The sequence below is a fragment of the Epinephelus fuscoguttatus genome, linkage group LG11 (genome assembly GCF_011397635.1).
Source record: "Epinephelus fuscoguttatus linkage group LG11, E.fuscoguttatus.final_Chr_v1".
NCBI classification, from domain to species: domain Eukaryota; kingdom Metazoa; phylum Chordata; class Actinopteri; order Perciformes; family Serranidae; genus Epinephelus; species Epinephelus fuscoguttatus.
In genome coordinates this window covers 28,695,705-28,818,700 of record NC_064762.1, presented here as the reverse complement: position 1 = coordinate 28,818,700, position 122,996 = coordinate 28,695,705, and the positions used below count along the sequence as shown (strand labels likewise).

General features: G+C 40.7%; 2 protein-coding genes across 3 annotated transcripts; one reads left to right on the top strand and one right to left on the bottom strand.

The window, feature by feature from the left end:
• Positions 1 to 31,844: 31,844 nt before the first annotated feature.
• Positions 31,845 to 45,453, top strand: unc93a (unc-93 homolog A). Its single transcript, XM_049589674.1, has 8 exons — positions 31,845 to 32,081; positions 34,310 to 34,491; positions 37,096 to 37,325; positions 40,975 to 41,100; positions 42,943 to 43,154; positions 43,523 to 43,658; positions 44,549 to 44,680; positions 44,860 to 45,453. The coding sequence occupies exons 1-8, from the start codon at positions 31,992 to 31,994 to the stop codon at positions 45,147 to 45,149; spliced, it is 1,398 nt and encodes a 465-aa protein (XP_049445631.1). The 5' UTR covers positions 31,845 to 31,991; the 3' UTR covers positions 45,150 to 45,453.
• A 3,343-nt stretch (positions 45,454 to 48,796) lies between these two features.
• Positions 48,797 to 121,076, bottom strand: ncoa1 (nuclear receptor coactivator 1). Of its 2 annotated transcripts, none has more exons than XM_049589672.1 (22): positions 120,466 to 121,076; positions 100,105 to 100,343; positions 81,323 to 81,428; positions 77,392 to 77,558; positions 77,046 to 77,152; positions 76,770 to 76,947; positions 74,210 to 74,389; positions 72,000 to 72,092; positions 71,436 to 71,576; positions 69,633 to 69,780; positions 68,556 to 69,546; positions 67,501 to 67,728; positions 66,162 to 66,510; positions 65,440 to 65,622; positions 64,875 to 64,989; positions 64,569 to 64,737; positions 64,017 to 64,337; positions 63,336 to 63,437; positions 60,643 to 61,078; positions 60,324 to 60,492; positions 60,021 to 60,210; positions 48,797 to 58,394 (listed from the first exon to the last, which is right to left on the bottom strand). In XM_049589672.1, the coding sequence occupies exons 3-22, from the start codon at positions 81,409 to 81,411 to the stop codon at positions 58,215 to 58,217; spliced, it is 4,536 nt and encodes a 1,511-aa protein (XP_049445629.1). In that variant the 5' UTR covers positions 81,412 to 81,428; positions 100,105 to 100,343; positions 120,466 to 121,076; the 3' UTR covers positions 48,797 to 58,214. The 2 variants fall into 2 exon arrangements, with proteins under 2 accessions (XP_049445629.1, XP_049445630.1); XM_049589673.1 differs by having other exon boundaries at positions 60,643 to 61,075.
• Between the last annotated feature and the right edge of the window lie 1,920 nt (positions 121,077 to 122,996).

Below are 122,996 nucleotides of genomic sequence, written 5' to 3'. Positions count from 1 at the left end.
AGACACAGCAAAGGCATGACCACCCCTGAACTTAAGGACGCATTCACACTGGTGCTACTTGGTCCGCCTTAAACGAACCCTGGTCCGCTTCCACAGATAGTTTGGTTCGTTTGGAGTGGTGTGAATGCTCATTCGAACTCTGGTGCGGACCAAATGAGCAAACCCTAATCCGCTTGAAAACTGGGGGCCTCAGTTCACTTGCAAGTGAACCCTGGTGTGGTTCGCTTACAGCGGGAAATGCAAACGGACTGTCCGGCGAACCAAAGAGAGGAAGTGATGTAATGTGCAGTGCATTTTGGGTAGAAAAAAAAAACAGAGCCAACAGCGCGAACCGGGAGAAGCAGAGGTAAGAAAAGAAAAAGTTGGAAAATGTCTTGTGGGCAGTAGTGAGGAGGTACAGGTGCTTATTGATATATGGTCAGAGGACTATATATTGCAGTTGCTTGTGGCTACCCACAGGAACAATGAGGCTTTTAAAAGGGATGGATTTCTGTTTTCGGACCTGGCCAATCGATGAGCCGGATTTTCTTCTTCCTCATGCTTTTTTTACTTCCTGGTCAGTGGTCGTTTCGGGCAATACCGCCACCGAACGAGCAGCTGTTGTAACTGCGTGACGTTGTCCAGGTGGTTTGGTCCACTTTAAAAAGTGCAGCGTGAAAGTGAACCAAACCAAATTAAGGTGTGAAATTTTTTGGCATTCCCCGCCCAATTGAACCCAGGTCAGCTGACCTGAGGGACCTGAACCTAAAACACTGACAATACAAGTTATATGTGATGCTAAAACACATTTCAATGTGCCATCTGATGCCCCCCCCCAGTTTTAAAGCTACAGTGAGGACATGGACATCCACTGGTACCAACCATGTTATGCTATCTTGTTGGAAAGGGGGCCACATGATGTTTTAAAGTTCATTCATTCATTCATCTTCTAACCGCTTCATCCTCTTGAGGGTCGCGAGGGGGGGGCTGGAGCCTATCCCAGCTGACATCGGGCGAGAGGCAGGGTACACCCTGGACAGGTCGCCAGACTATCGCAGGGCTGACACATAGAGACAAACAACCTGTTTTAAAGTTACGCTAAATTTTGTTGAGGGAAAAGGGAACATTGCCATTTTAAATAATTTTTTGGTTTATGACTATCATTACTATTATTGTAATACTTTTATTATTACAATATTATTACTAAACTTGATGTTATTGTAGCTATTGTCAGAACTGTTTGCCCTGCATCAGCCCCATATCATTTTGTCATATGGATCACTGAACATTTATTATGTTGGATGGTGGTTAGCATTGTCGCCTAACAGCTAAAGGCTTTCTAGTTTGCATCCAGGGTGGGGGCCCTCTGTGTGGAGTCTTCATGTTCTCTCCATGTCAGTGTGGGTTTTCTCTGGGTACTCCAGCTTCCTCCCACAGTCCAAAGACATGCAGGTTAACTGGTGACTCTAAATTGGCCGTAGGTGTGAATGTGAGTGTGAATGGCTGTCTGTCTCTATGTGTCAACCCTGTGATAGTCTGGCGACCTGTCCAGGGTGTACCCTGCCTCTCGCCCGATGTAGCTGGGATAAGTGTCCTTCTGTCCTGGAAGAGGGATCCCTCCTCAGTTCCTCTTCCTGAGGTTTTTTGGGGAGTTTTTCCTTATCCGCTGTGAGGGTCCAAGGACAGAGGGATGTCGTGTGCTGTAAAGTCCTCTGAGGCAAACTGAGATTTGTGATATTAGGCTTTATAAATAAAATGAAAACTGAAATGACTAAGTCCTAATTACCATCAGCCTCAGTCGTACTTCATACTTGGTGCTAATTAGCAAATGTTGGTGGATTCACTGCCATGTTGGCAGAGTATTCAGGATGAACTTGGAGAAATCAGAGTCTAAAATTAGAATTTGTGAAAAGGAGAGTGATGTCTGCAGTTAATCTGGTGATGAGAATGTGGAATAGTCCATATATGCACAAAAAATAACTTAAGTATAATATTTCTGACAACACTATTTTTGTGCATAGATAATTAATACACCCACGAATGCCATTATAACCAAAGTGTCTGTGTACGCATCATTTACTGGTCTTCTAATCTTATAACTCCTTTTAACTTCTGTTAACTTTTTAGGTGTTGAAATTCTGTGCAACTACTCTTAAACTTTTATTTGGCTGTAAGCTGCATCAACTTAATCTTTTCTAAGAACCCTTTCATAAGCCAAAAAGCAAGATAGCAGATGTGACACAATGAAGCTTTTATAATTCATGCACATTTCTTGTCTCATTTCCCACATATGGCTTTTAAATGACCCTGAAAGCAGCATTCAGAGCACAGGAAAACAAGCTGCTTTTATCAAATCACATCAGATTTTAAATATAGCTTACTTATGCCTGAAAGTATTTATATAAAAGTAGTTTTTCATGCTTCTTGCCGTGGCCGAAGAGAATGATTTCCTTTACTGTAAAAACTTCTGAACCCTTGTCCTCTCATTCCTCCTGAGATGCCAACACACACACATTTCTCTCTCTCTTTCTGTTTCTGTCCGCTGTGTGTGTGTGTGTGTGTGTGTGTGTGTGCGCGCGCGCATGTGTGTGTGTGTCATTCAGCTAAATAAAGCCGTGGAGTGTCGGGCTCAGCATCTCTGCATTGCCTGTTCATTGTGCTGCTGGGAAAGCAACAGTAGCAACCCCGCGGATGATGCACCATGTCAGCAAACACATAACAATGGATTGTCTGGTGTCTCACACACACAAATACACACACACCCACACAGACGCACACAGTCACAATGGATGTTTTGGGAGTGACTCCCGGCTGTCACTAGTGTAAAACACTAAGCCTGTTTGCAACATGTAGCCTGGTACAAACAAGAAGAGCACACAAATAAATCCTGCAGGGGATAAAAAACAAATATCAAAACATCCTCCTGATTCAGAAGTAGGCTTGGTTAAAAATACTTTTTCTGGAGTGCAACTATATCACAAAGCAAAAGTCTGGTTATGTAGAACACATGCTGGATTCAGACTAGAAATATTTATGTCCCTATCCTGCATGAGGTTGATCAGTTGAGAGCAATAATGTACAGCTATGACATCGCAGGTTCTTCCTCGTCCACTATAACGTACTGATGTCTACAGCTTCATTTTTTAACACCTGATGTGTATTGAATAGGTATCATTATTGACCTGATATCATAAAGTAACATGTGGTTACAATGTCTGTCTCTATTACTTAAAACTGCACTTGTGATGTTTTTATGATAACAAAAGAACTAATGAATAATGTAACAAGAGTTGCTCAAACATTAGCCCTTTTTCAAATAGGAAAGCCCAATCAGTCTTTTTTCAGCATAGGCAGTGTAAAAACAAAATCAGGGAGTGCGGCAAAATGCCGCCTGCCTACTTTTGTTTATACAGAATGCGCCTTTTTCGGGGCAATGGGGGGCGTGAGCAAGTAACAAAACGTGTAGCTCAGCGTGTGACGTAAACAGTGACATGGCAGGGAAGCCGCGACTAGTCAGTCCTTCGGTGATTCTCTCGTAAGTCGGCCCGTCCTTCACTGTTCCCATCATCTGACGGTTAATGGCCTCTTCGTTTGCGAGGACAAGGAGGGGGCGCAATTCCTTGTCTCCCCACTTGCTCATCTTTACAGTGTCTGTCAGGTTTGTGTTTCCCTCTTGCTACTAGCTGCTCGCTAACTCCTGTTATCAGCTGTTTCCTGTTTATCCACCGCCAGTGGGTCACACGTGCGGCGTCATCAACAGCTCCTCCCACAAGTCTTCAACAACCCCTCCCATTGCGGAAGGCTGCCTCGGTCTGTTTAAACTAAAAGGGTCCTGCCAATATGACTACCCTACGAGGCGGAAAATTGGGCACCTCGGATCAACTCGACAATCCGGCTCTGTGTGTCTTAACACTCACAGCTTGCTGGCAAAACGGCCCAACATTCGCGGAAAATCTGGCAGTGTAAAAGGGGCTATTGACTCATCCCTACCCATCAAATATGGCCACTTTGTGGACTTTCACGTCTACATATGCAATCCAGTCTCTCTCTGAAGTTGTCGCAAACTGCCGCTTGGGCAGTGACTTCTGGCGCTGTTATTGTTTATCGGTACCTGGCGGCATCAGGAGGAAATGCAGTGGGACAACAACGGAGGTTCAAGTATGGTGTGCAGGAGGGGTGGTGGATAGAGCCAACAACCATCGACTTTTACCCGGGAGGCTGGTGTTTGCTGCTCGTAAGATTGTAAAGCTATACCCTGTTCTTTTTTCCTAAACTCAACCATGTGCGTTTGTTGTTGTAATAAAAAAATGTCAATTCGTGTTGTCGACATTTATTTTGAAAGAGACATTTCCTGTGAAAATGGAAGTGTATTTTGAAAACGTACCCAAGGTACCTTGCATATTGTATCTGGATGTGGAAAATCCATGTTCAAACTAGACGCTGCGCTAGACTTTTTCGTCGCCGGTCATTTTGACCGACAGGGTCATAAAAATCCGGTCTTAATCTATTTTTACCAGTCATTTTAATTTTCGTTTTTAAATGATAATAAAGATATTCAAAGACATTTAGTTTTCATTCGTTCGTTTTTAATAAATCCAACAAGCAAGTTATAAAGTGTGCATTAATAAGGACATGAACGAAAAGGTGAACAGACATCCATACACTGCAGCGCTTCAGTTCGGCGTCTGGTCTATTTTTCACACGAGCCGCGAGCGCTTCTGTCAAGCTGGATAGAGCGGATCGTACCAAACAGGAAGTCGGACACAGAAAAGACAAGAGAATCTGGCCAATTTTCAAAATAAAATAACAAGAGCACGCACTGAGGAATGTGAGGAGAGTTTATAATTTAAAATAACACAACAGTGCATAACCGAACACACTTTTCAATACCCTAATCACTTCATTACAATTTTAATTTTGTGTCACCGAGCCTACAGACATAACTACATAAATAAAATGGTCAGAACAATATGCCCTATTCATTCAGTGTTTATCCAACACGCTCAATACAACATGCAATGACAAATTGTCATTAACTTATTACATTAGAAAAAAACCGATTAAAATATGTCCTTACCCATGTTTAAAATGACCTGTTGATGTGAAAAAAACGAGTACTGACGGGAACAGACGAGTGGAGTCGATGTTTAACCGGCGCGGAGAGCGCAGAAGAAATGCGCTGCCTGTGTGGACAGTCAAGCGCCTGCGAATATACTCGCAGGACTTCTGCGGCACTAACGCATCTGGTGTGTCCAGGCCGTTATGTCAACAATGCTACATGAAGCAGATGAATGACTTTTTTTCTGCAGTGTGAAAACGGCTGCCACTTAAACCACTGACTGTACTCCGCCGCCAAGTGGGCAGGGGTGGTAACTGCAACCGGTCAAAATGACCGACGGCCTTCAGATTTTCCGGTCATTGTTGTACAAATCCGGTCAATGACTGAGAATATCCAGTTAACGCGACCCCTGGTCCAAACGTTAATATGTGACGTGGTCCGAGTGGCGTATGAAATGCTAGATATCCTTCTGTGTCTGTTGTTGATGTTCCTGGAAGGCGTGTCCATTTATGTTTGTTGTGTGCATTGTGTCTTTTCAAAATACATTTCAGTTTCCAATAGGATATACTCTGATATCCATTGATTCACAAAACTTCTAGACAGCAGCAGCACCAGACCATTTTACTATATGCCTTTCTGACAGAGCAGAGGTAAGGTTTTATTTTGAGTTTCTGAGAGAGTTTGAGTTCCCTCTGGTAAACAGTTGTGCAGTGTATTTGTGTAGGGATTTTATTGTGAAAGGTAAGAGTGGAAGGAGTGGATCTGGTACTCGCTGCCTTCGTCAAGGTTGAAAGAAGCAATAAAGTTTGTTGTCTTGGTTTGTACTACAAAGCCTCTGTCATTAGAGGCAGGTAAAGGCACAACACAATTGGTTGATGTTTTTCTTCGCAGTACGGAATCTCAAAAAATTGACCTCATTCCAGAAAGTTCTTTGAAAAAGAATTCAAAACAGAAACAACACTTTGACAAAATATATTAACATGTGTATTAATCACACAAAATAATGCTCCCAGTGTATGCAGGCCCTCAGTGGTGTTGATTGGTGGTGATTTTTTTCTGTATGTTAAACTAATCGCTTCCAGCTTCACACTAACTCACAGAAAACTCTTGTTTCTAGAGAACAGTGTGTTATTGTTGAATGAGAGGGTTGCCTGTTATGTGAGTGTCATTGCTCTGACTGTAGTTTGTGCCCATGTGCTGAACAGGAAGTATGGATTTACTCCTGCTGAGCAGATGTTTCAGTTTGATTAATTAAGTACTCACTCAGTGAGATCAATAACACACTGGATGTCTGTGTTGAGGTCTACATAAAAGTTTTAACATTATTAATTACAGTAGTAAGCAGATGGCCTGTTAGCAGTGGTGAGATATTATGGGATTGAAAGCCTAATAATAGTTACAATAATGTGCAATATAAAAACAGACTTATTTAAGGAAAGTGAATGTTACTCTGGGTTGCAAAGGACATATTAGTGTGAATCAGATCTGTGCTCACCACACAGCAGCTGCCTCAGGCTTAATAACCACAGCAGGCTGTTACTGCAGCCTTTTGCTTTTAGCAGCTGGTATCTGTGGCGAGCTTCACTTTTAGCTTGCAGCCTCTCACACTGTATTTAGGTGTCAGCCTCTGCCAGCCGCGGTGACACGTGTGGGGTATTTCAGCAGCTAGCCGTCATTAGCGGTTTCAGTATTTTCTACAGCTTTGTCAGAGATGAGCTCATCTTCTGTTGCTGTTCCCAGCACACGGAAATGCCTCAGTATGTGGAAGTAACATCTTATCCTGTTGCTGATCATGTTTTACTTTTATGTCGTTGAGTGTCCCACATGAAATTATACAGCGTACAACTCCATGTAAATGTGATCCCATCAGCTTCTTTAACTTAAACACTACAGTCATTTTTTGTGCCCTCTGACACGGTTGGCTGCTGCTTCATAACTGTCGGTGTCTCTGTATGGTTCTGGTAAATCATGGTTTCTGGTTGTGGAACGATTTACTGTCCTCACATCCCGACCATAACGGGACAGCCGCAAGGTTGCCCCTTCCCCAACACAGGCAGCGACTCCACTCTGCAGCTGCTTCTGTGCAACATAACATTATAGCAGTGATCCACAGCAGGAACACGACAGCACCCCAACGACTGTTGCATTGCCTCATGTTGCCTGTGTCTTGGCTAAAAAGTTGCACCTGAACACACGACAAAGACTACAGCCAATGGCCAAACAACATGTACGAATTAACTCTCCATACCAGCAGGTGGCAGTAGTCTGTATTCATCATTCAAAAAGGGAAACCGGAAGACCGACAGGACAAATCTGAGACGCTAGTTAGCCAGTTAGCACATTAACAATGCAACCAGATGTTGATAGAACAAAAGATATTTACCGTGTGCTAGTGAACGATAACACAATGCTGCTTAAGAGCTCAGTAGCTAAAACATAATCTTACCTAATAACAAGTTTGTTTTGCTCGCACATCCTCTTGACTTTAGCTATTCATTTGCTTCCTCACTTCAGTTTCTCTTCTCGTGCACTGAGCTCAACTGCCAATCAGTGGGATTTCTCTTATCGACCGGCTCCACCCTCTCCCTGACACCGATTCAATATGCTAAATTAGCAGAAAAATTGGCCAACGTGTGCCAACGGTGTGGAACATCCTGCAAAAACTAGCCTCTTTAGCTTCTCTACACTGGCTCCCAGTGTGTTTTAGAATAGATTTTAAGATTTTACTGATTACTTCAAAGGCTCTTCATGGTCTCTCTCCCAGCTATATCTCCGACCTCTTAGTGCCGTGCATGCCAGGACATACTTTGAGGTCCTATGGCAGAGGTCTTTTGTCTGTTCCAGAGACCTGGCTGAAAACTAAAGGGGACAGAGCATCTGATTTATTGAACGGCTAAACATGTTGTCAGATGCAGGGAACACTGGAGGGAACTAATTATGTGGTTGGTGTAATCCAGTCGTTGGCTACCCTTTTGGCTTGTCCATTTTGAACTTCCATTTGAAGGATGTTTAAAGGCTTGAACAGGTGAAAGTATCCTATTTTACATCATTTACATTATTTTGTGCAACACAACTATGAGGTTATTCCATGAAGCTTGATTTGGGGTCTTTGAGGAGTCCCAGTCTCCACTGGTTTCATCTGTACACAATCAGTATTTACTACTTGGTGTAACTTTTTCTTGGCAAACAACAGCCAGGCACAGAGTCACAGTCACAGATCGGTTGCCAGGTAACCAACAGAGATGCCACATGAAATAAACTTTCACAGCAGGAAAACCGGAGCTACAGGGCCGTCCCATTTTCAGATAAGCCAATATTACTGTGAGATAAAGTCTGAACAAATCACATTATGTCTTACTTAAACTGCTGTATCTATTTCTATAGAGACTTAAATAATTATATTGTTTCTGTGATTATAGTCTCTGCTTACTTCTTATTTCTTTTCCATTGTTGTAGCCGGAAGGAAGTGAGTGACATCTGAACTGTCTGTTCCTCTGCTGGTTTCCTTTCATTATCTCCTCTCTGACCTACAACCTTTCACCTTTGCCTTCACCTCAGCTCTGACTTTATTCTTCCCTTTTGCAAAGAATGCACTTTGTAACATGATAAGCTAATATAGACTGTAAACCAGCTTGTTCATGCTGGCAGCATTAGTCAGACACACTCAGTCATATATTTATCTCTTTGAGAGAACTCATAAGGCAGAAAAACTACATTCCGTCTGACCTAGAGATGCACCGATCCAGCTTTTTCAGTTTTGATACCGATCCCAATGCTGTGGCTTTGAGTATCAGCCGATATCCGATACCGATCCGATACCGATCTGATACCATGGTTGACCTAAAAAGCTATATACCTTTACATGTAGAACAGACACAGTTCTTTCCTAAGATAAAATGAAACAAGATGAAACAGATTAATGCAATGATGAACTATTTAAACAACTGTGCAACAGCAGTTGAAATAGTGTGAAATACCTCCACACAGCAGATTCTTTCCTTCGCTCCATGACGTATGACATAGGTCACGTCACAATAGATTTAAAGGGAAAGGATCGCCTCAGGTATAGGTTGCATTTTCCAATACCCGATCCATTTATTTTGATGATATCAGGGCCGATATTTGATCCAGATATCAGATCAGTGCATCCCTCTTCTGACCAAAATGTATGTTTTGTGTTTTTTGCCATTTCTATTCACAGTTAAACCTAAATGCACTAAAATGTTCAGGTTCTGCATCACAACAAGTCAGGAAACTTCAGGTTATTAAGTTTTCTGTTTTTAAAGATAGACTGTAATATTTAACTGAGTCGATGTTCAGAAATAATCATTTAAAGGATGCTTGATGTTTCGATCAGTGTCAGTCACTTTTCTGTCAGCTTGGTGGCTGCTGGGACTTTCTTTTAGTTTTTATAAACAGGCAGCTCCAGCTTTTTGAATGTGGTGGCAATTTCAATTGGCAGCCAAACTTCACCCCTGCTATTTGGTCCAGTATGTCCAAATCCAGAGTGAACATCACTGCAGTATTTTATATTTGGACGAAACTGGATCAAAGACAAGAAAACTACTGACACAGAGCTGGAATAAAATGTGTTGGACAGGTAAGTTTTACATGGCTAATAGCCATATGAGCTAGTTAGATAATGTTTTTTGCTGGAGGCCGTATGGTACAATAGGGTTTTTTTTGCATTGGTTAGCAAACACATAGAAAGCTTGTTACATTCTAGCACTAGAATTTAAAGAAAAGAAATCTTGTAGCTCCTACAACTACCCCCAAATGTTACTGAGACACCACTGACACCATGGCAAAAAAAGAAAATCTGCCCAGTTTGTTGTTACAATGTGAAAATTTTCTCATGATCCTCTAGTACAGAAGCCCTAAGATGTAAGGTGAATATTTCTATCGGCAAAAACTGAACTTTATAAACCCAGCCAACAGGCCAGGCCTAAAAAACAGTAACAGCACTGAGGTTTAAATTCCTTCCTGAAGTTTTGGGGTATGCCTCATTCTTATTTTTCTCTCTGCCATTTTTCTGCCAACTGTGTTCTTGGTACGAAGGGTACATTTATACTTTGCCACATGGATTACTGAAAATTATGTATCCATAGAAAAATAGCAAGGGAATGTTGGAGATAATGTAAGAGATAAACCACAAATTGAGCACAGCTTTAATTCAGGCAGGACACAATGTCAAGCTCAGCTCACATCCCAGCTACATCAGCTGATCTCAAACAGCCCAATCAACTGATGGAGCAGCTGATTGATGGAAGGGAGTCAGCTGATGGATCACATGATTCATTTCTATGCAACCAATTGGTAAATCTCATTCAGGGCACCCTATTTAAATTGCTCTGGCCTGCCTACTGTTGATGCTTCCTCTGCAAGCTGCTCTGCAACCCATCTCCACCCCAGCTCCTCCTTTTCATGCTGTGTCTAACTTATCAATGTCATTTCTGTTTGTCATTGATGCTGCTCTGTTCTGTTCCCGAGGGGTCTTTGCTGCTGCTCTCTCTGCCTCAGGCTTTTCATGTAAGCGCATGGAAGAGCAGGGAGGTTTGCTCTCCCTGCCTTAGGGCTTTCCATGTAAGCGCATGGAAGGGCAGAGAGGTCTGCCGTCTCTGCCTTAGGGCTTTGCATGTAAGTGCATGGAAGGGCAGCGAGGTTTGCCGTCTCTGCCTTAAGGCCTTGGAAGGCCTGTAAAAAGCTCAACCAGATATGATAAAAAAAGAGTTCAAATGTAAGATCAGTATGGTGTGTTTAAATTAGACAGTATATGGAATATGTAGAAGAAATGATTAATTTTACCACTGAGATGAAGTATATTCAGTACAGATGGACTCAATCTTGTTGCTGCATCTTGTAGTTAACCTCACTTATTTGGCACGTAAGTTTAAAATCATACAAATATTTGACCATGTTATTCTCCACCCAGTGACTCCACCCACTGTCTGATAATCAAATAAACAAACATTTCTGTTTGTCTGGTCGGCTGGTCTCTTTATTATTTATGTCTTAGGAGACTTTATGCGATTAATATTATGTTTATTAAAAATCAGATGTGGTTTTGTGTGTGTGCTCCACCCTGATATGATTCACACGATGGAAACTTATAACATCAGCTGCTTTTAATAAGAAACTTTCATTAGATTGCAATTACAAGTATAAATATATTGTGATTAGGTTAAATAATGGTCGTCTTATCTGATATTTGTGGAGGTTTATTGTCCATGGTTTTTGTTCCAGAGGAGTTTTATGCTGTGATGAGAAGTTAATTCAGAGAGGAACTTTGGATACTTTAACTTATTTGTCATAAAAGTAGTCAGATTTAAAGATATGGAGGCCTATCAGCATCGTCAATCCAGAGGGATCAGTATCGGTCTCAGTCTTTAACAACTCATATCAGTCAGACCGCAGTCTGGTTCACACACAGGTCTGAGATTCCTGGAGGGATTTGGGGCGAAAGAGCCGGAGGATTGAGTGAGAAAAGAGTGTTTGGAGGAGGAAGAAAGTCAGTGCGTGTGAGAGAGTTTTTCCCATGACTCTGTAGGAGTCAGACAGGTAGGGGTCTGGGATTAGAGAGTGTGACCCAGCTCAATCTGGAGTAATGAATTCTTCCTTCACAGCTCTCACCGGCCTGTACGCAGGCACTTTACCACAGACCATCAAAAGGAAGAGGAAAACCTCACAATCTTCTCCTTATTCTGCAGCTTTCACGCAAGGTTTGAAGTAATAATCTGCCACATTATTACAAATAGACATATGTTATGATAATCTTTATCTGCGGGCTGTAACACAATTGGTGTTTAACATACATCTGGTTTATTTGCCACGTTTAATGCTCTGTATCAAGATCACATCATGAGCAGTGAGAGCCACCTCAGCAGACTGAGAGAAGAGCTCCACCTGCAGAAAGACTCTTCAACAGAGAAATTCCTAGAAAAAAATACTCCACAGTAAACACTGAGGCTGACTGACAGGTGATTTCTTTGAAGTGCAGAAACTCCACAGCTCGATAGAGAAAGGAAAAGTTATTTGTAACCACAGACATATACATAAAAAATGTTTACTCTCAAAGCTATTGTATTGATGCTCATCACCCAAATCCGTTCTTTTCTTTACTATTATTTTGACTTAATTATCTATTCAAAAGCCTTTTAACTTTTCTGTTTGTTTTAAAAAGTGCTGTATAAATCAAGTTGTCCTTATTTGACTTTTCCCACATTCTCCACACTAAGTACGAGGTTTACCAGAAGATACAGGATGCCAAAATTGAAACTGTATGGTTTTATAAATTAATTTGTGCCAAGCTCAAATAATACTTTGGATAATGTCTCTTGATGCTTAAGGTGCTGTGTTGTGTTTTGCTGATGGTGCTCTGTTGTATCCTGGTGTTATGTAAAATATATTAATGGCTGATGTGCAATACTGTTACGTGTAGTATGTGTTTTTTTGTTGTATGCTTTTCATTTCTTCTGGGCTAGTATTGTAAGGCAGCAATGCTTGTGCAGCTCCCGAATCCCTACAGGGACAATAAAGTATATCGTATCGTATCGTATCGTATCGTATTGTCTCACATGGCACTGCATCGTATTTACATACTATCTTGAAGGAAACTTGGTATTCCTAACAAAACGAAGAGTCTCCAGCCATGCCAGCAGCACTGTGAGGTCTTACTAAAGCCCCTTTTACACTGCCAGATTTTCCATGAATGTTGGGCCGTTTTGCCAGCAAGCTGCGAGCGTTTAGACACACAGAGCCGGACTGGCGAGTTGATCCGAGGTGCCCAATTTTCCGCCTCGTAGGGTAGACATATTGGCGGAACCCTTTTAGTTTAAACAAACCGAGGCGGCCTCCCACAACGGGAGGGGCTGTTGAAGACTTGTGGGAGGAGCTGTTGATGACGCCGCACGTGTGACCCACTGGCGGTGGATAAACAGGAAACAGCTGATAGCAGGAATTAGTGAGCAGCTAGTATCAAGAAGGAAACGCAAACCTGACAGACACTGTAAAGATGAGCAACTTGGGAGACAAGATATTGCGCGCCCTCCTTGTCCTCGCAAACAAAGAGGCCATTAACCGTGAAATGACGGGGACGATGAAGAACGGGCTGACTTACGAGAGAATTGCTGAAGGACTGCCCAGCCGCAGCTTCATTCAGCTTCAGTTTACATCATCACTGAGCTACACATTTTGTTACTTATTCACGCCCCCCATTGCCCTGAAAAAGGCGCATTCTGTATAAACAAAAGTAGGTAGGCGGCATTTTGCCACACTCCCTGATTTTGTTTTTATACTGCCAGTGCTAAAGAAAGACTGATTGGGCTTTCCTGCAAATGTGCACAACTCCTATCTAAAAAGGACTTAAGAAACAGACGTGCTTTAAGCTACATGCTATCGTTAGCGTGTTAACATGCTCACAATGACAAAGTTATTACTTGGTAATTTATCCTGAGGGGAACATGAAGGTCTATACGAAATTTCATAACAATCAGTCCAATAGTGGTCAATATAAATTACTCAAAACTACAAATATTAGCCTCATGGTGGCGCTGGAGGAAAAGTCAGAGGATCACTAAAGTCGTTGATTCAACCTCTGGGGAAAATGAATGTCTGTCACTCTGTTTTGAGAATTGGGACAAAATCTTATTTTGGGCTTTTTTAATTTTGTTCTTGAATTAGGCTGGGAAAAATATATTATACAAGACCAAATTCCCGACTATTACACCTTGTAATGGACCAACGTCCCAGTGATTTAATTTTTTGAGGAATATCATACAGGATGTCAGAGGTAAGAGTTGATGGAGTTGATGTCTTACGGAATTGACAAAAGTTATATATTTATCAGTTTCATTGCAGTGGTTTTGAGTGGTCATTTTTGGAGTTGCTAAAACTTTTCTTAATGTTAATTTAAAATACTAATTTTTAAATCACAATTCTTATATAATTTTGATTCAGGAGGGCTACAGATTTGACCTGTTATGGTTGAGACACACCTGAAGCTGTATTAATTAGAGAATTCATCAAAAATGAGAAAGCTTACCAGTACTTGAGCAGCATCTCCATCTTTCTGGAAACCAGGAAGTGAGACAGAAGTCCTTAGGATGTAGATCACTCCTTTTCTGCCTCAGTAAGTAGTGTTTAGACGGAGTTGACAAAAATGTGGGTCACATCTGTAAAGGGCCAACATTTTCACAAAAATATATTTCAGTATAAAGCTGATTAAAGCATTTTGATGTCATCAGTACATATTGTTAGTTTTAGATTTTGTAAGCTTTTAACACATTTAATTGTTTGAAGCTGTGAGTTCTTGTCTGGGACAAGGCTATTTTCTGGCAGAAGGCAAGTTAAGAGGATAAAAAAAAAATTATAGCTGTTGCGCAGCAATGGGTCGGGTCCGGGCATTTTTAGGCAATTCTGAGCAACCTCTGGAACCTAAGATGGTCATCTACCGCTCTGAGCTAATTGGCAAGTAGCAACTCAACAGTGGCTTCACAAATTGAGTAAGCCATTCACTGTTGTGTAGGAAAGCAGCCATCCGTGCATGGAAAGGCAGATTTGAAACCACTGTAAAAAATTCAGTTATTAAGACAAAAATCTGAAAATACACATATTGCATCTAGACAGCATGGAGATGTTGGTAATTTGTTTGTAACAATGGTTGATTTGCTCCATAAGTGAAAAGCTGATGTTTAAAATTGCCATTTTTACATTGACTCCAATTGTTCACATTAGAGCAAAATTCAAAATGCTGTCAAAAATTCAGTTTTTGAGATAAAATTCTGAAATTTGCCACACATCATCTGCCATGACTCTAGAATTTTGTCATTTTTTTCATGAACATTGAAGATTTATTTAGCAAGAATTTACATGTGTATGTTCACAGTACCATTTACAGTCAAACATTTTGATGCACTGTAGGCTCAATTTTTGATAAATCAAAAATCTGAGAAACATAGTTTGTGTAGGACAGTCTGAGGATGCTCTGGAGCAAGTTTGGTGTCAATTGAGCAAAAATTGTGGGAGGACATAGGTTCAAGAAGTTTTACAGTTTTTGAAAAAAACAGAGTGATGAATTTCATAATTTTAATAGATTTAAATGTACAGAAGTTTCTTCAGTATTGGGGCTACAGTTTGATGAAAGTTGTGAAGTTGTAGCACCTATGGTTGATTTGTTATGAATTTTCAATTTTTTTTTTAACTTTAGACGCTTGCTGTCGCGCCACCATCAGGACTATTGGCTTGAGTTTACAGCTGAGGATAGCTGGCATGAGACTGGACCTTTGTGCAAAGTTTGGTGAGTTTTCACCCATGGGAAGTATGATTTCCTCGAAAGAAGAAAGAAGAAGAAGAAGAAAGAAAGAAAGAAGAAAGAAGAACAATATCTAGGATTACAACAGTGTTCTGGCAGCTTAGCTGCCCGGACCCTAATGAAATCATATTAAAATATTTCATAAATAATATGTATTCTAAAAAAATTAAATCCATTAAAATAATGTTTTACTCCATAAACAGAGTTAGTGTGCTAATAAGTTATTAATCTTAAGGGGTTTCTTTTTGATAGGACATGATTTGTCTCTGTTCTCAAGGCTGGGTGCTGTAAGAGATTCTTGGCAATCCATCCAACGGCTGAGATATGTAAGAGTGAACCCAAGTGATGAGCTGACCAACATCTCTATCCATACAGATGCCAGTGTGGCTAAAAAACTGTTTCCTGCTTGAGGTGTTAGTCAGAGATGAATGAAGTATTCAGGTCCTTTACCAAAGAAGCTCTACAACAAAAGCTGACACATTACAAACTGCGTCAGTGGTATGAAATGGACACTTCCTGTCTGTTGTGTTTGTGCTAAAACAGCCCTGACGTATTCAGCTGGTCTGTGTCACGTGAGTGTGAACACCTGCGTGACATCAGAACCTAGTGCACAGGCAGGCACAGTTGCACACTTCTGCATCAGGAGACAGGCAGAAAGGAAACTTAGAGTGGTGTGTAATGTGATTTTCCTCTCAGTGTAATGATCTTTGATTTGATATGATCAGTATCTGTAATGTCAGAATTGTAAGAAAAAGCACTGGCACTGTAATCTAAAAAGCTTGGTGTTGCCCATCCCTGTTCATCACGACCTCAGTAAATCAGGGTCAGGGCCACATTTGCGGCAGCCTTGCCAAAAATATACTTAAAAACATTTATCAAAAGAACAGAAAACAAAGGTAGCAGGCAGTTTAAATCACTGTTAAGCTGCGGAAATCCTGCTCACGCCCATTTTATTGTGTTTCAGAGGTGAATATATTCTGTTGCCACACTACCACAAAAAGACTACCCAAGATTTTAACTTGAACATCACGTGTAACTTCCCAAAGATTTACCAAAAAGCTTATTTTATCTAACGCTTTTCTACTCCGTGTATTTAAGCCAAATCAAACCCACCCACAATAACGCTGCCTCTCAGCCCCATATGGTCAAAATATGACTGTGATTAACTCCACCTTTGGATGGCAGTGAGCTTTACACGGTCAATTAGGGCGGAGTTTTTGAATTTGATCAAAGTCACAGTTTAATTCACATCTGATGTTCTGTGTACAAAATAATGAAGCACATTCACTTCTTGAACACTAACAGCTGAAACATTACAACAACATGTTGTACACTGACACACCTTCCTTTGGTTTGTGTGGAAGAGAGTCCTCTAGTGGCTGACTCTGACTCTCTCTCACTCACACACACACGAACACACACGCTTGCATAGAGGTGTATTATTAAAGTGCCCTAAGCCTGTCGGCTCACAGAGCTTTCAGCTCATATCTGAAGCAGAGCAGACATACCTGTCTGTCTGCCACTCTAATACCTGTAATTCTCTACCTCAGGGTCTGGTAGTGTGTGTGTGTGTGTGTGTGTGTGTGTGTGTGTGTCTGTGCGTGTGTGTGTAGAGGGAGGGAGAGAGGTTAGCTCTTACTCCCCATAGGTCCATGTATTTATCCAATAAACCAGAGACTGTGGTTAAATTCTAACCAACCAATCAGACGTCTGCTTCGCTGTATGACGGCGTTCACCTGCAGTCAGCTGTCTGCTGTTGTGTCACTATGACTTTGATGGAAAGGAATGTTATATACTCACACAGAACATCATGTGTTGGAACTGTGCTCTCTGTGTACACTGTGTCAATGTATAAATGTTTTTAAAGGGACGGCTGTATCAGTGCAGAGCTGGATGTGTAAGAGTTGATACATTGACAGTATATCAGTATATTTATTAAATCTGGGTTTAATTACCTTGAATGACAGACTTTGGCTGACGTGAGACAGCCATGTTTGTTTACTGTTCCCAGCACAAAGTCAGATATGCTGGAAAATCTGCATCTTATTGTTGTAATTATTACAGCTAGAGCTGATGTAAACACTGTTTACAAGCTGGAAAGCTGTAATCATGTTAACTGCTGTATGACATAAATGCAGCATAACAGAGTTATTTTGGACCGCCAGTTAGCTTAGCTTAGCACAAAGACTGGACCCAGGAGGGAAAAATGAGTCTGGCTTTGTCTAAAGCAGTGTCTAAAGTTGCACCTGAACACACCGCAAAGACTACGACCAACGGCCAATTCGCATGTGTACTCTGCGCCTGCTAAGAGGAAATGACTCTCCATACCAGCATTAAAAAAGGGAAACCAGAAGACAGACAGGATGGATTTTCAGAGGCTAAAAATATTAATCTTGCCTAATATAACACGTTTGTTGTAATCTCACACCCTCTAACTTTAGTTGACTGTTTCCTTCCTCACTTCTGTTTCTTCTTCTTTTTTTGTCATTTAATTTTTTTATTCATTTTTTTTTTTTAACAGATGACTTATAAAATAACAGTCAAAACAACAGAAAGACAGTCTATTATAGCAACAAATTTACAGATACACCCATATGCACTTTAATGTCACGTACCCATTATAAATAGAAAGACTTTGAGTTAGTAAATATTCAAAGGAGGCAGTTTCTGTCATCAGTCATGCAGTAAATTCTTAAGTTTTTGCATTTTTCCAGTACCTTATAACAACTCTTGCTGCAGTAATTAAACCATTTACTAATAAACCAAACTGAGCCCTAGTGACACCTGGTGGCAAAAAAGTTCTGTCGCCGAGAAGACATAACTGAGGGGAATGTGGCAATGGCTGCTCTACCCACTCACCAAGTTCCATCAGGGCATTCCCACATAGCGTGCAAGAATGTGCCGATTGCATCCTTACACTTCGAACAATTTCTAACAGTAGCAGTAACAGTATCTATGTATAATTTCCTAATGACTAAATGTACTTCTAATATCTCCTGTGGCCCAGCCAGTACTGGATATTATATCCTCCCATGTCCCCTCTCCAGTATTGAGTCCTGAGTTCCGTTCATACACTGGTGGCCGAGGCTACCATACAAGGTGTCACCTGCTACTCAGTTTTTAACACACTCACACACCGATGGAACAGCCATCAGGGGCAATTTGGGGTTCATTATCTTGCCCAAGGATACGTCGACATGCAGACTGGAGGAGCCGCGGATCAAAGTGTTGATCTTCCGAATAGACCTGCTCTACCACTGAGCCACAGCCACCTGACTTGCCAATTTCACGTGGAATAGGAAGATACCCAAACTGGATGTTCTTTGCTGGTTTCATTGAGATGTTCGTGTTCTTCTGGCAGACCTTCAGTTCTCCTGGTGTCTGGCACCCTCCGCTTTGGCCTGATTGATGTAACAGAGGTGCAGATCTCCATCATAACCATGTATCTGATGGCCAAAGAGCTTCTGTATCATATTGGGTTCCTCTAAACCCCTATTACATTTGAGCAGGCTCCCTATACGGCTCCTCAGCTGCAGATATTTCCAGAATTCTCCCTTCCAAGTCAAATAGGTCGTGAAGAGGTAAAAATCGATGTCTGAAGCTGGGCCAGAAGACTCCGGACCTCGCCTGTAACACCTTTGTTTGAACTCGTCTTTTCCCAAAAATGGATCTTGGAATAAAAAACAGTACTCAGAAAGTCACTAAGACACTTAAAATGAGGTGCAACCAAGTTTAATGCGTTCACAAGCAACAACACATTCAACTCATGAGTCAGGCTCCGGAGCCACACTGAAGACTCACTCTCTGCGCTCTGCCTTTTATGCTGGTGGGGATTCCAGTGAGCCTCCACCTCTTTTTTCTTTGTCCTTCCCTCTTTGACCAGAACCTAATGGTGTATTACCCAGGCACATTCCAACATCATTTCTTATCCCTCTGTACATACTGGTGTCCAGGTTGGCCCGGATATGACCCCTTACATAATGGTGTATTGCATAACAGTGAAACAGGTGCATCTAACTTCTCCTTCCAATATGTTGGGGCTTAATCCTACTCTATCTTTTAAAAACATTTAATCACACTGATCTACATTCAATATAATATATATGACTAGATGTGTGAATGAGTACATTAATTCAAGCTTATGTTCCATACCTACGTAAAATATGTGGATGAGTACCTGATGATTAATACTTAATCATATTTTGTAGTTCAGGCTCATTTTATACAACAGTCGACTAGCTCCTGATACGTCATAAATGTGTAATAAATTTCTGTACGAATCATTAATCACACATATACCTCTCCCTGGCCAACTGTTCCAACTAACTGAATGTTTCCTTATCCGTACTTAAGGGTTATTCCATGTAGGAGTTTAAACTTGTCAATATTGAGATTTTCCCATGCTTTCATGCACCTTGGACCATACCCCTCACTTCCATTTCTTCACTTCCGAGTGAGTTTTCTCATTGACGGGCTCCGCTGTTTCTGACGCCAATTCAACATGCTGAACTGTCTGAAAAACAGCCAACATGGGCCAACAATGGCTGACAAGGGCCAACTAGTGCCAACAGTAGGGGACACGCTGCTAAAAACTAGGGCGACAATCACTCACTAATGGCCAGACACTGACCAATGGCCGACCTTCGTCTTAGTGCCTTAGGGCCTTTATTTTACAGATACATAAAAGTGGCATCAAACTTCTCATTGACAAGAAAGTGAATAAGTTTATTCCCCAAAATGTCACCTACAGTACAGGCCAAAAGTTTGGACACACCTTCTCATTCAATGCGTTTTCTTTATTTTCATGACTATTTACATTGTAGATTCTCACTGAAGGCATCAAAACTATGAATGAACACATGTGGAGTTATGTACTTAACCAAAAAATTTGAAATAACTGAAAACATGTTTTATATTCTAGTTTCTTCAAAATAGCCACCCTTTGCTCTGATTACTGCTTTGCACACTCTTGGCATTCTCTCCATGAGCTTCAAGAGGTAGTCACCTGAAATGGTTTTCCAACAGTCTTGAAGGAGTTCCCAGAGGTGTTTAGCACTTGTTGGCCCCTTTGCCTTCACTCTGCGGTCCAGCTCACCCCAAACCATCTCGATTGGGTTCAGGTCCGGTGACTGTGGAGGCCAGGTCATCTGCCGCAGCACTCCATCACTCTCCTTCTTGGTCAAATAGCCCTTACGCAGCCTGGAGGTGTGTTTGGGGTCATTGTCCTGTTGAAAAATAAATGATCGTCCAACTAAACGCAAACCGGATGGGATGGCATGTCGCTGCAGGATGCTGTGATAGCCATGCTGGTTCAGTGTGCCTTCAATTTTGAATAAATCCCCAACAGTGTCACCAGCAAAACACCCCCACACCATCACACCTCCTCCTCCATGCTTCACAGTGGGAACCAGGCATGTGGAATCCATCCGTTCACCTTTTCTGCGTCTCACAAAGACACAGCGGTTGGAACCAAAGATTTCAAATTTGGACTCATCAGACCAAAGCACAGATTTCCACTGGTCTAATGTCCATTCCTTGTGTTTCTTGGCCCAAACAAATCTCTTCTGCTTGTTGCCTCTCCTTAGCAGTGGTTTCCGAGCAGCTATTTGACCATGAAGGCCTGATTGGCGCAGTCTCCTCTTAACAGTTGTTCTAGAGATGGGTCTGCTGCTAGAACTCTGTGTGGCATTCATCTGGTCTCTGATCTGAGCTGCTGTTAACTTGCCATTTCTGAGGCTGGTGACTCGGATGAACTTATCCTCAGAAGCAGAGGTGACTCTTGGTCTTCCTTTCCTGGGTCGGTCCTCATGTGTGCCAGTTTCGTTGTAGCGCTTGATGGTCTTTTGCGACTCCACTTGGGGACACATTTAAAGTTTTTGCAATTTTCCGGACTGACTGACCTTCATTTCTTAAAGTAATGATGGCCACTCGTTTTTCTTTAGTTAGCTGATTGGTTCTTGCCATAATATGAATTTTAACAGTTGTCCAATAGGGCTGTCGGCTGTGTATTAACCTGACTTCTGCACAACACAACTGATGGTCCCAACCCCATTGATAAAGCAAGAAATTCCACTAATTAACCCTGATAAGGCACACCTGTGAAGTGGAAACCATTTCAGGTGACTACCTCTTGAAGCTCATGGAGAGAATGCCAAGAGTGTGCAAAGCAGTAATCAGAGCAAAGGGTGGCTATTTTGAAGAAACTAGAATATAAAACATGTTTTCAGTTATTTCATCTTTTTTTGTTAAGTACATAACTCCACATGTGTTCATTCATAGTTTTGATGCCTTCAGTGAGAATCTACAATGTAAATAGTCATGAAAATAAAGAAAACGCATTGAATGAGAAGGTGTGTCCAAACTTTTGGCCTGTACTGTATATCAACAATTTACTTAACTTTATACATGAGTGATGGTTCAAGCTACTTTAAGGAGCATTTTAACCCTTTGAAACCTGATTCCCAAATATGGGAAGAAGACAATGAGCAGCGAAAGAAGAAATTACCCCAAAAATTCGCAAGAAATAAATAGTTATAAAAAATAATTTTTTAAACTGTAAATTTTTTGGAATTTGTGGAACATTTCTTACCAAGTTGCTAACTGTCCTTTTCCCCCATGTTTTTGAAAGAAATTGCACCAATTAGCTCAACGTTCAAAGGTTTGAATACTTGTGAAAAGCGCCTGAAAGCAGCACAAGAAAAGTGATGTCGCTCCAGGTTTCAAAGGGTCAAGGAGAAAATATATAAATAAGAGTTTAGGGAGTTACAAAACCCCCTCCGTCAGATCAGCTCAGTGTGATTTGTGTCGACAGAGAACATGTTGTGTTTTCTGAGGCTGTCTCTCAGTCCAGACACTTACACCTGAGATGTATCTGTGTCGCCTTTGACAAACACTGTCCACCAGCCTCTGTTTGTTTTTTACTCTTGTCAGGTGGGCTTGTTTATTTGGACAGTGACAAAGTGGAAGGACTTGATGTGTGTCCGGTTAAATAATGAGGGAGAGTTTCACCTGCACGGTCACACAATGTGTAAAATACAGAGTGAAAAGACAGAACACCGTGGGAGATGGAGTAAGACATGAGGGAGTGAGCAGCCGGGAGCTGCAGAGCGTTGTGACGGAAGGCAGATGGTAAGAAACAGAAAGAACAGGAATCTTTCTTCAGCAAATTTATAAAGGGAAGTGGGAAAAGACAGGTTAGGGGTGTGTGTGTGTGTGTGTGTGTGTGTGTGTGTGTGTGTGTGTGTGTGTACAGTAGATTTTACTCTTTATATAAGCCCTGGAAAATACTCTTCACCTTATGGCAGAATATCTCTTATCAAAGAATATTAATGGGGATTCCTGCAGGATGAGGTTGGGAGAGCTGCAGAGTTTCAACACTTGATATGTTCTTTAACTGAGAGTTACATCAACTGCTCCATTATCGGAAATTTCTGGCTTCGTGTGCTTTAAGTCGTCATCTCACTCCTGCTACTCGCATTATTTTAAACCTGGCAGTGGCAGCAGAACTCTTCACATCCTTTTTTTTTGAGTAGAAGAAGCAATAAAACAATGTAAAAATACTGCATTACAAGGAAAAGTTCTGCAAAGTTTTCCATTAAAATTTAAGTAAATGTATAGAAGTATAGAAAAATATACAGTATTTTACAGTAAATTATCAAAAGTATAAGTACTTCCAAAGTATTATTGGGTTATTGTTACTCATCCGTAAATGTGAGAGCAGAAATGATGTGTTGTATGTCATGGCAGGTCGAGGTGGAGCTAATCTGATCTACTTAATATACTCTACAGTAGTTTAATCTTTAACAGTGCAACATATTTTATAAACTCATGGTGTATATTTGTTGTAAAATATTAATCTGCCAACAAGCTACTTGTGAAATAAATATGATGCAGTAAAAGTACAATATGTCCCTCTGAAAAGAAGTGGAGGAGAAGCTTCAAGTTTCAAGTACAAGCACCTCAAAACATACAGTATTGTCATACTACTGCACAGCATTTTTGAAATTACATGACATCACTGATGTTTTTGTTATCATGAGACTTGTGGGACATGCCTCAGAACATTTGCCCCTCACTGCCCTAACAACCTCTTCAAACAGGACTCAGATACATAAGGTAACTATATTTTGCATTAACTTTATTTTTGGTCACAAATGTACTGACAGACGATCCTGTAAGTCAATAAAATGAAAAAAATGTTTAAATAATAGTGACTTAGTATCTAAAAAAATAAAGAGTAGGTGTCTTAAAATAATGAGAAGCTTTCAAAAACAATGACTTAGTATTGTTCTTCATTAGTTTGAGATGCTAAATCATTATTTGAGATAAGTAAGATGATATTTGGAGATACTATCATTATTTTGAGATAAGTGAGTCATTATTTTGACATACTAAGTCATTTTCTTAAATAATTAAGGTCAATACTTTTGAGAAAAGTAAGATAATACTTTGAGAAAACAAGGTATTATTTTGAGATAATTAAAATATTATTGTGAGATAATTTATTATTTTGAGAGACTAGGTCATTATTTTGAAATAAGTAAGTTATTGTTTTGAAAAAAAAAATGATATAAGTAAGTTATTATAAGTAAGTAAGTTATTATTATGAGATATAGTATTTTTTGAGATAAGGAAGTTATTATATTGAAATAATTCATCATTTTGATACAAACAAGTTAATATTTTGGGATACTAACTCAGTATTTTGAGACATTAAGTAATTATTTTGAGATTAATAACTTGATATTTTGAGACACTATGTCATTATTTTGAAATAATTAATTTGTTTGAAATGATTCATTATTTTGAGATACAAAGTGATTATGAGATAAGGGCGTTATTATTTTTGAAACAAGTCATTATTTTAAGATATAAGGCCATTATTTTAACATAAGTAAGTTAATTTTTTGAGCTCAATATTTTGAGATAGATAAGTTATTATTTTGGGATGAGTAAGTTATTTTTCTGAGATACTTATTCAGTATTTTGAGACACTAAGTTATTATTTTTGAAATAATGTGTTATTTTGAGTCATTATTTTGAGATAAGGAAGTTATTATTTTGAGTTTTAGTCATTACCATGACTTACAGGTTCTTGTTTTTAATCACAGTGGCAGAAACAGGCTTCCATATGAATTAAACGAGGAAGGTGCACAGTGACTGTTACATAGTCAGCTAAGCTTTGTATAAATATTTGAGTTCTGGAAGATCATGATGGTGGACATGTGTTTCAGATGTAGCGTTCCACTGAAAAAACTTTACTTTATTGTTAAAACGTGTTGTAGGGCATCTTCAGTATGTCTACAGCTGTTTTAAGGAGGTGTTATTTATGGACTCTTACTCCCTCTGTTGGCCAGATAAATACTGCAATAAAAAGTAGGCTGAGCAAAAGACTGTACATTTGAAGTAGGACCCTCCAGATCATTTATAATCAGGAGACAGATTCAACATGTCCAGATATGCAATAATCTTTATTAACTCTGTGAATAGACTCAACCAAGGACAAAGTCATTATAATGTCCTGTATTTACTGTATGTACTGCACAGCTTTCCCACAGCAGAGAAGTTTGCAAACACTAATCTGATCAGAAATGCTCAGTTATACTAATTATCTAATTAAGATTGTGAGACAGTCTTGTTAAACTCCTCAGATCCAGGTTATGGGTGGGTAAAGCAACACTCCCTCCTTTGTTGGATGCAAACTGATAAACTTAAAGCAGCACAGACTTTTTTTTTTTTTTTTTTTAGATATTTTTTGGGGCATTTTTAGCCTTTAATGGATAGGATAGACAAGTGTGAAAGGGGGAAAGAGAGAGGGAGTGACATGCAGCAGGGGGCCACAGGCTGGAGTAGAACCCGGGCTGCTGCAGCAACAGCCTTGTACATGGGGCGCCTGCTCTAGCGCAGACTTTTTGCTTATTTTATATAACGTATTTCTCCTTAGAGGTAACTTATTGCTTATTTTATGAAACTTATTTTTCATTATAGGTAGTTATTGTTAATTGTAGGTAACATATTGCTCATTTAAGGTAACTTCATGTTTATTGGCTCAGAACTTCATATGACTTGACTTGTGACTTACTCGATAGCGGGGACTCAATTTAACTTGCTTGATTCTCACCACAGTAACTTGGGATTTGCCTGAGATGTGCACTTGTGTCCTCCTCACACCTCTGATTTTTTAAGAGTTTGTTAAGCTTAAGAAGTAGCAGAATTTTCTAAACACATGAAGGAACACTTCATCCTTCAGTTTATCACAAATATTTTTTAAAAAAATCAACACATCTGGAGATACATGGTTTTCACTGGACAGGAGGGGGATGAAAAAGTGGAATCTGAAAGGTAACTAAAGCTGTTAGATGAATGTAGTAATGTAATGATGAGTAAAGAGTACAATAATTGCCTCAGAGATGTGAAGTAGAATATAAAGCTGCATAACATGGAAATACTACCTCAAACTTGTATCAAAGTGCAGTACTTGAGTAAATGTACTCACATTTCACCATTATCAATCCGACTGCATCATGTCGCTCTTATCAGAGGATGAGCAGCTAACAGCTGGTAAATCTTAAAGAAAGGGATGACATCAGCTGCATATATCAGAAAATTGATAAACAAATGGACTGGCCACACTAAACTGTCCAAACAACAGGGTGGAGAAGTCCATAAGAAGCTTAAAAAAATAAACATCTGATAAAACCACGGGCCAACACCTGTATCACACTGACCATCCCTTTCTAAAGGGCAGGTTACATTATATTCACAGTCCTAACTATTCAGAGAGATTACTTTACCTAACCTATATAAACTGTCATCATCATTACCAATGTAAACAGCTCCAAAGTCGAGATGTTGTCACAGTGAAATACCTCATTGTCATGGCTACTATCATTTTATGATAATTGCGGATTATGACTCTCAATGATAGCCAAGCACTCAGGGTTTCTTCATAAATTATTGAGCTGCTATCTTGGATTACTCAGAGTGTGACACAACGTAACTGCCAATGTAGTAGTTCACTGGTATCTAAAAGTTCAAAGTGCTTGATTATTTTTTTTAACTCTCACATCATTTGACAAACTTAAAGGTCCAGTGTGTGGGATTTAGGGGAATATATTGGCAGAAATGGAATATAATACAATATGTGTTCTTCAGTGTGTAATCACTTAAAGATAAGAATCCTTGGGCCAGTTGCACAAAGCACCTCAAGTTTGCTCCTTAAGTATAACACTTACATGAAATACCTCACTAGTAACTGACTGGAAAAATCCCGTTTCATAAAACCGCAGAGCACTCATTTATTGTAGAGGGACTGGAAGAGTGCAGCTTTGGAAAGTTAAGTGATCCAACCACAGACGGTCACAATCATAAATTGACTTCTGGTAAAATTTTAAGTGCAAAATCAGTTGCTTTTCATTAAGTGTGTCTATCGGGTTCTCCCAGTTGTGAAACGCTCTTCTTGGGATAAAACTCTCCACAGTATGAACAGAGGTTACATGAGCCTCAAAACCAGCCACAGCTCAGCCCTGAGCAGAGTGACCATCCTCTATTGACCAGTCAACGGACTGCAGTGTTCACAGCTCCACCTTTTAGTACCAGATCTGTGTGCTAGGTACCCCAACAGAGGGGGGGACCAAAATGGGGACAGTACAGAACGGTTCTACTGGTACCATCCCCAACTTTTCACAGTGGAAACTGAAAAATATCAAACATGTAGAAAAAAAAAAAAAAAGACGTCCAGAAAACCTTGTGACCGTTAAGTCCAAGATTGCCCTGATTGGTCATTATCAAATGTAAGATTTTCCCGTACTAAATGACCTGCCATATAACTGACATTCAGCACAGTCATACAGAGTCCTTGGCTGTAGAGAACAGCAGGAGGTACAAGGAGCATCGTGTGCACAGTCCAACTTCCACTTCAAACTGGTCTGACCTGAAGCCAAATGTGTCAGCTCAATATCAGGAGACTGAGTTGAGTTGACTAATCTGCATGAAACTCTGTGAACATAATCTAGGGACCAATGTCTAAAGTTCCCTCTTGGCAAAAGTTGGGAAACTTACTAAAACTGAGCTTCTATAAGGCAATGAATATTGCGGAGGGCGTGGCTCATCACATAAAGGTGTATAACATCTCAAGGGTTTCACCGATCGCCACGCAACTTTGTAGGCATATGACCACACATAATCTGAGGGGACCCCTCCATTATTGACCCCATCAAACAAAATGGGGGCGCTAGAGAGCTAATTTCTTATCTCGGCCTAACTGCCATATTGATTTTTACTAAACTTGGTAGATATGTAGAACAGGACGCCTCAAGGTGACTGGAGAAATTTAACTCTGATTGGCAACTGGGTGGCGCTATAACAACAGAGAAATGCTTAAAAATGCTAAAATGCAACCCATCACTGTGGCTCTCCCTGTGGCCCAATGTTGGGTTTTTTTTCTAATTTTTGGTATGACTAAGTCATGGTATGGTATGCTGTACATAATCATGCAAACTGTCAGTGTGTCATTCTGTCTGTCTCACGTGTTTCTGCTCACTGACGTGGTCAATCTATGTGAAACTGCACATAGGCATTGAGGATTGGCATAGGCAGAAGGTGACAAAGCTACCAATGGGTATGGACTAGTATAATGTATTCTCTCTATGTATTAAATTTAAACTGGGTGTATTTAACTACATACCACAAAATAATGTATAAATAATTGGCTTTTTTTTCTTTTTAAAATGTCTTAATTCATTATCATTATATTATTGTCGCATATTTCCTGATATTGTGAATGCTTTTGTTTGCTTTGTTTTTTTCCCCTTTGCCTTATCTTTTTCGGTCTCTTTTATGTATATTAAAAAAAGTTACTTAAATGGAATGCACGGACCACACAACAAATTTAGTTTAGCATGCGGTCGTATAAGTTCAATGCCAAAAGCAATGCAAACCATTTGAGTCTAAAAGTCCAATGACCTGTTAAAAATACAAAACTAAGACTGCAGTGTTTATAATAACCTAGTTACTAATATACTAATAACATACTACGTGGCTGCTCTGTGCTGACATGGACAGTTTCACATAATTGGGTAACCTAATTTCATAATCAGTGATAACCTATTTCCTAATCTGTGACAGAAGGCGATCTATTCAACCCAGTCACGTTTTATTCACTTTATAAACAGACTTATTCGGTACAGAAACACCTCTAAAGCAGCATTTATTGAAAACTGTCTGATAGAAACATGATAATAATAATAAAAAAGAATAATTATATTTGCCTTGAATGTTAGAATTAGACCAGATCTGGGTTTTAATCGTATTTAACACAGGCCTGACACATCAGTCTGCTTGTTTCCCTTCGAGAGCAGCTGAGATAACAAACAGCGGACTGCAGTGTTTTTGACATATTTTTCAAACAACAACAAGCTATCATGTTGTAAAAACGACGACATGGTGCCCTCGTAAAAAGAAGAGGATCAGAAATAACATACAATAAACCTTTGCTCTGTGAGCCACTGCTCCCGTATGTATGGATGATAACTGTGATGTAAATATGATGACTCTAAAATGAGTACACATACTGAAGTACTGTAAAGTATGTTAAAGGTACTTGTGCTTTACTTGAATATTTCCATCTTATGTCACTTTATACTTCCACTACATCACAATTCAGAGAAAAATATTTCACTTTTCACTCCACTTACTTTAACAAGATTTGTCCTACAGAACATATGAAGATAAATTAATGCAGTGTTATAGATTAAAGAAACCAATTAGGAGGACATTTCTTGGGGAGGGTTTTACTTTAGTAAAAATTAAAGAGAAAGTATGGGCAAATGTCTGAGACATTTATTTCTGTTCAATTGGTTGTGCTGGGTTTAAAAAGTCTTTGATTTGCAGAGAATTACATTTAAGATGACTAAAATCTTAAAGGAGCTGTACGCGTCATTCAGAGCATTATCATAGCAGCAAAACACTATTTGAAGATGTAGTGGAGTAATGGTGCCCTGAACAGAGAATTATTAAGTCATGCTACCTCTGTGTGTGTGTTGTAATCTTCTCTGTTTTTTGTTGTGGAAAACGGTCATGTTGTCCCTGTGTGTGTGTGTGTCCCACAGGCTAGCTAATCACCCACCGCCACTCTGCAGTGAGCTCATACAGAGGTTACAGCTGATATCAGGACGGCGGTGTCTTAAAAGCGCCCACGTTAACAGTGTCAGCTCTGTCGGCACTGTTGCTGTTGTTAGCGCCATTTGTGGAGTTAAGATAAGAAAGGATAAAATAACCTCTCTAATAACCCAACGGTAGGGAAACTGCAGTTAGCACTATTAGCTGCTAGCAGCTAGCTCTGCAATGTATCGTCATATAATGTATGATAGCCTATGAAAATGCACATACAACACTGCATATCCTCCAGAGACCCCGTGTCCTCATATGAGGACATCAGATTTCAGGTTTACTTGACCTTATACTTCATTCTGATTAACTTAGACCTGTTGTCCTCATTTGTGGACACTTTTTGTGCCATCTAGTGGTAGAAAGACCACAATACACTAATCCATATAAAAACAAGATGGCAGCCACCTCTGCCAAGTCAGTCTGCAGCCAATCCCAACACAAAAGTATTGTTGTCTCATTCAGGGATATCGGGTCTATATTGTTGTCTTGTTTGAGGACAATAGGCCTGTTTCCACTGTAGGAACTTTGGGGTAATTTTACAGGGCCGGGGCTGTTGGTGCGTGTCTCCACCACAGGAACCACCCCCGAAGGACAGAGTTCCAGAACTTTTACAGGGGCTAAACAAGTCCCTGCCTCGGAGTAGGTACTCAGAACGGCCCCGAAAAACTCCTGGCTAGGGCTTGGGGGTTACTTGGTGCTAACTGGATATACTCAAGGCGGGATGTGACGTCGTCAGAAAGCGACAAAATAGCCGGCATTTTTAAAATTCAGCAGACGAGGAGTCTCATTTTTAAAAGGAGTCGTAAGAAGAAAAGCAAGAAATGGAAGACAAATCGTACGAGTGAAGATTCTTTGCCGCGTCGCCCCAGTCAAAATGGTCGCACAATGATTACGTCACATCCAGAGCCCGGTAACTTTACAGGAACCTTCCTCCTACTCTGCTCTCTCAGTGGAGACACAGCGGTTGAGAGGGCCGAGTAAGAGGACGTTCCTGTAGTAGTTCCTGCTCCCCAGATAGTACCAGGAACTTCTTCAGTGGAAATGGGCCTACTGGGACTTAATTATCATTGACAATGTTTATACTTTTATACTTATCAGGTCCTACTGACCCAAATATCAAACAAAAGTTTGGGTCTCAGGAGGTTAAGATATCCTATGAGTGAACACCCAATGAATGACGTTACACACTTTACATTAAGTTACTTAGTTTACATAAAGTTACTTGCTTTACGTAAAATTAAATACTTTACATCAAGGTATGTAGGTCAGCTTTAGGAAAAGAAACACAATGAGGACATACCCTAAAAAGAGTTAAAGGTCACAAGGTTCCAAACAGCGGTCTCCTAAGGAAAGTCCTGTGTTTTGTGACTCGTAGACCACTCCAATCTTTGACCTTACAGGATCACTTCTTTCTTTATTCTTTACTACCACCAGCGCATCGGTCATGTGATCGCAACCTTCCCAATTAAGTGGATTATACACAAATTACTGGCTCATGATTATGAATTTTGGTGCATTACATTTCGTAGGAAAATGTACACAAGTACATGAGAACAGCCTGGGCAGAGCCAGCACCATGTTAAGAACTACGTGCAGACAATCCCACCCCAGACTGAATCATAGGTCATAGGATCATAGGACCAAAATGAATCATAGGTATGCTCTGAATATCACGTACAGCTCCTTCAATGACTCACTGTAAGACTATCCAAGTAACTGCAGCAATTCACTGGAATCAAATGATTAAAAATGGGCTGATAGGTGTGTCTATTTTCCTTAGAATTAGCCTAATATTACACTGTTCTCTCAGATTAATTTACAATTAAATATTAGTTAATTTCTAGGATATTACAGGAAGTTATGGGACTTATGCATCAGCACTAACAATCTAATGGTATATTTAGTTTCAATTTTTTTCTGTATTGGTATTTTTAATTTTGATACTTAGATACTTCCTTTACCACTTCTCTTTGCTACCACTAAATACAGCTAGAAAGAAACACAAGACTCTGTATCTGAACCAGAAAGAAGAAGAGTGAAAATATATACAGGAAGAAGGAAACAGACTGAAGAAGAAATGTGTTTTTATGATCAAAACATCTTTATGATTCTAAGAAGGGAGGTGTTGCCTTATATATATGAGCAAGTTACGTCAAAAAGTTTGACATGTGGGAAGCAATTCAGAGTCCCAATGATAAGGGATCCTCTGCAAAAAACGTGTGTGTGTGTGTGTGTGTGTGTGTGTGTGTGAGGGTTGGACTTTGTTCTCAGCTACTTCCAGTACATGAGTTTATCTCAGTCACAATCATTTTCAGCAGAGAGCTGCCTCTGACTTCACTCCGACGTTACTCTGTGCAGCAGCTGTGTGACACCATTACTCCTGTAATAAACTCCACTTAGGTTAAAACTTTTTTTCTTATTTCTTTTAAAATTATAGAAAATCTGGGGGTTTTGGTTCGTTTTTGAGTGGCAGCCATGATCAGCCGCAACTTCAAGAATGTGTTGGTGGTCTCTGTTGGGTTTCTGTCTCTGTTCACGGCTTACGGAGGCCTGCAGAGTTTACAGGTAGGTCAATTTCAATCAATCAGTTTTATTTATAAAGCCCAATATCACAAATCACAATTTGCCTCACAGGGCTTTACAGCATAAGACATCCCTCTGTCCTTAGGACCCTCACAGAGAACAAGAGTTTATTATTGTATTGATTTATTGTTCATTAAAAACACTGACTTATTCATGGGATCAGTCATGAAGGTACAGCTAATTAAGGGATTTTTAAAATGTCTTTTGTGCATCATGTTTAGCATCATTTATGTTAATAGGTTTGTTTGGGTTGAGGATCTTTCTTTCTTTAAAGACTAAGTTGCTTTAAATGTACACTGAAAATAGAAATAATATTTTTTTATAAGTTTGCATCTTCCTTTAATTTCATTATATTAGAACATTTATTAGTTTTATACCTTAAAATTAAATTTGACTCATTCATATATGATAATGAACTAACATAAATTCACTCACTCACAATGAACTCAGACAATGAATCAAATTCACTTAATAAATCCATTAAATTGTTATTACCTTAACATCAAATGTTGATAATAAAAAGTAAGTATTAGAGCCATTTACTGTTCCCTTAAAATAAAATATAATAGGTTTTATAATAGTTTTAATGCTAGTTTCCTGTCACCCTATAATCTTATTATATTAAAACATGAGTTTCATCCCTTAATTGTCCTTAACTTTTAAATTTTGTTAAGATTAATTGTTGATTAAAATGCCTTTAAAAAGTAGAATTAGTATCATGGTGGCTTAAAGGGATTGATTCATTAGTTGATTAATGGAGGGAGAACTAGGTAAGGGATTTTTAAAAATATCTTTTGTGCATCATTTATAGCATCATTTATGTTAATGAGTTTGTTTGGGTTGAGAATATTTCTTTCTTTAAAGACCAAGATGCTTTAAAAATAATGAGTTTGTTCAGTTCCCATCTCCCTTAAATTTCATTATATTATTACATTTGCCAGTTTTACGCCTTAAAATTAGATTAATTGTTCATTAAAATGCCAGGAAAAAGTAGACTTAGTATCATGGTGGCTTTAAGGGACTGATTCATTGGTTGATTCATGGAGGGAGAACTAGAGAAGGAATTTTTAAAAATGTCTTTTGTGCATCATTTACAGTGTTACTCACTGGCTATACAGACTTGTTCATTTAAAGACAATAAACTTTAAGTTCAAGACATTTGACTGATTACCTTAAAATCGTATGTAATTTATAATTATAGGTTAGCATGAGAGCCTTTTAATGTACCCTTAAATTTAAAAATAGTAGTAATAATAATACTAGTAGTTTTAATGTTAGTTTCAGTGTTTTTTTTTTGAACAATGTTTTTATTGATTTTCAATAGATACATACAGAACACATCAACACATACCACACTAATTGCACAGTGAGATGCAAACTGACCTCACTGCATACACACACACAAAAGCAAACAAACAAACAAACAAACAAAAAAACTGTCACACTCAACAGCTTTACAAATGAGTATTCACTGTTGCCTGAGAAAGTCCATTAAAGGTGCCCACACCTCTTCAAATTCTTGCGCTTTACCTCTAGTTACATAGGTTAGCTTTTCTAGTGTAACACACATTACCATCTCTCTGATCCAGGACTGTTTAGAAGATACTTCAGTCTCTCTCCATGATAAGGCAACCATCCTCCTGGCCTGCAGGAGGCCAAAGTTTATGAGAGTCTTACACTTGGAGTTAAAAGAAAAGTTATCTGGATATATCCCTAAAATACAAAGTTTTGCTAAGCAAGGTACCTGGATACCTATGAGTTTACTTAGAGTGCGGACAACCATTTTCCAAAAAGCTAGTTTCAGTGTTTGTTAATGTTATCTAGTTTAATATTAGTTTCCTGTTTCCCTACCATGTCATTACATTATAATTATTTTAACCCTTAAATGTCCTTTTTTTTTTTTTTTTTAAAGAAATTCAATTATGATTTAGTGTTCATTTTAAATGCCATACCTCATGAAAGTGTGGTAAGGCTTTAAGGGATTTACTGATGGGTTGACTGGGACGTAATAAAGTAAGTAATAAAAATAATAATGACAAAAATGCCTTCTGTGCATGTTCTGAAGGTTATTACTGAGCTGTTAGATTTACATGACTAAGTCCATCCCATGATCCTTTTACACTGAGCCCAAAGCAAGAACCAACTGTATAAATCTATCTTGCTCTTGGCTCGTTGTCCTCTAACGGAGAGTCCTGTCACTGTTTGTGCAGAGCAGTCTGAATGCAGAGCAGGGGATGGGCGTGGCGTCTCTGAGCGTCATCTACGCCTCCATCATTGTCTCCTCCATGTTCCTGCCTCCCATCATGATCAAGAACCTGGGCTGTAAATGGACCATCGTTGTGGGCATGGCCTGCTACGTCTCCTACTCCTTTGGAAACCTCTACCCTGGATGGTAATCAATCAGTCCAACAATAACATCCTCAGGCTCATGGTGGCCGTTAGATATCAGTTACTGTTCATTATATTTAGTATATTTCTGTTTTCTTCCTCAGTTTTCTTCCTTCTCGTGGGCAATAGATTGCTTCAAAGAATGTATTTAATAACAATAAAATAATAAAGTTTTTTTTAAAAGAGATATCAGTATTATAGATGTTAAAATACTGAATTACTACAAGTGAATACTTTATTACTGCAGTGTTAAAAAAAAATTAAGGAGAAAAAAATTGGCCGCACTAGAATTCTTGGAGCCCCCTTTCATTTAACACACATAGGGTGACTGGAGTGGCGAGTGGCAGCCATACTTTCAAATGTTTTGGTAGCATCTCGGCACACTGAACTGCCAACTCTGTCAATACACCATGACTTCGACTTCACCACGCCACAGACGGTAGGGGTTGTAGCTGCTGCTGATGAGTGTGAGCTCTGCCCATACACACACACACACACACACACACACAGACACATTCACAGTTCTGACTGTTAGCATCACGTGGCTAATGTTACCTGATGGTTGTTAATGGGTTTAACAACAGAGTCAAGCTACTCAGTGTTGGTGTGAGCTTGTGCTGTTGGATGTTAGCCGCTGCTGCTGTGTGAGCTCCTGCTAACTGGGCAGACAGTGGCTACGGTTACATGATGGCTTCTCATTCGGAATGAAATGAATCTGAATGAAATCATTCGGAATTAAAGTGTTTCCAGGTAGTTTACATGAGAAATATTCATTCCGAATGAGGGTTTACATGGGAGATCAGTTCAATCGCCTTTATTCAGGTCTGCGCAAGGTTTGGGGCAGGGAAGGTTTCTGATTGGATAGGGGGCGGGGCGGATGTTACGTGTTTATGTTTACCGGAAGAAAACACTGCAGTCTTCGCTCCGGATAACAAGATGCTTGACGACGCGATTCTTAGTGCCTTTTTCGGGCATGTTTTGCTTATATTCTTAAAGCAGCAGTACGACAACAACCTTGTTCTGCTAATGCTTCGTCTGTTGAGCAGGAGAAGGGAGGCAGAAGACTGTGCTGTGGCGAATGGAAACCGGTGAGTGCAACGAGTCCGACTGCTCTATCTCAGCCCGTTGCTATGCGCACTATGTACGTCATCGCGCCAGAAGGGCAAGGAAACGAGCATGTGCAGAAAGACCGGAATGAACTTAAAGAGGAATGAGTGTATACATGCACACAAAATTCTTTCATTCGGAATGACAAACGGAATAAACCACCCCCGTTAATCGGATTTAATTTTCAATCGGAATGACCATTTTTCAATCGGAATGACCGTTTACATGACCACTTTTAATCGGAATGGCCTTTCATTCCGATTAAAAGTGGAATTAAACTGTCCATATAAACGTACTGATTGAACTGACCATTTGCAGCAACCCGGTCTCACTCCAAATCCGGTGCTTGGCCTGTGACTTGTGGCATCAGACACTGACGAAAAAAGGCATCCTTTAAAGTCTGCATGATACACAGCCGGTCGCCATTATAATTTCATAGTTTAACTCGGCGGAATGAAGGGGAAATGTGGCGGGACAAGAACGAAATTTAAGAAGTGGTGGATGGATCCAACAAACACCGACATTCACCTGAAAGCGGTTTTCACGTCCCCTAAGATTCCAAAGCCAAACCCTGTTCTTTTATCCTACACGTAACCACATGCATTAGGTGTTCAAGGAAAAAAAAGGTCAATTTGTAGTGTTGTACTGATGTAGTGCGTTTATTTTGAAAGAGACCGTATATAAACGGTAAATATCCCATGAAAACAGATGTATATTTTGAAAGAAGGCAATGCATGTAACAGGCAGAACTTGACACGGTGTCCTAGAACGCCAAGAACCAACGCACCCAGGGTACCTTGCATGTTGTATGTGGACGTGGAAAGTCCATGACTGTCAATATGTGACGAGGTCGGAGTGAGAATGCGTTGATTGCAGAGGAGAGCAGCCCTCAAGACTGCAGCAACAAAAAGTTTATGGATTTGGCAATGATTCTGGACCATCAGGGCGCAACAAGGATCAAACGCAGGTTTCACTTGACTGGAGGTATTTCAATACACATTTGTACTGGGTTATTTCAGTCCATACCAAAAAGGTTTCAAGTAGCAATAACAAGCCCTACCAACAGAAGCCGCTGAGCTGCCATCTTCCCATGCTGTCTTATCTATCCCCTTCACACCATGACTGAGACATCGACCTGCTGAGGCCACTGCGTTAAGTTTATCTGTTCTAGGGAGTCTATATTTGATTATTCAACTTTTTACATAACAGTTGTGCTTTGACCTGGGCTAAACACGACATTGTATCAGCTGCAGTGGGGAAACAAAGTCACTTATGGAGACACCTCAAAAAAGACTGCAAAACCAAAAACTAGAATTCTTCTTTTCTTGGTGGCGCAGTGCCCCCTTCACACAGTGGCGCCCTGCAAAACTGCCTATACGGCCTATGTTAGGGGTGTTCCTGCCTCTACCTCGTGCAGGGTCAGGTTCAGGTGAAAACTGATCAATTTATTGTGTCTATCAATAACTGTAAAAGGCCAATCGCCTTTTGCTCCTTCACACAGGTACACCCTCATCCCCACCTCGGTGATCTTGGGTTTGGGTGGCTCTCCTCTGTGGTCGGCTAAATGCACCTACCTGACCATCTCCGGTAACATTCAGGCTGCCAAGGACGGCAACAAAGGATCTGACGTCATCAACCAATACTTTGGCATCTTCTTTTTCATCTTCCAGTCGTCGGCTGTGTGGGGAAACCTCATGTCGTCGCTCATCTTTGGACAGGACACCAACATAGGTAGGAAGAGAGCTAGGACTGAATCATGAAGGGGAGAATGAACACATATATTTAATACAAACAACTGTAGTTATGACTTAAAATTGTACCATAAAACTTCCATTAGTAGCCCAGGCTATTATTTGTTTAAATCACTGAAATAAACAGGCCTTATATGGGACAGCCTTTTAATTCCTGTCACACAAAACTTGCTCAGCAAAAACGGGAAATCTTCTACTATGACACATTTCAGATGGAAATACTGTAGGTTTTAAACCACTACATTTTTTCAATAACTCAAAGTTAGTAGTTACGTTTATATGGAGGAGTATTAGGGCCAGGCTGAAGTTGATGTGAGGAGAGGAAGTCAAAATTTCAGTCTTTGTGCCAGGCAGAAGAATAAAATCAATCCAGGGATAAAGATCTTTTTGTTGTTGCAAAGTCAAAATCCATCCATCCATACATTTTCATCCGCTTATCTGGGGCTGGGTCATGGGGGCAGCAGGCCAAGTAAAGCACCCCAGACGTCCCTCTACCCACCAACGCTTTCCAGCTCTTCATGGGGAACCCCAAAGCGTTCCCAGGACAGATGGGATATGTAATCCCTCCGGCGTGTTCTGGGTCTGCCCAGTGGAACGTGCCCAGAACACCTCTAACGGGAGGCACCCAGGAAGCATCCTGATCAGATGCTCGAACCACCTCAACTGACCCCTTTTGACGCAAAGGAGCAGCAGCTCTACTCCGAGCTCCTCACCCTGTCTCTAAGGCTGAGCCCAGCCACCCCACGGAGGAAACTCATTTTGGCCGCTTGTGTCCATGATCTCATTCTTTCGGTCACTACCCAGAGCTCATGACCATAGGTGAGGGTTGGGACGTAGATGGACCAGTAAATCGAAAGTTTTGCCTTCCGACTCAGCTCCCTCTTCACCACGATGGTACAACACAGCACCTGAATCAATGCAGACACTGCATCAAACCACTGATCTATCATTCTACCCTTGCTCATGAACAAGACCCCAAGATACTTGAACTCCCTCGCTTGAGGCAGTAATGACGGGCATAAAATCTGAAATGTCAAGATTAAAGTCAAACTGGGCACGTCACAGTTTAGAAGGAGAAACTACACAAACTGGATTTGTGCAAACTTAAGTAGCCGGTAGTGGAGAGTTACAAGAGTATCGATGGTTACACCTGCGTGCAATAGTCAGAGGATATGTTGTATAACAAGACACTTCGATGGACCAGAGGAGTGGACTTCATTCTGGACATTTGGACTTCATTCTCAAAATGCCACATAAATAAATAAATAAATAAAAATAAACTCTTCCTCTGCTGGTGTATTTTTTCTTATGCTTGGCACTAATGCAGAAGTTCCACTTTATTCTTGCCATTTAGACGTCATTCTCGTAACGCAATACATTAATAAATAAATAAAAATAAATCTTCCTCTGCCCTAATACTGGAAGTTCCACTTTATTCTTGACATTTCAACTTTATTCTTATGGTGCAAAATAATAATTGAAAAATACTTCCTCCTCCCATTTTTTCCCCTTATGTCTCAGCTGAATACTCTTCCTTACTTTTTACATAAAAAACGTGATAATCTTTTGTGATACGATGAAGAACCTGCCTAGTGGTACACAAAGAATTGGCTTAATTAATTACAACATTAAAATGCTCTAAGGTGTATGCAGTAGTGATAAAAACAGGATACTGTGATATTCTATAATAATACAACACTGCATTATGAGTACTTTTACTGTAAGTACTGTACATTTTGCTGATAATACTCCTGTACTTTTACTTAAGTAACATTTTGAATATCTCTTTATTTTTTGGCTCTACTTATATTTAAGTATCTAAGTACTTTACTGGAACAAATATTTAAGTTGAGCCAACCACTGATGAATTAAGAGTTATGTGATAGTCACAAACCAACATGAAATATTACCCGTGATGTTGTCCTGGAGTCTTGCGTCAGGATCATCTTTTGTGTTACTGCCTTCAGCCCAGGAGAAGTGTTTTGGTGTGGGTAATCAATACATATTGATCACAGACTGTAAACAGTGGCACATGCACATGGTCAGAGCAGAACAACGCTGAACTCTGACCTCTGAGTTCACTGGAGTTAGCAGGTATTTGCACCAACACAGGAAACTTGTAGGAAATGCTTGAGCTCATCTGCCATGCTGGTTTAAACTGAATATTCACAGGACAGAAGTGTAATGAGAGCAAACCTTTATGCCATGAAATGGACACTTGAACTTCCTGCAGATCTTCTACTTCCTGGTCCATCTTCACTGGTGACCTGCTGCAATGGTGGGTGTGACTATAAAAGCCCCGCCTTTCTACCACTCCTGTCAAATCAAACTGTCCTGTCCTCCATAACTGACAGCTCATTGGTTCAACTGGAAAAACCTCCAAAAGTCCAACATCCTGAACCCAAACAACAAGAAATGATGGAAGAAGCACTCAAATATTTTACCTAAGTAAAAGTAGCAATACCACAGAGTACAAGTACTCTGTTACTATGTGTTTTAAATTCTACTGGAGTATTATCATCACAATATACTTAAACTATCTAAAGTAAAAGTGCTCACGCAGATTGGACGATTTTATTTTTGGATTATATAATGATATGTTCATGTTTTCCTTACTTTTAAGTTGCAGCTGGTAAAGATGGAGCTCATTTTATTATTTTATAAACTGCTGGGCAGCTTGTGAATTCACCACCAGAGATCAATATAGTTTTATTTTAATCTATAATGATACATTTTAATTTGTTGCTTAGGTACATTTTTCTATTAATCTGAACCTACAAAGTTACTTAAGTTTTCAAATAAATGTAGTGGGAGTACTCAACTACCTTAGTGAAGTACTTGAGTAACTGTACTTACATCCCCTGTGTAGCTGACACTGTGGCACAAACCCCTCAGTGGCCAAGGTCTAACTGCTGACTCTTTTATGGGTTCACTTTAGGAGAGAATGAGAGAGGGTGTGTGCGAACAGTGGATGTTGTTGCAAGCTTAAGAATGTAGTTTATCATTTTATTGGTGTGAATGCTCTCCAGCTTATCAGCTCAGATGATGACAGGCACTTGTGGAGATGCATTTCTCGGAAGAATATGATGAAGCTATTTATTCCATTTTTATTTCCGGGGAAAACTGTTTAGACATAAAGTTGAATTGTGTTTTACTGTCTGTTTATATAGAGTTATTATGTAATAAAAGTATTCAAAAGAAGGAGAAGTTCAAAACAGGCTTTGACTCTCTACTGTTGAAGAGATGTCTTATTTATTATCAGTATTTTCTCTTTGATATTTGCATCTTATAACTAAGAGATACACCCACCAGCATGATTTACAAAAGTGTTCATTAAAATAGAAAATTGGTGGGAATATCTGAAGTATTTCTTATTATATTGATGCTCATCATTCTCATCAAAGACCTGCATATGTTTGAGTTTTGTCAATTTGGTGGAAAGTTTTTGTCTTTAAAGATCATTAAAAACATTTTTTCCCCCAGAAGCTCCATTTCTAGAAATTAAAAAACAAAAACATTTAAACCACTATTCAATTTTTTTTTTTTTAAAATTTGGTTACAGCTCCTTCCTGTCATGTTCTTGGTGAAGAATTTAAGTGTAATATTTTCTGTTTTGTTTACTCTGACAGCTTACATCCCAGATGAGCAGCTAGCGTCCTGTGGAGCGGCTGATTGCGGCCTCAATATCAGCGTCAACGGCACGACCACCAGACCTGCTCAGAAGCTGGTGTGGACACTCGTTGGATGTTACATTGGTAATGCCAGCGTTTACTTTGACGTCACAGTACAAGACGAAATGAGGGTATTCTTCTATAACAGAGTGGGGTTTTTGATGAAGTCCCCTAAACATACAGGTAGCAACAAAGAAGGTGTTTTCAGGCACACTGAGTTTCAAAGAGCCCCCAAAACAGCCCCATATCAGTCACCAGTAAACATGAATTTCAGGGTGTATAGAGCCAACATATTTCACATCTAGCTGGTGAATTAAGGGTTTATTGCAACCAGAGATAAAAAAAAAGATGAACCATGACAGTTTTTGTGAGTTTTATTTTATCTATATCGACTTAAATGAAGTGTGTTTTATAATAGAAAAAAATGACAGTAGATTTAAATGGAGTCTGGTGGATTTAGTGATAGTGATCTCAGGGTCAGACATGTGGAATAATAATCATCTCAGTGACAGAAACAAGCACTTTTTGTCGATGTAAATTGACTGTGTGAACATGCCCCAAATGATTATACTGCAGCCTGTTTCGCAATCTCGCTCAATACTGCACCAGTTTCAATAGCTGTTGGTCCCATTCATCTTTTAGGGTGCTTTCACACTGGCCCTGTTTGGTTCGGTTCAATTGAACTCAAGTTCGTTTGCCCCCTAAGTGCGTTTTGTTTGGGCAGGTGTGAACACAGCAATCACACTCTGGTGCGCACCAAAACAACTGGACTGAGATCTGAACCAACTGCAGTCAAATTACACATTGTTTGGGTTAAACACACAACAAGGATTATTATTATGAAAACTTAAAGGTTCTGTATGCAACATTAGAGCATTCATAGCAGCAAAGAGTCATGTAAAGATATTGTGGAGTAATGGAGTTCTGAGAGGAGAGTGAAGTCACGATCTGTCTGTGCGTTGTAATCTGAGCTTCTCTGGGGTTGTTGTGGTCAACGGTCCAGCCATGCATGCAGGTGTGTCCCCGTGAGTGTGTCCCATTGGCTAGCTAATCGCTGCCGCTCTACACTGCACTCATACAATGGTTGCCACTGATATCGGGATGGTGTCGTTACGGAAGTGTCATGTCTATCTTCTATTTCCCCTTATCTAACAATATTAGCTGTGTCAGCACTGTTGCCATTGTAAGCGCTGTTGATTGAGTTAGCACCATTAGCTGCTAGCTGATGGCACAGCCACCTCCATGTTGAGAGCCGTGTGCAGACAATCCCGCCCCAGACTCTGAATCATAGTCATGCTCCGAATGTTGCGTACAGCTTCGTTTAAAATGTAGTGAAAAACAAACATTAGAGACATATTTACAGAAATATTCGTAGTATTTGCTTTCTTTCTGAGTCAAGAAAAAATATAGATTAGATTTTTTTCCACACCCCACCACATGCTCCCTGACTTCACACCCTCCATTTACCAACTTACTGCCTCATGCTGTTTTGTGAAAATGGCGGAAAATTTCTGCACGAACACATCTTCTCAAGATTGTTTTTCTTTTTATTTTAGATGGTACTAATTTTTGGGGGGTGAATTCAAGCCTGTATTTGATTGTCTTACTATAGCAGAGATACCACCAGGAAACACAGGAAGAGGATTTTCACCTATTAAGCAAAAATAGTTAGACCTAAACACATTGTTTATACAATAGTTTTTACAGTGAAGCAAAGGTAAACTTCCTGATTATTAAAAAACCTTCTGCTATTCCTTAACAGACCTTCAGTCAGCAGGGTGGAAGTAATCAGAGAAACCAGTAGCACACTCTCAGACCATGATGGCACTGTATATTATATATATATTATACATATATATATATATATATTATATACCATTGCAGCTATCTAACAGTCAGTGTTGTCTACTGTTTGCCGTGTGGCAGGCGTGGGTGTGCTGGCCATGATCATTGTGGCAGTGTTTCTGGATAACATCGATCGGGACCAGTCCAGCCACTTTCGTGAGAACCGGGAGCCGTTCTGCCACACCTTCATGGCCACGTTTAGACTGCTGAAGGACTGGAGGCTGGTGACCCTCATCCCTCTCACCATGTACAGCGGCTTCGAGCAGAGCTTCCTCAGTGGGGAGTACACTAAGGTACGAACTCCACATGTGAATTCGTAACTCATGTTGTCGTCCTGATTTTAGAGAAAGTTTTATAGTGCTTGATCGGAAGTCAATTGCCCTTTCACCATAAAGAACTGCCAAAGCTGCTCTGAAAATGTCTCCATTATTCTTAGATTTTTAACCACTAGGGGGCTAAAGATTTTCTGAACAAGTGTTGTGTCTGATATCAACTGACTTTTAGCTCTGTTTTGGTCACCTCCCAACTAAAATATCTGGATTTTTACGTTAACCACTGTTTCTAAGATTTACTGACTGGATATCTGTGACATATGACGCACAAATTTATATGTGACATATTAAAAATCTACTTTGTAAATCCATGTTGTGTTTCTTTGCAGAACTACGTGACGTGTGCTTTGGGAATCCATTTCGTTGGATATGTGATGATGTGTTTTGGAGCCGCTAACTCTCTTTGCTCCTTTCTCTTTGGGAGACTCGCTCGTTACACCGGGAGAGCCGCACTATTCTTTTTTGGTAAAATCTCATTTATTTTTTATCTATGATCTTGTCCAATAAAGCATTCACTTTGTCAACAGCTGTTCAAAATAGGAGCTGCTTCTCTCTCTTGGCCATAAAAAGACTGCTCTCTGCTACATTCTTGACTGTCCTTGATTATGGGGATGTATCATATATGAATGCAACCTCCCAGTGTTTGCATGCTCATCACCGCATCCTGTATATTTGGGTTGGCTGGCTCTCTTTAAAATTTCATTGAACGTAAATGATAGGCATACATGTATAAATATTAGAACACCTATGCACAATAACAAGACTCAACTGATTAATTCATCCTTGTACTAAATAGTATGAGAGCTTTAAAATCAGGCAGAGAGACCAGTTCATGTAGTTTCAAATCTTTTTGAAGGTTATTCCAGGTGAGAGGAGCAGAGCACATTAAAGCTTTCTTTCCCAGTTCAGTCTCAGCACCAGGAACAGACAACAAAACTAAATTTTGAGATCTTAGACTATAGTTACAGTCAGATCTCTGACAGGTCAAAGAAGGCCAGCCAGCCCTGGAATAAAGCGTACAGTGATGAGTGAGAGCTTTACAATTTCTATCAAATCTCGTTGCACTATGATATGCAGTATAACGTGCAAACAATGTGCAGATGCATTCATGTGCAACAGATCACCATAATCCAAAACTGGTAAAAACGTAGCAGCAACTGGTTTGTTTCTGGCCTCAAAGGAGAAACAGGACTCGTTTCTAAAATAAAACCCAAACTTCAGCCTCAACTTTTTAAGATTATCAACCTGAGGTTTAAAAGACAGGGAGTCATCAAGCCAAATACAGAGATATTTGTAACTAGTAACAACCTCTAACTTCATTACATCGATTTGATTTATACATCTATTCTTTTCAGCTGCACTCACCAACTTAGCTTCTATCATCGCTCTCTTGTACTGGAGGCCTCATCCCGACCAGCTGCCTGTCTTCTTTGTGTTTCCTGCTCTGTGGGGTATGGCAGACGCTATCTGGCAAACTCAGACCAATGGTAAGAAATATACTGAGCACATTCATTCTCCCCGGAGGATGAATCCCTTTTTCACCTTGGTCCACACCATAAGCTTCCCTCTTCTAGTCGCGTCACTTGTAAAGCAAAGTCATCTGTAGTTTGTTCGTTCTATCGACACCACCTTCTTTTAATTTCTTGATTTGCTTTCTGTCCTGCAGCTCTTTACGGCGTCCTCTTCCCCCGGGACAAAGAGGCAGCGTTTGCCAACTACCGTATGTGGGAGTCACTGGGTTTCGTCATCGCCTTCGCCTACAGCACCTTCTTGTGCCTGGAGTATAAACTGTACATTCTGCTGGCTGTTCTGGTGCTGACTCTCATCACCTACCCCATAGTGGAGTACAATGAACACAAGAATCCCACACCGCCCATTGAGGACGGGACCTACGAAACTCCCAAGGAGACCACTGAAGCATATGAGCACAAGACCACTTGCCAGACAGCATTGTAGAGACTGGATTTCTTCTTGGTTTTACATTCTGCCTGGCCATTAGGCTGCAAATTAAGTGCCTGATACTGATGCCAGTGTGTTTAAAGTACTCTGAGTAAACTCAAAAATATGCCATGAGAATGATGAAACTTCAAGAACCAGTCCAAACTGCACACTGACAATGCTTGCACTGTAAAACTGGATATTTGACTAGACACGTTTTTACTTTTTTTTTTTGTTTGTTTGTTTGAGAATATTTTGTATTGTGTCATTTATTCACCTGAATCTGAAAATGCAGGTTATGTATATACAAGGCTAAATACAGGTTGTGCACTAAATAAATGTCAATCTATTTGTCTTAACAAATGATTTCATGAGTCCCAGTTTTATTGTCTCTTTCACAGTACGTTTATATCACTTTTAAAACACGTGTAAACATGTTAGTCCACATGAAATCATACTAAATTGAATTTCTCACACCCAGATAAGGTCATTGGAATCGACGGTGTACGTATGGCATAGTGGCCTACGCCATTGTGAGCATTTATACTTGTGCGCTGGTGTTTTTGGCGTCACGCCGCGATTACACCGCCACACCACTAGTTGGTAAGGGGGTTTATAAGCATTTCTGTTTCCTTTTCCAGACATCAACTTCATCAACAAACATGGTGACCACGATTCAGCGAGGTTTATGATACAAAAACATGACGGTACATGGTATATTTACCTTGCCCTCATCATAGTTTGACTCTGGATCCCAGCCAAGACAAAAAAATATAAAACTCGGGAAGGTTCTTTCCCTCTGGATCCATGCTCAGTGTGGTGAGTATCTTTCAGAGGTGAATGTACCACAAGTTTTTCCACTTCTTCGTACATTCCGCCACGCCCACACCGATGTTATTGGAAATTTCTCTCCAGGGGTTTGCAGCCATTTCAGATTCTTTGTAGTGGGGTGAGAGGGAGTCGTACAAATGTACATATTTGCGGACTTCTTTGATCAACCTCTCCTCCATTTGGTCCATGTTTACCTGATGAAAAAGAGCAGCCAAAAATGCGTAGGACGAAATGCACTGCTACCAAGCCAACCAAAGTTGTTGAGGTCTGCGTCACTGCAACTTGTCGTTACATTTCTGGGGAGGTGCACGTCAGGCTACAGTGTAGGGTACACCGTAGGCTCTAGTCAGTCAGTCGGACTCAAACTGGCCTAGGCGCTCTGTGCATGCTCCACAGTTATTGCACCGGGCTTTGACCCAGAAGGCCAATAGCATTAAATGCATAACAGAAGAAGAAGCCGGTGACAACATGGCAAAATCTACATCCAGAGCCGTGCATTTTTGGACAGATGAGGAGACACCATAACCACAAGGGATAAGGTGCATCTCTTCTGTACAAAATGTAAAGCATAGAGCACGTACAAAATGTATAGTGCTGTAAAGTTGTTCATCATGGTAACAGTTTTCTGCTAGCTAACCGTTACCTAATAGGTCAACTGGAAAAAGGTCCCATACTAACAAGCTGAAAAGGGCATATCGCCACCTATTGTAATGGAGTAGGACATCCTTCAGTCAATAAGCTGATTCCCCTCCTGTGCTTGTATACTGGGACAAGGACAAGTCCAGTTATGTGGGCAATTATATGATTGATGGATTTTCTATTGCTATGAAGAAATGTTTCCAGGACCCTAGCCATGGAGTCAACACTGGGAGCGGGGGCCCAAATCTGCTGGGGTGTCTGAAGACTTCAATTCAGTGGACCGACACGAAAAAGTATTGAACTCACTAACAAAAATGTAATTAATACTTGGAGAGGCCTTTGATTGCAATGCAAGCTTCAAGAGGCTTCCTCTATAAAGAAACTAATGTCTCTCAGTGTTCACTCAGATAGGATTTTGGTCCATTCTTCCACACAGATAGGCTTTATGTCTTGAAGATTCTGGGGGACGCCACTTGTGAATTTTATCAAATTGCACTTTCAAAACTTCAGCAGTTACTGTCTTGTGTTCCCAAACGCTTGGGGAAAAAAAGATTGATGTAACAAAGTGGCAAACATGCCTGTCCCAACTTTGTTTGAACCTGCTGCAGGCATCAAATCCAGAATGAGTTTATAGTTAGTTTATAGTTTATCAGTTGTAGTAGTAGTTCATCGGTTAGGCCATTAAATATCTCGTCCTTGTACTGTAATCAATTGAATGTATGCTGAAAAGGATTTGGAAAGCACTGCATTGTTTTTGTTCACATTTTACACAGCCTCCCAACTTTTTGGAATCCGTTTGTATACAAAAATGCAACAAAAAAAAAAAAAAACCCTACTACTGTCAACATCAATTACACATGCAGTGCAACATAAATGACACTTTGATACTGATATTACATTCTAGTTTTCCATTTTTTTAATACATTTTAAAGGAATAAAATAGAAACAGTACAGTGTTTGACATTGATTGTACCTACCCATCGCAGTCGAGCAACGGCTTTTGCTGGCACTCACACAGACCATGAGCAGAACTGCAGTACACCATAATGCTAGAATCAGTAATAATAATTATGATGGCAATTTGATAAGTTTATGATTATGGTTTCATAAAACGGCAGAGGGTGGTTGCCTGCTGTGGTGTGGAAATATTCTTTATGAATTTATATTTTTGTAATTGATGCGGTGGGGATGGGGGATTGAGCATATTTGAATATTGGTGGTATGGGGTTCCGCCTCAACATTTATAATAATTACTGTCTTTTACCGGCCACTTTATTAGGTACACCTGTTCAACTGCTTAACTTAATGCCAATGGCTAATCAGCCAATCACGTGGCAGCAACTCAATGCATTTAGGCATGTAGACATGGTCAAGACGACCTGCTGAAGTTCAAACCGAGCATCGGAATGGGGAAGAAAGGTGATTTAAGTGACTTTGAATGTGGCATGGTTGTTGGTGCCAGACGGGCTGGTCTGAGTGTTTCAGAAACTGCTGATGTACTGGGATTTTCAATCACAACCATCTCTAGGGTTTAAAGAGGATGGTCTGAAAAAGAGAAAATATCCAGTGGGCGGCAGAACGGGAGATTCACATCTAAGATGTGCAGCTGAATCTATCTGCAGCAATTGCGTAATGCTATGTCAGTATGGACCAAAATCTCTGAGGAATGTTTCCAGCACTTTGTTGAATCTATGCCACCAAGAATTAAGGCAGTTCTGACGGGTACTACTTCAAAGGTGTATCTAATAAAGTGGCTGGTGAGTATATATACAAACATACTAGTGTGCCTACATTAGATTCTGTCTGATGCTATCAGTGGTAGAAATGTAACTAAGTACATTTACTCAAGTACAACTCTGAAGCACTTTTACTTGAGCATTTTCATATCATGCTACTTTATACTACCACAGTACAACACAACATTCAGTTGACATTAGTAACTAGTTGCATTAAATGAGCGATTCAGTTACTCGCGTAGACTCCAAAATAAACAACACCATCATCTGCAAACTTGCTGACAGGAACAAAACCTTCTCCTTTAAATATATCTGTATAATTTCAGGGTAATAAAGAACATCCAGGGCAACATGCTGCATTTCAAATGGTGCTTTTATTGCAATGTGTTGCATTCCCACATTCATAGATGTTATAGATTTGTTAGTCAAAGCATCATTTCCTCAAGGTTGGCATCCTCACCTTGGAAAAAAAAAAAAAAAAGCAGAGGGATCAAATGCACGAGGTGTTTGTGTTTTGAGTGTAGTAGAGAAGTGTGTGTGTAAACTTGAGCAGCCACGAACATATGAATGAACAAACCTCCAAATTTAGACTTCCAGTAGATGCAAATAAAAGTTTTTTAATTGTCAAACAAAAATAGTTTTTTGTTTGTCTATCAGCCTACAGGGCTCTCACTCCCTGCAGGGACTGGACCCAGCCTGAGACTGATTGTCTACAACATTCCAAAGAAAAGGTAGATTTCTTTATATTCACGTTACACACCTGAACAGGGGGGTCGGGGGGTATTAAAAGAGACAGAGAGAGAGATAGAGAGAGAGAAAAAGAGAAAATATAACATGCATAAAATTCTCCCAGATGAACATATTCTCATATTGTCTTGTAATAGCTGCTCCGATGCCTCTTTTAAAAACAAACTTTACATGAGTGTAATATACAAAACTGGACAAAAATGAGTAAAATGTATAATATATATTTATATATATTTATTTATATTAATTTGTACAAGGGAGAAAGTGGAACCTTGGTCATTTTTTGTCAAATTTTCCAGAGAAAGCATTACCATCCCCCTAAAACCAACACAAAGTGGTGAGTTAATAACAAGCCTTCTTGTAAAGTCTCTGAACCATATCCAACCTCAGTCCCAATACGACAGCACTTTACAATACTTTACTGATGCTGTTCACACAGAGTAGAGATTAGTTTTGAACACCTGCATTAGGAATGAGTGGGAGTTTAAGGACTATGGAGAGTCTTAGCGGTGCACAAATATCAGTTTGGACCAATGAGAATGCTTCAGAAAAAAAAAACTGATCAAACTCTATCCTCCTTTCATGTATGGAATATATTTTATGCTTCAAATGTATTTTTGTCTTTTGTTTTTTTGCTATGAATTTCCATGACACCAAACATGATAACCTACATTGGACACTGGCCTGGGCTTAGCCCGGTCCAACACGAGGCTTTAGCCCGATCCTGCGCCAGACATTAGCCTGATTATGCACCAGACATTGGTCCAATACTGAAACCAGACACTGGTCCAATCCTGCACCAGGCATTGGCCCAATCCTGCACAAGGCTTTAGCCCAATCCTGCATGAGGCTTCAGCATGATCCTGCATCAGACAGTGGTCCAATCCTGCACCAGACATTGGCCCGATCCTGCATCAGACATTAGCCCGATCCTGCACTAGACATTGGCCCAATCGTGCACCAAACATTAAACCAATCCTGCACCACACATTGGCCCGATCCTGCACCAAGCCTCAGCCTGGTCTTGGTGTCATTGGCACACCACAACATATTCCACATTATGCAGCACGGAAGTGTGACAAGACAAGCGAACAGAGAAGACAAGCAACACAGTTAGTGTGTTGTCATTTATGTCAGTGCACAATTGTTGCTAGATAGCAGAGATTAAGTCTCACACAACCAGACTTGAACTAAGGAAAAGCGAGTGTCCACCTTGGTTTAAGGAAAAACACGTTCAAAGCTGCGGGAAAAGTGAATGCCAAGCTGTGGCAGCAGCTACAGAGCTAAGTGTTGACGGTTGCTGAAACTGTGCTGTGAGCAGGAATGTTCTGAGAGTTCGAGCTGGAGTTTTTTTTTTTTTTTTTTTAACAGTTCGCCAGATGTCAGCTGACAGCGCAGAGAGGAAGAGAAGGGGTGGAGGGGGGTCACCTGAAGAAGATTGGCATAGTATTAATACTGAGGATTGGTTGGTGTAGACAGAAAAAGAAAGGGACACGAGATACATTACAAAGAAGGTAAAGTGTGTACAATTTTTAGTCGTCATTTGGATAATGGGTATCCACTACAGTCAAGTTCTTCATAAAGAACCTGAGCTAGTCAATAATTTTCTTGGTACATTCAGGGGACTTATTCTATCTCCAAATACTGATCTGATTGAGACAGTTTCTGATGGCCTTGTCACTCCAAGTAAATCTGATATAAAGTGCAAAATTAGATTGTATTTGCAAATTCCTGGAATAATTTGATTAATCTTCTATTTGTGTAAAAAAGTTCATTTAAAATACAGTAAACTTTTTTTTTTATAAAGGTGAAAAAAGGTTTAAAAAAACCCTGGTTAACAAGGTTATTATTGTTAAACAGCAAAGGAGCAATCTTTACTGCAGAAAGTATATACACGAGGCACCTTAAGTTTGGTATAAAGTATTCAGTTAATGGAAAAAAAAAAAAAACTTTTCTTTTTCCAAGAATGCGATTAAAAGCTGAGAGAGGTCATCAGAGATCAACTAAATTCACTACGCTAACTGAAGGGGCTTTCATTGTTTTCGTAAAGTAACTACAAATACTTTGCCTATGAAATTAATGATTTAGTGTTGCTCCAGTGTTAATTCTACATACCTAAGTCAACATGAGGAAATGCTTGTTTCAGTAAGGTGCATAGCTATCGGTTGCAATGTTTTCTTTTCTTCCTGTAAACGAGTGATAGCACTTCAGGCACAAAAAAGACCTCATTGGCAAAGTGGAGACGTCTCTAAAGCGACCCGACGTCAGGCTGCTTTAAAGGACAGATTGTGTCTAAGAAAGTAACGAGCGAAGGAAAAGACGAACATGCAAAACAAACAGCAGCAGAATGTCGCTGTGTGAGAAATCCAAATTGACAAAAAATAAAAGGGCCGCTACATTATGTCTTGTCCAGTGATGATGAGGTTTTGCATATGATATCCATCAAACATCTTGAAGCTTTGGTCATTTTACTATTGACAAATGCAAAAAAAGGCTACATCAGTCAGACAGTTAGAAAATAAAAAAATAAAAGCCCACTCATTTACAACAACCAGGCAATGCTTCTCCATAAAACCAAGGCTCCACTCTCCCAGATCTGCTTAAACTTTTGACAACAGAGAAAATTAAATAATATGGCCTTTTTTTTTTTTTTTTTTAAATTAACCCGTACAAAAAGCCAGTCCACACTGCTTCTCTCTCAGTAAAATCACATTCAGCAGTCGCTAAACCATTCTCTGGCATAGTTATCTGAAACACCCACAGGTACTGTGCAGGGTCTAAAGAGTAAAAAGAAGAAAAGAATCAAACCAGGACATCTTCCACTTTTCCATCTTAGAGAACACCAGATATACAGTATTAATCACACACATACATACACACTCACTGATAGTCATATACATACATACATCATCAGAAAAATAAAAAAGTAGAAAACATAAAATAAAAACATGACTGAGGCGAGTAGTTTTTTTTTTGTTTAGATTTTTTTTTTTTTTTTTTTTTTTACCACAAACTCGGAGCACTACTTTTTTTTGTTGATTCTGAACAAATACATATTCACATTTCTCTGTTATATACATTATGTTAACATCTTGAAACCAATGTTATAAAAGAACCTTGTACCTGTTAATTGTAGTGAGGAAGGAGGGACTGTCGTTTTCCGTTGAATGGCTGTTTCATAACATTAAAAAAAAAAAAAAAAAAAAGATTACATTGGTTGTATTTGGCATGTTTTTGATAAGCTGACAGTTGCTGTTTCTGCAGTTGACAGGGTTTTGTAGAGGAAACTGTTTCCATAGGAATGCCTATTCCACGCAGAAAAGTGAAAGGGGGGGGGGGGGGTGTCAATACTGTATGTGTGAAAACATCAGAGCAGATAAACAAGAGGAGGCTGAGACTGGCATAATCCTTCCAGAAATAGAAACATTCTTCCACTTTGTGCTGAGCTTCTGTCTCTTTAGAGTATTTTACATCGAGCAAACAGCGGCACAGGAGCGTCTGACTGGTGAGTTCACACTGTGAGAAGCCTGATCTATAATAACAAGCAACATGACAAGGTTAGTTACTCAAGACGCTTGTCACCAATTGGAAATCAGATTTCTAATGGGCTTTCTTTTTCTGTATAACAGTGCTGCCTCGTACAGTGCTTCTCAACCAGGGGTCCTTGACGGAGTTCCAGGGGGAATAGCTTATTTTCACTATAAAGTAAGTCCAATGTGAGTAAGACTTTTCTGACCTAACAACCAAAATCCTTTCAGATGGAGGTGCCTGAAATAAAATCTTATCAAATGGGGGTCTGTGACCGACAGCGTATTAATTCAGGGGTCCTTGACATGAAACGATTGAGAACACTGCCCTAAGTGCTAAAATGGACATTAATCTAAGTGCAGGCAATCAAAAGCCTCAGACTCTATTGACTGTTGTTTTATGAAACTCTGTCCTTGCTTTGCTTTCTGAGTCCCTCTCCAACTCCTTAAAGGGAAGTACAACTGCTGATCATCAGAGACCAAAAGTGGAATCGAATCTTGTCTAAAAAGTGACAATATGGGTCCTTTAATGAAGTAAATTGCAGGTAGGATTCAGTTTACTACTGCATTGGTGTCCAAATTTTGATTGTTTAAGTTTAGTTAATAAGGAAGACGATCGGGATGCAGCCTTTGTCAATGACGGCCCAAAGCTATGAACACTACTTATTGATCAGGGGAGCTAGCTCGCTAAAATTTTTTAAAAGAAATCTATAAACACATTAGCCTTTAACTAGCTCTCATATTCCTAATACAGGTCTGAAACTCTTTCTTTTTACACTTTTACTTTCCATGTACGCGTCACCCTGCTGCAACCGTTTTAAAATCTTACTCGATTTTATCATTTATAGTTTTACAACTCCATGATGTTATGAATAGACTCTGTTTCATGTTCATTCTATTTTCATGGGGAAGCACTCAGTCCTTATAGTGGCTTTCTTTTAAAGCACATTGTGCTGCATTTCGTGATCAGTATTATTATTAGTCACCAAAAAGGACCAAGATTCATATTCTAGCTTCTCCTGTAAAAATTTCTCCGGTTGTTAATTTCTCTCATTCTCAATTTAAGAAGTGCTTGATAGCCAGCATCGTTGAATCAAAACCATGTTATACTGCCAAATGTTAAACAGATAAAGCAAAAACATTTGCAGGGTTTTTCTGATCAAAAAAGCTGCTCGCAGTGTGAAAACATGGTCAAAAGGAAAGAACATAACACAGAATTTCTGTCCGATAAAACAATGAGGTAATAAAGAGACGCTCTATGGATGGTTTGTAATAAATACATACACAGAAATGTAGAAGTAGAAAAAATAGAAACCCATTGGTAAATCAGTTTTGAAAATTCTGTTTTGAGTCCAGGAGGAAAACTTTCCTGCATTTAGGACTTAAAGTTATTAAGAAAGATTAACGACTGTTCCTGAGCCTCTGTTTGGATCTGTACATAAACACATACAAATACACACACAGAGCTTTTCAGCGGAGCACAAAGTGGTTCTCACATCATACAACATCGAAGAGTTGGTGGGTGGAATGTTGACCTTGCATACTATCCCTCTATATCTGTTGCATATGGTAAAAGTATCTCTGTAAAAATAAAAACAGTACACAGGAAAGCCCTATTCCACTGAAGTGGACTGTAATGTTGTTGACCTAATTTAAGTGATGAGTTAGGTAGTTGCATTTACAGAGAGGTGATGAAACAAATATCGGGATGTGAGGTCTATGCTGTGTGCAAACAAAAACAAAAACAAACCCTCTCCACAGATTCCACTACTGTCCCCAAGTTTCCACGACACAAGGAAGAGAGAAACAATGAACCAAGAACGAGGAATCACACAGTAGATCAGGGAACATGTGATGTTGTGCTGGAGTAGAGACGTGGCAGATTTGACAGAAGAGGACCTTTGTGGTTGGTACAGATCACTGGATGCTCCCTGATAAAATTACTCCTGTGTAGAAAGGCCTTAAAGTGATGGTTTAGATTTTTTGAAGTGGGGTTCTATGAGGTACTTAACCATAATCGGCATATTAAATAAAATAGATGTCAGTCGGCACGCTTAGTGCTTGGAGGAGCTTCAAGAGTACCGCCATGGAAGCTAAGCAAAGAACTGCTGTTGACTGGAGCAGCAACCAAACACATTTTAGTTATAGAAAGTTAAATAAAAAAGTCCTATTTTCACCACTTTACCGTGATGCAGACAGCCCTTTCAGACAGGGAACTGAAGCTGTTGTATTGCTGAGACTTGGGTGAATGACGCCCCAGGATCAGGCCAAAAACCTGTCACAAATTCAGCTGCTGACACTGCCATCACTGGGCCGTTATCAAAAATGAATTGGCCCAGCATCGGCCCAAACTCGGCACGCTGAAAGAAATACGTTGGGCCACACCCAGTTGCCCGACTTGGCTGAGACTCGGGATGAATGACATCCCCGATGTCCCAGAATGACAGCCAAATACCCTGGCCTGATCCCGGCTGCCAAAACTGCTGTCACTAGGCTGTCATCAAAAATAACTTGGCCCAGCATCGCCTCAAACTTGGCGCACCGACTTGCCTGAGATTTTGGATGAATGACGGATCAGAGTCGGGGCAAATAAACTGTCCTGATTCCGGCTGCCTACACTGCTGTGACCAGGCTGTTGTCAAAAATGATTCGGTCCAGCATGGATCCAAACTTGGCCAACTGAAAGAAATAAGTTGGGCCGCTTCCGGTGTCTATCCTAGGCTGAGACTCAGGATGAATCAAGCCCCAGAATCAAGCCAAATAACCTGGCCTGATTCCGGCTGCCAACATTGCTGTCACTGGAACCAAAAAATGACTTAGCCTAGCATCGGCCCAAACTTGGTATGCTGAAAAAAATAAGTTGGGCTGCACCTGGTTGCCTGACTTGGCTGAGACTCAGGATAAACGATGCCTCAGAATTGGGGCAAATAAACTGTCTTTATTCCGGCTGTTTACACTGCCATCACTGTGGCGGTACTCCTGCCTGCTTCTCCAAAGTGGGGGCGTGCTGGCTGACGTCTACCATAGGCAATACACTAACTAAGGATAGGTACCTCATACAGCCTCACTTCAAAAGATTCAAAACATCCCTTAGAGAGACTGATACAAAACATGTGTGACTTCAGTCCTTATAGCATCCTACACTTCAAACCTTTGGGTAGAGTGTGTCAGGTATTTCTTACACCCGACATCTTTACATTAATTGAGTCATGTAAAGAATATTTAGAGGCAATGTCTCGGCAGGGTTTTTCCTTTTTCTAACTTCCTGGTAGAGTGTGTACTATAAGTAGCACATTTTTTAGTTAACAGAGGTCTGTTATCGCTGAGAGAGACAGTGTCTGACTGAGCAACAGTAGTCGACAGAAAACTGCATGTGTGTTTAGCCAGTGGAGTGAAGTCTTCATCAGGGAACCAGAGGTGGACGGAGGAGAGGGTTGAATCCCCAAAAACAAAAGAACACTGATAAAACAGGTTTTGCAGAAGAAAATAATATCTCTTTTTTTGGTGACTCAACCCATCCTGTTTTGATTCAATTTCATAACAGCTTTAAATGAATTATCCATCACATCTGTGTTAGGAACTTCTATTACTAAAGCCTCTACTTAAATGTCATTATATAGGAACAATATCCAGAAAGAGCGCTGTTTTTGCTGTGACGACGGGCGCAACGTCAATGCAGCTCAGTACCGTTAGCATCACCAGAGGTCACGTAATCACAGCAAAGAACGCAGCTTAAGGTATCATTATGCTTTTTTTTATACAATGGTTGCAAACACATGTACTGTGTGAGAAGTTTTCTCCAAAGTATTGTACATACATAAGAATAAAAAAAGAGGAGAAAGCAAGAAAAGATGGCTAACTAGCTCCCTGGTTACCACAAGAGAAAGCAAAGTAATCCAACCCCGTTTTTTTTAATATTCTTCGGAAAGTTTCGTGGCTTCCTGTAGCACTGGATGAGATGTCGAAGGGAGCGTAGATTCTAGCTATGTTTCATAATCAATTGCTTTTAAAATTTTCTTTTCACATTTCAGAAGATGGAATAACTCCCTCCTCCACTGCAACATGTGGCGGTGTTACAATATCATGATGCCAAAAAATAATCTCAAAAACCATGAGCTGACATTATTAGAATTTAAAAAAATAGAAACCTGGATCGAATCACATTATACATAGTTTTGCTGTTCTGAGTAATCAATTAATTACACTTTTTTTCTTTTTTAGAGGAAAGCAGTTACAAGAGAAGAGTGAGCTCACCCCCAAGTCTTTGTCCTTCTGTACTGTACAATACTACCCGCCTGCATGGTGCACATGGCAAACAACACTGATAGGCCGAGAGATAGCATGAAAGATACACAGAGAGAGTGAGAGAAAGAGAGAAAGAAAGAACCCAACAGGGCTCTGTATTCACAGCTGCTGAGGTGAGGGGTAAAATGTGACGGACAGACAGTTAAATAATCATAACAGTCTCTTTTTTTATACTTTGAGAAAAATAAAAATAAAACCTCCTCCCGGGGGGTGGGGTGGGGGGGGTGGGGGGAGAAAGACACGTAAGTTCCAAACTGAGCAGCATCCCGTCTGTCTCCCATCCATCCATCCATCCATCCATCCGTCAATCCATTCTGGCTGTTGTCAAAGCTTGTTCTGATGATCGTGAAGATGATGATGACGATGACGACGGTGAGAGCAGAAGATTTTTTTTAAAACAAAACAATTCAACCCAAAAAATAAAAATAAAAATAAAAACAAGAAGACGTAATAGAATAATATGTAGAAGAAGAAGCAGAGCTTGGGAAAAACTCAAACTTCCACCAGGCACTGTAGCTGATAGAGAGAGACAGTCACAGAACCAGCTGATACTGAGCTTCTATCCCACAATGCCACAGAGGTCTGAAACCTTAACATTCCCACATCGCTGAGAGACAGGTAGAGGAAAAAACAAAACAAAACAAAATAAAACAAACAAAAATAAAAAGCCAGAGGTACTGCTGTGTGGGATACTCCCACACTTTAAATGATGAGCTCAGCTGTATGCTGCAACTCATGCTCCCAAGATGCACTGCTGCTGCGACGGCCTGACAGAAACCATCCCATCACAAAACAAAAAAACGAAAGGCAAAAAAAAAAAAAAGAAAAAAGAAAAAAAAAGGAGGCCGGCCCTGATTTGACAGTGACGACAACTTGGCAAATCTACAATGATGTCGCAGTTGTTTTCTTGGGTCAGGAAGCAGGAAGTAGGTCACCAAGGAATGAGCAGCAAGACAACACTGCCTTTAATAGGCTGAGGCAGACAGACAGGTTGTCAGACAGATTAGACAGGCAGGTTTAAATACACTGCTGCTCCTTCTGACTTGAGTCTTTTCTTAAAGTACTGGGCGGTAAGACAACCAGCCCTGAATCCCCTCCGCACAGACATGGGCAGGCTGCGTAACTCCACCAGCAGCCAAACCCCTCCGAGCCTACTTGTGTGGTCGTCCAAACATCCATCCATCCATCCAAAAGGTGAGACAGAGACAGCAATGGGTCTGGTGCACCGACCTCCAAGGAGGAGGCGTAGAAGTGAGAAGTAGAGGGAGTATAGGATAGCTGAACAGGGTTGTGGGTTGTCACTCGGTGAGCAGCTGCTGGAGGAGGCTCTTCTGCTGGGCCTGGTTGTTCTGGGAGCCCTGCGGTCCGGGGCCCTTCTGGGAGGCCGTGGCTCCGATGGAGCCCTGGTTCAGGTAGGAGTCACTGCCAACCAGGTTCACTGTGCACTGGACGTCTGCAAACACCTGAACCTGCTGCACCTACAGAAACATAATAACATGGTTAACAATGCTAAAGGGGTCTGCAGCTCAAAAATAAGCTGCTTACTCACCGAGAGGGAGAGGGAGAGGGAGACCAGAGGGTGGATGCAATATTTCCACAACAATGCTGTTGGGTAAGAACGGCGTTACTAGTTGTAAATGCCAAATCAGCGGCGCCACTAGGTAGCTTGCATCGGGCACGGTTGGTGCACAGTGCAATAAACTGATAAGTAGCTGACAAGCATAACTGTTGACATCCCTAACTTTAATATTTAGAACTATTTGATTGAATCACCTGGTAAGATGATCATTTAACATAATTTTCCTGTCATACCAAGCTGACGGTCAGCCGTTAGCCAAAGTTGGGCCATTGGTGAGCATCTGCCACTGTTTTCATTTAATGTGCCCCACATATGCTTTTGTCCCCATCAATTCAGCATGCTGAATCGGCATTGGCGACAGCAGAGCCCGCTGGTGAATGAAAACACTTTAATTGTCAACTCAGCTCAGTGCATAAGAAGAGAAATGGAAGTGAGGAAAGTAAACAAAGATTTAAAGCCAGGAGGGAGTGAGGTCGAAACAAACTTGTTAAGTGAGGTTATTTTTCTTTAGTCATTGTTGTTCACTGGTGCATGTTTGATATGCTCTGTTCTTCAGTGTTGAATTGTGTTGTTTGGGTGCTAACTAGCATCAAGAAGATCTTCCAGTTTCCCTTTGTGAATGACTTATAGATGACCATCATCTGCTGGTATAAAGGGGTATGTACTGAGCAGGACATTTTATGGCTTGTCAGTGGTGTCTGCTGAACATTGTTCTCATTCATGCTACTCTGAGAACCGGGGTTACGCAAGTAACCTAAGGTTTCCACTTAACCTCAGATGTGATGTTAAAACCAGAATGTCTGAACTGCAATTTACTCATCAGCCGATATAAACACAGATACTGATATATCTGTCATATGCCAATAACATAGGCCATGCCAGTGGATTAAGCTCTAGTCTTTATGCTGTTGTACATGTAACTGGGGTTTTACACATACCTTTGTTTAATTTGAGACTGGGTATCTTCAGATTTCCAAGATTCATATTTCTTTTTTCATTTTTCATGTGTAGATTACATATAATTAGTTGTAGGTGTAACAGCTATCCTTTTGCATAATAAAATCCTGTATTAAACACCCCACATTACGCATGATTTTCTTTCCATGGATTTAAAACAAACAAGCAACAGATGCCGCCATGGTGACGTCACTTCCAACATGCTGCTTACCAGGGTAGAGGGATATAATAAATGGTGAACTGTACTTACATTTTATAAACTTAAAACTGCCCCCACAAAGTCGGGTGGTAGGATGTGAGTGGATGAATAAATGGAGCAATTGAGACAGCAAATGCATCAGAACAGAGATCCTGAAGGTTATAAAGGTCATTAACCTGGGGCGCCCAGGAGCTCAGTGGGTAGAGCGGGCGTTCCATGTTCAAAAGAAAACACCTTGCTGCTGCAGCCACAGGTTTGACACCAGCCTATGACCCTTTGCTGCATGTCATCCCCCCTTTCTTACTTAATACTGTCCTGTTCAATAAAGGCAACAGCCATAGAAAATTATCTTTAAAAAATGCCACCAACCTGCTGGTCACTGCACACTGAACCGACGTTGCTGAGGTTACTGTTGCTCATGCCAACCGGCTGCCCCATGGGAGGTAATGAGCCGACACCACCTGAGCCCCCGGCCATGGAGACGGTGATGCTCATATTGTTGTAAACCCCCTGCTGGCCAAAAGCCTGCCCTGCACTCTGTCCTGACTGACTAAACAGGCTGTGGTGCACAGAGACAATCAGAGAAGACAGCACATTAATAACCATCAAATGTATGAAGCTATTTTTCCAGATGTAAAGTCTGAATACAACTAACTGTGAGCACTTCCTAACCTGTTGCTGCCCATGCCTGTCTGTTGCCAGCTCTTCATTTCTGGTGATTGGTAGCCAGGGGGTGGGGCTTGCTGAAGCAGAGGACTCTGGGAGGTGGAGTTCTGAGGTGACAACAATGGGCTGGTCGGGCTCATCTCAGCAGGGAAAGATGGGTCTGGCTGGGTGATGGCTTTGAAAGAGGAAAAGAGCAAAAGTTGGGTCAGTTAATACAAATAACTTTAGAGAATTTCTCTCTATCTTCGGTAAAGAGGAGCAAAACAAACATTTGCTTGATATGAAAATGTCGCGGATTACGACTGCAGTGTTTCCTTGAACTCACCAGACCCTCCAAACTGCTGAAACAGGCCCTGCTGCAATGAGGAGTTCACGGTGCTGCTGAACTGGCCCTGCACGCCGCCCAACAGCGTCTGGTTATTCAGGGGAACTCTGCCGGGCAGCTTGTTGTCCAGGGGGCCCCCGGTCATGGGGCTGAAGTGACTTGGTGAGGTAGGGGATTTTCCCGTCAACGGGTTGTACCCTGGTGGGAAGTTGAACTGCTGCTGCTGTTGCTGCTGCTGCTGCTGCTGTTGAGGCGTTGTTGGGGGACCTTTCGGGACCCTGGCAGTTCCGATGGGCCCCACGGCTCCAGTCGGAGCGCCCGCCATGTTCTGTCTCATCAGCATGACCTTCTGCTGGAAAAGCTGGCGCTGGCGGTGCTGGATGCTGTAGAGTTCCCTCTGACGCTGGGCCAGCATCTGGGCATTCAGCGGAGGCTGCTGAGAGATGTGACGTAAGAGACAATGTTACAGAGAACTTATGAAAGTAACTAGACTATTGTAGGGATGTAACGATTACCGATATTACAGTAAATCTCGGTTAATTTTTACACTGTAAGAATTACTGTTTATGTTTAAATTAATAGCATTATCGTGGTGGATTAGCAGGATATGTAATAACAGCCTCATTCAAGTCTCGCGATGCAGGCGCTGCGTGAATGCGTAGCATGTGTAAATACCAAGAATGAAAACATGGCGGAAGCGGCACCCAGGACATTTTCCTCCCCAACTAAACGCACAGAGTCTGAGGTCTGGGCATACTTTGGGTTTCTAAAGAATGCCGAGGGACAGCTGGTGGAGGACAACTATCCTGTGTGCAGAACATGCAGAAAGAAAGATGCTGCAAAAGGTAGCAACACTACAAATCTGCTGGCTCATCTCTGTGACCGTCATCCACAGCTTTACAGCCAATGCAAGATATTGCATGCAAATGTCAGTTATTGTGTGAGGGACTTCGGTTTTACTGAGATTGTCATAATGTGTAACTCTCGACGTATACAGGACATTTGAGCTCTATCTGTCCTCCTAAACGGCGCCTAGGTTTTCCGTTTTCATTTAAGACACTTAGGAGCTAATACTAGCTGAGTAGCTAATAGCCGTATTAGCAGCTATGTTGCTAAGTGTTTCAAAATGAAACAGAGCTGAAAACACTGAGCGGAGCCGACAGAATATAAACCGACGTAACGTAACGCTAATTGAGATCAACTATGATTGAATCACTATGATTATGGTTATTGTATGGCGAGCTAGAATCGATACAGACAGCCAGTTATGCTTTCTCAACATAAGCTCAAGGAAACAACATAAAACGCTGCCGTGTTAACCTTTAACTGAGAGCCTTAATGGGGGCTCTCAGTTTTATAAGGTTAATTAAATTCACTTGACCTAACACACACACACGAGAACATGCGCTCCTTTTCTCATACAGGCACTCCTCTCACATGCACACTTCTTTTTTTTGGTTTCTCCTGCGCATTTGTGATATCTATTCTATATATTGTATGATTTTTGTTCTACTCTTGCATTGTTTTGTTTTATATATATTTTTCCTCTCGTGCTAATAAATAAATAATATATAAATCGTTTACATATTTTGCTGACTGTTAAAATGCACCAGACAAATAAGCTTTGTTCCTGTAATTTGTTTACATATTTTGTTCATTTAAAATAAAACTTTCTGTTGCTGTGCCAATCCTTTGCCCCTTTAATGTTAAAGTTTCATTTTAGTATGATAAGGGAGTTACAAGATTTAGTGAAGTTATTTCAATATATCTATTTTTTGGACATTTTACAGCGCTTAAAAAAATATCGCGATATTATCGTTTAACGTGATAATTTGGTCACTATAATCAAGATATCAAATTTTCCATATTGTTATGTCCCTAGACTATTGAGCTCGTTATTCAAAGAGGTCGCTCATACAGAGTATCTGCAGGCTTCAGAAAGCCTGATTTTGACTTCAGTTCAATGTAAGACCAATTAGGAAATCACAGTAAAAAGGATAATATGATATGTGCCAACCCACCCACCTGCTACCACAGTTCCTTACATGATACCTTTGCGTCAAGCTTAACATGAGTTCCAAATGATTTATGTTGCCATGCCATGTTTTCAAAGTGTGTCCTCTCCTATTTCTTCTGCCTTCTCTAGTACTTTAGTACTCTAGTACTCTAGAATTCTGTGCAAAGGAAGAATACATGTGTATTTATTTGAAGGACTAGATCAGATTTTTGGGGGGTATTCTCACCACCTGATATCCAGCATTCACTGTCTTAGCTCAGGTTCAGTCTCATTCAACTCCTGAAGAAAATATCTGTCTCTTTAGCTGCTTAATGCTCCACTCTGTTCAGCAGCTATTCGCTAACCTAAAGCTTTCGTTGCTGAAAAACAGCTGCTGCTGGAAATGACGCACATGACAGTGGTGAACCATAACAACAGAATTGCAGGCTGTGGAACCAAAACAAGCTACGAGATAATGAAATGCTTTGTGGAGCTGCAAGGAGAGAGCTGATAATTATCTATGAGCAACCCTGCACATAGTTATTTGATCCATTGTAAATATAAAAGTATTGATTACAGCAGCTTGGCGTGGTTGAACTGATGTAAACTAATTATTTTGAATGTTTCCACCTCCGTAGCAAAACAGCAATGGGTGGTCGGGGTGAGCCAAGCTTCACTCGCTGCTACTGTGACTCACCTGAGAGGGCATCTGAGGTTGTTGGACCCCCTGACGAATCCCCATGTTCACATGCTGGGCTCCTCCAGGAAACGGATTCATGCCTGCCATCCTGTTCTGGAGCTGAGACGCAGAAGGAGAGAGAAAAATAAGAAGAGGTCAGTGAGGTGTTGAAGGATGAGAAGGGAGATAAGAGAGAAAAGGGAGGGCAGGATCAAACATGATAGAAACAATAAATCACATCATTAACGGAAGCAGAAAAAATATAATGAGAGGGAAGAAGAATGGAGATGAGTAGTATATTGGTGATGAGGGAGGAGAGGGAAGTGGAGAGCTCTTACTCAAAGCATTTCAATCAATATTCGGAAATGAATCAAAAAACTCGTTATGATATGGATTCAGACGAACACAGAAAGCTTCATTACACCTCTCTGCATTTGTCTTCCACATTCAGCAGCAATGAGTAAAGTGTGTGAGCACAGCAAGTGTGAAAATAACTCAAAGGTGTTTCTTCCTTTCACTTTCAGCTTATTGCTGTTGTGTTAGCAGCCCTTGCATGGTGTGAATAAATTACATACAGGACATATGTCTCACCCAACACTTGTGACTGTACACATTAAACACAATGGGTAGAAATAACTCACCCTGAACATAATCCTGATGATACAAAACAAAGATAAACCTCCACCTCTGCGTCCTCACCTGCTGTGGGCCCTGCAGCCTCTGCTGCAGCTGCAGGCGCAGCTGATTGGGTGGCAGCCTGAGCTGAGTGCCGATCCCCTGCGGTCGCGTCATGCCCGGCCTCAGCCCGACGCCCGCCGTGCTGCCGGGAAAAGCTGCTCGGGGGGCTCCGAACCCCAGGCCCTGTGGCCCCACCACTGTGGCCAGCTCTGGAGGAAACTGAGCTTGTGGAGCTGGTGTGAATTGGGAAGGGTAGGTAGGGAGTTTAGGGTCCATGGAACCTGGGGTGGCAGTGGGTTGCTGGGTCGGGAAGTTTTGAGGCAAGGGGTCAAAACAGCCACCCTGGAAGAGATGGGCAAAAATAGAGACATTAATCATGAGGTTTTTTTTTTTTGTTTGTTTGTTTTTTTTTTTTTAAATACATGGATGTTTAACATGTTCAAACCTTGACTGGAAAAAAGAATTGAGAACCTCCGATGTAGAGCCTTTCCTAACTGCACATATGCCCACTACACTCTGTATACCTCTGCACATCCGCTGCCAAGCTCTCACAGTCTTTAATCACACACATACCTGCACCAGTTTGTCGATACCCAGGGCCTTATCCAGCTCAGCCAGTTCACTCTCATCAGTCCCACTCAGGAAGGAGACGAGCTGCTCTAACAGAGCTTTCTCATCGTTGCGGCCCTCGGGGGTTGTCGGAGGGCCCAGCACTTCATCCAGCGTACAGGGCACACACTGCCTGCTCACACAGAGAAACACTGCACATCATCATCTGCACTACATGGGAGTGTTAGTGGGTTACATCAGCTTTTTATTTTGCCATTCCTCCCCCACAACTTCACAATAGAAAATGATTGTGAGTACAGCGATACTTACTCTTGTGGTGATGCCAAGGGAGCTTGTAAAGGGGTTCCAAGACCATCGAAGGACAAGGTGTCAGACAGAGCCAGAGGCTGGAACTGGGATTCTCCCACATCCATCTTGGACAGGCCTGAAACAGATTTTAACACAGTTTTATTGTAATTAAATATTATATATATTAATACTAAACTTGGACTCACAATAATTGGATTCAACAACTTGATTAAATGAATAGATAGTATACAGCACTTATGAAGCACACACAAAATCCTGCTCTTGCTGCCAAAGTTTCACCTTGTTTTAGTGATGTAGCATCGAGCTGCTCTCTTCTACAGTAAAGTGCAAAGCTATATCACCTGTGCGGTCAAATATGTAACAGAATCCAGTCTGACCACACCCCATGACAGTGAGTGCGGTCATTTCTGTAGGAGCACCGAAATTCTCAACCTTTAGAGGTCAGCTCAACAATGCTTTACCACTACAGAAGACTTAGTGTCGAGTTACTACAGACAGGGTTCCCACAGTGGTCATTTTCCAAATGCGACCTTTAAAAGCGTGTGTATTACTTTTTCTTGCATACCAGTGCTTGAACTGAATGGGTTGATAATTTCTGCCTCTGGAAAGGGGCTGCTGTCTTTCGGGGTCTGGAAGGGGTCTCCTTGGCCCTGGGTCTGTGTCTGGCTTGGAGTCGGGGGGCTGCAGAAGTCAAAGGATGACTGACTCTGGAGGTTGCAGCCGGAGGGCGGGCCGCCATCACTGAGTCCTGGGGGAAAAAGACAAGAAGACATAGAAAATAAGAAGAAACAAATAAAAAAAACAACTGCACAAACCTTTGTTGTATAGTATTGATACTCAACATTTTATAGACATAAGACATTCTGCACTGCTGTGGATGTATGCATGATTTGTCTGTTGATGCTGCAATGCCTTCTTATAGCCAGCAGGGGGCGCACGGACTAACTAATGTGTGGGTAAATGAATGAATGAATAAATAGAGAGCTCAGGATCATAGTACTACACCGGAAACTACTACTACTGATGTAATAATAATAATAATAATAATAATAATAGAAGAAGAATAATAATATAGAATGCAATAAAATTATTATAAAAAATTCAAAGAAGAACACTATTTTGTAATTTTTCGATTTTTTTGAAAAACAAAAACATATATTTCTCTTTCAACAAACAGCCATTTGAATTAAATATTGATACAGTACTCAAAAACAACAGTGTCTACAGGTTGTATGTAGGTAGCACATGTCTACACGACCCGCCCCTCCTGCTAAGCTGTAACTCTACCTCTGTTAGGAGTGCCTGGAGGCTCTCTCTTCACATTTACATTGCGGGGAGTGCTGGCCTCACCGGGCTGGAGCTGAGTGGGTGACTGCAGTTTGAGCTGGGGGGAAGGGGAGTGGAGCTGGGGCGACGGAGACTGCAACTGGGGAAGCGACTGGGGCTGGGACAGAGGGGACTGGAGCTGAGGCAAGGGGGACTGGAGTTGAGCTGGGGGCTGAGGGGCTGGAGAGTGGAGCTGGGGGCCTCCTCCAGGGGTGGATGAATCCTCGCTGCCCTGCTTGGCCCCACTCGGGCCTCTCAGGCCAGGCAGCAGCTGGGTGAGAGGGTCCATGTCAACAGGGCCACCAGACATCTGAGGGCAGGAAATGGAGAGCGGAGGAGAAACAAATGAAAAGGGTGGAAAAAAGGCAGGGTGGAAGAATGAATGGATGGTGCAGTGGCATGAAAGAGTGAAAAATTAAAGAATAATGGGTGGCAGAAAAAGAGGGTGACAGACAATCAGTGACGGAGAGATGGGGAGAGACAAAAGGTCAAAGGCCAGTGAGCTTCAAAGGCTGCAGCTGGTAGCTGAGCCTACAGTGGAGACAAAGTCCAAGAAAATAAACATTCAACATGATTTACAATGGCTGTCAGGCAACTGCCAATGCAGGAGCAAAGCTCAAGAGAGGAAAATTCCAGCACTTAATTGTGAGGTGTCCTTACTAACAAGGAGGACGTACATTTAAATCATTAGCTCAGTAGAGTTATGATTTGGGTGTCATGACAGTCGGATCGGGTAGCTGGATTGAGTCCAGTGTAGCCTGCGCCAGTTGCTGGTATTTAAAAGTCAGGTTTACCACAAATACCACTGCTGAATGCATGTTCAAACTGGTTTGTTAAAAAAAAATCTGAGGGTTTGTAAAGATCCCATAAAGATCCTGCACATCCTAACTGGTGTTTTCTGCTATTTTTGGTTGATCAGCCCTCTGCTAATCACACAGTCCGTACTCACTGAGATGAGGACTAATGTGAGGGTTTACCAGGGGTGAGCAAGGCCTTTAACTGTCTTTTAAATAATTATGACCAGGATATGTACTGAGCGAAACATTTTACAGTTGAAAAATAAACTTGACAAAGGTGAAACTGCTTCTAAATGACCTCAAAGATAGTCTTCTGTACAACAATATCGTGACTTATCTGCAGACAAAACAAACAGATGCATATCTGATGAGTCAATGCATTTTCTGTTCTCTAAACTTCCTCAATGCCAACACAAAAACACTCTACCAGGAAAATTCTTTGGAGGTCAAACCTCTGAGCTAGCTGACGTTAATACATATCTCAACATCATTAACAACTGTACCGTGGAGTCTCGGCTGTCTCTGCGGCTGTCTCGACGGTTCTCTCCGATGGGGCTCGATTTTGGGCTGATGCACGCCGAACTGCTGCAAACTCCTGCAGGTTTGGATGCACCTCCTGCTGCAGCGGCAGACCCCGAACACGGCACTCCATCCACGCTGGCTCTCTTCTCCACTTTTACTCTAACCGTCTGCAGGCTGAGAGCAGATGGAGGTGGCAGGTCCCCCAGGTCCTTCAGAGACAAAGTGTGTTTCCGTTAGTGTTTTTTCCAGGCGTCACGACTCAAGAGGACAAATAATGTGGAGTTCACAGGGCAGACTAAAATGCCGATGTGTAATTTATTAGGGATCTACATATTTGCATTCACATTGATCAAGGCTAACAAAATTTATACATGTATTTACTTCATAGCTCTGTAATTTTAGGGTGAATGGCAATACACAATATATGTATATCTGGGCATAAGCGGGAAAAATGTTCAGTAGAAAGTCAGAGCCATATGTTAGAGGTAACAAGCACTTTCATTACAACAGACTGATCTTAAATTAATTGCAAAAGCCGGGGTTTTCTTTCCTGTTCAAAAATATACAGCTGAAAAACATGTAAATGAAAAATGATACAGCTAAAATAAATAGCAGGGCTGTGTGTTAACTTCTTTTGCACATTGCACTGGTGCTGAAGAACTTAAAAGTTTTGTAGCAAAGGACACAAAATGGTAGTATAAAAGTATCACGCATGTCCATTTTAGTTTGAGAGTATTTTAACTTTGAGTTGAGGGAGTTTAAAGCGTAATTTTCTATGATATATAGGCCAACGTCGCACCGTACAGCAGGAAAACAAGTGTGTAGGGGCGGGGTTGTGCTGAGAGTGCAAGAGAGGAGAGATGCAAACCGGCTAGGCTTTATTGACGAGACTAGTTATGTCACGTAACATCAAACTACATCGAAACAAACGGTATTTTCTCGTCCAATATCTCATTTCAGATCATTTAGAAAATAAGCACACACAAATGGAATGCAAAGAAAATAATAAAATGTAAGGGGCACATTGAATCGTCACCTTTTCGTCTGTGTCCAGGAGAAATCGGAGGAGTTGGTGGTCCTGTGGCTCTCTGGAGCTGGAGCCTGAGCCGGAGCCGGACTTTGGAGGTGCTGCGGTCAGAGCCGGACTGGCAGGCGGCTCTTTCTTGATCTCAATGTCATTTTTGTTTAGTCCTTCCTCACTGGTGGTGGAGGTGTCATTGGGACTGGTGTCCTGCAGCAGCCGGTGCAGAATCTTGTGTCGTTCCGTTAGAGTACTGTGTGAGGCAGGGCACTGAGGGGCGGGAGGAGGGTTCGGAGGATGAGGTGATGAGGTGCAGTGGATTCTGTTGTTGTTGGATTCAGCTCCCGTCCCATTGCTATCCAGGAGCTGACTGAGTCTGGGGTTACCCAGCTGGGAGGCAGAAGGAAGGGGGGCTTTACCAGAGTCCTCTCCCCCCCCTTCTCCTTCTTTTGCAGATGGAGGCCGAGTAGAGGAGCCGGTGGGTGTACTGGCTTGTCTCTGAAGGACAGGAGAGGACAGGGAGAAGGACCCCGTCGACCCACCGCTGGCGCCACTACTACCATCGCCGCCGGACTGCTGCCTGTTGAGGCTGCCTCCACTACTTAGCTCCCCGGCTGGGGAGTGGAGGCCTGGTGTGGAAGGAGAGAAGGGGTTCCCCGGTACCCGAGGACTTCCCCCTAACCCAGGACTGGCCCGTGGCATCCTGGGCGACATAAAAGAGGTAGGGGTGGCTGTGAGTGGGCTGCTCAAAGGAGAGGGGCTGTTGACCTGCTGGGGACAGGTCCGATTGGGCGTCAGGTAGCCTGTGGGTGTGGCTGGATTATGTCCGTGGGGGGAGGTGTTGGTGTTGTTGGGGTGAAGGCCCGAGGAGGCGAGGCCTGAGCCTTGGGTCCAGTTGCTGCCGGGAGGAAGGGAAGGGGAGCGGGAGGGAGTTTGGGCAAGGCTGCCGAGGGTCGGTGGAAGGCTGGGGTTAGTGTTTTCCTGAGAGCTAGCAGTGTTGTGTTCCCTGGAGAGACGGAGGAACACACAAGGTGTTAACTCAAGAAAACAAGAGGCTGAACAAAAAGTCCTGGGAAAAAAAGAGGATCATACCTGTCAATAGTGTGAATGCCCATAATGAAGGGCTGTACGTCAGGGTTGGGGGGGCAGCAGAACTTGCAGCGGGTCTGAGCGCTGAGCGGGGTGCCATCACTTAACGTGAAATGGTACAACGGGCTGATGGCGGTGCCGTGGGTCATCACTAATGGAGATATCAACACACACAGGGCAAGAGAAAGAGGCAAACATAGGGTTTAGACTTTGGTCTCATGTCTTGTTTGTTTTCTGATGTATCCAGGCTTTAAGAGCTCTGACCCCCTGAAGGCCTAAATCATACTGCTGCATCAAGGAGTTGCAGCAGCTGCGAGTGATTTAAATGTTGGGATAATACAACACTGATCTGTCCCTTTATCCTTTTAACTGCATGTGCTTATTTTATACATGTTAAACATGTTGTTATTGGCTCACAATCTTGTAACGTGGAGTAATAAAAAGAAGATTAGCACTTGAAACTGCTCATCATGACCTACTGTAGATGAGGGAAAGCTAATTCTTCCAGCAACAGACAGAGACAAGAAATGTGTTGGAAAAGAAGGTCATCAATGCTCTACCACTTTGCTGAACTTTGGTTTAGATTTGCTGGATCCATAATCTCGCACAGCCAGACCTTTGTGCTAGAGAAAGCTGTGTTAATTCCATTTTGCAGAGGGCTCGTTGCATGAGTAAAGTATACGCTCAATCGAAAAATACAAAATGCAAATCTCCTTCAAAACTATCAAAGGCACACTGTAGGGTATGTGCAAAAATTAAAAAGCTTTTACTGTACAAGGTAATATGAATTAAAAAGACACACAGATCAATACCAGGGTCACTGTCTGCTGTAGCTTGTGTATGCTTCTTGTTGTTTGTATTTCTTTAAACCAATCACAATCTTCTTGGGCGGTGCTAATCTCAGGATGCACTAACTACTCTCTTGCAAAATCGCAACGGGAGGGAACTAGTTTTGTTGGAATATTTGCACATTAGGAGGTATTAAAATGGCTAAAGCCCCGCAAAAGAAAACACTACATAAATCATTAAAAAACCTTTTTAGAGTGTGGGTTGCTAGCTCGCAGGTTGTTGTTGTTTCGCAGTGCTTAAACTAAGTGTGGACATTAGGAGGAGAATTACATCAAAAATAGGCAGCAAATGGCGGGTGTATACCAGCAGTCTATATCCTGTGAGTCAGACTACATGTGACATGATGTACAACATGTAAAAACAGCAGGTTTAGAACACAGGATTTTGATATCAGCTGGAGTTCAGCTGCTGGGTTTTAGACTTCAAGGAAGACAAAGATCAATCTTAAGGTGTAGTGAACAGTGTCTTGATATGGTCCTGGTTTTAGCAGAAGGAATTTGTCTGCTTCTAAGTAAAACTCAAACAACAGTCAATTAAACTATGAGTCAATCGACCATCAGCAACTATTTTGATATTTCTTTTTTCACTAAAGTAATTAATTTGATGGTTACAGCGTCTGAAGTGTGAGTGGACACTGGGAAACTGTGTTGAGCATTTTTACTCTCTCTTTCCTAACGTTTCATAGGACAAATCAATCCATCAATCGATTCATTGATAGTGGCAGCCCTTGACTAAAGCTCTGTCTATTCCACTTACCGCTACATAAATCTGCATACACAACAGAACGACATGCTTCCACGACACATCTCCTGTATGTATAAACAGTGATTAAAATGTAGTATTCAGTCTGATTGATCATAATGGTACGGGAGTAGTGCAGGAACGTTGACAAAGCTTACAGAGAGCGTATCAATGATTTCTGGGAGTGAAGCTGAAAAATCAATCGTGGCTACTCACCCTCATGCAGCAGCTTCTTGGCGTGGGAGGGCTCTTTGCCCTGCGGCTGAAAGAAAGCGTAGATGCACTTCCTGACCAGGTCCTCCCAGCCAGGCCGGCCTGTTGCTCGCAAAGCACTAGTTTCTATGGAGATGATCTTCCCTGAAGGAGAGCAGCACATACACACACACAAGATCAGTCTACACAGAACTCAACATTTGCAGTAGCCTCCACACCTTCAGGGTTCACACTGTGACCCCCATGAAAATTTGTTTTCCATTTGGAACATTTCCTAAAACGCTCTTAAATCCTTTTTCTTTTTCCCAAGCCCACCTGAACATTCATGCATCAGTTTAATATGAATTAATAAAATACACAGTGTTTTAAATATGATAAAAGTATCCATGTGGATACTTTCTGATACTTTCCTGTAATATATGATCAATTTCTCTGGCTGTACCAATGTGGAGTACAGCTGTCAGAATGCCATAAATTTTGTGACTTTTAGAAATTTTATATTGCACCTGTGTGTGTGTGTGTGTGTGTGTGTGTGTGTGTGTGTGTGTTTGTGTGTGTTTGTTTTACCAGTGGGGTCCTGCTTGGTGATGAAAGACTCAGTGCTGAAAGGCTGGGCGCGAGGTATCCGACAGGCAATACAGATCAGGCAGCTCTGCAGGTCTGAGGAAAGACAGGCCACAAGTGGTGAGGTTTGTGTGTGTGTGTGTGTGTGTGGTACTGTATGCCAAAGAGTAAAAAAGGTAAGAATAAGATAGATGTGGATGTTGTGTTCAACAAGTGTCGAAACTGCCACAGAAAGATTTTTCTAAAATCGCCCTCATATAGGATGCATTCACACTGGTGCTATTTGGTCCGCTTTAAACGAACTCTGGACCGCTTCCACGGATAGTTCGGTTTGTTTGGAGTGGTGTGAAGGCTCTGTTGCAGAACAATGGAGCGAATCCTGGGCGGCTTGAAAACTGGGGGTCTCGGTTCACTTGCAAGTGAACCCTGGTGCAGTTCGCTTGCAAACGGACCATTCAGTGAACCAAAGAAAGGACTTGACGTAGAGCGTGCCAGTGCATTTTGGGTAGAAAAAAACAAAACAAACAAAGCTAACAACGCGAACCGGGAGAAGCAGTTTTTGGTCCTGGCCAATCGATGAGCCAGGTTTTCTTCTTCCTCATGCTTTTTTCTTCCTGGTCAATAGTCGTTTCAGGCAATACTGCCCCCAAACTGCAGCTGCTGTAACTGCGTGACGTTGTCCAGCAATTTAGTCCGCTTTAAAAAGTGCAGTGTGAAAGTGAACAGAACCACATGAAGGTGGAAAATTTTTCGGCAATCCCCGCCCAATTGAATCGAGTCATCCAGACTATCCTGGTAAATGCGCCCATACATGCCGGGGTTAAAAAACACTTGACGACCTGTCAAAACTCAGAAATCAGATCATTAATTTGGTTTGATGTTGGGATGCCATGATGAGGAAATTTTCCACTGCTTGATGAACTTGTGATTACACTGATTACACCACACAAGAAAAAACGTTGATGACGCTCAGTATCTGTCAAGCAGTATAATAAGCTACTGCTAATGCAGACAGAACACTTCATTCTGCTACACCTTCACATTGAAAACATTTAAATGGGAAATCACAGGTTGACTTTCATATGAAGTAGTCACAGGAAATGCAAAAATGCCTCTACAAAACCAGACAACGGGCATTTTGGCATTTGCTGACAGCGGATCAGTCTGAAATACTGCAGGTAAGCTATGGAACAAAAAGGAGGAGCAGATAAAGTGAACTGTTGGATGAAAACCTGCAGGCGACAGGCTGCACACCTACGACTTTTTGGTGACGTAAACAACTCCTTTTCCCTCAACAGGTTTTCCATTAGCACTGGATTTATATTTGGAATATTGCCAAGGAGGCGCATTTGCTTTCGCTTTGACAGCAAATCCTTCTTCATTGCTTTGTCGGTCAACTCGACAAGTGATAAGTGAGATCTGACTCCTGTTACCCTCTGCTGCTGTACGTAGCAGTTTATGAATATTGTAGAATCCGCTGAACGATTAAGAACTGATAAAAACAAAACAAACCAATACAAAAAAAAGCAGTGTAAATGTGAAGATGTAACAGCCAATCAAAGCCTGGAAATGCCAAGTCAGCTGCCAGTCATTCTGATGCAAACAACAGATATCTGGACTTCAGACTGACAAAAAAAGAAAGACGTAGGATAGTGTGAGCAAAATTCTACTATCCACCGGGGCCAGTTCTTATGAAAATGAGTAAAGGCAGGCAGAGCTCAACAGCAAACTAAATCATACAGTTTTATCAAGGCCACTGCACCAACAACCCTGAAAATCATGAAAATCTCCTGCAAGAATCTGGTCACTGTCCAGCTGGTCAGATAGTGGACACTGTTGATAGTAGAGCACTGGAACCTTATTAAAATCAGTGTGTCCTAACATGTAGTTTATCATGTCAAGAAAAAAATTAGATTAGAAAAACTCCGCAGGAGGAATATATATCAACTATTTCTTAAACTGGATGAACTCCTGGCACAAGAATATCTATCTTTTGTGGTTTAAGTACACTCTATTTACTCTAGATTTTTTTTTAAATAATAGTAAGAAAAGCCTTTACAGACATAAAGATAAAATAAAGATGAAAAAAGATGTTATATAATAATAAGTTGTCCTTGCTTAAATCCTCAGTATTAATTGGCTTTATCATCAGTACAATCTATTGACTGTGCACTCGTGTGTGTGTGTGTGTGTGTGTGTTTGCTTGCACGTACCCTCTCCCTCCTCCTGCATGGTCCGTGGTTGGGACACAGTGAAACACTGCATGATCTCATATTGCTGCCGAGCCTCCGGATTTTCTGAATCCAGCTCATCCGGTGGCCTCTTCAGCATGCGACAGTTAAAGGTGTGGCTGTTCCTTCGGCCAGGTTCCTGTGGCCACGGCACACCGTTCACTGAACAAAGAGGAAAACAAACACACAGTTCAGTATTGATGAGGACAATTAACTCTTGTTGTTGTTAAGAGGACAAAATAAATACAGTACATCCCTTGGGAAAATGTTAAAGGTACCCTGTGGAGTTTTTCAAGACTAGTAAAGCTATATGTTGTGTTTTTATTAGTAAGTGTGTACAAAAGCATGTGGGTGATGCAATACACATTCCTGTCAATGTGCCAACAAAAGCAGCAGTGTGCCAGTAAAGGAGGGGAAGAAGACTACTAGCAAGAAAACATAAATACAGGTATCAAAATTAAAAAATAAATAAATAAATTGAATATATAATTGAGTCTTTATTCATTCATTTATTGAGATACCTCGATACTAATCAAGTAGACAAAACCACAGTCAACAAAAATTTTAGTTCTGTTATACAACTTATTTTAGTGCTGGACACATTTGTAATTTAAATCATATTCCCACAGACATTGTTACTTCTTTGACACTTCTTGTTCTTTTCTTTGATTTGACAGAATAAATCTGTTGGAAATTCACTTTTCACCTCAATTATCTGTTTGCACTAGAATCTTTAACCCTGTCTACATCTGGTATGAACACGCGTCTTGTCTGATCCAATCCAATGGATCTGATCCGATGGACATTGCTAAATAAAACTGTGAACGACCACCAAGACGCATTGTAATCCAATTGCTAAAGCCACCTATTGAGGTGGTCCAGGATGCCTTCGACCACACATCTTTCGTAGTTTAAAAGATCATGCGTCCTGATGTATCCCCGACAAGGACTATGTCATCAATACAGGATGTGGTGGTTGTTTTGATGACAACCCGCCAACGCTCTATGACTTGCCAATTTTACGATTAGTTGGATGAAATGTTACGTGACCATCCATCCTTTTGCTCTTTGAAAGGACGCATTTTGAATTCTGCTTACAGCCGAATCGCCAGCTCTACCTACACAACTGCACAACAGCACGCTAACAAGCAGCTAGCGAGAGAGTTGATGTTGTAACTTTGCACAGGGCCCTTTGACCTCAGGCGTAAGTGACACAGGTTCACAGCTCCAGCTTTTAGTACCAGATCTGTGTGCTAGGTACCCCAATAGAAGGGGGACCAAAAATGGGGACATTACGGAACGGTTCTACTGGTACCATCCACAACTTTTCACAGTGGAAATGGAAAAAAGCGTACAGAACTGAATTGTACCGTACTGCTCGGAGGAAACAGGGATTTAGTTACCTGTATTCAGTTACTCCCCAACCCTTCTCACAAACATATCTGCAATTTATAAGAGGCAATAAGCTATGAAATATAACGCTGTGTCTAAATAATGTTCCCAATGGCTTTTGTTACACGGGTACCTGATTCCCAGTATGACTCTTTGAAACTATCTTTTTGTGCCACAGAGCACAGCCCAACGGAGGTCCTGCCAAATCTCCTCTTGTCTCATTTAATGTTTTTTTTTCCCCAAGGCTGCTGGAAGATGCCAATCTTGTTGGGTGAGTAATCACTCCTGGCTCCAAATGAATGCAGCAGAGATGTGCAGATGCTACACACCATATAATGAATATATATTTCCTCAGTTTGTCCAATTGTCACATTAAATTTCTTTCCTTTCGGGGTTGTTATAGCACCCTAAAATCACACCCACGTGTACTGTTAGTAGGAATATTAAGTGTGGCTAAAATGTAATTTGTATTTAGTTTCTCTGTGAGAGTGGGTTTTAAAGATCTCCGTTTCCAAGGAGAAAAGAGAGCTGTTGTGGCTGGCACAAAAATGAAAAGCGATGACAGGATCAGAACAGAAAATACGACAGTTCAACCTTGTTGCCTTCTGGACTCTGTTATCTTTTGTCCTGAAACAACCCGCTTCAGGCCCCCTGCATTTTCATTATGCTCTCTTCTCAAGGTTGTAGCTAAAAATTTAAATAACATCATCACACAGGAGAAAGACGCTGTTTCACTCTTCCATCGCTTGTCAAACTCACCCACACACACTCTCTACTCTGACTTTACTGCTTCCTCGTTCTCCTAGCACATTCTGAAGCTTTGTGAAGAACACTTAAAAGTGTGTTAATTCAAAATTTCCATAGTTTGTCATCCTGCCTTTCTTTGTGCCTCTTTAAATGTGCTTCAGCCACAGTATTTTCCATCAATAAACCAAGTTAATTATCTGTATTAAGCACTGTATTCTGATTCTGCTGCCAAAACCCATCCCCTTAATGGGTTTCATTGGCATGGAAACTGTCAAATTTGAGGATACTGAAAAGGCAATTACCAAATATCTTTCAAAAAATACAAACTACTGGCATCCTAAACCCAGGATATAAATCGTAAGACAGCAGATGCATGCACACTCAAGAGTCCAGGCTCACTCACCGAGGCTTTTGGGCAGCAGATTGCGAACAAATTCATTGTGGTCTCCCACATGGAGGATGCTGTAGACGCTTGAGGTCATCAGCTCGCCCTGGGTGTACCCAAGGTAACTCGTCACGTTCTCAGAAACAAAGACGATGCGGCCCTCCCGGTTGACGACGAAGAAAAACCCATCGAGGGCCTGAAGGAGGAGGAGAGGAAAGTCAGATTGTGTGTACTGAGCTGGAGTAAAAATCCCAAAGTGGTGGTGGGAAAGAAATAAGTGATTGAGTTGTTTACCTCTAGCAGCATGGGCCCCAGTGCCTCTTTCTCCACCAGCCCCTGGCTACTGGAGGAGATGTCGCTCTTCTGCACCTCATCATCGGGAGACAGAAGAGCCGCTTTCTCTGTTGGGAGGAAACAAACACCACAAATCTGAATACACAGACGTAGAAACTTCCTGTAGAACTTAAATTTTTTTGAGATTGCAGACAAATAATATATTTGTGAAAAATGTCACACAAAAGATCTAATGCGTGCAAACTTCTTCATAGCAGAGAATTTGGTTAAGCCTCTCACAGATCAATCCAGTGTGTGTGTGTGTGTGTGTGTGTGTGTGTGTGTGTGTGTGTGTGTGTTCTCTCACCCTGCTCACGCCGTTTCATCTGCTGGATTTGGTCCACGGTGCTCTTGAGGATGTGGCACTTGTCAGGCTTGACACTGAGACTGGCAATGTCGCCCATGTTGGATGACAGCAGCTCAGCCAGCTCCTCGATGTAGCGGCACTCCAGCTCCCGTCTCCGCTTCTCCACACTGCGGAGGAACACACTTTAAGGTTTCAGATATGTAATCACTCACATGTGGTCCTTTAAAAAAAAAAGTTACACAAAGGAAGTAAGTTGTGATTCAACCTTTTAGGGCTGCAACTGATTTCCCTCCCCCAGCACTGATAATTTTGCTGTTATTTTCTCAATGAATCCTTTGGGCTTGATTAAAGAATTGTGACCAACATACTGTATGTTCTCAGTGAACAATTTATCAGCTAAAAAAAAACTGAGTGTTTCTGCCAACAGTCTATAACAATGTAATGGCGACAGTGTTCTTGAATTGACATTTTTTCTTACTTATCAGCCGACCTAAACACTTACATACCTGCAATAGGCTAAAAACAGCTGATGCATCAGCCCAGCAGATGTGTTTGTCAAGCTCTAGTTGGATGGATAAAACAACAGGTTTGAGGACGTTAAGTTGAGCTCTGAGGACTTGTGATTATGGCTTGGGCAATTTTTGTTCATAGCTAACATTCTATAGCAGAGATGGACCAATCAACTTTTCTTCCAATCCAATTGAGATACCCAAATCTGAATACCTGCCAATACCTGTACTAAGAGCACTGTGAGTGACTCTCACTGTTTGCTTAAAGAGGCCTGGAGGCCATCACTGTGATAGCATCAACGCCAGGCCATAAGGTGGTTAAATGTTGTTCATAAGCCCTACAGTTGGACTCTCCTCAATCTGTGAACTCATATGATGACGATACACCTCACAAGGCAACTGACAGTATTTCGGGAGATCTGGTGTAGCCAGTGGATATCCGGGCCGAGACTTCCTCTTGCAACGGGCATTTTCGGCTAATCTCTGTTAAGAGATATCTGCACATGACTTCAGATACTTAAAAAAAAAAAAAAAGAAAGATATTTTTTGGGCGTTTTAGCCTTTAATTGATAGGACAGCTTCAGCATGGGGGGGGGAGAGAGAGAGGGAAGGACATGCACCAAAGGGCCACAGGCTGGAGTCGAACCCGGGCTACTGCGGCAACAGCCTTGTACATGGGGCGTCTGCTCTACCACTAAGCCACCGACGCCCCACTTCAGATACATTTTTAAAGAAGCTGATGTAAAGATGCCAATGTAGTTAATTAGTTTCTTTTCAGTTGTCCCAACACATCTGAGGGACATTCTACATACACATTTAAACTGTGAATGGGCAGGAATAGACAAGCTATTGTTCATTTGATTTGGGTGTGATAGCACAATGGTCTTGTCAGGTGGTAAACAACACCTTGCCTGCATGCCCGCTTGGATTCACAGGGACTCAATAGATAGGCGGACAAGTTTAGCAGTGACTCATGTAGATGAAGATTTCACTTGTTTGCATCTATGTGTTGTGTCTCGTGCCCAGGGGACTGGGTTTTTGGGTGATGTTCTAATTTGGGATATCTCTTAAAGTATTGTCTTTTTGTTTGGTTAATGTTTGTGTTCATATTTGGTTGATATTTATTCATTAAGCTGTTAGATGATGGTTGGGTAACGAAAATAAAATAACTGATTAAATCAATTATTCATCCTTCAAGCACTCCAGGAGTAAATGGCAGGTACTCCATCATGTATACCCAAAATCAGTTTATGGAATCTGAAGTGGTTCGTGGATCAGTAAAGTCAGTCCGATATCTGATGAGTAAATTACGTCAGTATCAGAACCCAATACAAATATTGGATCAAATTGGTCAGACTATTTTCTTGATAAAATTAATGATAAATTAATTGAGAAAATATGTAATTGCAACCTTGATCTTTACTTGACTACATGATGCTCCTCTTTCAGTCTTAATATGATGCTGTTTACTTTAAACTAAAATTAATTAAAAGGTTAAACATTTAAACTTCTGATCACAAGACACAGCTTCATAAAAGTGAACAACTGGAACTTGTTTTTTTCCCCAAACAACAGGTGGTTTAAATTATCAGTGTCAGAGCCGGGAAATGTGTAAGTAACATCACAATGTGCTGTATAAGTGCAGTGGTTTTTCACCCAGCTGCCTGTAATTTGTTCCCGTAATATGTAAACAAGAAAGTTGCCAGTCATTGACACAAACATTGAAAAGCAACTTAAATTGGCCTTTACCTTGAGCCTCTTCAGACTCTCCGCTTAGCCTTGTGCTTAACCTTATTCTCCAGTTTCAATAATATACTTTCAAACCGACGAGTTACAGTAAGGTATGTGGTAAACATGAAAAAAGGAATGTGTGTATATGCGAGTAACTGTGTGTGTGTGTGTGTGTGTGTGTGTGTGTGAGACGACAACAGCAAAAGTAGGTCAGTGCATTGGCCAGCCAGAACACACAGGCGTGGTGACCGAGGGAGGGAGGGGTGAGGAGGGGGAGGACGCTGCTGTGTGAATGCGCAGGTCAGTGGCTGCGTGTAGTTGCTGTAGAAATGCTAGTTGGGCTGTTACATCAGCTTACATCAGCTATCTGGCCTTATAGACGCACGCACAGTACACAGAGTACATTCATGCCTTCACCACTGCATGACCTACCTTAAACCTGACCCCAACCTAAGCCGCATCTAACTTTAACTCTGAATCATGGTCTTAATAGAATTTTATAGATCAGAGGATTTTATTTAAGTCAGATCCTTGACTTTAGTAATGTTACTAATACCACACTGTACAGAGTAAGAGTCCTGGACTGCACAAGTAAAAGTATGCCAGTATAATCTGATTTCAAAATTCAGAAGAGTGAGAAATGCCGTCACAATTTACCCAGAGCCCAAACTGACAGCTTCATATTGTTTGTTTTGTCCAACCAACAGATGAAACCTCAAAATTACTAACAATAAATTGATAATTTTAATTAATACAATCATTTAAAAAGGTGAAATAAGGGAAAATTTGGCATTTTTGCTGAGAAATTACTTTGATTATTATTCTGTTATCAAAACAGCAGGACAATTAATTTTCTGCTTATCAATCCAACTCTTAAAAGAAAATAACAGCTGAGCGGTACCTCAGATAAATAGATGTGTTTACATGACAATTTCAATAACGTGACGATTGCCTCATTTGGGCTAAGCTCGACTTTGCAAAGAATATAAATTATCTTATTGTTAATACACTTAAACAATTACTTAAGTATGTTCTGTTTCCTTTTTGTCAGAAGTGAGAACATCACATGATTGTTGAGCCCTGGTACACAAAATTGACCATATTACAATAAAGTGAGGGAGTGTTCTTCGTGAACTGTAGTAAACAGAGCTGCATTTAACATCGGCAAAACTACAACAAAACATCTGCTTACAAACTCTCACACAACTCGTGCAGTATATCCAAAGTCTCATTTATCCAGTCTCATGCTCAGTACTTCCCCTTCTCACTAAAATTTTACGATTTAAAACTCCTCAGTACAAACAGTCTTATACATGGCTGTGTACCATGCCTGGGCACGTGTGTGTGTGTGTGTGTGTGTTTGAACTCTGATCAAGCAGAGGTCATATGAACTCATGTGCTCAGGCACGCTCAGGGGCACACTATTTGTCATACTGAGTACACGACTAGATAAATGAGACTTGGATTATACTCCATGAGTTGCATGAAAGTTTGTAGATAGATGTTTTGATATAATTTTGCTGTTGCTATACACGGCCCCCATTTACTTGAAAAATGACCACCTTTTTTGGATTCTTCGTTCACCATGGAGAAATACGAAAAAAACATTTAAGAGTTTTAATTTATGCACAAACTTTTTGATTGTATTATAATGTCACTTACAGAACAACAACACATGTTTAGGAATATACCTTTGCCCTGATGTGTCGCATGGTGAGCCCTTCCTCTTGCGTGACTCTGGCGTGGCAGGGTCCAGGGGATTTTCCCCTACTGCACTCATTTTCAGCTTTAACTGACCTGTAGAGGAGGAGCACATGGAAAAACAAGGAAAGGTTATTAACAGATTTCTTGCAGCTCTGTTGTTCTTTTCACAAGAACAAGTAATAATGCAGTGTTCCTAAAAACCTGAAAACACACACCATCCTATCTCATCTGGAAAATAAAGGGAGCTATGTGAGGCTGCTGTTCATTGATGGCAGTTCAATGTTACTGTAACACCACAGTTCTCTCCAGGCTGGTCACAACGCTTAAGGAGCTGGGATTAACACCTCAATGTGCATAATGGATCCTCGACTTCCTGACAAGCAGACCCCAGGTGGTAAGAGAGTGTGGACACACCTCTTCTACCCTCATCCTTAACACAGGAGCACCCCAGGGCTGCGTTTTGAGTCCTCTGCTGTACTCCATATACATACAACGATGTAGCCACTTCAGACTCCAACACCATCATTAAATTTGTGACAGGCCCGATCACAGATAATGATGAAAGGGCCTACCTGGGAGAGGAAGAAGACCTGACCTGCTAGTGTCAGGATAACAACCTACTCTTGAACGTCAGCCACACTGAGGAGATAATAGTGGACTTTAGAAAATGAAGAATAAGGAGAAGCAGCCAAAGAGCTACGGCCCCCTTATATCAACAGGCCCTTGGTGGAGAGGGCAGATAGCTTCAAATACCTTGGTGTCCACATCAATGAGGGCCTGACCTGAGCACTGCATACTGACTCAGTGGTGACAAAAGCAAGGCAGAGACTGTTTTACCTGAGGAAATTCCCCTCAAATACTGAGGAATTTGCAGCCTGATGAGGAACATCACTGCCTGGTACAGACACAGCACAGTGCAGGACAGCAAGGCCCTGTAGAGAGTGGCTTGTATATCTGAACACACTATAGGTGCTGCTTTACCCCACACAAAGGACGCTTATACCAGATGCTATGTTGTCTGTTGGTGCCAACCAAGAAGTACAACAAATCTTTTTCATCACCTTAGTAAGTACCATCACAGTGACCACACCGAGAGTATGAAAATACGAGCCCATGTTAGTCTGTCCACATGTTTTAGCAGGGCTAGCAAGGCTGTACTAAAACAAAAGTCAATTGTGTTGTCTTTTAAGGCCACTGCCCATAATGTATAGCATAATGACTGCTCAACTATGTTTGCACTTTGTACTTTTTACTCAGATTTCTACCTCTAAGACATGTGCAAGCATTGTTTTATCTTACAGTTGTACTTGTGCCAGTTTTGGTTGTACATAGAAGTGATAGTAGTTACAACATATAGTTTTATATACATTTTTAATAAGTTTAAATACAAGCTATCTGTATTGCTTTTAACTGTACTTCCGAGCATGTTTGCACATTAAATATTTCCATTATATTATTGTACTTTTTTTGTTAATGAACTGTATTCTTAGGTTTTACTAAAAACCCTCTGGTTTCTTCAGACTTCAGACATTATCAGGATGCTCATCACACTGGCATCATTTTAAACTATATAACGTGATAAATATTCATATTGATTAATATGGAAAAAATGATAATGATATTAGTTTTTGCCATGTCACCCAGCCCTATAGTAAATCTCAGTACAGCTGAGCAACAAACCTTACTGCTGGTTCTGACTTGACTCTATAGCCATTTTTCAGTGCTGTAGTTTTTTGTAATACAGTTGTTGAATTGCATTATACTGAAGAATATTTTGTTTTTTATGTTTTTGACATTCCTCTTCAGTCGCCCTTAATGGACTCGTGCCTGTTCTTTATCTGCAAAGTCTACAGGCTGCACCTCCCTGGCTGCATCAGGAGGGGTAACCATAGCAACAGGAAACGCTGCAACATTTGATGAAGCACTCAGTGAATAGAGGGACAGTTAACAGGGTTCCTGCATGATCCATTAGACCAAATATTAAAGTTAAAACCCTTTAAATGGTATCACAAATTGAATTTAAGACCATCTTATTACAGCAGATGCACAAACACAGCAGCAGAAGGCATCGAAGGACATGAAATTCTGTCATGTTTAGCAAACTGTAGGGACAGACAGGGTTTGTTATTTTACTACTAACATGTTGTTGACAAAAATTAGGTTTCTGAAAGATTTGGAGGGATGTTAATGAGCCTGAAAGCCTTTCATTTATTCTTGGGAGCTGCACACATCAATATGGACTCTTCATCTGTAAAACCACATCCATGCTGTAGAACCTAAATATCAGTTGTACACACAAAACCTTTTAAATCCACGGGTAAACCGCAATAAAACAAGCAGCCTTTGTCAGAGTGTTGGGTGCTGCTGCAGGGACACGCTGCTCACAGGACGTTAATCCTTCCTGACTAGCCCTCTTTACATTTCACCTCAGATCACCCTTCTCTTTGCCTCAGCCCTCCTTATGTTGCTCACATGCAGCACTTAACAAAGGGATATATCCGCCACAGTTAGAAATGAGAGCCCTGCTCCACATTAAAGGAAATACATATTAGCCTGAGAGTACATATGCTTCTATAACAGCTGAAACTGTAACTATGGTAAAGTCAAATTATGAACTGAGAAAAAAGATGTTTTAGGATTGTCAAGACTGCCTGCTGATCTGTTTTTAGACACATCCAGACTGATTTTAGAAAGTCTGAAATCTGAAATGCCATTTTTTGCAAATTGGATCTAAACCAAATTTGGAGGTGGTTGGAAATGCGATTCCAGTTGGATTTCTACAGATGCGCCTCAGTCCAGATGCTCTAGCCACTGAAATCAGATTCTAAAGTGTTTCGCATCACTTGCAGTGCGATACACACTGATGTCAAATCCAGAGTGACAGAAGTGTTGAGCAGAATCCATGCTGCTACTAGCGGAGCGCTACGAGGACAACATGGAGAACAACAGTATCTGAAAAGACGCTAAGTTTGTTCTGAGTTCTGCAATGTGACTTGACAGCACAATTGTTTGAAGGGTGAAAATGATGGCCCTCTATTTCTTATGCTTTTGTGTTAGAAAGCCACGCCACCAGCATAGGTATGTAGTTACCAGTGTTAGGCAGTTAGTTACAGTAATATTACTTTTTCCAGCAATGAGTAGTGTAACCAATTACTAAAAAAATTCCAGTAATAATATTACAGTTACCTCACCAAACAACTCATTACAACATTTGTTATCACATCACTACTGACTTGAAATACAACATTAATATCAGCCAACTCATTTTCGTTATCATCGCTCTGCTAGTTTGGAAGATGGAAACGCATAAATTATACGGCTGGAAATATTCCCATTACTTTGATTTTGTCAGGAGGAAGGATGATAAGAACATCATTGCTGCATGTAGTGGTAGTAAAACTCTTTCCACTGCGAAAAACACGTCCCTAAACCTCGGGTCTGAAACACCGCGGCTACTGACCAACAGCACAAGCACTTGACGCTCCAGGAAATACACCCCACCAAAGGCGTGGATGTTGGACATAGCGCTACACTGGCTGAACAATACATGCTGGATTTTAATTGTGGACAGCTGCAGCGACAAGGACGAATGAAGCTTGTGGCTGGATATGTGGTGGATGTAATGTTACTCCATGAGTGACTCTCCATCTTTGAGGCAGAGTCTTGGGAAAAGACCGGTTACAGGCAACTGAAAACCTCCAAATAAACAAACAAACAAAAAATGCTATCTAGCCTTAGCTACACTTAGCGGCGATTACCCTGACATTCACTCAGAGGCACACATCTGAATTTTGGGGAGATAGGCAACTACTAATTTTATGGGGTGTAATGGAAAAGTAATATAGCGAGTAGTAACAAATTACTTTTGGCAGGGAGTAATAAGTGGTGGTGACAGTGGTGGTGACTGATGCTTACAATTGTTACCAATGCAACCTATGCAGACAGGTTGGTAATGTCTGGACACACAAATCGATCTGATCACTTGCAATTACAGCGCTGATCATCTGTTTTTAAAATCTGATTTGAGAGCCATTTTGCAGTCTGAACGCAGCCTTAGTAAACTGCAGCCTGGACGATGAAAACAAGATAATAATATTGACATATTAATTATTAGTGTACATTAAACCCACGGTTGTTTTGCTGGTTTATGCAAAGGCAATAACACAATATTTCTACTACTCGTTATGACTTGTCAACAAAATACCTACATCTCTGATACCAAAATGTTTCTTTTGATGCCTTACTTTGCTGAGAATACACATGTTTACTTTCTCATTTAAGGGATTAATTGTTTAGCTGACAGTAACTTGACAGAGTTGACAGATTTAAATGTCTTGTTTTGTCAGATCAACAGTTAACAACACAGAGATATCCAGTTACTTATCACAGAGAATGGAACAGAGAATTATAGCCATTTTTACTCAAAAAACATAACTTTAACGATTTAATTTTCTGTTCTTCAACTTATCTTTCTGACTGTAATGTGAAGTGACAGCAGCTGTAAGAGGAGGAGAGGGGCTACATCTTTCCAGAACGACCTTGCCGTCATAATACTTCTCATTTATGATGATGAGGAGTCCAAATTATGCCTGTGCATTTCTGGCAATGAGTCAACACAGGTACAGTTTATTGATGGAAGAGAGCAAAAGATATGCAGTAATTATATTTCATGATGTACCAGGCGACAACAACTGCTGCACTCTGACCCTACAACCTAATAATAAAGCCAAACACATGCTCTAGCTGTGCATTCATGCTATGAAAACATGCCTAACAATACATTTTCCTACAAGCATTGAAAAACCTGGATGAATTGTGCAGGGTCGATAAGCTCGTCAGCCGTGAACAACAAGCCATCAACAGCCATGGTCATATTTCCTGCTTCCTCGCCATTATGATTATGTTGCAGTTCCTCCCACCTGGTAAGTGTTAATGATCTAGTTATTATACTTGGTGGCCAGCTTTGCTTCCACATCCTATCAGTGTCACACTAGAAAAAGGCAATGTCAGGAACATATATGACGGGATGAACTGCATTCTACTGCATGGATACAGCTGGAATAGAAACTAGAAAAACACACTGGCAAATGCTGATAATGCAAACAGTCACCAGGTTTCCTCTTAGTATGTAATATTAATTAATTAGTGAAAAATTTTCCTAGTCAGCCAATAGTCATCATTTTGGGCCGTTAGTCGACTAGTCACCCACATGTTTACGATAGGATCAAGGTGTGAGAAAGAATAGTATTGGTAACACTGTGCTACATTACAGAGAAATACAAAACCGTACTGATGAACCTTCATTAATATGAAAAAAAGCAGTAATGATTGTGCTAAGTGGCTAATGGGCATGTAGCTACTTCCACGTTTCAGATGATACGTCATGTTTGTAGTCGACGAATGAAGATGAGTTTACATATCACCTTGGGTTTGTCCTTCACCTTCTCAAAATGATCCCACACTTTGGATTTCCTGCCCGACATGTTATTAACTAGCCTGTGTACCAACCCTCTTAAGTAATGTGACTCCTGACTGACTGCTGATTGTGGCCACTTCCTGTGTCTGTCCTTTCAAATTAAATTCCAACATGGTCCAGTCATATAGGTTTTGGTTTGTTTTGACAAGGCGCAGTTCCTAATAGAGTTTCACGTGTTTTTTAAATTTTTTTCTGCGACTAAATGACCAATGAAATCTTGCCAACTAACAACCTTTCTGGTCAACTAACATTTGGTCGACTAATAGAGGGCAGCTCTACTCTCCAGCTCCCTAAACTTGTTTTTTGAGTTTAAGTCATTTGCCAAAAAAATAAATAAAAGGCATAATAATCAAAGTTAAATATCAATTTGACTGATGGCATTTTCACAATTCTATTGATATCTCAATAATATTGTTACTGTGAATAATTTTAGACACAATAACCATGTAGTGAAAATCTAGTATCATGAGAGCCGTAATGACAACATATGGAAAAACTATTTAAAACTTCAGTAATTCTATTTTTTTATTTTATTTTTTATTTATTCCCATGATACTCTGCCTCACTTTAACTCATCTTCTTCTAGCTGGCTACCTGAGGCTGGTGCTGCATGCACACAGAAACCATCAGTCCAAAGAAAATAACTTTCCCTTAATCAAAAACGTAGTCTCATCAAAGCCTATGACATAAAAAAAAAACAACCAAAAAGGAGCCAACGAGATGCAACAGCATAACTTGGTGCTCCTCAGTCTACCTTGTGTAGTTTACTCAAACAGTCAAGGCAGCTAGTGATGAGGACAGATAATGAATGCGCAGGGGGAACGCACCTGTGGTCGAAGCTGCCCTCATCATGTGGATTGATGTTTGTAGCAAAGCTGTCCGTCGCCTGACAGCATTTTTTTTTTTAATTTTGAAGAACTTATTTCTTGCATCCTGCTGTGGATCGTGTCACAAAACGCTTTCTAGTACAACTATTGATTAAAACTGATTGTATTTACAGTGATGCAACAGTGTGGCCACCCTTTCACTCCCTTTAGTTTATTCCCATTACACTTACAGTAGTCAGTTCAAGTGTGTTGGATTAGATCAGGCAGCTCTCTGATCTCTGCAACGCATCCAAGAAGCTTGTCTAGCGTTCTAGCCAGATGATGAAAAGGTGTAAATGCATCTTTCTCTCCAAGGCGTATTTACCACTCCTACCATAGTGTGACTACATCAGTAAGCAGTCTGTGGAAATATCTACTCATTGTCTAGTTTTCCGAATATATCCATGATCCATGTCCTCAGTCCTTGAGACAACGGCAGCTAAAGTAATACCTAAATGAAACTAAAATGAGCCATTTTTCTCTCGTTAAAGCAAAAAGGAAAAACAGCTATGGTGATTTCTACACATACAATAAAACTGAAAAGTGCAGACAGGGTCTTAGTTCAATTTTATAACTTCAGGGTTATATTTAGCAGCTTAGTTTTCTTGCAACTGCAGCATAATACTCTAATAATGCTTCTCAAATATTTTCTCTCCAAACTGACTTTCAGATATATATATTATTGATTTTCACTCATGCCACTGCTCTGTGAGCTCTCAATCAATCAATAACTTTTGTTGGTAGTTGTGTTTCCTGGTCCTTTACACACCACAATACTCAGAAAAGCAGAAAAGTTTATGTAATTACCGCAGCTTTCACTGCATTATTTACTGTCGTCACGACTGTTTACACTGCTGACTGTGTCATATCTCAGTCATTATCTCGGCGCAGCCTCCAAGAAGTGCAGTGTCAATAAAAGCTACAATAGAGGTGAGTTATGCTGAAAAATCTTTGCAAAGGGTCTGTTTCTCAAACATTTACTTAGTTTTTAAGATACGCTATTTCACCATATATTGCAGATCTACTGTACACAAAGGGTTATTGTCATGAGTCGAAGGTGTTGAAGTGTCGAATGACTGGCTGAATCACTGACCTCACTTTGCTTTTCTCTCGACTGGGATAAAGAGCGGCTTAACACAAAAACAAGACGTGAACCACCAGGGTTAAAAGGTAATGTGTTTATGCCTCCAGCTACATTCAATCAGTCATGGCAGTTTGTGAATAATTCGGCGTACTGTATTTGTTACCATTTGCCTGCAGGATCTCAAACAACACTGCCACTGCGAGGGGCCCTGCTGTTTTCTCTTCTGCTCCGTTCGTTGTGGTAAGCTAATGTTCACAACGTTTGTGCTGCATGTGAAATAAACTTAAATGCAAAAAACAGATGTTACTTTAATGTGAAGGCAGCAGTCGGCCTTTGCTGCGAAACCTTGGTGAAATGTGCGGAGAAAATATAACAAACAAGGGAGGGTGGACAACTGATCAGCCAATCAAATCACAACTAATCAGATCAATGGATGAAAGATGTTTGTTAACTTTACCTGTGCCTGGAGTTCTGCTGCTCCACCTGTGCACAGAGTACACTCTGTACTCCGAGAGTGCAATGAATAACCAAACAGTATATATATATTCCAATAGTGCTACTAGTGAATGGTCCAGCTCCAAAAACAGGAAATCGAAGTGGTGGCTGATGTTTTAACCCACCATAGACTGTTCCAAAAGGACGATGCGTCTCCACTAGGGGTGTAAAGGTACACAAAAATCACGGTTTGGTACGTACCTTGGTACACAAGTCACGGTTCTTTTTTTTTTTTCGGTACAGTAATGGAAAAATTAGACAACTATTAAATATCTTTTACTTATTGGTAACCTTATTAAAACATACCACCACAGCAGTTAAGTGTTTTTACACAATTTTTGAATGAAACAAATATATATAAAATCCTGCTTTTTTCACATTGTTTGAATGAAAATAGAAATATAAATTTCTGCTTACACAGTTTTACTCAATTAAAATAAAAAGTATAGTGCAGCTGGTCAGCTTTAAAGCCTGCTCAGATTCAGTTTTACTAGGAACTTACTTAGCTTTCCCACTTTGTCAAAGTGCAGTAAACAAAACATGCTTATATCTGAAGTGCAGCTTAAACAATTTTACTCAACTCCAATGGCGTTGTTTATTTCTTTAGCGTGATGGTCAGGGAAACGCTCTTTCTTTTTAAACGACGACGATATCGTAGTTTGCACCAGATTGCTTTTTCTAGTCAAGCCGGTTAACGTTCAAACTGTGTGTGTTTCCAAGTACGTACCCAACCGCTGTTCTGCAGTGTCGACACACTGCTGTTGTCTTGTCAACTTGTTTATTTCCATCTTCGTATTTTACCCTGAAACCAAAGTGTTCCCAAACGGAGGACTTCAGGTTTGCGGGTGGGTCTTCAGGTTCATCAGGCTCACTTGCCATGTTGTCAAAATGCGAGAATGCGCTGCATAAAGTGAAAGCGGAGATTTACGGTCGGACTCGGTCCATCACTCAATTATGTCCGTCGGGGAACTAGATATTTTAAATGGTTCGGCTCGCAAAAACGGAATTAAAATAAAACAAAATAAAATAAAATAATATCCTGTGCCCAACAATTCGATACAGGGTCGTGCCGAACTGAAAGTCGCGTACCGAATGGTTCGACACAAATACATGTACTGTTACAGCCCTAGTCTCCACTTATCCCCAATGTACAAAAATGAAGCCAAAATATCCAGGATACGGTCACTGCCATCTTGCACGAGTGTCGAGTCCCTGCCCATACACCCGTGTGTCAAATCACGAGCAATGCCACATATAGTGAGCACACTGGTTGGCGCACACACAGCTGTCAATCATGACCTCAATCCCCCTTTTTCAACATCAAATAACCAGTTACAATAACCAATATTATCGTGAAAACAAACACTTGGACATACGTCAGTGTGATAAGAATGACCTAAAATAACAGAAACCAGAACACTTTTTGTCGTGTATTTGGAGTGTTTAATGTGGCCATGTCCTATACTCCAACATGGAGGAGGCGGGGTTTATGACCTATACTGCAGCCAGCCAACAGGAGGCGATCAAGAAGTTCTGGCCCCACAGTAACTATTAATTGCAGTTAAAAAACAAACAAAAACACACCCAATATTTTCTCATTACACAATTTACACCCTCAAAGGTGTGAACTTTCACACATGTATGAACAACTTCTACAGCAGCACACACATAAATATACAAACAAACATTAGCAGGTTTACCAACTGGGGTGGAGTCCTAACAGACAAATGCTGGTAAAACACAGGGTGTAACTTCGCTATTACTACAGCTACTATTACTACTTCAAGAAAGGCAGCCAAACTATCGAGTCACATTTATTATAATAGCTCCTTTATAGTTAAGGAGCCTCATCAGTGGTGTAAATTTGAATCCACAGACTAATACATGTCCTGTGATGAAAAGCTCAGTCCATGATATTTAAATGATCAAATCAGCCACTTTCAATTTTACACAATTAGGAACTTTCTACAGCAACACCCACATAACTTTCTCTTTTTCCACTATGCTAAGATATATAACATGAGCAGCATTCACCTATGCATACAGCCAGGTAGTGCAGGCAGTTACACATGAAGCTTAACAATCATCTCCGCTGCTAAACTGATGCCCTTAATTGATCCTACTGACTGACTGCTCAAAAGGTGCAGCCCACAGCAGTATTTAACAGACAGATGACAGCTTCCCCAGCATGCACTTATTATAGCGTCCCATCAATGTAACATGTGACTAATTGGAACTGTTACAGCTGCAGTGTGAGCATACACTCAGTCACACTTTCACACATACCAGCTAAAGCAAAAATCATGTGTAGAAGAAAAACAGGTCTAATCCACCTGTAGGCCAGGTCAGCCTCCTGCACCTTCTGACCTCACCCCCCCCCCACCTCCCCCCATGTGACGTACGGTGGGGGATTGAGCCTTCAGTCGCCAAAGAGGAAGAAGAAAAAGCAGCAGCGGCAGCAACAGCGCAGCAGAGCAAGACCGCTGAGAAATACAGCCCAGTGCCTCCACAGGCTCTCCATAACAACCGCCTGCCGTCTCTGTGTCTTTATGTTTGTCTTCTTTCTCTCAGAGCCTTCTCCTCCTTCGGTATCTCATTCCACGAGCTGCACTGATTGCACACACACATGTATACACACACACACACACACACACACACACACACACACACTAAACAGTGGCAATGTATGGCTTGCAGCGGGGGAGTGAGGAAGAGACCACCAGATACAGAGTAGGGAGTGAAGGATGTGGATTACCAGGAGAGGGAGGAAAGAGTAAATGGGGGAAAAAAGATCCTTATTAGTCAACCTAATGTACATACAAGTTTTCACTACTTTCCATTTTCCTTATTTAGGCTTCTATAAGAACTATAGCATGTTGGACATGCTGGTATGAAATGTCATAGGTTTCCTAGATGATCTGTACAGCTCCACTTCTCAGAGTTCATATACTGGTCCTGACATACACTAAAACTGTTCAACTAGCTTGGTAAAATTCTCCTTGACTTCTCCAGAGATTGTCAATTTTTATGACTTTTTCCATCTTCAAAATGGCTCACAAATTTTCTTACTTTTCCAGAATTGGTTTATAGGGAAGCAACGATTATCGTCTCAAAAAAAAATTACGGTAAACTGTATTACGCAATCATTATTATTATCAGTTACAGTGCCCCTTAAGGGAATGAAAACAGAATCTTTTTTTTTTTTTAGTTGAAAAGTCATTTAATTATAATGCAATTATTTATTTATTTATTTTTTATAAATGGAGCATGTGCAAAAAGTCTGCTTTTTAAAAAATAAACCAAATAAAGGTGGGATTCTCTGTCTAGATGCATTTTACTTTTTTATGTGTTTTCATTTTTTCAATTAAAATATTTTTTAATTATAATAAAAAATAATTTATGTTGTACAGGGTGGCTTACATGGGTTTCTGATTTTTAAAAAAATATTTTTTAATATATATATTTTTTTCTGTAAATCTTTAAATCTGGAAAGCACTTTACGCTTAAGCTTTAAAGTGGTTTATAAATAAAGTTAAAATTAGTATTATTTTTTCTAGTACTACAGATAAGCAAATGTACATGGTATGATAACTGTTTGATATTATACTATTATATACTTTAAAACATCTATACTGCTGCAACCCTAGTAGTTAATACAGTAGATTACTACAGCATCAATATAAAAAAAAGGAAAATGTATAAAAAAAAAAATATATCAAAAAGGAATTCATTCCAGATGTGTTTTTGGACTCACTGTCACCTGACAGCTTGTTTCTTTCTGTTTGTAAAGATAATATTTGTAAAGAACTTTTTAGTTGTATGCATTTGTTGTAATGTGTTACATAATGCTTCCTAGCACAAATATTGATTAAGATTGATTACATTCACAGTGATGCAACACTTTGGCTTTCTTTCACCCCATTTAATATTCTAAATTGATATTTAGTGCTGTTGTTGCAAATATAATGAGAGTAGCTTGTTAATTTTTACAACAGTAACATTATTTCCTAAATGAGCTCAACACACTGCTCATGCACACACAGCGTGACCACCCCCTCTCTGCTGCTCCGAGTTGGTACAGCCCATGTGAAGCTGCTCAGTCACTGTTGCTAAGGCCCACCCTCTTGAATATAGGACATGACCAAGAGAATGTATACAGCTTCAGTCAAGTGCACCCACTGAACTCCTGGATTGTATTCATATATGTGTTGTGTGAAACTGTTATAAGTGTGCAGCTTCACCACAGACCAGATAGCAGGTTTAATTGAGCAGCAGTCGAGTCCTGCTGAGGAGATTTCTTCCGTTGTGGGAATCTGTCTGCATGTGGCTTCCACATGAGGCCAGTTCCCTCATGATTCCAGTGTTTCCCCTACATGCACCTAGGTGCGGTGTTACATGAGGAGAGTGCTCAGTCTCAGTCTCGTGTCTTTAGTAATTAACGTCACAGTATTTTGCGCTACAGACGCTCTATATCCAGGTCAACTCACACACTTGCGAGTAAAGCACATAAACAGATGAGATGAGAAGAGAAGAGGAGCTCCCTCTTTTCTCTTTAGAAACTACTGTTATATTATTCTGCACTATGGACATTTCCTCTTAACTGTCCACAAATCTACTGTATGTACTCGGGCTTCAAGAGCCCTTCTAGTGCCGGCAGACACAGAAACCTCCTGGCAGGGCGCACTTTGTGAGAGCACAAAAACGAAAATAAACAGAAATTCCTTTCACCCCCGCTGCTACAACTCCACCCTGGGGAAACACTGTAATAAATATTACTCAACTGTTGATAAACTACGACAGGCAGGTGCTGACACAAAATGTTTCTCCAAAAATCCAAAAGTCAGAAATGAGCATAACTGTTTAAACATTTAGTTCATGAAATATTGCCTGTGATGGTTCTTCTCAAAGTTATAGCATTTAAAATCTGACATTAGTTGGGTTTCCATATGAATGTAGCACAATCTTTTACGAAATTATCAGAAAATCTGCAGAAGAAAATTCAAATTTTTGTGCCTTCCCATACCGCTGCTATGGCACAAATTGCCAGTCCATTAAAACCTGAAATGAAGGAAAACAATGGATGTATCCGCTTATCCTGTTGGGGGTCACTGGGGTGCTGGAGCATATCCCAGCTGACATTGGGTGAGAGGCGGGGTACACTTTGGACAGGTCACCAGACTATCACAGGGCTGACACATAGGGGCCGTTTACACGACAACGGTTTCAGAAAAAAACGGAAAAGTCTGTCCTTTGTGTTTTAAAAAACTTCTGCGTTTATATGACGACGTTATTGAAACGATCCCTGTTCACACAGAGCCGAAAAATCTACTGGAAACGCTGTAGTATGCACGCCAGGCCAATGGATGGCAGTGTAAATTTGCAAAGCAACACCACAGCATGACACCATGCGCCTGCGCTGAAGTGCCTTCCTCACCAACGCTGTGATTACAAACCAAAACAAAGAAGACACAATGGCGAAAGCATGCACAGATAACTTTGTCTGGATTGATGACGAGGTGGAGTTGCTACAGTAACAGATCTACACTTCAAATCAACAGGGTGAGCAGCACAAACAGAGCTCGGCATTGTTGTTGTGATGTCGGCATGCCTGGTGACTGGAACCGTAATGCGCATGTGCGAAAAGTCTCCGTTTTCAGAGGAACTGCATGTTGCAAGTTTACATGACAACGGAGACGCTGCCATTTCCAAAAAGTTGCACTCTGGAACCCGTTTTCAAATCATTGCGTTTTCACGCACCCAAAACGCCGCTGTTGTGTAAACGATCGGCCAAAATGCAACTAAACTTTACCATTTTCAGTTGAAATCGCTGTCGTATAAACAGGGCCATAGAGACAGACAACCATTCACACTCACATTCACACCTACGGGTAATTTAGAGTCACCAATTAACCTGCATGTCTTTGGACTGTGGGAGGAAGCCGAAGTACCTGGAGAAAACCCACACTGACATGGGGAGAACATGCAAACTCCACACAGAAGGGCTCCCCTCCCAAGGTGGGGAAGAACCCTCTTGCTGTGAGGCAACAATGCTAACCACTGCACCACCATGCTGCCAGAAGGGCATGTATTGAACCAAATTTCCTGACCTTAAACAGGACAAAGTAATTTGATTTGCTTAATTTTGGAGATTGCTGCAATACTACTTCCCGGAACAAAATAGTAGCTTGTCTTCACGTATAATTGATCTCAATCAAATTGATCCAATCGCATTTAACAAGAGTTTTTTTCTGAGAGACGAGTGGGTTTTGGCTGTGTTACAACAGCGAACAGAGTTTACAACTTAAGTTAAAATGCAGATAAATTATTTAACTGCCTTCAAATTGTTTTTTGGAGAAATCAGGACAGTACAGATGGGGTTACATTTTCCACTTATGCATATTTTGCCAGAAGAAAAAAACAAAAACAAAACACCCACAGTACCAGAAACTACAGGTGCAACCATGTGCTTACTGTTTCTTTTTTACCCAGGAGCCACATCAAAGACAACTTTCCATTACCTTATGATGGACAATCTGTTTGAGCCAACATATGCAGAGTTTCACTGCTCTGCCACCGACACAATGCTGCTACAACAAAATCCCACAATGCTGCATGCATATTTGGCAGAAAGGTGTTCCCAAGTTCTGCTCAGCTACAATACTAAACAAACAATAACGAGAAAAACAATCCAATTATAAAACAAGTTAGACCACGTACATTAACCACAAAATCCACCACGGAGCATTCTGAAAGCACTTCTTATGCGTGGAATCTCACATCTCTCACTTAATTCATCTGACCCTCTGGTGTACCGACAGTGAAACACTCAGATCCCCAGTGTTTCCAACTGCTGTCAATCACTTTAATTGTTCTCCATCTGCCTCACCTCAACATGTCTATGTTATTCTCGTGTATTAATGCAGTCTGAGAAGACCGATTTGAGAAGTCTGCAAACAATAACAACGACAAAGAGGAAAGCAAACAAATCAGGCCTGAAACCAACACTTTTCATTATCAATTGGTCTCTTATTTCCCTGATTAATCCATTAGTGGAACATTCCCACATAATTAGAGCAACAGTCGTTATTAAATCACTAAATAATCTGCTGATTACCTCATTGATGAGTTGATTATTTGCTCTGTAAAACATACAAAACAATGAAAAATGGCCACCTCAACTGCCAATAGCCTGATGCTGTGTTCACACTACAAGCAACAGGCTACAAGTTGTGTTGTCAATGGAAGATGGTGATGTGAAGATTCTAACTGACGCCCGACACTTGTTGCTCAAACGGGTGTGACGCGCTACAAATCAAAGTTGAGTTGAATTCAACTTTTTTCAGCGCTCCAATGATGCGGTTAAGTGTCAGCTAATCAGATGTTTTTGTTTCTAGCTGTGGTGCTGTGTTATTTAGCTTAGCTAGCTGACACTATGCTAGCTTTTTGAGCATTGTGGTACACATGGGGATGCAATGGGGCAGTGAAATGTGATGTTAAAATGGGGCTCAGACACTGATGAAAAGCAAAGATATATTTCTGACCAGATACCATCTTTGGATGACACTCAGTACGTTTACATGCACGCAGTAGTCTGGCTAAACTCATAGTTTGGCTAATCAGTCAAGTCGGGCTTCCTGTCTTGACTGAGTATACATGCAGAAGAGAAAATTAAATTTCTGACCAAGTACATCTGACTCCGCCTCGATAGGCGGTGCTGTGTCCTTTTTAACATAGTGCGCATTGAACTAGCTCCGGTTGACCCGAAGAGGAAGCTAACGACGAATGAAGATGGCGGAGATGGATGTTGCTGTTTCCGACCATCCATAAACTTCAAAATGTTTAGCTCCTTTAGCTGTCGGAGCATGAATGTAGTTTTCTCGTCCGTCCAGAAGTGCGTCTTTTGCTTCTCGGTCGGCATGGTGTTTGTTTGTTTTTCCAGGAGTTACCGCACTGCGGCTATGTCATCTTCTTCTTGTTCCGGGTGAAAGCCCACGACAGAAAAAATGGTGCATGTGCAGAACGCCGAGTCCAACTCCAGTCGGACTAAGTGGATACATGCAGCAATAGTTTGATGTTCAATCGAATTATCTAGGTGTGTTAGTCGAGCTACGGATAGTCAAATTTCAGTCAGTCTAAGCTGCTTACATGCATTTAAAAGTCCGGTTTCAGTCGGACTAAGCCAATAATTTGATTTTCTCAAGCTGCATGTAAACATATTGATTGAGTCGAGGTGCTTTGGGGCAAGTAGCAGACACACACCATGCCACAACAACGTAACTATATCAAGGAGCAATTGGGCAACTCCTTAATAATGTAGCTGGCCACACTACTGCTGCATCACTAGTGGTGTTTACACACTTATAGTCAACGTCATCCAATTGTTTTTGAAGTCCAACAATCTAAAAACCAAAGATTTAATGTAAGGGAAGAAAAAGCAGCAAGTTCTCATATTTAAGAGGCTGGAAGGTGCAAATATTTAAGATTAAACATATATCAAAATAGTTCCCTGAGTCCAAGATGTCATCATCAAATTTCTTAACCTGTATATAACCTGTAAAACAAACAACCAAAACAAAAACAGGGACTATCCACGTTTAAAAAGCTGCAACCTTTAGATTTTTTGGCTATTAAAATCATTAATCAATTATCTCAGTTAATCACAATTGATTTCTGTGACTGTTGCTCTAAAAAGAATCTCTGCAAATTGATGTGTATACTGTGACATTCACAGGAACCAACAGCAGCACTGAAAATGTTAAAAACACTAGAGAACACGGTTAAAAATGGTCAGTGGTAATGCAAGTATATTTTGTAAAAAATAACAATTAACACTGGTGTCCCTGCTTCTCAACCAAGAACCTTGTTAGGGTTCCAGTCCATTGTTTGCCGCCATCTGTGTACACCCAGATCCAGGATGTTTACCAAGAGTAAGAAATAACCTTGGACTGTACACAGCTCCCCACACACTGAGCCAAACTCCACAGTGTATAGATACATAGCGTAAGTAGTGGTGAGCTGCAGCCAATGGACTGCTGCCACTGTTCTCATGTGTGTAACAACGGGAGCAGAAACGTGAGCTGTAGCGTGAGATACAAGGAGATTGTTCCTTAGAAATGATGCAATATGTATATGCTGAATATAAAACGACATATATTTGTCCACAGAAGCAGAGCTGTCCCTCGTCTGTCTTCTAGGGCAAAAAAAAAAAAATCACTTCTAAATCCTGAAAAATAGACAAAACACATCTATAAATATATCAGTAAAACCCTGAATATTTTTTTAAATAACAAGTGTATTAAGTCAGCCATTTAAATCTGTGTGTGTGTGTGTGTGTGTGTGTCATAGCTCCCCTAATTTTTCACAGAGCATTTTCAATCTCAAACACGTTCGCTGCCAGACTGATAATTCCACATGAATATTCATCATTTATTGAACTCCACTGGTTTCTGTGTAATTTCAAGTGTGAGCGTGGGTGTGTGTGTGCGTGTGTGTGTGTGTGTGTGTGTCCTCATTTCAACTCGTGAAACACCACAGGAGGCCGAGTCAGACATGCTGGGATGTTCAGAGCCACGCAGCCGGTTTGGGGCCACAAGTCTAAGGGAAATAATGCATAAAGGCCAGCGAGAAAGAGAGAGGCATTATCTTTCTCCTTTTTTTTCCTTTCTCGTAACAATCAATTTAGCCTGAACCAACTGCTCCTTTGCGAAATTAAATTGACAGACAGATTAAGTCTCTGATAAGACAGCTTCAAATCCAGCCAATTATGCATTTTATTTTGTGTCTTACTTGTAGTTATTTCCACCCAGAGTCTTTTTCATGGTTTTTATAACATGACAATTGACAGTGTTCTAGGTGTTTATCATCTTTTACTGCAGATCTTGACACAGCTTCAGTTTGCTCTGATACACACATACAGTAAAGGGCCAAAATAATTGCCAACAGTAAAACACAAAAAGTCAATATAGCTCAAACCGCATTTACACCCTGTAAATTAATAAAAAATGAACAGCACTTCTGGCATGTTGTGGCACTGCTCACACTTGTTTACTTGCTACTTGTCTGTTTTGAATTGATTCCTCTTAATACTTCTTGCAAGCTGCATTTTGGATAAGTCATTATGGAGATATGTGCAAAGACTGAGGGCAAGTAAAACAATTTCAAATCAAGTTTATAAGAAAAAAAGTGCAGAGGTCTGGACACTTTCTACCATTGTATTCAGGGTAGGTATTATAATCTCAAAAGCATATTGATATTGAAGCAAACTGATGGACTAGCTGTTAGAAACTGCTGCCCAAAAAATTAAGCAATTAAGAGAAATGCAATCTAATCATTTAACGTTCAAAATACTCTCATTTGTCATGAAAAATACCAAATATTCTCTGGTTCAAGCATCTCAAATGTGAGGATTTGCTTTTGCTTCTCTCTTTTATTTCAATGTTAACTGATTTTTTGGGGGGTTGGGATTGTTGGTTTTTGTGCACACTATATCCATGGCTCGTTTCCAGCTCAATACAGCAAAATAAGCAGCTCCTGTGTCTTGTTTTACTTCTCTGAATATTAAATATTGACCTCTACTCACCTCTACCACTGCAATCCTACAAACGTGGCCTCAAGCCTTAGTTAGAAGCTCCGTACGCACACTAAAATAATACATAAAGCATGTATTTTGAGTCCAAAAAAGTATATAATGTGAATAACTTGGGAATATTCAGTGAGAATCAGTGATGAATAATAAGCAGTTACATATGATATGAAGAAAAGTACACAAAATATATGTAGGCTGTGAGCTGCAACACTCTATTCACCTGTGGCTTATAGTGAGACATACTGCAGCCATACTTTACTTACTTGATCTAGGGCTCCAGTGGGTGAGTCATGTGTTGGCTGTGGTCGGCCTTGTCCAGGGCTCAGAGCAAAGATAAAGGGAGGCAGGGGCGACTGGGAGGGGGGCCGGTGGCGAAATCAGTGGTGGCCAAACAGCTTGGAGTCAAAGTGATGGAGCAGTAGTGGTGGCTGGGTTATGGCTCCACGGCCGCTCTGTCACATGGCACCATCCCAGGTGCGGGGAGAAGCCTGCTGGCCTCTGACTGAAAGATGAGAGAGAGATAAGAAACAAAACAATGTTGGTATGTGATGCAGCAGATGTCTTATCTGACACGATGCTGACACGACGGACAAGAGTTGATTTGTCACGTAGGTTATAACAAGCATAGAACCAGAGAAACACCTAATGATGTTGCAGATTTAGTGATGCCATATTTCCAGTAGTCAGTGAAAACTGTTCCCATTTACCAGATTTACAACTACAGAAAAAATTGATTATCAAAAGCAGCACCGTGACACGTGAGGCCCCCTGCAGCTAACCCTGAGTGGGCCCCTTTCCTGCAGCACAAAGCAGGAGAATTTCAAAATCCTTCCGAGTGAGGATACCTATCATTTCAAAACCAAAACCAAAACTGAACAGACCACATCAGAACACTGGACACAGTTTATGAAGTTAAATGCACTGAGTCAATATGAAACTGTTGGAGCTCTATAAAGGGTCACAAAGGTGCTGATCCTGTGATGGCTACAATTGCTGGATCCATTCACGACCCGTACTGTAAAACTGACTCCTCCTCATTACTTATCAGCCCCTTTTATACTGCTTCACCAAGGAGGGGATTTCACGCTGTTACGCTGCCGCACCGCTCTGTATAAAAGGTACAGTCACAGAATGGAGGACAGAATTGTCTCGCCTTTAAGCAGGCATCAGAGGAAGTAGCAGCGCATAAATAAGGTTAGTATGAATGGAACAGCCAGCAGGATGGGATCATGGGCGGCACAGGTGAGATGTTTTGACGTGTTGTGCATGCGACCCACCTCAGGAGATGTAAAAAGTAGCTGTTCGCAGTTAGCTGCTAACTCAAAGATGTAAAACAGTAGCTGAAAAACTCAGGAAGTCCTTGCCCTCTGAGCAGAGGTTAAGATCAGCCGCCATATTACACATATGGTAAATGTTAAGATAATAATGCCATTCGTATTTTTTAGAAACATGCCAACACATCTTTTATATGTCACACTAGAGTTCGATGCTGTTGAGTTACATGTTACACCAGTCACGCCTCTTTTGCTTTTGCAATGCCTGCATGCTACCTAAAATCACACACTGGAACGGCATAATGCCGCCGTTGTTTGGTTCTGTGTAAAAATGCAAAGGCGGCATAAAGAAGGGACTTTGTAGCTCCCCTATAGCACAATCTCTATGGAAAAAGAGCACACAACTTAATTCTCAAACCTGTAGTTAAAAGCCCAGCTGCTCACTCGACTCAACCTGTTACACAACTGTACTGAGAAAAAAGCTTTTCCTCTAATGCCAAAATACTTTGAATCAGTTTCTCAAACAGAGCTCCAAAGATTACTTCAACTGTGAATATATGTTCATCTTAGCAATAGGACTATGGCAGCTTGTCTGTTTCTTACAGGCAGGTGAGTTTACCTGTGCACACCTTCTGGTGTGTCACTTAGTTAAATCCCATGTCTACCTCTTGGAGTCCACACTGTGAGGTGTTAATTTTCAGTGTTCAGGATGGCCAGCCCTGACAGCCTCTCCTGGGCCAAGGTGCTTCTCAGTTATGTTTTAATTAGTTTCAGTTTTGAGAGGGATCGTGCAACAGTCACAGGCAGAGTAAAGTAATGGAATAGCCATGGCTACATCAGGCATAGCATCAGGTGAGGGAAAGCCCAGATTGCACCCTAACAGCTTCAGCGTCCAGTGAAGGAGAGCTCAGAGTTTGTTTTTCTATTCTTATCATGTCGACTGACGGGCAGGGGTGGGGACTGCAGGGGCCTCCCACCTCGCAGGGGCTACAGGGGTATACTTTACGGCCCAGATCAAAAGATTAAGGAGGGGATATCTGAACCCCAACTTGCTCATTGTGTGGTGATTGTTGGCTCACCTGCAGCACATTTCTGATTTCCTTTTTTGTTTTTGACCTCCTTAAAAATACTTTAAACCACATAGGGCTAGGCTATATGGCATTAAAATAAAATCCCCTGCATGGGGTCAATTCACAATTTCAATATGTTGTTTTGTCCCTGCAAAATGCAATATGACTAAGACATGATTGAAACATCATATGGGACTTTATATGCAATAATAAAGATCTACAAAACCTGCAGGCTGTCAAAATATATGCATACAGCTATAGACTGTCAGTGCTGGACATTTCGACTAAGAAGAGCAAACACAGAGCAGAAAAGTCAGCACGCTGATTCATCTGCCTGTGATGTTTATGTTTCTTGACAAGATATCAGCCTGATATCCGCAGACAGCTGGCTAGTTAGCCACCCAGCAGGTAGGGACAGACTGAACATAGTCAAATCTGCACACTGTTCCTTCAAATTACATGGCTTCACCTCTCATAATCACTGCGCCTCGTCAACAAACAAACAGAGAACACACATCGGTGTGCGGAGTCAGTTTTTCAATCTGTCCCTCTCATAGATTTAACCAGTCCAGCTAGACACCTGGGGGTGGGAGATACCGGAGTCATGACAGCACGTAACCTGCAGCAAATGTACAAAAAGTGTAACTATTCATGTAATATTTAAGGAGCTGTTGTGACTTCATACAACTAATGTAGCCAGCTATCATCTATGTTATGTTTTGATTTGGGATGTCAACTTTGGTAATTTTGTTATTGATATTGCAACACCCATTTAACAGTAAGTAACCAGTTAATTCTAAAGCAGAATAAAAAACACAACATAACAAGAGGCCTTTACAGAGCATCGGTAGAACAGTGGATAGTGCCGACGCCCCATGTACAGAGGCGATGCCTCGCTGCAGTAGTTGCGGGGTCGACTCCGGCTTGCAACCATTTGCTGCATGTCATCCCCCCACTCTCTCTCTCTCACCCCATTTCATACTGTCCTATCCATTAAAGGCAAAAGGCCCCCCAAAAATAATCTTAAAAAAACAAAACAAAACAAACAAACAAAAAAAAAAACTTTAGTTTGGCGCTCCACTGACTCAGTGAATTCACCGCACTATCCATTTAGATGTGGTGAAATCTGAATGTCTTGTGATGTAAATTTCTTCTTCTTTTATTTTATTTTCTGCTGGCTTCGCTAACAAGACAGTCAGCTAGCTGTGCTAACATATAGAAACATACTGCCCACCCTCTGGTCTCCACTGGTTAGCCCCGGGTCATGTGGGGGCTAGCTAGCATTGCCGGTCATTTGGCAATTACCACGGGTAATGCAATCTCAGTAATAATGTGCTGTTGCTTCGGCAACATGGTAGCCACCCACCAGTCTCATTCCAGGTAGCCCTGGTGAGTAAGCAGTTTCATTTTGAGCAATAAACCACTTTAGCATTGTTAACTGTCAGCACCACTCGCCATGCTTACGCTGCTAAATGTGCTAACAGAGCAAACCATGAAAACATAGCTCAAAATGCTGAAAGGGGGTTTTGGCAGCTCAAAATTGAGCAACTTATCCACCGGGGCAACCTAGGGGGAGACTGAAGGGTGGGCACTAAGGCTACGCAATATCAGGAAAGCATGGGATTTGTGATAACATTGTTAAATACTGACAATATGACTCACAATAAATAAACAAATATAGAAGCATTTTTTAATTTTTTTAATACAGCATTTTGCTTGGACAGTAAAACGTCACTAGATCATCATCAACATGAGTCAATACAGTATTGATCAACAGCACAATCATATGATCATATGATAATATAGCAAAAACCAAGGCGCATCCCCTGGATGGTTAAGCACCATCGTCCCTGACATAAGTGAATATAACATCTGCTGTCACAACAAACATTGCAACTTAAGATAAAATTGGATGTCTGTTGTAATATCCTACATATTTGTGAATTTGGTTGTATTTTCTGAACCTCAAAAATACAAGGTTATTGTTTACTGTCAGTCCCCAATGACCTCTGTGCCACCTGCCGCATTTACCAGAAAACGGCGGGACACCAAACTTCGGAGAGCTGAGAACAGGTGGGCGGGCAGACAGGTGTAAGATCTGTGCAGTGCACCAGAACAAAAACACCAACACATCTCAAACAGAATGATAATAACATCTAAAACACAAGTTTCACTCTCGGTGGTTTCTGTGCCATGATAAGTATTCCATAAACTAGTAGGACTGAAGTCACCTGACACCACTGTTATAACACGTCATGCAGCTTGTGAATACATGGCACATCTAAACACAATATTTATCGCAATCAAACAGTTTTTTGCGATACCTATATCGCACAAGTTGATATCATGATGAAGGTAAATTTTTTTTGATATACTGTGCAGTCCTAGTGGGCACAATGTTCCTAAAGCAAAGCTGTTGGGTTGGCACGGAGTTATTAGCCGTAATAGCCGAATGAGTGGCACCACTAGCTAGCTTCCACCAGATCCAGGTGGTGGGCATTGCACTAAACTTAAAAGTAGTGAAATAATCCTGTACACCAAGGTGTGTAACCAGTCAAAAATATTCTCGGTGCCTAACCAATTAATGGTTAACTGTTGATATCCTGAACACACACATTGTGTAAAAACACAATTTTGACATAACTGGATATAGCACATAACCCCTCGACACATTTAAGCCCTGCTTCCTCCACACACTTTCGGTATAGTACCTTTGGAGCCAAAAGTAACCCTTCAGATATGGTACCTAAACCTAGCGTTTCCACTGCAGCACCCTTAAATGTGGGCGGGGTTGTTGTCGCTGCTTCATCCAGCACTCATTATATTTCCTCATTACCAGTGGCACAGAACAGTGGTTACATAACCCTCAATACCAGTCACAACTCAGCCCTGAGCACAGTGACTGTCCGCTATCGAACAATCAACGGACTATAGTGTTCACAGCTCCACCTTTTAGTACCAGATCTGTGTGCTAGGTAGCCCAACAGAGGGGGGGACCCACAATTGGGACGGTAAGGAAAAGTTCCATTGGTACCATCCACAACTTTTCACAGTGGAAACAGAAAAAAAGTATACTGAGCTGAACTGTACAGTACTGCTTGGCGGACACTGGGCTTTAGTGTCTTGGAACGTTGTCTGTAAGGAAGAACTGTAAAACCTACACAAAAAAAACAAGAACACGTCTGTGGCTCCAGTACGTTAAACACAAAATTCCAATCAAAAAAGTACCAACAAGAGCTGTGTTAGAATTATGTCACAACATTAACCTGTAACTGACCTAATCAAAGGGGGCCTGAAATATCATTAGAACCTGAGTACAATCTGCTTCACTGGCAGGAAAATGACAGCGCCTTAGTACAAGAATATTCATTTTATGGTTTCCTGTGGTTTTTATACAGATGACAATAAAACTTGAAACCTGAGATAAAGACAAAAACAGAGAAAAAGAAAGGAAGATCGCAATGGTGAGTGAGTGAGAAAGCAAAACTAAACAGAGGCAGAACATAAACTTAATTTGGTCCTCACTTCATTGTGGTTACTTAATAAATCAAACATAGCAGATAAAACTCTCAGAAACACTCGGAGAACTCAGATAATGGTGGTGTGCCATGCTGAAATTTCATTGGCCAGTGAGACAAAGTCAAAAAGCCATCCCTTGACAAGTATCAGATAAGGATAAGAATGGGATTCACTCCAGATGTGGATGTGTGCTCAGGAAAAGCGGAGTGTCGACTGACAAGACTCTGCCAACATATGTACTCTGAATACAGCCTATAGCTGAAAATTCGTAATGGATGCCTGTTCTTTACCTTCGTCATCTTCAACAATGCTCAAACAACCTCTTTACAAGTAACTAGTCTTAGTCTTTGAAGTTACACAAATATTGAGACGATCTAATCTAATTTGCTGCCAGTAAACCCACATGCATCTGGTCACGTTCCAAGGTATGATCAAGGAGAGGGTGACCATTTAAAACAGGGAAACTTACTTGTTTGAAAGTACAACCTGTTGCCATACGTGCACTTCAGAATTCAATGATACAGCTTTATCAAAGATGATACAGCTGGCTTTTCAAACAGTCCTTTATTTCTTTAAGTTTCAGTGGGAGCTCCATTTGTCCTTCACCGAGTTAGGTCCATCCGCAGTCTCTCGGCTTTATCTATCACCGGCTTGTTTTGGAACAGCGCGACAGTCTTTATACCTCATCTATCAATGCTTGTAAATACGTACAAGGACTACTTAACAAATGGTGCAGATGTGGAAAGGTCAGCCGGCTTGTACAAGCAAGTTATAGGCAAGAAGAAGGTCACTGGGAGAACCCAATTTCGGAGATCAGTTTTTTCTCAATAATAATAATAATAATAATAATAATAATAATAATAATCTAACAGCACATTAAGCACTGCAGAGTGAGTACATCACGTTGCAGCACTCACAATGCATTCACAACTTCTGTCTCACACCTTATTATGCAACAATAAAACTATGCCAACGTACACACCCATAGGAAAACCAGACTGATCGGTTGTTGATTTCTGACAGCATCAGACCAAGACACTGTACTATGTATACTTTTACTGACAACAAGCATATAAAAGGCAGTTGACTGCAAACTTTCACCTGTTAAACATCTGTATGGGAGAACTTAAACTGTCCCAATGAGAACACTGCATTCAACTGTCTTGTGGTCTTTAAATGAGAATACTCTTGGAAGCAGACATCCTCACACATCAAGGGTAGCCATTAAAGACTTTTAGTAAAACACCAAGGTAAGAAATTAAGACATTTTCCAAATAAAGATCTGTTATTTGTAATTGTACATAATAGTATTTAATGTGTTACGATCACATGCTGTGGCGACAATTCGCAACATAAGACAGCAACTCAGAACTAGTTACTACAACCTAAAAAATGAAAACAAGAGCGGTCCTTGATTCAATTACCAACAACATCCAGAGATAATGACCTCAGATAAACATGCATCAACTTCTCTTCCTGAAATAACAGCCTGAAACCAGTGTGGAATCTTTTCTTATGATCTTGCACACGGTTTGTGTCACCTATAAATAACATGTTTATGCTCTTCCAGCGTCTTGAAATGCTGCCCCACTTCAGGTGGCATTCTTAAAAAGTGACAGCAGCTCTAAATCATGTCGAGGATAACTGTGGCTAATTACTACTTGAATAGGTCAATAATTACAGCTCTATACGTGCCGTGAGACTGGTGGTTTGCTCCGCACGGGATATTCAATGGACCCTGTCTTATCTTTTAACAGTTGTTTGTTTAAACATGGCACTTGACACTGGATGTTCAGCAAACATTTTCAAAAAACAAAGTGAGCACACAAACACGCTCAGCACTGTCCCTCTGAAAAACAAACCCGTTAGCATAGTCATCTGTCCAAGAGGGATGTAGCTTATGGACATCGATTTTCATTTTTCAGCTTCAGCTGGTGGTGTTGCCATCGGCCAACATGCTTTAGAAGTGCAAAACTCCTGTGGAAGTATGAGTAGTAGGCAGTACTGTAAGTAGGCCTATACTAAACAAGGTTTGGAAGTTTCCTCAAATGTTACAACAATTTCATGTGAACACTTCTTCACTTACTGATACCTAAACTCATATCAGAGTTTTGGCCAATACAGAGCATCAATCAGATACCAGCGCTTGATTCATTTTCAAGGTTAAAATCTGTGTAGAAATGATTGGTATCATTCTTCTACATGCAATTGAACTTGCTCTGTTCACACAAGTTACTAAATATAATTAGTTAAAGGAATTAACGATTAGTCAATTAAACAGAAATTAATTTGAAGTCTTCTGAAAAGCAATTTATCATTCTGCAAATTTTGGAAATGCCATGTACAGGTTCCATCTTTTAAAACATGAACATTTTATGCTCTTCTTTGTCATTTATCATAGTAAACTGAACATTTTGGACCGTAGGTCTAACCAAACAAGCAATTTCAATGTCACCTTGGGCTCTGAATAATTATAATGGGTATTTTTGCAGCCCTGAGTCCTACGTGGAAGGATAACATCTGACAGATGCCAGATCTCTTGAGTATCGGCTCTTCAACTGATTAAGCGAATTGTAATGTTGCATCACTGGTTTGTTTTTCCTGAAACAATGAACACAAGAATGCTACATTCTCTTTATCAGAGACCTCATGACCCCTCAACCCTTTCTATCAAACCCCATGAGGGAGCTGGCTCCATGTCTGTTTCACCTCCTTCAGCCAATCTAAATACAGTATGACAGGCTAAGAGCAACCAATTGTGTAATTTACCATGCAGGATGAGACAACACTTGATTTACAAAGGGGAGATTTCTGCTTAACCAGGTTTCTCACAGGTGCTTTCTACTTGTTTGCATAAATAAATACTACCTATGAATAAAAAAATCAATCTATATGAAGCTGAAAGCTCAAGTACAAAAGAAGATGATTTCTGCAGCATAAATGTATAAAAATCAAACATGCACACATCAAGAAAAACAGTGGAATACTCCACTGGGTTAAAATGCTAAGAACATTAAAACCCTAAGTGGCATCTTGCCATTAGGCGCCTCAAATCAAGATCAAATTCAGGTCAGGAACACGGCAGGATGAAGCAGAAATCACTCACCTACAGCGGGTCAACTGGGGTTTGAGAGTAATCGCACTCTTCTTGTCCTGATTTGACAAAGTAACGCGCTTCCCTGTGCGTAGTGACATGATTCCCTTTATGCAGACGCTGCTGAGTGCAGTCATCACTAGCACTGTCACCAAACCTGTTTTTCCTTTACACATATTTGCATGTTGAGTGCAGCCAAAAAGTTGCGGTGCTGGCAGGCCGGTGGAAACAACACTTCAGTGACCTGTATTATATCTAAATGGGACAAGGGGGAAAAGTTTGGGAAGGCTGGACAGATAAAGTATGGGAAGCTGGATGGACATTTCTTTGGACGTCATCAGAGGGAAGGTGAGCTGCTGTAGCCTACTGACTATTTAGTATATCAAGATTACAATAATATAAAGTGCATGTATTACATAATTAATACTAACAGTAACAGACACCAAACTATGCGCGGATTACGCAGCAATTATGCAACACAATGCTACTACTTTCACTCAACTGCATATAATAAGCCTTTCTAAATATACTTCTGTTCATGTGTTTATCCGAATACACTCTCTTTACTTTACAAGCAAGATGCTTCGTCTCTTATTCAGCAGGAGTGAGCTACTTATTAAACAGTAAGTAAATATACTAACCCAGAGGGATTAGAAGAAGGAAGAGAATCACTGAGGAAAACTATCAGGAAATCAATCAATAATACTTCAGTCATAAGTAACAGGACTAAGACTACAAGTCAGGCTAACAGCTCTATAAAGAAGGAACTTAGTCACAGCAGTGCGTCGAGCTAAATACTGTCATCAACATGCTAACATGCTGATATTAAGCAGGTATAATGTTACCATCTTAGTTAAGGGCAGAGCTGCCAAAAGTGGGGCCAAAGTTTGCCAGCCAGATATTTCTAGTGACAAATAAATTACAATTATTGGTTTTGTTTTTAAATCATAATATAAATCTCTGTTTATGCTCAGTGTTTCCCATACATTGACAATACTATGGACTCTGGTCTAATAGTTTCCATAAATCAGCCAGATATAAAATGCCTCCGGTAAATGAACGTCACTCTGTAGCGCACCGGCTGGAGCGCCTACTGAGAATTCTTCTTTGGCATTCAACTACCAGAGGGCTTTTGAAATCTTCTTTTCGAAGCCGCAAATGCTCTGATTCAGGGTGCCATGCAGTAATTTGTGTCTGTTTGTGTGTAATTAATTTGAGTCTTACCTTTTGTTTTCTTTTTGTATTGCGTATTTTGTATTGTTTTGCGTATCTGTAACTGTGTTTGTGAGGGAGTTTTAATAAAATATTTTGTCTGCACATGATTTGAAATGATAAAATAGCCCTCCAGAGGCAGATCAGTACGTCAGTCATTTTTCTTTTGATTACCGAAATGTTTAACCACTAATCCTTAGCCGTATTTTAAGTGTAACCCTTCACCATAACATACCACTAGTGTGTTTATCAGTAAAAACAGAACATTTTTCACACATAAAAAGCACAAAGATGAAATCTAGGCATATTCTGCCATCACAACTTGGCTCTCAGAATTCACCAGACTGATGCCTTTAAATCAAATATATACAAAATTGTCTCTCCCCCCCAGTCAGTGTGGTGCGGATAAAGTAAGAAAGAAAATGTAGAGGCAGAAACAGTGGTATCCTTGTACAATTTTGAATCTTCACAATTCAATACAACAGGTGTTTGCTTTTGGCCTGTGGCACACCATGACGTTTCAGTTTGGGCCCTCCAAGGAAAAAGCTTGGGCACTGCTGGTTTAGGGTATTACAGGCTAACATTTACTACTAAATACTTAACACAATGTACAATTGGATTTTGGTCATAAACAAGTGTACTGAAACAGAAAAACTGTCCTTGTGATGTTACTTAAGTTATAACAAGTGATTTTGTGGGGATGAATGCCTGTACTAAATTTCATAGCAATCTGTCCCACTTTTGTCAAGACCTTTCACTTCCACCTTGTGGTGGTGCTACAGGAAAACACTTCGGATCACCAAAGTCATAAGTATATATAGTGTGGGGAACATGATTATCAGCAAAAAACTTCATGAAAATCCACCTGATTGTTGCTGTGTGGTGGAAAAATTCCATAAATACTTGAAGCAATCACCTCACCAAAAACTATAAGTGTCACCCCATTAAGAGAGACACAAGAGGAAAAGCACTGTTACTTCATGTATTATCTCAGAAACTAAAACTTCAGTTCCTTTTCATCTGTGAAGCTTATAACCAGTTTTTAAGTTTTGCTGCTTAAATGTCCAACAATGTTTGCTGCAGTGATATTACTGCGCACGAGGAAAATGTTTACAATTACTGAAAACAGCCTCTCTAATCATTAAATTGTTTAAAAAAAAAAACACTCATGCGTCAATACATAATTTAAAAAGCAACACAGCCCAAAGGGAGTGGGAGAGAGGGGGTAAAGTGCCCATGTGGGTGCAGGTGTCTAAATTGGAAAAAATTATTCATTCGTGTAGTTGGTGGGTGGATGATTTTTGTATACATGTGGATTCAGATGCCGCCAGAGCCAATCTGCGCGTCACTACTAGAGATACAGAGCGGGCATGGCTACGCATCATTATCCCTAAACTGACAACATAACCTCAGGCATCGATGCTGTCTGTGAAATAAACACGCCAACAGAGCAGATCAGCGTCTCCACAGTGCAAAGTTCTTCCTGTACAGATGCTACATACAGCGTTGAGTTTGCAGCATCTTAACAGCATACTGACATCAGAGAGAGTAGCAACCATTAAATTCAAATTCACATGCTAATCACTGAACGCACATGCTTTCTGACAACTGTTTACTGCTCCCATTTTCCTGGAACTCACTGTATCTGATTTGACTATCGCTTTTCTTCTCATGCTCAATTCAGGTTAGGTAGTTTAAAAAAAACAGGGCAGGTAAACATTCGCCATTTAGGCTCTTGGCATGTACTAAAAGCGTGTGTATTACCGAACAACAACATCCAGAACTGTGTTGTCCATTTTGCTTTCTACACAGACAGTAGAGCTATGGCTGAGTACAATGACTAGTGCTGGGATGCTGTGCCTGTAATTCCACGAGTGGGTGGAAAGTTATCATGGACTGCAACGGCATCTACTAAAAAGAGATGTAAACAACCAGAGCGCTGGTGTGAAAACACCTGTGGCGTGTAAAATGGCCGTGAGCCCGCAGCCAGCATTTGAATATCTGGACCACAAACAGTAGTTATTTGCCAGCATTACATTACACACAAAACAAAAAACAAGACCACTTCCTTCCCTCTTACTGCTCTGTTTCCCTCTGTCAATAGCCACAGTCTAGACATCACCGATGCAGTAGGTGTGCTGCTTTGCAGCCTTTCTGCTGTGCGATAAATCAAGCTGCTTTCCCTCTGATTCCTGTGCAAGGCAAAACCCTTACACACACACACACACACACACACACACACACACACTAGTATTCACTAGCACTGAAGTTTCTCACTATGATACAGAGAAGACAGTGTTTCAGTCTTTTTGCTCTTACTATAGCTTCTACTCATCCAAGTGTGTCTAAAGTGGGCACTATATATATATAAAACTAAAGTGAGACTGGCATAGATAGGACATGTTTGCAAATAAAGATGCCTGCATTGTGCCTTGCCTGCTACACTGTGACCAGGACTCGTCAACTTTTCCAGTCACCTGTAACTAGGTATGTGAGCCTTTTATGGGTGGGGTTTAGGGCTGCAAATAACAATTATTTTCTCGACTAAACAATCAGTTGTTTGGTTTATAAAATGTCAGGAAATTATAAAAAATGCCGATCACTGTTTCCAAAAGCTGAAGATGACATCCTAAAATGTCTTGTTTGATCCGCAACCCAAAGATATTCAGTTAACTGTCATAAGCTGCCACACATGGACAGTATTTCTTCAGTCTGATTGAAATCATTCTGATTCAAGATACTAACTGAACTGTTTATCTAGATGCTAAATAAAGTGATCCTATAAGATGTGCATTCATATGCCACAAAGCTTTCAATCAGAATATGACCTGGGCAAAGTGGTTTCACCTGCTGTAAAGCATCTAATCTGCCAGAAATATAACAGAAGAAGAAGGGCTTGTTTTACAACCTTACAGAGAAAATTCAATTCCTTCAATTCAAGAAGTATAGAAGAAGAAGAAGTGGTTCTACCTGCTAATTAAGTAGGGAAAATAAAAGTGTAACCCAGGTTATTCTCTGTAACTGCAAACTACACATGTTCCCTAAGCACCTGACATGCAGACTACTGGAGGATGTTACAATTTACAGACGTTTCCGAAACGTTTCATATGCAGGCTGCCACTGCAGTAACGACAGATGATTGTTATGTCCAGCGACTCCACATTGCAGCCTATAACAACAACCTTACATAATGCTACTGTTTTCAAATCAAAGACCACTTACATAAGAACGCAGCACTAGCAGAGTGCTAAAAATCTGGGGAATTCATAAACAATTCTCTGTCAAAATCAGCAAAGGGAAGTGCATAGAAACAGCTGGTGGACGCACCAGGTATGTCAACTAACTACACCATACGTCTGGGAAACAAGCACAGAACTAATATATATATTTTAACCTGAAAGACTAGATCGGATTAAGCATTTACATGGTTATTATGGGCTAATATTTTCCTTTCTTTAACAGATTATTAAAAATCTACACCACCTCTCTCTATCTGGTTGAAAAATGTCCAGTTTACCTGTTGAATATATTATTTCCACCTCGAATAGATGAGCCAACAGTGATGCAAAGATGAATCAACTTCAAAAGGAATCACTGAATGCACAAGGGTCTACCTGGGCTCTTTGAAGCAATGTGGAGAACAACACACAAACAACATATTATCAGTGTGAACGGTGAGCGGTGTGCTGAAAGTAATGGAAGATTATTACTTTCATATATAGTATATCTGCATTTTAGTAGATTACAGGTAAAATGGGGAATTAAGATTAATCTAAGTCTAATCATGTACTGGTCTGATTTATTATGGCAGCACCTGTACAGCATCCTTCAGGTACGCCTTATATTAGAAAAATAATTCACTGTAGCACGACCTGTAGCTCATGTTTATATATATATATATAATGTTGAATTTGAAATACACTTCCCACTGAAATGAAAATTATGACACCAAGTTAATCACTCTAACACTGTTAATTGCTTTTTCAAGCAATGAAAGATAGAGAAAAGACCATTTTATTAAGACAGGTCACTAATTTTGGGAGATCATCAAACTGGCTGGCACCAAAAAATAGTACCAGGAGTTAAATCTCCCTTCTTCCTGTGATATAAGATGTTGTCTTTGTTCAGGATCTCATCATCTAAAATGTACTCCTGGCTTCATCTCCTTCACCTGACTCGCAAACTGCATCCTCTGACATTGGGGGGGAAAAAAACAAAATACAAAAACATTCTGGCATTTGCCTCCAATGTCGTACACACCAGCCTTTGAGAACACGCCAAATTTGATTTCAAATTGAGAAAACTGGAGGCCTAGGGGCCATTCATCTGCTTTACAGGTTCAAAAGTGATACCATGAAAACAGAGAAGTGAGTGTGATGCCAACACTATGCATTCATAAGTGCAGAAACAACAAATATGCAAGGCAACTTTTAAGTGCTTGCAGCAATTTCAAAGGCAACATGTTAGTGAAAGTTTGGAAGTATCTCACTGCCCACCCATTTAAAACCCAAGCACATACACACCTTTATGGTCCACTTCACAAAAGGTGTTTACACCACCATATGTTCATTACACACTGTTCACTTAACAACTAAAGGTGAGACACCTGCAGCTGGTAAACTTCCTCTAATTCACTTGACAGCGTCCCCTGGGCACCGACACATCCAGTCACATCAGCAGATGATAATGTAGTGCTTTATTGCTTCCAAGTATTATAAATCTGGCAATCATTCATCAGAGACACCTACCAAATCCAGGCAGGACAGCAAAAACTGTTGTTTTACTCTTCTTATTGTGGCCTGACCTTGTTGAGAAAAATTGGGCCACTGGGGCTCGACTGTTAACTCACTCACAACACCACAACAACCACTCTCCTTGCTCTGTTTTCTCGCTTACCCTATCAATTTCTTCCTGTACGTGGTCTTTCTGTTTCTCTCATTCTTCAGCCTTTACCTTTTCTCCTTCCCTCCATTTCCTCCCAACCCTCACAAATTCTCACAGTCTGCTGCACAAGCCTTTTTTTTTCCAGGCGAGAATGTAGGCCATCGCTCTGACAGCAGTAAGGCAGAGAGGAGTCAAAGCAGCGCCGCTCTTCTCTTCTTCCCTGCATTCTGCTTGCTTACAGCAGCTGGAGACGGTACACATGTATGCATGTATGTATGTGTTGCCGCCTCACACTGACTCAGAATGCCAGAGTCGAGGGACAAACCACAGCACACAGCAGACTGTGCTCTACAGGCTACACCAAGAGCCAATCTGTTTCAGTTTTGCAGAAACGAGAGCTCCTGCACGTCCCATTGCATGTTGATACAGACGACTTCAAACACAGCTTGTATTGTCTGCAGGCTTTGATTTGAGATAACACTGATGAGTTTTGGGCCGTTGCAAAAATTTTTAAACTGGTGTTACATTGAGCTGAACATCAGACCAAACCTGTACACCAAATTGTACCACTAGGTGTCGCACTTGAATCAGCAGCCGCTCCTGAGCTCCAAATTCAGTGATTTTCTTTAATGGGCTGAGAAAGCCCATATTACAGCATGGCCACTCCACGTCACATGGCATTGTATAGGCGTAATTGTAGCTGTCACTATTTCAGTGTGTTTTCAGTTCATGAAAGTTAATTGTAATGTTTTGGTTGACTAAAAAGTCTTAACATTTGGTTGTACTAAAAACAAACTCTAAGGAGTCAGATATTCCGTTTTACAGTAAGTACATTTTGTTTTAATGGTTTTAAACCTATTTTTTTGCTAGAATAAATTAGCATTACCATTACTGCAATTAACCAAAGCTGTAAATGCATTGTGCTATGCAAGCTAGTACAACCTAGCTATCTTAGCTTGCCTGTACACCAGCCCGAAGTGGTTGACCTAACTACACCACTATCTTAATTCGGACCTCAGAGGACATAAAAAGATTGCTAAACCTTTGCCGATCGCAGATATCTTAAAACAAAAACCATAGCTGTATAATAATAACTAGACACCACGCCACAAGATGGCGCCAATTCAATCCAATGGAATTGCTCGCCTGGCACCTACACCACAAAAAGTTTCTAGTTTCCGGATTTACTTCCGCGGTATGCAGCCCACTGAAGATGCGCATTGCTGTTTCTCCTATCTCTGCCCACTAGTTCCCACTCAGCTCATTAAATTTACATTGTGATGACATCACAGATCTTTAAACTGTGTTTCCTAGCTCAAGGAAAGTTTAACAAATATAAAACCTTCATGGATCCATGGAACTTCATAACAAAATGACTAATATTTGATTTTGTTTGCAGTCCAAGGCGTCCTGACAACAGTTTTACAGACATCTCTTATAAAATGGTTGCCGAAGGGGAAAATGTTTTTGGGCCACAGGGGATTTGTTTTTCTGCAATACTTGAAGTGGCAACTGTGGAAAATTGGAAGCGTGGCTGAGTTGCTTTCCTGAGGGTCTATACTGAACTTGAATTCATCAGACTAATGACTGATAGCCACTGATCAGCTGTTGCTGTTGCAAACACTGCAACATGCATCACAATTTTTTAGAAAAACCGCTGTAAAATCCGGTATTTCAGGCTGCAAATATCCCCCAAACAGCTTGCATAATCCTGGAGGGAGGTTTATAAAACTATTACATTCATCCTCAGGACAGCATGAATGTCTTTACCAAGCTTCATGGCAATCCATCCAATAGTTTGAGACTTTTCATTAATACAAAAATTGTCTGGGAACCATGCATTTCTGTGCGAAATTCTGAGCCAATCCACCAAGATATTTTACAGGGCAAGTGAAAACTTTCATCTACATGTGTTGCTACAGGAAGGGTCAGACGATCACCTAAGTCGGTGTGTTTGATCCTCTGGGCACCATGAATATCTGTACCAAACTTCACGGCAATCCAACCAATAGTTATTGAGATATTCACTTGTTACATTAACACCATAGGGCATTCATTTAGATCTCTCAGTCTCATCTTTTGATCCATGATCACTGTACAATATCCATAGCACCATGACTGACTCTACAAGCTGCTTCCCAATGCTGACAGTGGTCTTAAAATGGATCTTAAAAAGACATGTCAGCAGCTTGAGTTTCGCTTCATGCTTAAGAATAGGACAAACAAGTCTCTTTGAGGACAACCAGGTAAAGACACAGCAATGGCATCAAACACCTCACTGTGCATTGGAATGAATCATCCATCAAAAGAGGCTGACAATATTTACAGAGCAAAATGTGACATCATTTCATTCAGAAAGATGATGAAGATAAAAAATACTAACATGTTAAAAGACTAAAGAAGTGTCTAAAAATTGAAGCACAAGACGCTGATATACAGATTAGGGTTCTGGTTATGTATCACGTTTTGGTTCTTTAAGTAGTATGACATAAATATTAAACACCGTGCTGCTATCAAAGATAGATTTTACAGTTATATAACACTAAAGGGCAAACACTGACAACTGTATACGCTGAGACATTCATATGCTATCATCTCAAAAAGTTGCCAGCCAGTGTGGCGGGTGAGCCTCACTGATCCATCTGCCACCACAGACAACAGTCATCATTATTTGCTGGGTGTTCTGACCCTCGGTAAAAGCATTAGAGTGACATTTTCACAGGTTGGTTGCAGGTGTCCTGGGTGGGTGAGTGAGTGGGGTGGGGGCTCAAAACAAACAACATGAAAACCTACTACAGCTCCAGCAGAAGAATGCTGTGACAGTGGCAGGCAGGCTGCAGCAGTGCTGAGTGCTAAAATGGCTGCTCATTCTCCATACAGACACAGAGCTTAGCTGGGAGGAGGAGGGCTCCCACTCCCAACAATTTCCCTCAAATGTGGCTCATCCTTAGGTGGGCCTAACTGCGTGTGTGTAGAGCTAATAAAGGAAATGTCATGGCTTGTAACAGAATAAATATTAACCACAAAGGACTATACTCTAATGAGAGACTTACAATGCTCCTCTGAAATCATCAAGCAGCAACAATTTCCTTCCTCATCTGCATCTGCATACTCATCAGCATGCACAAACTATACAGATGACCATGTCACCAAGCTGTGACAAGATCTGGTCTCCATCTCTGCTCCACAATCCAGTTGCATTTTGGGGGAAGAGAAGCAGCATCTGTCCCTTATATGATATTCACTTGCATGTATTGCTTGATGTGCCTTACATGCACTGAGACAAAATGAAAGAGACTCTTCTTTGAAGTTTGATAAGAAGCAACAAAACAACAATTATACCTATTTTTACTTTCTTATTCCAGTGTTTTTGTTTTGAGACTCACAGTCAGGTTGTACCCAGGCAGTCACGTCGCAAACTTTGAACTGAATAGCCGAGGCCTACATTGAACTCTATATCCTGGCTCTTATCTGGACTACATCTCAGCCTGGAGAGGCCCAGCTACAATGCTTTCACCTAGAACATGGCAAAGTCAGCAATACCAATACTACACAAATAGACTACCTGCTATCACCCAGCGTACTCCAGGCAAGACAAAGTAGTCAGTTGCAACAGTCATAAAGAAACGGAAAGATTTCAACACAACAATTTTTTAATAAACTAGATCAAGATCAAAATCAAGATCAAGATTAACTTTATTGTCTCACAAAGTGAGAAATTTGTTCTGGGCCGTTATTCAATATGATAAACAGGATTTCTGATAATTCTACATGCAACTTACTTTATATTACAAACAACAATTGCAAATTGCCACTGATCAAATTATAGCTTGATAGCTGTGGTGTCTGGGCATTATCCAAACTTTACATGTTATAAAGAAAAATCCCTCTGGACATTTGCCTGGCTATATAAATAAAAAACACTGACATGTTAAAAAAAGTGTACAAAGTATAATCAATCTGTATATGTTGACTATAAACATAATAAAAAGATAATTAAAAAAACAAAAAACAAAACACTGACATGACTTAACTTTGCATAAGGTCAAATAGCTTTGAGTTGTTGTTGTTGCAGTTGCTTTGCACCGACACAGCCAATGGAAAAACTTAGAAGAAACTCTGACACGTTGAAATGGGTCTGACTGAAATACCTTCGCCCTCTGTTGTAGATGAAACAGATTAATGTTGTTTCTGCCTGGTTATCAGAGATGACCGTTTAGATTTCAAACATACAACTCCTGGCGTACACGTGCACCTTTAACCTAATTTGTAAAGTAAAACTACTGCTCAGCTGGCCTTTATAACATAACTACTGCAGTGCTTATAATGATTTTATTGCCACGTTTAACTTCTAATTATGTTTGACTTTTTTCATGCAAGAAAATCTTAATAAAAAGTGTAAAATGCCATTTAATTTGGGCATATTTATCTTTAAGAGCATGTCTGTAAAATGCATGTACTTCAATCTAAATGATTTGAATATCAGCAGCACTGTCTTAAAAACTGGTGAAAATCAGAGTTTAACATGCTGTTCCTAAAACACAGTAAGGTGATATTGACACTTGTTTGTATTGTTTGATGTGTTTAAATGCCACAAGACAAAATCAGTAACACCAGGTCTTTTATTGTAGTTTGAAGAAGTGATAAAACAATTATGACTACTTTTCACTTCCGTACTACACTGTTTTTGTTTTGTTGTTCACCGGAGAGTCAGTGGAGTTGCAAACTTTGACCTGAATAACTTCAGTTATTTAAATCATCTAGATTTCAATAATAGCTCACACTACACTGCCCCTTAAAATCAGTGTCAAATCAAAGCTCAACATGCAGGTGTCTGTTCTTAAAACGCAGCAAAGGGGTATTGATTGCCCTCATGGATTTTTCTGGGATTAAACACTCATGCATTCACTTGGTTGAAGCTGCTGAAAATCAATGTTTTGTGCAGAAATCTGCTGCTTTTACTCCCATGGGTGTTTAAAACAAGCCACTGCGTGCTGAATTTTAGATGCTGCACGGGTTTAAGCTTCACCAGGACCATTAGACACTACGACTAACAATACAAAGGGGGGTCAATTGAGGTGAATTTTGTTTTACACTGATGTCAATCAAAGGCAAATTTAACTGCGTGTTCTTGGTGCGCTTTAATGCATCTTTCTAGCACTGCACATGAGTTGCCTGTGCGGGTTGTTTAGAAATAACCAGAGGCGTTTTGCCGCGTGCAAAGAGGTCAAGATGTCCTTTAAGATTTCGCGTGCAGGACGCAAGTTGCGGGTGAATCCAAATGAATGGCAGCGACACCTCGAGGCCGTTCGCACTGTCTTACATAAGCAACAGCCTGATGTGTTTCTATGCAGGTGGCTGAAGGAGCAAAATGTCCCAGCGAGCACTGCACACGTTATGTATTCAGTAGGAGAAGATGGTGTCGGTGAATTGTAGCAACGTTGTGTGGAAAAATCAACAATGAGTCAGGCGTGTTTGGAGGCCCTGAGCATATGCTCCGCTGCAGCGGCCAGTCAAATCATGGTTTGTGAGGATGACATGTTGTCATGCGTTTAACGGCGGTGTGCTTACCTGTTTAGTTGTCCGTTTAATTTGTATATAACGAGAAAGAGCCCACGGGGTCCTGCTGTAAGTTGTCACGCTGGATGATTAATTCCCATGCAGACGGCAGCTTGCGTGAAACAAGCCAGTTAGCTAACTTTAGCTAACCAGCTTAACTTAGTGCCTGCTCGAGTCAAGGATAGTCAGATGTCTTGACTTTTTTTTTATCCCCTGTTACTTAGGGTTAATAATTTTGCGGTGAGCTGTGGCAAACATGTTGTAAACCCGAGTGGGTTCGCTTGGAAACCGGGCAAAGAAAAGTTGCGTGTTAGCTGGCTCGCTAGCAATTTAACGTCAGCTTATGTTGACAAACAAGCCTGCGTAGTTAAAATCACACACACGACTTGGAGCTAGCTAACGCCAGGCTTGCTAGCACGGTTAGCTTAGCTAGCTAACCAGCTCGCTAAATCCAAACCTTGTTCCGAAAATCCCTTTGTCGCTGCGTCCGACTTATATCCCATCGGCAGTGGCGAACCGTAAGGAACTCCGAGGATCACTTGTGGGTGGTATCTGCGTTTCAATGACGGCGCACTCGCGTTTGCAAACCCAAGTTATCGCTTTGGTCTCTGCTCTCCGCCATTTCCAATCTCTCAACACAAACAAACAGGGCTGCTCGTGCGCACGGAGCGTCCAGGCGCGTTCACGCTGAGGGCAGCGGGCAGAAGCCTCTGCTGTGGTGATAGCATGGAGACCTGGCTGCTGCGTGTTGCTGTCACTGACACCTATACACTACCATCATCATACACAATATATATATATGTAGGGTTTGATGACGCTATATAGACTAATGGGAGCAGTGTATGTGTAGACGCACTGTGCATTAACACAGCATCCACTTTAACAGTATGCTATAGCCTATAGTGTTTCACAGGTTAAAATATATGCTAAAGAACAGTGAGTACTTTAACTAATCACTGGTATTTAACATGTCAATATCATAACTATCATATACATATAAACACAGCTGTATACACTGCACACCCCATTAATGTCCACACCAAGAAAAAACAACATTCTTTGCAATTTTTTAATTTCCTTGGGTCAATAATTACAAAAAAATGTTTTTTCCTAACAGACCCTATAGTTTTATTTAAATATAGACCCTTACCAAAAATAGTTGAGAAGTCACTTCATTGTAATTGTAAAACAGAAATCAAAAATCCAAATTGCAAACCATATACTTTTATAATGCTGGTAGTATGTTAGGTTAAGAACATACATTAATTTGTTACTATGGAATTAGTAGTGTTAGCAGTGCTAATACTATTTACACACATTTATTCTAGATATTTACCATTGCAATACTTTGAAAACATTTCAGAAATGGTAAAAAATAACCATACTGATATATTATTTTCTATCAAATATATCCTCCTGAGAGCTGAACCTTTGTTTAGTATGCATTTTAAATTAAATAAAAGTAAGATAACTCGGCTATATCAGAATTTTGCCCCTATTATCTCTGTCGTTAGTACCTGATTATATAAGCTATATCCTTGAGACCTGAAATTTTGTTTGGTATGCATTTTTAATTTCTCCTAGCTTACTGGAATCAGTAAGACCCGAGAAGTATAAAAACTTAAACATTGTCAATGATAATAAAGTCCCAGTGTCCTCAAATGAGACAACAACAAAATCCCAATGTCTTCTAAAGAGTACTTCCTAATTAACAGTGTCTTAGCTTGTTACTGTTGCTAAAATTGGTCAAATTTGTTGCCATATCAAACTACAAACATTATTAATCACAAATAAACAAGTTTCAATCATAAAATGTGATCAGGTTTTGGACCTTGTCCACTTTTGTGTCGGGATCAGCTGCAGACTGACTTAGCAGAGATGGCTGCCATCTTACATGGATTGGTGCATTGTGCACTTACTGCCACTAGATGGCACAAAGAAGTGTCCACGAACAAGGACAATAGGTCTAAGTTAAGGAGAATCAAGTATAAGATCAAGTAAATCCAAAATGTGATGTCCTCATGTGAGGACACAGGGTCGCAGGAGGATGCAATGGAATATTATTAAATGCAAGGCATTAACAACAGTGACTATTCATCCCCTTAGAAATATATATATTTTAAAAAATGTAAAGTTATTATCTTAGCATCACTACCTTTACCATAAAAGGACAATTCAACCATTTGCTTGAGCATAGCTTTAGACAGTAAATATCATACCTATGCAATAATTTCAGCAAATATTTATAGGTCAATATTAAGTGTCATTTAACAATAATGCATTATCAAAAGTGTTTTATTTTGTAGCAAACCGTCAATTTTAATTACATTAACTTAGCTTCAATAACATAAAATGAAAAAAAAACAAAAACAGGTAGCGCATGTTTTAAAAAATGATTTGACCTTTATTAGATTTTTTTTAAATAAAGTTACATAAATCTGTTCAGTAGGTGCCCTGAAACTGTAATATGTGGGAGAAATTTGTCTACCTTTGAGAGTCGCACCACACAGAGCCCTAATGTCTGGAATGACTTTTTTTTACTT

Bases quoted from the DNA above. Each gene is read 5' to 3' on its own strand.
- unc93a (XM_049589674.1), top strand. From the start codon at position 31,992: ATGATCAGCCGCAACTTCAAGAATGTGTTGGTGGTCTCTGTTGGGTTT. The intron at 34,492-37,095 runs GTAATCAATCAG...TCCTTCACACAG, and splicing joins GGAAACCTCTACCCTGGATG to GTACACCCTCATCCCCACCT. The intron at 43,155-43,522 runs GTACGAACTCCA...GTTTCTTTGCAG, and splicing joins TCAGTGGGGAGTACACTAAG to AACTACGTGACGTGTGCTTT.
- ncoa1 (XM_049589672.1), bottom strand. From the start codon at position 81,411: ATGAGTGCAGTAGGGGAAAATCCCCTGGACCCTGCCACGCCAGAGTCA. The intron at 77,153-77,391 runs GTGAGAGAACAC...TCCTCCCAACAG, and splicing joins GATGAAACGGCGTGAGCAGG to AGAAAGCGGCTCTTCTGTCT. The intron at 69,781-71,435 runs GTGAGTAGCCAC...TATCTCCATTAG, and splicing joins CAAGAAGCTGCTGCATGAGG to TGATGACCCACGGCACCGCC.